The sequence below is a fragment of the Carcharhinus amblyrhynchos genome, chromosome 4 (genome assembly GCF_965287045.1).
Source record: "Carcharhinus amblyrhynchos chromosome 4, sCarAmb.v2.hapA, whole genome shotgun sequence".
NCBI classification, from domain to species: Eukaryota; Metazoa; Chordata; class Chondrichthyes; order Carcharhiniformes; family Carcharhinidae; genus Carcharhinus; species Carcharhinus amblyrhynchos.
The window spans coordinates 120,381,195-120,525,373 of record NC_137327.1 but is presented as its reverse complement, the minus strand read 5'-3'; positions in this window follow the sequence as shown (position 1 = coordinate 120,525,373).

Below are 144,179 nucleotides of genomic sequence, written 5' to 3'. Positions count from 1 at the left end.
TTCAATCCCCCACCTCAGTAGCAGCAGTGCTTACTACCTGCAAGATGCATTGCAGCAATTCACCAACGATCTTTAGACAGCGCCTTCCAAACCCATGACAACTTCCATCTAGAAGGACAAGGGCAGCAGATAAATGGGAACATCACCACCTGCAAGTTCCCCTCCAAGCCACTCATCACCTTGAGTTGGAAATAAACTGCCGTTCCTTTGTAGTCGCTGGGTCAAAATCCTGGAATTCCTTCCCAACGGCATTGTGGGTCAACCCACAGAGCATGGACTGCAGCAATTCAAGAAGGCAGCTCACCACCACTTTCTCAAGGGCAACTCGGGATGGGCAATAAATGCTGGTCAGCCAGTGATACCTATGTCCCACAAATTAATTTTTAAAAATTTGATTTATTAAGCTCTCATATATTGACATACGGTGGAAATTATTGTTTCTTTGCGCACTATACAGACAAAACATACCATTTGTAGAGAAGGAAATGAGAGAGTGCAGAATATGGTGTTACAGTCATAGCTAGGGCGTAGAGAAAGATCAACTTAATGCAAGTTGAACTACTGAATCAATCAGTTGTCACTGTCAAATCAAGGAGCAAAAGGGATCAAACTGGAGTCAAGTAAAGACAGGATGGTCTTTCAATAATTTCTGTCTAACTCTGAACTGGATGCTGATGTCCCTCCAAAATGTCTGGCATTTGCAGTCCTATTCTCTGGAGATCCCTACCTCACCCTTTGGGCCTGATTCTCCAGTCTTTCACACCAATGGGATTCTCCGGTCCTGCTGTAGTGAACAGAGGTTTGGCTGAGCATAAAGTTCTCCATCCTTGCTGGCAGCAGTGGGACATGTACAGAGAATATTTCCCTCTCTTCCTTCTTAAAGCTTTTCAAAATCTAACTTTTTGACCAAACTGCTGATTAGCTTTAAGCAACACTAATTTCTTCCAAGCTAAATCTCTACACAAACAGAAAGAAAGACTTGGGCTGGTATTTTCTTGTCCTATCTACAATGGAGTAGATTACAGAATCACAAAAGTACAGAAGGAGGCCATTTGGCCCATTGAGCCTGCACCGCTAATGGTCCCACCCAGAACCTATCCCTGCAACTCTATGTATTTACCCTGCTAATCCCGCTGACACTAATGGACAATTTAGCAAGGCCAATCAACCTAATTTGCACATCTTTGGACTGTGGAAGGAATCTGGAGCACACACAGACTTGGGGACAATGTGCAAAATCCACACAGACAGTGACCCAAGCTGGGAATTAAAACCAGGTCTTTGACACTGTGACACTGCAGTGCTAATCACTGTGCCACCATGCCACCCTGAAGTGATGAAGTGAGAGATCTTGTTGTGCAAGTGCACAGGTCCCTAAAGGTAGTTGTACAGATAGACAAGGCTGCAAAGAAGGCAAATTGGATTCTCTCCTTCACTGGCAGAGATAGAATATAGAAGTAGAGATATAATGATGAAACTGTATAAAGACACCGGTGAGGGAACAACTGGAGTGTTGTGTGCAGTTCTAGTAACCATATTACAGAAAGGATGTAATTGCTATCAAGAGACTGCAGAGGAAATTTACAAGCTTACCAGGGTTGGACAGTTGTAGTTCTGAGGAGAGATTAGTAAGTTTTGGGTGGTTTTCCTTGATTCACAGAAGACTGAGAGGTGACATGATTGAGATATACAAAATTGTAAGAGGTGGAAATAAAGTAGAAAAGGAACCTGTTTCCCTTAGCAGAAAGTTCAAAAGCCCGGAGTCATGTTTTCAAGCTAAGTGGCAGGAGGATTTAAGGAGAGATGGGAAAAATCATTTGTGGTTGTCTGGAATTTGCTGCCTGAGTTGGTATTGGAGACAGAGATCCTAAACTCATTGAAAAAGTACCTGCAATTGTAACTGAAATTGAGTTGATAATATTGTCACATGCATTAACATACAGTGGAAAGAATTATTTTTTGTGCGCTATACAGCCAAAACATACTGTTCACAGAGAAGGAAACGAGAGAGCAGAGTTTAGTGTTACAGTCATAGCTAGGGTGCAAAGAAAGTTCAGCTTAATGCAAAAGAAGTCGGTTCAAAAGTCTGACAACTGCAGGAAAGAAGCTGTTCTTGAGTCAGTTGCTACATGACCTCAGACTTCTGTATCTTTTTCCTGATGAAAGAAGGTGGAAGAGAGAATGTCTGGAGTGAGTGGGATCCTTAATTATGCTGGCTGCTTTGCTGAGGCAGTGGGAAGCATAGGCAGAGTCAATCGGTGGGAGGCTGGTTTACGTAATTGATTGGGCTACATTCACAATCTTCTATAGTTCCTTGCGGTCTTAAGTACTGTAAATTACGGGATTATCATGCAGAAAGGTAGGATTAGAAAGGGCACCTCAGGGTTGACATGGACAAAATGGGCAAAATGGCCCCCTTTTGTGCTGTATCATTTCTATAGTTCTGTGGTTCTAATGCTATCCATTCTAAAACATCCAATAAATCCAAATGACTTTGTACCTTTTCTCATTTAGATGTAATAATACCTTCTAAAATATTAATACAAAGCCTATTTTTTTCCTTTATTATTAGAATATTATCGAGGCAGGTTGATATCAAACTGAATATTTATCAATAGTTTCATTATTCCTCAGGTTGGGTATTTAATAAATATCTGTTTGAAAAAAAAGGTTTGTATTGATTTTACAGAAACTTCCATTCCATCTTTGGAAACGGTGAAGCTTTTTCTTAGAAAACAAATGAACTCATTTACAAGACACTAAATGTCTAACTAAAAAACCCATCACTAAGGTGTAAGTACTTAAATATTGGAGCAAATGCACAATATTCACACTTATCAGTTTCATTAACTCTACACAAGTCAGGAATAAATCCAGTCAGTGCAATGGATATTGGCAGTGACAATCCAAAGTGGTGTTGAATAAAATTAAAGCAAGGCCATCTTCAAGAATGCAGTAGATTTATAAATAAGCATCATAGAATCACAGAACTATTACAGTGCAGCAAGAGGCCTGGCTCTCCAAATGATTAATTCACCTAGAGCCCTTCTCCCTGTAACTGTACATTCTTCCTCTTCAAATACGCTTGATTGAATTTTTTTGAGGAGGTGACCTGATCTATGGGCGAGGGTAGTGCAGTCGATGTAGTTTTTTTTTTGGATTTCAGCAAAGCCTTTGGCAAGTTCTCACATGGGAGACTGGTAAAGAAGGTAATTCACTTGAGATACAGGATAATTTGATAAAGTGGATTTAAAATTGGCTCATTTGTAGGAGGCAGAAGTGATGACAGAAGGCTGCTTTAGTGACTGGAAGCCAGTATGCAGTGGCATACCACAGGGATCTGTGCTGGGCCCCCAGTTAGTCATCATTTATATAAATGACATTGATGGCTATGTGGGGGGTGGGATTAGTAAGTTTGTGGATGACAGATTGATTAAATGGGTGGGTTAACAGTGAGGTGGAGTGTCTTGGCTACAAGAAGATATAGACAGAATGGTCAAATGGGCAGATAAGTGGCAGGTGGAATTTAACCCTGAAAAGTATAATGTTTTACTTTGGAAGGAGTAATTTGACAAGAAAATATTCAATGAATGGTAGGACACTAGGAAGTTCTGTGGAACAAAGGGACTTTGGCATGTTTGTCCACAGATCTCTGAAAGCGGAAAGGCATGTTAGTCGGATGGTGAAAAAGGCATATGGGCCACTTGCCTTTATCAATTGAGGCATAGATTACAAAAGCAGGGAAGTCACTTTAGAGTTGTGCAGAACTTTGGTGAGGCCACAGCAAGAGCACTGTATTCAGTTTAGGTTACCATATTATCAGAAGGATGTGATTGCTCTGAAGGAGGGTGCAGAGGAGATTCACCAGGATGCTGCCTGGGATGGAACATTTAAGATATGAAGAGAGGTTGGGTAGGCTTGGGTTGTTTTCGCTGGAGCAGAGAAGACTGAGGGCTGACCTGATCGTGGTGTACAAGATTGTCAGAGACATGGACAGAGTAGATAAAGAGCAGTTATACCCATCAGTTGAAGGGTCAGTCGTGAGGGAACATAGGTCAAGGTGAGAGGCAGAAGGTGGAGGGGGAAATGTGAGGAAAAACCTTTTTACCCAGAGGGAGGTGAAATTTGAAATGCACTGCCTGGGAGGATGTTAGAGGCGGGTTGCCTCACATCCTTTAAAAAGTATCCGGATGAGCACTTGACACATCATAACATTCAGGGCTATGAGCCATGTGCTGGCAGATGGGATTAGGTGGGAGTTCAAGTGTTTCTAATATGTTGGTGTAGACTTGATGAGCTGAAGGGCCTCCTCTGTGCTGAATGATTCTATGATTCCAGTCTAATTTCCTTTCAAATGTCTCCTGAACCTACCACAATCACACTCAGTGTATTCCAACCCTAACCACTCCCAGCGTGAAAATGTGTTTCCCCTTTCATCTTTGCTTCTTTTATTAATTACTTCAAACCTGCGCCCTCTTGTTTTTGATCATTTTGTGAGTGGAAATAGTTTTTCCCACATGGTGGAACAGTGGTTTGCGATGCTGCCTCACAGCACCAGGGATCTGGATTCGATTCCGGCTTTCAGTGACTGTTTGTGTGGATCTTGCAAGTTCTCCCCTTGTCTGCGTGTGTTTTCCCTGGATGCTATGGTTTCTTCCCACAATCCAAAGATGTGCAGATTAGATGGAATGGGTGACATGCCCTTTCATGGGTTGGGGGCATGTTTGCCAAGGCCAGAGCTTGTTACCCAACTCTAATTATCCTTGACTGGTCTTCCTCACAACAAAGTTTAATTGTATGTGTAAGTCCTCAGTCCAAAGATGTGCAGGTTAGGCTGATTGGCTATACTAAATTGCCCTTCAGTGTCCCACGATATATAGGCTTGGCAGGCTTCATGGAGTAAATATTTGTGGTTATGGGGTAAGCCTGAGTAAGAGTTGGTGAAGACTCGATTGGGTCAAATGGCCTCCTTCTGCACTTAATGATTCTAGCATCCTCTCCACTCTGCCCAGACCCCTCATGATTTTGAACAACTCCATCAAATCTCCTCAAATCTTCTCTTCCCCACGGAAAACTGACCTAACCTCCACAATCTATTTAATTGCAAGAGATTCCTTATCTCTTGATGAGTTATTTAACTAAACTAGTTCTGTCACTGTTAACTAACAGCTTTGGGAGATTGGTTACAGATGTACCAATGTTTTAGGAGCAACTCCATTATATTTTTAACATTTTTAAAGGGACAATGAAATTACGGGACATATATATCCCAGGGCACTGAATCAGTATTAGATCTTCAACTGGAACTCTTCCTTTTAGTTTCAATCTTTCACCGAAGTTAGATATAGACAAACAGATAGAATCTCTTCAGTGCAGAAAAGGCCATTCAGCCCATTGTGTCTGCACTGGCTCTCTGATAGAGTATCTTACTCAAGCCCTCCCCCTTGCCTTATCCCTATTAACCCCATACATTTATCATGACTAATCCATCTAACCTTGAGAGACTAAGGGGCAATTTAGCATGGCCAATCCAACTAACCTGCACATCTTTGGACTGTGGGAAGAAATCAGAGTACCTGGAGGGATCCCAACAGACATGGGGATAACACGCAAGTTCCACACAAGCAGTGACCCAAGGCCAGAATTGAACCCAGGTCCCTGGCGCTATAAGGCAGCAGTGCTAACCACTGAGCCATCCCTCCTACACCCACCCTCCCCCCCTCACCCCCACCCAGTTGCCTCTCCTGTCCCTGCAGCAAGCCAGCCGCACCAGCACAAGTCTTGAAAAAGTTTTATTCCGCAGAGATTTGGGGGCAAAATTTGATTTTCACTTGTGCGAATTGGGCAATAACAAATTGGAAATCTGTTTCTGAAACTAAAAGAAAACAAAATGTGTAAACAATTCAGCTTCCCTCCTTGGGCTTCTCCCTCTCACCAATCTCATCCTCAGTAAAAAGATGCTATTGCTAAAATTATAGGAACATTGGATTTAGGAGCAGAAATGGGCAAATTCAGTGGTTTGAGCCTGTTCCGCATTCAATCAGATCTCAAATCCACCTCACCACCTGTTCGCCATACCCCTTTATTCAATTTTTAAAATCAGAAATGTATTTATATCCTTCTTGAAACCATTCAACGATTCAGACTCCACTGTGCTATGGAACAGTGAATTCCACAATTTCACCACCCTCTACAAAAAGTAGTTAAGAACATAAGAACTCGGAGCAGGAGTAGGCCACCTGGCTCCTCGAGCCTGCTCCGCCATTCAATAAGGTCATGGCTGATCTTTTCATGGAATCAGCTTCACTTATCTGCCTGCTCACTATAACCATTAATTCCTTTAATGTTCAAAAATGTATCTATCCTTGCCTTAAAAACATTCATTGAAGTATCCTCAGCTGCCTCACCAGGCAGGGAATTCCACAGATTCACAACCCTTTGTGTGAAGAAAGTCCTCCTCAACTCAGTCCTAAATCTGCTTCCCCTTATTTTGAGGCCATGCCCCCTAGTTCTAGTTCTACCTGCCAGTGGAAACAACTTCCCTGCTTCTATCTTATCTATTCTTTTCATAATCTTATTTGTTTCTATAAGATCTCCCCTCATTCTTCTGAATTCCAATGAATATAGCCCTGGTCTATTCAGTCTTTCCTCATAAACCAACCTTCTCAACTCTGAAATCAACCTAGTGAATCTCCTCTGAACCCCTCCAGCACTAATATATCCTTTCTCAAGTAAGGAGGCCAAAACTGCACACAGTACTCCAGGTGTGGCCTCACCAGCACCCTATACAGCTGCACCATAACCTCCCTGTTTTTAAGCTCCATCCCTCTCGTAGTGAAGGACAAAATTCCATTTGCCTTCTTAATTACCTGCTGCACCTCAAATCAACCTTCATCCACAAGGACACCCAGGTCCCTCTGCACAGCAGCATGCTGCAATCCTCATCTCAGTTTTAAATCTACCACCTCTCAACCTATACCTGTGACTTCATGTTTGAAATTGCCCCATAAGGGGAAACATTTACTTTATCAATTCCGTTTAAAATGTTACATACTTCGATCAGGTCCCCCTCACCCTTCCAAACTCCAGCGAGTAAAAGCCCAAGCTGCTTAATTTAAATTTAGTTTCATTTAATTTAAGTAGGCAAATGAATATGATGTAAAAAAAATTAAATATTCATCCAATAGCACTTACAAGAATAATATTTGGGCCGCAATGATTGTTATGTTATTTACTTGTTGACATTAATCTAGCCAGTGTCTTGGGAGTTGGAGCTGAAAGCATTAGAAAAGCACTTCATTCAGTCCCTGAATATCACTTCTCAAAAATGAGTATTTCCCAACTTGTTTGATTACACAATGGCTTAGAATTTGCTGGAGCAATGACAATGAATTTAATTATGCTTGCTATTTATTTATAAATCATCCAGGGACAAGTGATTTGGAAACAATATTTCTGAAATTTGTGATTTCCTACCATTAACCTCATCATCAACCTCTCAATGGATGTCAAGAAAGTGCTGCAAACAATGTTGTTTTTAATTGATTCTTGGTTTGTGAGTATCACTGACAACACCTGCATTTATTGTCCATCCCTAATAGCTCTTGAGAAGATGCTTACCTGTCCTAATCCCTCCACACCGACACTATAGTTAAGAAAGCCCACCAACACTTCTACTTTCTCAGGAGGCCTTGGAAATTTAGCATGTCAGCTATGACTCTCACGAACATTTACAGATGTACCATAGGAAGCATTCTTTCTGGCTGTATCACAGGTTGGTATGAGTCCTGCTCTGCCCAAGACCGCAAGGAACTACAAAAGGTCATGAATGTAGCCCAGTCCCTCATGCAAACCAGTCTCCCATCCATTGACTCTGTCTCCACTTCCTGATGCTTTGGGGAAACAGCCAGCATAATAGGAACCCAATGCATCCCGGACTTTCTCTCTTCCACATCCTTCTGTCAGGAAAAAAGGTACAAAAGTCTGAGGTCACATACCAACCGACTCAAGAATGGCTTCTTCCCTGTTGCTGTCAGACTTTTGAATGGTTTCTCAGTTGATCTTTCTCTATACCCTATCTATGACTGTTAACACTACATTCTGCACTCTCTCCTTTCATTCTTTTTGTGTATTTTGTCTATATAGCACACAAGAAACGATACTTCTCACTTTATACTAATACGTGATAATAACACATAACATCAAATCAAAGACTGCAGAATGTTCGAACTAATACTTATGGCTTAATGTGAAGATTTATGTTCCTGCAGTGGCACTCACCCAGAAAGGGATCAATTGAAATTTTAGATAGAAATTTCTGCTTTGAGGCCTTATGTGCTTTCTCGTATCAACTCCCATTCCCCCTTCACCCCTGTGCTCAATGGCCTCAATTTCCTTCCTGGTCATGTTCTCTTCCTTGTTTTTAAACCTCTTCATGAATTTGCCCCTCCCTGTCTTTTCATTCTTTTTAGCACCAACAACTCTATGAAATCTTTGTCCTTATCCAATCCTAGCCTCCTGAGATTCCCAATTTTAATCATTACGCTGTTCAGTTTATCTGACGCTTTGGGGTCCTTTAAGATGTTCCTTAAAGCCTATTTTTGTGACAAAGCTCAACCATTGTTGGCCATCTGTCCGAACATCACTTTTGAACCATAAAAAAGTTACAGCAAAGAAGGCGGCCATTTGGTCCATTTTGTCCATGCCAGCCCAAAGATACCCAGGTGCACTTTCTTTTAAAAGAGATTAGGGTCTCTGCCTCCACCTTCAACTTGGACAGTGAATTCCAGACACTCACCACCCTCTGCGCAAAAATTTTTTCCTCGTGTCCTCTCTACGCCTGCTGCCACTTATCTTGAATTTATGTCCCTTGGTTCTAGAATTCTCCGCCAAGGGAAATTATTTTTTTCTTATCCACTCTATCTCTTCCCCTCATAATTCTGTGTTCCTCAATCAAGTCACCCCTCAGCCTTCCTTGTTCCAAGGAAAATAACCTCAACCTATCCAATCTCTCCTCATTGCTACACATTTCTTGCCTTGGTGTTAGACCAATTATGTCCTTCATAGAATCCCTACAGTGTAGAAGGAGGCCATTCAGCCCATCGAGTCTGCACCGACCACAATCCTACCCAGGCCCTATTTCTATAACTCCTCATATTTACCCTGTTAATCCCCTGACACTAGAGTCAATATACCATGGCCAATCAACCTAACTGGCACATCTTTGGGCAAAGCTTTGACAAAGGGTCATCTGGACTTGAAACATCAGCTCTTCTCCCTCCTTACAGATGCTGCCAGACCTACTGAGACTTTACAGCATTTTCTCTTTTGGATTCACTTAAATGTATTGTCACCTTCACCACTTCCCTACTCCTGTCCTATCCATTTTACAAAGCCAAAAGCTTCTGAACAAACGCAGAAAGCACATCTGTGGGGAATTACAAGCTGATAATCTAACATGGTTTTCATCATAAAATATAAATGAAATTTCAGCACTTTGCAGCTGTCATGGGAATACGAAAATTCCAATGCATTTTCCAAAACAAAGTGGCCCATAATTGTTATTTACAACCTCGTCTGGATTTTATGATTTATTTTAATTCAGTTGTGCAGCAGTATTTGTACATGCACTGATGCTAAATGTAGATTAAAGGCCATACAATTCATTGTAAAACATTGTTGAGTTTCCAAGCATCCTTGCTCAGAGATGCCAAGTTTGGCTGTTCAGGTGGAGTTGTGTTTAATTTCTATATTTTCACCAAAACAACTGAAAAATCAATTCTTTACAGGGTTAGCAGTGCTCGTCAACATCAGCGAAACCAATAAATTAGAAGGCAAACATTTTTGGCCTTTATGACAAGGGTTTGGAGTGTAAGAGTAATGAAATCTTGCTGCAATGGATGATTTTTTTAAAAATTTATCTACTAGTGTCAAAAACAGGCTTACATTTACACTGCAGTGTGAAAATCCCCTAGTCGCCACATTCCAGCACCTGTTTGGGTACACTGGGGGAAAATTTAGCAAGGCCAATGCACCTAACCAGTGTGTTTTTTGGAGTGTGGGAGGAAACTGGAGCACCTGGAGGAAACCCACACAGACACAGGTAGAACATGCAGACTTGGCACAGACATTGACCCAAGCCGGGAGTGGAACCCAGGTTCCTGACGCTGTGAGGCAGCAGTGTTAACCACTGTGCCACCCAGGAATTTGCCTGGAATACCGCAGCTGTTGGGCTCAAGGAATCTGATACTTGCCTGGAGCGGGTATAGGACATGTGTGGAAGGGTAATGCCAGCAATGCAGGTACTTAGTTATGTGGGAAGATTGTAGAAGCTGGGATTGTTGTCTAGCCCACAAGGATGAGCTACAGAGGTATTCTAAACTGTCAGATGTTTTGGATTGCTAAACGGAAGACATGGATTTAAAGACAAAAGAACGAGTTGGGGAATGGGGAGAAATGTCATCACACAGCAGATCTGTTAATTGTTTATTAATGATATTTAATTGTGTGTAGTTGGTGAGCAATAAATGAGGATTTGCTTATTAACACAACAGATGAAAAGCCTTTGTTGGCTGAAAAGGTGGTATAGAGGATTAATCAGACAATGCACAGTGAGTACTCAAATCTTTAAGCTTTTATTACCTGTTAGCAAGGAGAACAATATTCCAGGTATTTGTGTGCTCTGACATTAAAATAAGGAATCCTGTTTTGAAGGATGTAAAAGCAGCCCTGAATCCTTTCCCTTTCAATGAGTAGACACATAATGGGGAAAATGCATAGCGCATTGTGTTGAAGTAAAAATTCCTTTGTGACAAAATCGATAAAATGTGACTCATTTTTAGTGTACGGCAAATAGAATTCATTTTTGCCCTAACATTAAAAAAGTACATGACCTGCATGAAAACAAAAATAAGATTTGATGTGCAAAGTTAACTTACTAACAGATTGTGACCCACACAATCACATGCTCATGGTTTGAGGCTATCAAACCATGATGTTCAGTATGGTGTTCTGTTGAATCATACAGAAAATCTAACAGCTACAGTTCATTGTATGTTGCTCTTTGGAATTTTAGTTATTGAAAGAGTCTTATTTTCAGCCTGATGCCACAGCTGGGAACATAGCGTTTATTAAACTAACACAAGGTTTAGATTAGCCATTTATCCTGAATACGCAAGTGCTGGCCTCACTGAAGGCCTTGTCTGCCAATAAGCAGTTTCCATTACTTGATCGAGTTGCTTTTTGTAACGTAATTTCCACAACTGTTGTAACTTATTTTTTCCCAAACCAGCATCTGTAGTTTTCAGCTGTTTTTAACTATAGTTTCACAAGTTCCAGCAACACCATGGTGCTTTATTTGAAGTGAGCATCTTTAATCTTGCACAATGACATTAATTAAATGTTTGGCCATTGGTGGAATTACAACTTAATTTCCACAGTGCACGCTTGTAATGGGCTGCTTAAGGGTTAAATGCTTCGCTGTTGGAGTATTCTGTCCGTCTTTGAGGAGTGCTGTGGGATCTTATACATTCAGCTGACTAGGCAAAAAAAAAGAAAAATACAGCACAAGAACAGGCCCTTCAGCTCACCAAGTTTGTACTGATTGTTTCTATCCTCCTGTTTGCCTTCTGTTCATCTCTCTATCTAAGTTGATGGGGCCATAATTTAAAATCAGACCCGAGGTGCCACACCTCTGACAATGCTGCACTCCCTCAGAACCATGTGACAGCTGACATTATGGTCGGAACTTTCTAGTCCTATCTTCTGATGACACCTTCTGTCCTGCCAAAGTCAATGGACTTTTGCCTGGCTCGCTGTGTCAGCTCCAGGAGAACTTGCTGCGGTGAGATGGCACAGTGGTTAGCATTGCTGGTTCAAGGCGCCAGGGACCTGGGTTCAATTCCCGGCTTGGGTCACTGTCTGCGTGGAGTTTGCACATTCTCCCCATGTCTGCGTGTGTTTACTTCGGGTGCTCCAATTTCCTCTCTCAGTCCAAAGATGTGCGGGTTCGGTTGACTGGTCATGCAAAGTGCCTCTTAGTGTCAGAAGGATTAGCAGGATAAATACATGGGGCTACGGGGATGGGGGTGGGTGGGATTGTGGGTCAGTGCAGACTCAATGGGCTGAATGGCATCTTTCTGCACTGTAGGGATTCTATGATTCTGTGAGACTGCCCAAAATAGTCATGTCACCTCGAAACAGTCAAGTTTTCTCATGGCTTATTTGGTAAAGGGAACCAGGTTTAGAGAACCTGAATTAAAATAGAGATTAGATATCACTGAATTGGTGAAAACACATGTGTCTGGCTGAATGATCCACTCCTGTTTCTATGTTTCCTTTGGTGTTGAATCCAAGGTACAAATTCTATCATTGGCCAAAAGTCTCTGCTCTCGCACGCCCTGCTACCACTGCCGCTGTGAATGGTTTTGGAGAATGGCCTAATCTCCATTCACTGCAGCGGGATTGGAGAACCCCAGCCGGGGGCAAGGTCAGAGAACCCGGCCTTTGTTTCAAAAATGTTCACTTGCCAGGATTGCAGGAAAAGAGGATGCCATTTCCAGATTGTGAAAGGCAAATTGAAGAACAAAATAGTACAATTTTTACTTTATTCAGTGGATGATAACAGGTGGAACTTTCAGCAAAAGTTGTGGTTGAGGACAAAGCATTGGACTTATTTTGGAAAAAAAAGAGCGAGAGGTTGTAAAAGGCAGAATTGGGAAGTGTGGATGAGGCTGAATGGGCTACAGGGTTTATTCATCTGAATCCATCTTGTGATCTGACAATGTTATTTTATTTCTCATTACTATTAAGTCATTAGCAATCAGGTTCCACAATCGGTTTGTTCAGATCAGATGTTCATGCATAAACTATGTTATACGCTAATGTACTTTGCCATCTGCTGTTTTGAAAATAGCATAAAAGAGTAACAGCCCTTAACAAGATTGTTATTCAGTAAGTGATCACCTTTTACTTTTGGATAGCAACCAGCCACAGCCAGTGTAATGGTATTGTTAACATGTGGCCAGCAAGGTATCAAGGTACAATGGGCCAGTCATTCAATAATAATAAGGCAAGTGTCAATGAACTATTTTCCCTGGTGAATGTGCTTTAATTCCGGGAGTTAGGCTCAGGATGGTGTATTGAGCAGCACAAAGGGAGGAAGCAACTGAGCGTGCAACTCTGAACACTCACATCACTGCTCTTTTATATGTTAATACAATGTTGATTATATTGTTAACATACAGAGGCGTAAAGCACTGTACCTGGAGCACCTATCAAGAGAGACTCAACCAGTGGTCACTGTGGGGCCAGAATTCTTCAGCCCTCAAATGACATTTGAATTCAATTTGATAAATTCCCTTTAAAAAATGTTCTTTAGTTACTGTGTCTCTTAGGAGCTATCAATTGGCTTAATTGGCTTGTTTCCATTTGTTATTTTGGAAAATTTATAAACTCAAAGGAGTATCAAGACACACTTGTGGGCACTGTGAGGGCTGGAATGTTTCCTCAGCTCCCAAAGTGATACTTCAATTTCAATAAAGTTCCTTTGAGATTTTACCCTTTGTTACAGTGCCCCTGAGAAGCTGTCACTCTAATTTGATTTCTTTATTTGTTAATTTGATGATTTGTTAATGGTTAACAGTTTAAAGTTTATTTAATAGCATCACAAGTAGGCTTACATTCACACTGCAATGAAGTTACTGTGAAAAACCCCTATTTAGCACACTCCAGCTCCTGTTCGGGTACACTGAGGGAGAATTTAGCATGCACAATGCACCTAACCAGCACATCTTTCAAACTGTGGGGAGAAACTGGAGCACCCGCACTGTGATTAGCATTGCTGCCCCGCAGCGCTAGGGACCCAGCTTCAATTCCCGGCTTGGGTGACCGTCTGTATGGAATTTGTACGTTCTCCCCGTATCTGCATGGCTCCTTTTAGGTGCTCCGGTTTCCTCCCACGGTCCAAGGATGTGCGGGTTGGGTGGATTGACCATGCCAAATTACTCCTTAGTGTCAGAGACCAGCTAGGGTAAATCCATGGTGTTATGGGGATAGGGTCTCGGTGGGATTATGGTCGGTGCAGACTCGGTAGGCCAAACAGCCTCCTTCTGCACTGTAGGAATTCTATAAAACTATACGGAACATCCGGCGAAAACCCACGCAAACATGGGGAGAACATGCAGACTTCACACAGACAGTGACCCAAGTTGGAAACTGACCCTGGAGCTCTGGCGCTGTGAGGCAGCAGTGCTAACCACTGTGCCACTGTACCTGCCCCAATGGTATACTTGTGTAATTTCAAGGAGAAATTAGATACAGCTTTTGGGGCTAAAGGTATCAAGGGATGGGTGGGGGAAAGGTGGGATCTAGATGTTGAATTTGATGATCAGCCATGATCAAAGTGAATGACAGAGCAAGTTTGAAGGGCCGGATGGCCTACTCCTGCTTTTATTATCTACATTTATATATTTCTATTACCCAAAAAGGATATCAACTGAGACTGCTGACTCACTGGAAATGTGAGGTAGGATCCAGACATATGTGCTGCTGTAACTTGCAAATAAGCCAAGTATTAAGAAAAGGATTTGTGTCCAGTTTAATAATTCACTACTTGGCATGGTATCTACATAACATCATCTCTCTCCCATTGGGTGTACAAAACATTCACATTATTCTGGCAGTGGCCAAAGCCAATATTCAAGGACTGGCTTGGTGATGCTAGCTGGGTCTTAGTAGGTAGCACTTTGCTCCTCTGCCTCAAAAGCTGTGAGTTCCAGATACATCCCAGAGATTTGAGTGCAGAATCTAAGTATATACTCCTAGTGCATGACTGAGGGAGTGCCATGCTGTCACAGGTACTGACTTTCACATAAGATGCCTGTTCTCTTAAGTGAGATATTTACATGTAAAAGATTATATGGCGTTATTTGGAACAAAAGTTTTCCTTGCTGTATTTATCTGTCAACCAAAGCCCAAAAACAGATCATCTGCTCATTGTCACATTGCTATTTGTGGGAGCTTCCAATACACAAAGCTGCTGCCACGTTTCCTAAATTAGTGACTGCTCTTTCGTAGTACTTTAGAATATCCTGAGGTTGTAAAAAGTGCGATAGAGATATAGTTCTCTTTCAACTGCCCAAACTAATTGGTGAAAAATTATTGGTCGATATTTTTGTATCAATTGTAAAATTTTTATCAATCACAAAGTCGAAAATAAATAGGAAGAGGGGTCAGCCATTCTGCCCCCTGAGCCTGCTCCACCATTCAATAAGATCGTGGCTGGTCTGACTTTCATAGAATCCCTACAGAGTCAATCGAGTATGCACCAACTCTCTGACAGAGCATTTTTCTCAGCTCAACCCCCCTACCTATCCTGAGAACCCTACATATTTGCCCCACTAATCCCCCCAACCTACACATCTTGGGACACTAAGGGGCAATTTATCATGGCCTATCCACCTAACCTGCACATCTTTGGACTGAGAGGGGAAACTGGAGCACCTGGAGGAAACCCACACAGACACTGTGGGAGTAAACTGGAGCACCTGGAGGAAACCCACACAGACACAGAGAGAATCGACACAGTCACTCAAGCCTGGAATTGAACCCTGATCCCTGGCAGTGTGAGACAGCAGTGTTAATAACTGTGCCACCATGCTGTCCAACAGATCTAAAGCCAATATAAGAAAAAGCTTTATCTTAACACAGCAAGTAGGGGTGGCACGATGGCATAGTGGTTGGCAATGCTGCCTCACAATGCTAGGGACCTGGGTTTAATAATCAGGTTGGGCGACTGTCTATGTGAAATTTGCATAATTTTCCCCATGCCTCCCACAGTCGAAAGATTAGGTTAGTTGAATTGGCAATGTTAAATTCTCCCTCAGTGGACCCAAACTGGTTTTGGAGTGTGGTGACTAGGGGACTTTCACAGTAACTTCATTGCAGTGTTAATGTAAGCCTTACTTGTGACTAATAAATAAACTTTCAACTTTAAAGTGGTTAGGATGTGGAATGGAATGCCTAAGCGTGTGGTGAAAAAGAAGTAGATTTCGACAGTGAATTAAATAATGTTCTGCAGAGAGAGAAAATACATAATCTCATCTATTCCCCATGGCCCTGCAATTGGACTCACTGAATTATAGTTGTAGGGAGGCAGCATAGACGCAAAGAACAAAGAAATATGAGGCCCTTCGGCTGATCATGATGCCCTAACTAAAGAAAAAACCTTCTGCCCTTACTCGGTCCGTATCCCTCTATTCTCTTCTGATTCACGTACCCATCCAGATGCCAAAAGGTTGAACAGTCTCCTTCTGTGCTGTGACCATTCAGTTGATTCTACAATTTCACAACATGTTAATTCAAAATGATGAATGGTTTTGTGAAGCTAAACAAGGAGAAATTGTTTTCAATGCAGGAATCCAGCTTTAAGGTAATTGGCAGAGAGCCACATATTGAGATGAGGAGACTTTACTTTGCACAGCGTGTTGTTATGATCTGGGACATGCTGTAGATTGAATAATAACTTTCAAATGGGAATTGAATATCTACTTAGAAACAAAAATATTGCAGGGCTCGGGGGGTAAAAGCAAGGGAGTGGAACTAATTGGATGGCTCTTTCACAAAGCTGGAAGAGGCACAATGGGTCGAATGGCCTCCTGCTGTGCTCTCAGATTTGATGATTAATATACAACCGTGACTATCTGAGATAATAGGATGTATTTGGTGTATTTAATATGAAAACTGGAGTTGGGGCACAGTGGAAAAGATTTTTTTTTTGTCTGTTTCACACCTCTAGGTTTCAGGAATGGTACCCAATTATCTCAAAATGCACTAGTTATTCCTTCCTAAGCATGGAAATTACAAGATCCTGGGTATTATACAGGGCAGCTGTTAAAGTGTTCCATGTGAAACGAGTTTTAAGTGGGGGAAGGTTTGTAGTGCTCATTCAAAACACTCAAACAACATTTTGTTAACAACGTGGTCTGTGAATCAATTATGCATTCAAAACTTACCACTTTTCAAATAAACGCATGATGATTGTAAACTGTAACTTATTGTAGGCAGTAATCCAATCACAAATACATTTTTTTCTTAATAATTAAATGTTGATTAAACAGATTAAATGGTTTACAGATTACTGTGAAGGTTATTGTTGTACGAGTGCTTAATGCAATCTCAAATTATAATTTTAGAACCAATTTTTTAACTGGAGTATTAATCCATTTAAAAATCTTACCCTCTTGTATCCCTTCCTATTTCTGTAAACATGTCTGTAGTGACTCAAGGGAACACGTGGTTTGTCACAATGGTTAGCACTGCTGCCTCACAGCACCAGGGAACAGGGTTCGATTCCTGGCTTGGGTCACTGTCTGGACTGGTTTCCTCCCACATTCTGAAAGATATGCTGGTTAGATGCATTGACCCAGACAGGTGCCGGAGTGTAGGGGAATTTCACAGTAACTCATTGTAGTATTAATGTAAGCCTTACTTGTGACGAATAAATAAATTATAACTTTTAAGGTGGCAAGTAATGAACTAAAGATTTATTGATGAGGAAAACTACATACAATGAAAGGTGTAGCAGCACAGCTATACAAATCCACAACACCCTGTCTCCAACAGGAGCCCTTCAGCCTTGGGGATGTTCACCCTTCTCCTGATTGGCCCAGGTTAATGTGCTCGCACTCCATTGGCTCTGGCCCAGTCACGTGGCCTGGGAAGGATCACCCCTTAAACCACACCCCTTCCCCCCAGCTTCTTGAACTATCTATGATAAAACAAAAAAAAGTTAACCCACAGGCAGGCAAGCAACAATATTATAGTAGGGAAAGACAGTTCATAGCTGCAGCTGGTCAGGAGGCTTCTAAGCTCTTGTGGAATGTTGCAACTCTGTCAGGGGTTCTTCAGCAGCTCACGATACGGGACTCACTGATGGAGAGGATTGCTGACCAGCTCTGGAGCTAAGCCATTACTGCCCCCTTTCCTCTGCCTCAACCGCCAAAGCTGGCAGTGGCTTTGGCCCCACAGTGGGTGTCGAAATTTCTGGTTCAGAGGCCGGTACATACAAGTCAATGCAGGGGCCCACTCACTTGACTCCTGGAGCTGGCTCCACTCTCTTCCATCATTGATCAATATGATTCTACTCAACTGCCCTGTGCTTCCGACACATTTGAGACTGGTTCCATCTTCTCCACAACTCTCCCTGGCACCCAGCTAGGTCCACCACCAAAACCCCGTGCCAACACAAGGTTGCCCACCTTAAAAGACCTGACTCTTTCTCAGAGTCATGATGTTCTTTCTGAGAGGCTTGCCTAGCCTTCACTCTCCCTGACAAATTTGGGAACATTGAGAGCAAGCAGGTACATGGACACTAATTCATTAGCAATTCTGTAGGCGTGACCCAATGGTGGCGTGAAGTGTAGTGTTGTAGGACAGCAAAAAGCTTGCTAATCACAATGGCAACGGCTGATGAGTCTGCCTCTCTATAGAAGCCTTAAATATCTGCTCAGCTCATTCCACCAAGTCCTTCAAGGCAGAATAGTCAGGGCTAACCAGACATAATGAACGCCATTAGACTGAAAGTTTGAAATTCAGCAGCCATGAATGCCGTTGTGTCGTCTGATACCGATACTTTGGGAAGACCAAGACCAATAGTAGATGTCGCAGTGGTGAGTCACATTAGGTGAATATCCAGCCACAAGGAATGGACACCTACTAGAATTAGAAACTTGTGCCCCAAGAAAGATCCAGTGAAATCTACATGAAACCATGACTACGAATGGTCCGACAATCTCCAAGGATCCAGGCTCATTGGTGGCAGTAATGTTTGCTGAGCCCAATAGCTTTCACACTGCCCATTTGTTCAATTTCTCTGCCAATGCCAGGCTGCCAGACAGAGCTTCTGGCCAATTCTCCCATTCTGCTCTGACCAGAATGAGCTTCATGACACGGGTCCTCCAAACCCCCCACCCCATTACCCCAAGCCCACCACATCTTACAGGTTAACTTGCCCCTGGGTTGTACATTGGGCTTCATTTGCTCTGCCTTGTCAAAGTGCCATGCTGCCAACACTATTTCCTTGACCTTTGACAGCAGTGGGTCCCTATCTGTCCATGGATTAACGTGGGCTGCTGAAACAGGCAAGGGGCCCAAAAACTGTTGAGGCAATACTCTCTCCTGTGGAGCAGGCAAGTGACAATTCATCACAGGGTGGAATTTGAATGTTTGCATGATAACAGAAGGTCAGATCCTTAACTCAATTGACTACCTGGTCCAAGGTTTTTGTGCCTGGAGTTTTGGATAATGCCAGGCTCTTCACCGCATTGTGAGTCTGTGCTGCAGGCTGTACAATGTATTTATCCTCAGTTATTATTTTATTTGCTGTGAAAAAAAAACTCAATGCACTGCACCCAACTCTCAATCTCAGTGTTGAATGACTCAACCTTCCTGAATAATGGCAGCTTTAAACAGAGTCTTTTACTGTTATTTCCCTTTTGCTCTCAAAGTGATCATTCCCCTTTCCCTCCAACTTTGCACTGTAACTGATCCGGATTATCCTCATTGCCAGTGTAATAACTCAAGTTGACTCAATGTAACTAACTAACTGTAGAATTTGTTCATCGATTCCAAAAGATCCCTATAGTGCAGAATGATGCCAGTTGGCCCATCATATCTCTCTTAAAAAAAAGCATCTTACCCAGGTCCACCACCTTACCCTATCTCCACAACCCCAAGCATTTACCATGTCTAATCCTCCTACCTTGCGCATCTTTGGAGTATGGGAGGAAACTGGAGAACCTGGAGGAAACCCATGCAGACACGGGGAGATGTGCAAACTCCGCATGGTCACCCAAGGCCAGAATAGAACACAGGTTCCTGGAGTTGTGAAGCAACAGTGCTAACCACTGTGCCAGCATGCTGCCCTAAAGCTGAGAATAAATATGTATGACAAAGGGTTTAACAGTGCAGCTATTCAGGTGTACTCCCAGCAGTGCCGTGACTCCAGCTGGAGACCCCCAGCCTGGGCACGCGCCCTCTTCCTGATTGGCCCAGGTTTGCACATTCATTCTCCATTGGCTTCAGCATGGTCATGTGGCCCATGAAAGATCACCACACTACAATACCTTCCCAAACATTAATGTTCCTCGGCTCAGCCTAATTGCACAGTTCCATTGCCTTCATCCCACCATTAACACCCTCCAGCCATCTAGGTCCATATCATTCCCTTGCTAAACCCCTCTGCCCTCCACAAATCCCTTCACTCCTTTTATAAATAAGAACTAGAAGCAGGAATAGGCCATCTGGCCTCTTGAACCTGCTCTGCCATTCAATAAGATCATGGCTGATCTTTCTGTGGGCTCAGCTCCACTTACCCGCCTGCCTTTCCCATCTTACTTCTTGATCAAGCTTTGATAATCCTTCCTGTGACTTGGTGTCTGATTTTTTTAACCTGTAGAGACACTTATAACTTGATTTTACTTTGAAAGTGTGAGAAAAGGAAGGTGGGGAATTGAGGTTCAAGATAAGCCATCAAAGGACCGAGTGGCCTACTCAGTTCTTATAGATGTGAGTTACCAATCAAATAAACAAAGTTAAAGTTTATTTATTAATCACAAGTAACACTGCAATGAAGTTACTGTGAAATTCCCCTAGTCGTCACACTCCAGCTCCTGTTCAGGTCAATGCATCAACTTGAATGTCTTTCAGACTGTGAAAGGAAACCGGAGAACCTGGAGAAAACACACACACACATGGGAAGAACATGCAAACTCCACACATACAGTGACCTAAACCAAGCATTGAACCAGGGTCTCTGGCACTATGAGGCAAGAGTGTTACCACTGTGCCATCATGCCGCATTTTAACACTGGCTTAAAATAAGTAGAGATATTTCTGACACAAATCTGTTAAGTGTGTGTGAGTGAAGTAGATCACAAAAGGATAGACATCATGTTGTCAGATCATTCCTGGAATGTTGTGTTCAGCTTTAGGTACCACATCATGGGAGAGCTGTGAGGGCTTTGAGAGGAGGGCAGAAGGGATTTAGAAGAATGACATCTGGCCCCCAAACATAAATCACAAAGAGAGATTAGAACCTATTTCCTGGAATTTTGAGCCAGAGTAAGGAGCGTGGGGGGTGTGGGGGGGGTGGGGGGAGGAGAACAGTTAGAGTAGAGAGAGTAGAGGTATAGCTGCTAGCTGGGGAGTCCGAGACTAGTCAAAAAAGTGGAGCCAGATTTTTTAGGAGAGAAATTAGGAAATATTTGAACACCGAACAGTCGCAATTTCCTGCTTCTGTTTGCATCAGACTGGTTCAGCAATGGGAGTGGAAAATATCATGCGGACTGCAAAGTCACTTTTTACATCTGGGACGTAATCCACCCCATTCACACCCCCGTTCCCCCCAGTCAATGACAGGGCATGTTTCCGCACATTAAACATCGGCAACATCATTTGAATACATTAATATATCCCATGCCTGAATCATTCCCCATCCACCCGTCAGAGTGCCTACCCACATCAGCAGGACGATAGGATGGCGTGAATCACGACTGGTCTTCCAAAGCGTGCAACTAGTGGGCAGAGCTCAGAGGGGAGAGGGCCAGGGCTGGGCTATGCCCCTTGGCAGTGCCTGAGCAATGTGCCCCAGTCCTCGGCTGTCAAAGTAGCTGGGCATGAGTCAGAGGCTGCCATGCCAGCGAAACATCATGGGACACAATCACTGATATTTTTTTTTTCAAAGCCCCAGACAAGATGGAGGACAGAGACACCATTGCTGTCGATAGCTCCAACACCGCTTTTTCAGTCTGAATATTGGGACCAAGTTTGCACCTCAATATGCCACTATCTTCATGCACAGGTTTGAACAAGACCTCTTCACTGCGCAGGACCTTCAACTGATGTTGTACGCTAGATATATCAATGACATTTTCTTCCTTTGGACTCATGGTGAACAATCATTGAAACAACTACATGATGACATCAATACGTCCATCCCACTATCAGAATCACTATGGACTCCTCTCCAGAATCAGTTGCATTCTTGGACACATGGATCTCCATCAAGGATAATCACCTCAACACTTCACTGTACTGCAAGCCTGTGGGTAACCTCACAATGTTTCACTTCCCCAGCTTCCATCCTAAACACACTAAAGAAGCTATCTCCTAAGGACAAGCTCTCTGTATACACAGAATCTGCTCACATGAGAAGGATCACAACAGACACTGACAGATGCTGAAAGACAGCCTCGGAAGAACAGGATGTGGGGCTCAACTCATCAACCAACAGTCCTGACGTGCCACAGTGCAAAACTGCGCAGACATCTTCAGAGGACAATCACGGGACACAGCAGACAGAGTACCCTTCATCATCAAGTACTTCTCCAAAGCGGAGAAGCTACGACATCTTCTCTGGAACCTTCAACATGTCATCGATGAAGACGAACACCTCGCCAAGGTCGTCCCCACACCTCCACCACTTGCCTTTAAACAACCGCACAACCTCAAACAGATCATTGTATGCAGCAACTACCCAGCCTTCAGGAGAAGGCCTACCACAACCTTACCACAGCAACTTCTGCAAGACGTGCCAGATCATTGACATGGATGCCATCATCTCACGTGAGAACACCATCCATCAGGTACACGGTACATACTCTTGCAACTAGACCAGCACTGTATCCCTGATACGCTGCAGGAAAGGATGTCCCAAGGCATGGTACTTTGGCAAGACTATGCAGACGCTACAACAACGGATGAATGTACACTTCTTGACAATACTGGGCAGGAGCGTTCCCTTCCTGTCAGGGAACACTTCAGCAGTCACAGGTATTCAGCCTCTAATCTTTGAGTAAATGTTCTCCAAGTGGCCTTCACGATATATGACAATGCAGAATCGCTGAGCAGAAACTGATAGCCAAGATCCGCACAAATGAGGACGGCCTCAACCGAAATCTTGGGTTCATGTCACACTATCTGTAACCCTCATGACTTGCCTGGGCTTGCAAAATCTCACTAACTGCCCTGGCTGGAGACAATTCACATCTTTTTAACCTGTGCATAACCCTCTCTCCACTCACATTTTCTGCATCTGTAAAGACTTGATTACCTGTTAAGACTCGCATTCCAACCATTATCTTGTAATTAAGTTTGTGTCCATATATGCCCTGTTTGTGAACACAATTCTTCATTCACCTGATGAAGGGGCAATGCTCCGGAAGCTCGTGCTCCCAAATAAAGCTGTTGGACTTTAACTTGGTGTTGTGAGACTACTTACTGTGCTTACCCCAATCCAACACCAGCATCTCCACATCAAATTTACGAACAGCTGAAGATTACATATTGAGGAATGACTCCTTTCATAAGAGTGACACCTACAGCTTGGATGGATAAATTTGCTTTCTTCGGAAGCTGACCATTTTTAGTAATTTGGGACAAATTCAGAATAAAACAAAGAAGGGTTTGATAATTTGAGAGAAACCAGAAAGAAGAAATTTTACTTAAAATAAAGCCAAACAAAAAAGAGAGGATTTGCTTGAGGTTGCACCTCCCACCACCTCAGGACGTCCCAAAGATTTTAAAGCGAGTGAAATAGTTTGGAGGTGTAGCCATTATTGTAATGCACAAAACACAGTCACTAATTTGTACACAGCAAGATTCCAAAACAGGAATTTGAAAATGATCAAATATTCAGAAAGTTGGCTTGTCTGGCTTTGGGATATCGGAAAGCAAGGTATCATAGCTGGAGTAGAACTCTTCATTGATTTCAAGTGTTGTTTCTAAGGCTGGGCTATACATGCCGATGACTGTATTGCACTGCTCCTGGGCTATATTCAGCTGAAGGGGCAAATCTGAACACCCAAAAACTTGAGATTTTCAAGTCCAGATCACCAACAGCCTGTCCTGATCCCCCATGCCAACACTATAGTTAAGAAAGATCACCAGAAGACTAAGGAAATCTAGCATGTCAGCTACGACTCTCACCAACTTTGACAGATGCACCACAGAAAACATTCTTTCTGGTTGTATGCAGCTTGGTATGGCTCCTGCTCTGCCCAAGACCACAAGGAATTACAAAAGATTGTGAATGTAGCCCAATCCATCACACAAACTAGCCTCCTATCCATTGACTGTGTCTACATTTCCTGCTACCTTGGAAAAGTAGCCAGCGTAATCAAGGACCCCATGCACCCCAGACATTTTCCCTTCCACCTTCATCCATCAAGAAAAAGATACAAAAGTCTGAGGTCACATAGCAACCAACGCAAGAACAGCTTCAGGCCTCCAGACCTACTTGCCTCTGAGATATCTTTGTGTCTACAAATCTGGCCACTAGTGAGTCACCAATTTCCTTTATCCCAACACCTGAGGCCACTCCTCTAGGCTCCTTCTTTGGAATTCCTTCCTAATCCTCTCCAGCTCTCTTTCCTCCTTCAAGACTACCCTTAAAACCTCTTTGACCAAGCTTTTGCTTGGTCATCATGCCTCATTCTTTGATGCAAATTAAATTTAATCTAATTACTCGATTAAAGGCAAGATGAGGTGACACAGAAAAGCTTGTCACCCAATTGTCAGGCCCATGTCTCCATGGTAACATATGTTATCCATGTCCGAAAGACATGCTGGTTAGGTGAACTGGCCATGCTAAATTCTCCCTCAGTGTACCCCAACAGGCGTCGGAGTGTGGCGACTCGGGGATTTTCACAATAACTTCACTGCTGTGTTAATGTAAACCGACATGTGACTCTGATAAATAAACTTATTTTATATATACGGACAATTCTCCTCCTCCTTAGAAATTAAGATCACAGCAGAATTCAAGTCTTGTGTATTGCCATTGCAGCAGATCCTTGGAGTGAAGTCATGGAGAGAAACTGTTACAAAGTTATGTTCGTTGATAAAATTTGACTTGCGCACCAGGTCCATGCTTTGCAGCAATTGTTAAACATAAAAAAGCCAATCGTATAACTTTCTCTTTTGAGGAACACATTCTGAAATGTGAATTATGCGACACGGAGTTGAAATTCTTGGCAACTACTTGTAGAGGTGCAAATTCTATCCTGCCAATGATTCTAGCGACAGAGAAATACTGGCTGCGATTCTCCCAAAAGATTCTCCCAAAAGTGCTGAATTGGCGGGAAACTGTTCTAAATTCCGACTGTTCTGTCAGTTCAGCTTCTCACCGAACCTTCGCACTATGTGCACTGCAGAGGTCTCAGTTGTGAATCTCATTAAAAACCCAGGGAGGGATCTATTCGCACTGGATCCTGACAGTTCTCGAACTTTGCACACGCCTGTCAGACATTCCCAATTGCTGGCCAGCCTGGGACCCCTGCAGTGCTGCCCCTCCAGCTCCCCCTATGGCCCGATCGTAGCCCCCACAGGAATTCCCAGGCCAGCCCTGACATCTCTGTACCAGAGCGTCCTGATGTACAGACCACCCACCTCCCCAGCAGCGGTGATCCTCCTCACCTCGGCAAACTCCCTCCCCCTGCTAACCCCCAACTGCGCCCCCCCACCCCCCCCGGAAGGCAAGGACCCTTAGCAGATCACACCCCCCCGCCCGCCCCAATCACTGCTCTCCCTCCATCCCAGCTCGATCTCCACATAGAATAGCAGCGGGACCCTCCATTCCCATCGATCGCCCCTAGGCCCCACCCACGATAGGCCCTGCCCTGGGCATGGGCACTTTGTCCCTTGGGTAATGTCGGGGGCATGTGGCGGCACTTCCAGGTTGCCCAAGCCCAGGGGGCATCACCACTTGCTGCCTCACCCCCTGAGAGGCTTTTGTTGCCCCCCCCTTCATTCCGATGGGGCCTCCCATTAGTTCCCTGAATGTGGGGAGCTAGTCTAAACCCCACATTGAATGAAGTACTCCTGGCGGGATGGGGGATAGAATCGGAACCGGTGAGCTCCTGATAATTACATTGAAAACATATTTAAAATACATTTAAAACAGATTTAAATGACTTATGCGTCTTCCCGCCTGTTGCCAGTGTGGTCAGACTGGTGACTGTTCGCCGGCGCTGGGGGATACACATGCGTACCCGACGCATACGCAAATCCCAGCACAAGGATAGCGACACGCGTCTCCCACCGCGACCCGCTAGAAAAGTTGTGGGTTGCAATAGGAAATCGTGGCCATTGTATCCATAAGCACTTGTTGCAGATCAGCAGCTGATAGAGTTACCACAGTCCTTGAACCAAGAGATAAAAAGCAAAATACTGTGGATACTGCAATACAGAAATCAAAAGAGAAAACGCTGGAAAACCTCAGCAGGTCTGGCAGCACCTGTAAGGAGAGAAAAAAAGCTGATGTTTCGAGTCCGTATGACGCTTTGACAAAGGGTCAAAATCATTTGAACCAAGCGAATGACTGATAAGAGTTGATAGAAAAAGGGTGATGTGATTGCATCCCTGGTGGTCGTGAGCAGAGTCAGAAATCTTGTTGTGGGCAGACTTTCTTTTTAACCTGGCCAGTCTCTGGCTCGAGGAGAATGTTACAAGCTCTTCAATTAGCCCGAGGCAGCAGGGCTGTGAATCGAGGCATGATGCAGAAACTTGGCTTCAAATATTGACGGACGGCTCCAGCCCACATCATCAAAATTAAAAGGCTTGCAGGAATATCCTCCCACAGGCTTGGGTAGCCTGTGGGCTTGGTTTAACAAAGATTTCAAGAGTTTAGTGGGTGAATGTTTTGCTTTTCCACAGAGTATGTAATCTGTCAAAGTTCTGGAGACACTGTTACTTTGATTTATGTTGTCCACTTTCTGTCAACATTTTAGCTGTTTGTTCTGCAGTGTGTCTCAATGCAAGTCAAACAGTTGGAGCAGAATTTCTGCATTGGTTCTCCCAATCTCCAATATTAACTCTGGTAGTCTATAGGAACAAGAAGAGGTCACGCTGCCTCTTGTGGCAGTGTTTTTTATTCATTTGCAGGACATCAGCGTCACTGGCTGGCCAGCATTTTATTGCACAGCAAGATCCCACAAACAGCAATATCATAAATAAATAGATAAGTCCCTTCAGTGATATTGGATGAGGGATACCCATTGGCTGGGTTAGCAGGAGAAAACTCCCTAAGTTTCTTGCAATCTTATCATGGGATCTTTCCCTGTGGTGGGGGGAGTGGTGGGGGTGAAATCTCTGGAATTGAACACTCTGACTGAATAGTTGGCTTGCGTGTGCACCTGTGGCAAATAACAGGGAATTGTTAAGTGCTGATGGAGTACTTGCAATTCATGGGTATACATGGAAGATGTGAAAGCAACTGTTTATCAATGGCTTGTTTTTTTCCTCTCTCTTTGCTCCATCACTTATGATCCCTATAGCAAGACCCTCATGAAGAGGATTAAACTCTGCACAATCACAGTGTACAAGAAAGGCAAGAGATTGAACAAGTGGAGCTGGCTGAATCCTTTGCCAGATTCCTTTACTTTGATGCTCATCTGTAAGCTTCGGACATTTTTTCACTTATAAGCTTCACAAAGCAAACATCATTGAGTATATCAGTGTCTGGCAAGACAAGAAAATTCTTTAATGCTGGTCACAGAAACAATAAGCTGAGCAAAAATGCTCCCAACCAGCAAAGAGGAACCTCCTGATTGAAGGGACACTTTTTTTTGGGAACACCTGACAGCAAGAGGAGATCTAAAAAGGAATCTGAGAAAGGAATCCCAGTGATCTGGAGTCCAAGGATCCAAACCCATTCCCAACCAAGTCTATGGTCAGTGATGCGGTTCTAGGATCAAGCTTGTCAGCCACGCAAGGAGACACAAAACATGCAGTTTCTTAGGTGGACAATCCTTGCTAGTGAGTGATCACTGAAGAAGAAGACATTTCCCACGAGCGAAGCCATTGGGTGTGCAATGTAGGCATCCAAATATGGACAGCATGTTGTAATTGGATGTGATTAGTAGTGATTAAATATTCTTGAGACCCAGACCTAATGAAGCATCCAAGAAACCTTATAATCTGTATTTGTCCTAGTGTTTTCCAACAATCAGTCTTCATTACATCACAGTCGAGAAACAACGTTACTTAAGGTGAAGCCTTCCATTGTTTGCTGGAGCAGATGAGTGAAGGAGCAGAGAGACAGCTAAGATTTTACCTGTTAAAAACCAGTTTAAAATAAGTTTAAAGCACTTTGTTCTTTGTAGAACTGTTTAAAGCATTTATTTATTGTATTTACTGCTTTAAGAATTCTGAGGGAGTGGTTAGCAGGCAGTTGTGGGCCATCAGATTTGAATCAGCGCCAGGTTTAAAAGGAGGCCTGGCGTAGACAGCGGGCAGCGTCTGAGCGGGCAGCGGAGTGAGAGGGAAGCAGAGTGAGCTACTAGGGCTTAATATCAAAAAGGGCTTGAGGGAAAAAAGGCCAGGTGAGTTCGTTTGAAAAACAAAAAAAACAAAAAAAAAACAAAAAAATTTTTTCAAAACTACTACAGTAAATAATGGAGGGGCATGTGATGTGTGGTTTCTGTATGATGTGGGAACTGGTGGACCCTAGGGTTCATCCCAGTGACCATGTCTGCAGTAAGTGCAGGTTGCTGGAGGAGCTCCAGCTCAGGGTAAATGAGCTGGCCTCTGAGCTACAGACACTGAGGCTCATCAAGGGGAGAGAGGGTGCCATTGTCAATGGGGTGCAAGTGACATCCACCCCCCCTAGACTGGCTAACTCTAAGGGTCAGGGACAAGAGGGGGCTACTGGGAAGAGGAAGGGGGGTGAGGAGCGGAGGCCTCAGCCTCTTAATCTGCATAACAGGTTTGAGGTTCTTGCTTCCAAGTTGGACGAGAACGAGGGAGGTGAGGTTGGTGAGCAAACTGCACACGGTACAGTGCTGCAGCAGGACATAGGCAAAGAGAAAGGGAAAAGGAACGTAGTAGTTATTGGGGATAGTGGGGTGAAGGGTATTGACACTGTCCTTTGTCACAATGACAAAGTGCACAGAAGGGTGTGTTGTCTGCCTGGTGCTAGGGTACGGGATGTCGCAGCTGGGCTGCAGAGGAACCTGGAGTGGGAGGGTAAGAGTCCGGTCGTTGTGGTACATGTGGGTGCCGGCGACGTAAGCAAAATGCAGACTGAGGATCTGGGGAGGAAGTATGAAAAGCTTGGAATGGAATTAAAAAGTAGAACCGACAAGGTGGTTATCTCTGGGCTACTGCCTGAACCGTGTGCAGATGGGCGTAGGGTTGACAGGATTAAGGAAGTGAATGGGTGGCTCAGGGATTGGTGTGGGAGGAATGGGTTTGAATTTATGGGGCATTGGCACCAGTATTGGGGTAGGTGGGACCTGTTCGGGAGGGATGGGGTTGGTCTGAATCGTGCTGGGACCAGAGTGTTGGCGAATCGAGTAAAGAGGACTGTAGACAGGGCTTTAAACTAATTATGGGGGGGGAGGGTGTGAGGGTAGGTGACATTACGGGGTCTAAAGTTAAGGAGAGTGTACATGTAAGGGAAGAGGCCGAGGGTGTCCCAATAATAGAGGGAGTAGGGGGCGTGAGTATAGTTGGTGGCGTTGCGGCAAATAGGGTCCAGGTGAAGGCTGGGATGAAAGCACTTTATCTGAATGCACGAAGCATTCGGAATAAAGTGGATGAGCTGATGGCGCAGATCGACACAAATGGATACGATCTGGTGGCCATTACAGAGACGTGGCTGCAGGGTGACAGGGACTGGGAGCTGAATGTACAGGGCTATCAAGTGTTTAGGAAGGATAGACAGGAGGGAAAAGGGGGGGGGGGCGTAGCTCTGCTGATTAAGGATAGCATCACGGTGGTAGCAAGGGATGATATTGGAGCCAAGGAGCAGAGGGTGGAATCGTTGTGGGTGGAGATTAGGAACAGCAAAGGGAGGAAGACGCTGGTGGGTGTCGTCTGTAGGCCCCCAAATAATGTTCTGGAGATGGGGCGGGCTGTTAACGCGCAAATAAGTGCGGCGTGCAGGAATGGGACGGCCGTAGTTATGGGGGATTTCAATCTGCATATTGATTGGTCGACCCATGTTGGACGTGGGGGGCTCGAGGAAGAGTTCTTGGAATGCTGCCGGGATAGTTTCCTCGAACAGTGTGTGTTGGAGCCGACGAGGGAGCGAGCTATCTTGGATCTGGTGCTATGTAATGAAGCGGGTAGAATTAGGGACCTTGTGGTGAAGGATCCTCTTGGGGAGAGTGATCATTGTATGGTGGAGTTTCTGGTGCAGATGGAGGAGGAGAAAGTGGGTTCCCGGACACGCGTCCTTTGTTTGAATAGAGGGAAATACGGTAAGATGAGAGAAGAATTGGCGAATGTGGACTGGGAGAGCGCGTTGGAGGGAGGGTCTGTTAAGGAGCAGTGGAGGATCTTTAAGGAGATCTTTCTTGGTGCTGAACGGAAATTTATTCTGATGGTCAAAAAGGATAGTAGGAGGAGAGGTAATAAGCCGTGGATAACAAAGGAGGTGAAGGAAAGTGTTAAACTAAAAGCAGAGGAATTTAGAGTAGCTAAGAGTAGTGGGCGAGAAGAGGATTGGGAGAGGTTTAAATGTCAACAAAGATTGACAAAGAAGTTGATAAGGAAGGGTAGGAGAAACTATGAAGCTGGGCTAGCGCTTAATATAAAAAAGGATAGCAAGAGTTTTTATAAATATATAAAAAGAAAGAGGCTGGCTAGGGTGAATGTTGGTCCTTTAGAGGATGAGAAAGGGGACCGAGTGGTAGGGGATGGGGATATGGCTAAGGTATTGAATAACTTTTTTGTTTCTGTCTTCACGGAGGAGGACGTGAATAATTTGCCGGGTGTTAGCGATAGAAAGGTGGTAGGACTGGAGGGTCTTAATGACATTACTGTTACTAGAAAGGCGGTGCTCGACAGACTGGAGGGGCTGATTGTGGACAAGTCCCCAGGACCGGATGGAATGCATCCGAGGGTTCTGAAAGAAATGGCGGAGGTGATAGTGGATGCCTTGGTGGTTATTTTCCAAACGTCGCTGGATTCCGGGGAAGTGCCGGATGATTGGAAAGCGGCTAATGTTACGCCGTTGTTTAAGAAGGGTGCCAGGCAAAAGGCGGGGAATTATAGGCCGGTTAGTTTAACGTCTGTGGTAGGTAAAATGTTCGAATCTGTCATTAAGGAGGAAATCGCGAGGCATCTTGAAGGGAATTGCTTGATAGAGCAGACGCAGCACGGTTTCATTAAAGGGAAGTCGTGTCTGACAAATTTACTGGAGTTCTATGAGGATGTGTCTAGGGCGGTGGATAGAGGAGAGCCAGTGGATGTGGTCTTTCTAGATTTTCAGAAAGCGTTTGACAAAGTGCCTCACAAGAGGTTATTGCAGAAGGTCGAGGGACATGGAGTTGGGGGTAGGGTGTTAGCGTGGATAGAGGATTGGTTGTCAAATAGGAGGCAGAGAGTGGGGGTCAACGGGTGCTATTCGGATTGGCGGATGGTGACTAGTGGAGTGCCCCAGGGGTCGGTGCTGGGGCCTCAGCTTTTTACCATTTATATAGATGATCTGGAGGAGGGAACCGAGTGTAGAGTGTCGAAATTTGCTGATGACACCAAGATTGGGGGAACGGCAAATTGTGCGGAGGGTGTGGAGAGTCTACAGAAGGATCTAGATAGGCTGGGCGAATGGGCCAGGAAATGGCAAATGGAATTTAATGTTGGCAAGTGTGAGGTGGTCCACTTTGGTAGGAAAAATGGTAGGAAGGACTATTACTTACGAGGCGAAAAACTGCAGCAGGCGACGGTGCAGAGGGACCTCGGGGTCCTTGTGCATGAGTCGCAAAAACCCAGCTTGCAGGTGCAGCAGGTGGTCAGGAAGGCGAATGGGATGCTGGCCTTCATAGCGAGGGGGATTGAATATAAAAGTAGGGAGGTCTTCCTGCAGCTGTATAGGGCATTGGTGAGGCCGCAACTGGAGTACTGTGTGCATTTTTGGGCGCCGCACCTGCGCAAAGATATTTTGGCCTTGGAGGGAGTGCAGAGGAGGTTTACTAGGCTGATACCGGAGTTGAGGGGGTTGAGCTATGAGGAGAGGCTGAATAAACTGGGCTTGTACTCGTTAGAGTTTAGAAGAATGAGAGGAGATCTCATTGAGACGTATAAGATGATGAATGGGATGGATAGGATAGAGGTGGAAAGACTCTTCCCGCTCAAAAAAGACAGTAGGACTAGGGGGCACAGCCTCAAGATAAAAGGGGGGCGGTTTAGAACGGAGTTGAGGAGGAACTTCTTCACTCAAAGGGTGGTGAATCTCTGGAATTCTCTGCCCGTTGAAGTGGTGGAGGCTGCCTCGCTAAATATTTTTAAGACGCGGGTTGATGGGTTTTTGATAGGAGAGGGGATTAAGGGTTATGGGGAGAGGGCGGGAAAGTGGAACTGAGCCACGACAGATCAGCCATGATCTTATTGAATGGCGGGGCAGGCTCGAAGGGCTGGATGGCCTACTCCTGCTCCCATTTCTTATGTTCTTATGTTCTTAATTCTTCTGGATAAAAGGGGGGAAGAAAGAGATCAGCAAGCAACTGTTCTGAGTCTGATGTGAAAGAAGGACAGAAGAAAGCAATTCCATGCAGAAGAATATTGGTTGTTGGGTTTTACACACCTATAGCTGAACAGAACACAGAATCTGAGGACAGCACTCCAACCGGGGAGGGATGTAGTGAGAACTGGTACTGCCCAATTGGGATCAATGTCAAGGGGGATGGGGAGAGAGCTGGAGCATGACACTGAGATGGAAAACAGCCATGATGGTGTTGAATGATGGAGTATGTTCGAGGGACTGAATGGACCATTCCTGCTTCCATTTCCTATATTTCTACGTCAAGCATCATTTGAGCATCTGTCAATCTGAACATTATCAGGTTGTTTTTTGTGAAAGCTTGCTGTGAACAAATTGGCCACCACATTTCCAAATTACAACAGCAAAAACACTTCAAAATGTACCTATTTGATTAAAAAGCATTTTGGGTTCTCCTGAGGTTGTGAAAGTTCCCATAGAATTGCAAGTCTTTTTACTTAGTTACAGAAATTCACTTCAATTAATCTTATTAACAATGGCAGAATCATTTTAGTGGGCTTGGATTTTGACTGCACTCCAGAACCCAGCTAGTTACTGGAGTCAAGGCAACCCAAAGAAATCTGGTGAAACAATGGTGGTCTTCCACTACTCCTGGACTAAGTTTTTTTAGCATAATCAGTAGTGTAGGCATTTGAATATGATTAGCAAGCCCAGGATTGAATTCTCTGGACCTGTGAACATCTCCCTGCTCGCCCATCCCCCTCCCCCCCATTGCTAGGAGTGGTTTGCTCAAGTTGGCCCCACTAACGGAGAGCAGGCAGTCTGATCCACTGAAAGAAAGAGAGGTCATTGAGGCCCCCCCCCCCCCCCCCCCCCCGGGAGGTTGGGGGCAATGGGTGACCAGCCAGGCACCTGGCACTGCCCAAGGGGAAAACTGGAAGTGCACAAGGGGCACCTTGGCACTTTCCATCAGGCACTGGGCAGTGCCATAGGGAATAAGAACTATTGGGGGGCAGTGATTAGTGTGAGTGGGACCTGTTGCCAATTTGCCAGAGAATCGGTGGAGGAGGGTGGGAGTGAGGGCAATTAAGGTCATCCAAGTGGCATGGGAAACATTGGGGCTGTTGGGGAGGACAATGGGAGGGTAGGGGGACAGGACATCGGGGCTGGCACAGGGAGGTCGGGAGACCATAAGACATTGGAGCAGAATTAGGCCACTCAGCCCATCGAGTCTGCTTTGCCCTTCAATCATGGCTGATATTTTTCTCATTCCCATTCTCCTGCCTTTTCCCCATAACCCTTGACCTCCCCCCTTTATTAATGAAGCATCTATCTATCTCTGTCTTAAAGATACTCAATGACCTGGCCTCCACAGCCTTCTATTGCAAAAGTAGATTAGTGATCAGGGTGTGGAGGGTTGGAAAGCCAGAGATGGGGGGATTGCAGGTTTGGCCAGTGATCAGAGGCAAGCGATCTGGAGGCCGGCTCTGCTCTAACATATCGCCGCATGCGCAGTTGCCCGCTCAGAGCTCTGCTGCTGGCCTCTTGGGTAAGAATAGGCCCCGCCCCCTGATTTCCAGACCATATCATGCTAGGGTTCTCTGTGATGCACAGAGTATCAGAGATTCATTCTGGAAACCACCCTAAAAAAAAAAGTGGGATTTACTCCCATTTTCCTGCACTTGGCGAATTTAGAACCTTTTTGGGAGAATCCTGGCCTTGGTGGCCAATGAACAAGGGATTAAGCAGACGATTAGACAGATTATGCAAATAGGTTGAGACAAGGATTCCGGGGACAGTGAATCTTTTTAATTGTAACCCAGGAACATTACATGCTGATGGAAAATTCCATTTTAACATCGGACAGATTAAACAGATCAATGTAGCTAAATAGTTCAATAAATGTATAATTGTGATGCTGAGGGAGCTGTAAATATTTAAATTTCACCTTGGCTGCCAGCCTTTCCATATAAAATAGGAAAACTGGGCACTTCCTTCTCATTGCTGCTGTCCAGCTGGCAGTTAGTGGCTCATTCTCCATTACCTGATGAAGGGCTGCACTCAGTGCATTAAGCTGAGCTTTCTCTTCATATCTGTTTTTGGAGGAGCTCGTCAATTAACAATTTCACTGTAGACAGAGGAATCTATGGACTTATTAGTCTGCCACACACTTAAATCAGCCACGGGCACACTGCCCATGGCTGATTTAATAACTTGAACATTATCCTACTCCTTGCCGTTTAGTTCATCCAGAATTTACCCCCTTACCATGATTGTTATTCAGCTTCTTGTATTCATCACTGGATTGCCACCTTGACATGTTGGAGAACTTCGCGCTTCTCATGATTCCTTGAGCGATGCCGTCAGGAACCCCTTGCTCCAGATGGAGCCGCCCATGACTGTTGAGGTTGAGGAGAGGTGGCAGACAAAATACCGTTCACAAACTCCTCAATGGCAAAATAGATAAAGGAAGACTGGGCGTATTAGTCACTGGGAAGGTGGAGTAGGCCTGAGGCAGCTGGGTGGTCCCAATCATTGTGTTCGACATATCATCCAATTCTGAGCACCAACCAGTCAAGGTATTGTGGACAAATATGGTGCCTTACGAGCTCCATGTTTAAAAAGAAGTCACATGTAAGCTTCTAAGTCACATGTAAGCTTCTATTTGCCTGTGGCTATGGCAAATTGGCAACAGGGTGGGAACCGTGGACATGGGAATCCCTGGTTGAGAGTCTGACACAGAAAACCAATACATGAAGGTATTTGAATGCCGGTGTTGGGACAATAGTGACTATCTGTGACTGAGCAGTCAGATTGAGGATCTCGAACCAAAAGAGGAAATGCTGGAAAATCTCAGCAGGTCTGGCAGCATCTGTAAGGAGAGAAGAAAGCTGATGTTTCGAGTCCAGATGACCTTTTTTCAAGTTATTTGCAGTTATTTGCTTTTATACATTCAGGATCTCCTCTGTTGACCCCAAATGGGAAAGGGGACTAAAAAAGATTCCCTGAAAATGGGCCATCCCACTTCCTCCTGCCTGGGGTACTGAACTTAGTGAGGCCACCAATTTTGTGGTCGATGAAAGAAAATTCAAAAGGAAGTACTGTTTTTTTTTCAAAATGTTGTCCCCTGTGAGAAAGGCAGAAGGCAGTGGACCAGCTGCTTTGCTGAGTTTTCCTGCTGTATTTTTAAACATTTTGAAGAGGCAGGTCCCACAACATCACGCTGGTGGGGTGAACCAAGCAACCTCGGGCCCTGACAGATTGGGGAATTTTTCTAAAAATAAAAATTCTAAAAAAGGATGATCCCTGCCCCCACCCAACTCCCGAACACGGGATCCTCCCCCCCACACACACTGAAACTCCACAATGGGAATACAAAGTTCCTCATTATAACATAGACCCTCTTCCTTCAAAACAGAGAGGCATCCGAAACCAAAAACATTGGCACATGCTGGATTCTGCCAATGCTTGGATTCATGATGTGATACCTGTTGGAGAGATCATTGACTTGTTCAATCGAAGGGTGGCATGGTTGCACAGTTGTTAGCACTGTTGCCTCACAACGCCAGAGACCCGGGTTCAATTCCAGCTTGGGTCACTGTCTGTGTGGGGTTTGCATGTTCTCTCCGTGTCTGTGTGGGTTTCCTCCGGGTACTCCGGTTTCCTCCCACAGTCCAAAGATCATAGAGTTATCATAGATTGGCCATGTTAAATTGTCCCTTAGTATCAGAGGGATCTAGCTAGGGGAAATGCATGGGGTTTCGGGAATAGGGCCTGGGTGTGATTGTGGTCAGTGCAGACTTGATGGGCCAAATGGCCTCCTTCTGCATGGTACGGATTCTATGATTCTATAACGAAGATCCATCCGGTACCCAGACATTGAAAGAGAAAATGTATAAGAGAAAGCAGGTTAGTGACTCAGTCCCGAGATAGCCAGATCAAAGGAAATAATTAAAATGCAGCTTATGACTAATCAAGAAAGTCTTCATATATCCATCTTCATTCCAGGGCAGTGCGATGAAATGAAGCCAGCTGTACTGGAATCTAGTTTGATAAAAACTCTGCTGAAATACGCGATCACCTAGAACAAAAACAAGCAGCCTTCCTTACTTTGCCAAATGTTGAAACTCAAGAATGCAGCTCAATGCCAATGTCAAAGACAATTCCAGAAGATACAGGGCACAGAGTGGGAATAGAATGCCCAACTGAATGCCCATCATGCCATGAACAGCTTCTTTGAACCAATTAGTGCCATCGAAAAAGGTCAAATGGACAAAATGAGGCTCATTCACAGGATTGAGTCTCACTTCTTAAAGATGACAGTGTCTTTCATCAATGCTTTGAAGAGCATTTTGACTAATATTCTAACAGAGTGCCCAATGGCTGCTGACACCCTACAGGCTGTTTCCCCCATTCCCTGTGGTAAAATCCACCAGTGAACAACATTGAAAAAGAACAAAATAACTCCTCCAGACTTCCCCCATCTGCACCGTAAGATTATGCGATTCTGTGACCAGCGACCAGCAATCAAACCCATCAAATCAACAAAGCCTGTGGTCTGATTATATTCCAGGGGAAGCCTAAAAGCTGGTGGCCCTTTGCTCCCATCAATACCACAGTGGTCAGCACTGCTGCCTCACAGCACCAGGGAAACTGGCTTGATTCTGGCCTGAGGTCATTGTCTGTATACAGTTTTCACGTTCTCCCCGTGTCTGAGTGTGTTTCCTCCGAGTGCTCCGGTTTCTCCCCTCACTCCAAAGATGTGTGGATTGGTCATGCTAAATTGCCCGTTAGCATGCACATCCCAAGATGTATAAAATAGAAGGATTAGCGGGATAAATACATGGGATTACAGGGATAAGGTCTTGATGGTGGAATGCTGCATCAGAGATTTGGTACAGATTTGATGGGCTGAATGGCCTCCTCCTGCACTGTAGAGATTTTATGATTCTATGAACATGCCAAGCAATCATCTATGGGTTTAAAGTTTAAAGCTTATTTATTACTTACACAAATAGGCTTACATTAACATTGCAATGAAGTTACTGTGAAAATCCCTGAGTTGCCACACTCCAGTACCTGTTTGGGTAGACTGAGGGAGAATTTAGCATGACCAATGCATCCAGCCAGTATGTTTTTCGGATTGTGGAAGGGAGCCCTTGCAAATAGGAGGAGAAAATGTGGACTCCGCACAGACAGTGACCCAAGACGGGAATCGAATCTGGGTCCCTGACGCTGTGAGAGGAAAAACAACAAAATAACTCCTCCAGACTTCCACCCTTTCCTTCATCTGAACTGTAAGATTATGTGATTCTGTGACCAGTAACATTTTGTTTAAAGTAGACAAACTATGAGATTCAAGACACTTGCTTTGAGAACAAAACCATAAGATTCCACAGATTTTGAACAAACAAAAGTAAACTTTATAAATCTGACACACTAGCATTCAGGGCTAATATGAGGCACATGTGAAATAAGACACAGACTGTAGGCAAACATACTACATTGCACACTAAGTGGCAGATTCAACTAAGATTCCATGGATTTTTCAACAACACTTCTAGAAGTAAATACAAACACTCAGCCAATTAATCTTATTGCAACAAATGCAAAACAATGTTACTGTTCAAGATTTAATATAAAAATATAAAATGCTGGGAAAAAAACAGCAAATCTAGCAGCATCTGTATAAGAAGTTAACATTTCAAATCCAGAATGACTTTTAGAACTCAAATCTTATTGAAATTCTGCTTCTTCCAAGAGGGATTCCAGTCTTCATGTTCAAATCTCTCACCTTTTCATGGTATCACATAGAAGTGGGACAGCTACTGTTTGTGATGCAGAGACAACAGAACTACTGCAGTGGGAAGCAGGGTGACCTGGCTTGTATTAACAACAAATTGGGATGCTGGTGAGAGTTCAATCTCTGTTCAAAAGAAAGAGAACAGAACAGGCAGGGCTCATAAAGATTCAAGTCAAACAGACTCACCAGAAAGTACCTTGTGTTGGAGGAAATGAATGTATTGAGTCTTCCAGACCATATGAGACTTCAACATAAATGGCTTTATTCAACATGTGTGAAGGGGAGCAGTACGCAGAGCTGTAATCCCAGCTTGCTTCTGAGCTAGTCTGCTAATCATACGTTCTCACACATTCTTATTGTGGAATCTCTCTCCTAACTATGGATGGTAAATTAAACATACTCATCCGAACTGAAGCTACATAGTCACCAGTCATCCAGTGTGATACCCTGCTCGCAGCGCCAATTATTGGAGGAATTGAATGAACAGTTCACGAGGCCATATAGAGCTTCAACAAAAATGGCTTTATTCAACATACCTGAGGGAGAGCAGCACTCAGAGCTGTAATTCCAACTAGTTCCTGAGCTGCTTAACTAATCATAGGTTCTTATACATTCTTATTTATTTTTGCATGACAATGTGTTGCATGCAAGATTTCAATTATGTCATCATCTTGTTATCTTAAACTTGTCAAAGTTTATCACACTATCACATTGCACTACTCCATTGCTTTTATCTTTAATAGTTATTTTCCAAACATCCTGCTTACCTTATTATAATATCAAAACCCTGCAGTGTCCTTCTGGAATGCAAATTTTAACTGTATATATCAATTGTCCCCATCTCCCCAATACTTGGTTAGTTTCTGGGAGGCACAATGGAGTTTATATCTTCGCTGGACATGGGTCATGTTAACTAGTATTCATTCACCCATGCCAATGTTATGGTTCAGAAAACCTACTTTCTCAGAAGGCTAAGGAAATTTGGCATGTCCGCTAAAACTCTCACCAACTTTTACAGATGCATCAAAGAAATCATTCTTTCTGGTTGTATCACAGCGTGGTATGACTCCTGCTTTGCCCAAGACTGCAAGAAACTACAAATGGTCATGAATGTTGCTCAGTCCATTACTCAAACCAGCCTCCCATCTATTGACTCTGTCTCTGCTTCTCGCTGCCTTGGCAAAGCAGCCAGTATAATTAAGGACCCCACACACCCCAGAGATTTTCACTTCCATCTTCTTTCATTGGGAAAAAGATACAGAAGTTTGAGGTCACGTACCAACCGACTCAAGAACAGTTTCTTCCCTGCAGCTGTCAGATTTTTGAATGGACTTACCTTGCATTAAGTTGATCTTTCTCGACACCCTAGCTATGACTTTGATACTACATTCTGCGGTCCCTATTTCCTTCTCTATGAACGGTATGCTTTGCCTGCATAGTATGCAAGAAACAATACATTTCACTGTATGTTAAAATATGTGACAATAATAAATTGAATCAAATCAATTCAAATCAAAATCCTTCCTTATTCTGGCTGAAACCAAAGAGGTTACAGCCAGAATAAAGAATCTGGGGTTCTTTATCACCTGGGGTGTGACTGCCTGGTGAAGTCTGGGAGATAGTTGTTTGTCATTTGTCATGTGTCTACCTGCAGTGAGTTTTGATATTACTGCCAGGCTGCCTGTTTAACCCTTTCTGCTCTTTTCTACCTTGCTTCAGCCTAGGCTTCTTGGGAGCCTACTACACCTGGTTAGTGGTAATCTGGGAAAGCAAGGACTGAATGGAACAATTGTCTAAGGACCTTGCATGGTAGGGGTAAGTGAGGCTCTGTTGGAGAGCCGGGAGCGACTGTGGGACTCATCCCCCAGCCTATTCAATCTTTGCTCTTAGTTATAACCTCACAGTTTAAGTATCATCCGAGTAAGCCTCTGAGCACTGCTTTCAGTGCTTCTTATCCTTTTAGTAATATGGAGACCAGATCTAAGCACATTACTCAAGTGCACCAGTCACAGTAAAAAGAAACCTTGCAAGCTCTAACAGACTGAAAACAGGTTGATATATGCTTCAGAATGCCTTGCCTATTTGATCCTGTTAGCAAAAAGAGTGTAACTTAGCCTTAAAGAGACTGGAAAGGTTTTGTTTTGCTATAACCTCAGACACAGGTGCGACTGAGCCAATAATGCTACATAGCTGTCAGAAGCATAGCGTTACATAGAAGTCTAAGTACTGTGTGTGTGAGACAAATTTTGGTAGTGTTAGTTAATTAATGCCACAGTATATTTTCTTTAGTTCGAATGATTCTTTGGCTGCTCAGGTATTAATGCTTGATTTCTGTTAATTTTACTTCTTTTACAGTTAAATTCTTAATTTAATCTGTGTTAATTTTAGGTTGTTTTTCTTTACAGTAGAAGTCTTAAAAGGTGAAATCACCAGTCACTGGGAAATTCACTTCTTGAGAAAAGTTATTGATTTCGACATGGATTCTAACATCACTGAGTTCCATCAAAGTCAAAGAAAATCTCTTCATAATGAAGACCTGTGCGCACTCCCATTCACTTTGTGTCCAGCCTGCTACACCTGCCAGATGACAAAATAAAACTGATCAGCATCTTGAGACAGAATATCACTACCAGCTGTATCTTGGATTGCAGAGTCAGAATCTTTTTCCCAGGATGGAAGAATCAATTATCAGGGGGCTTCTACTGACCTCATGTCTGGATCTGTTTTAGATTTGTTGATGGAGATTGATCACTATGATTAAACAATACTATTCTTGGGACATGTCATCACCAGAGTTGAACAAGGTAGGCCTCAGTCTTTTATTGGCCACAAATTACAATGGCCGGGATTCTCCGATGTCAGCTGCTGCCGGCAAGAATGGAGAATTTGGCGCTTCGCTGAACCTTCATTCACAGCAGCGGGACTGGTGAATCATAGCCACAGACGGGGTTGAAGAATCTCAGCCTATGTTTCATTAACACAGGAAAATCTACTCAATTCGCTTACAGAAGAGAAAGGGAGAGCTGTGTAAAGGATGGCAGATCTTACATAAAGCATTGTCAAAGAGTGAGACGCAGTGGAGAGGTGAGGGTTTTTGAAAAGGATGTCCAAAGGTTAGGCCTGAATTTACATGATGACCCTGTCACTCAGAAAGCAACTTCCTTTTCTGTTTCAGAACAAAGGGATTCGCACAAAAGAATAACAGCTGTGTCCGAGCTTGTATCAAAACTACATCTGTCCAGTCTCTTTAAGTAAGAAGTCACACAATGCCAGGTTGAAGTCCAACATGGGCAGCACAGGGGCACGGTGGTTAGCATTGCTGCCTCACAGCGCCAGGGACGCAGATTAAATTCCTGGTTTGGGTCACCGTCTGAGTGGAGTTTGCACATTCCCCCCGTGTCTGCGTGCATTTCCTGTGGGTGCTCTGATTTCCTCTCACAGTATGAAGGATGTGCTGGTTAGATACATTGGCCATGCTAAATTCTCCTCAGTGTACCTGAACAGCAGTGGAATGTAGTGACTAGGGGATTTTCACAGTAACTTCATTGTAGTGTTAATGTAAACCTAATTGTGACACTAATAAATAAACTTTAAACTTTAGGTTTATTTGGAATCATGAGCTTTCACTGCTCCTTCATCAGGCAGAAACTTGATGTCTGTGTCGATATGTGCGATCTTCTTGGAGATCCTCTTCAATATAAGCTGGCTGTTTGTGGTGTCAATGGTAGTCATTTAGAATTAAAATGATAACTCTATTCCTTTCCACAGAGGCTAGCAGACCTGCTGAGTTTATCCAGCATTTTCTGTCTTCATATACACCTCACTGCACTTCCCCTCGCTTTACGTGTGCATCACTTCAGTCATACCGGCGTGGATGAGAACTACACGGATGGAAACCAGTGAAATGTGGCAGCCCCACGCGTGGACAATGGTCAACAAAATATCACACAGGGCCGCAGTCAGAACACAGATGGGCTGCAGCAGCCCACGGGCTACAGATTGCCCACCACTGAGTGAGAAAGGAGTGGAGGGCGTGCTGATGACAGGATGAGAGGGCCTAATTCTCTGTTATTCTCTGCGTCAAAAACGTTGTAGCTGCCAAAGATTTCCGAGTAGTTTGAACTCTGAACTCCACTGAATAATTTCCTCTTCCTGTAATTCGGGTCAGCAGTAGTGATTTGGTTCCAAGCCTCTCATCCCAGTGGACAGATTAACTCCAGCTGAGACTCAGATTTGAACGTTAATTTGATATTGCATTTTAAACTAAGTGATTTACAACAAACAACAACATTGACATCGATTTCCTCATTATAGAATCATCAGAATATCACCGCACAGAAGGAGGTCTCTTTGCTCATCAGGCAGAACACGTTTCTATTCCCCAGTCTTTTCCACATAACTTTTAATATTTTACCAATTTTTTCCAAATATTAATTAAACAAATGAATGCCACAGGGAGAGTAACGGGACAAAGGAGTTGTGCAATGTTGAGTTAATGCTGAAATGACAGTCCTTAATGAAAGAGTCAGGGAGTAAAGGTTTTGCAGGAAAGCTTCAGGGTGACGTGGCAGGGTGGTACCGTGGCTAGCACTGTTGCCCCAAGGACCCGGGTTCAATTCCAGCTTTGGGTCACTGTCTGTGCAGAGTTTGCACATTCTCCCTGTGCTCCGGTTTCCTCCACACTCTAAAGATGTGCAGGTTAGGTAGATTGGCTAAATTGACCATTGTGTCGGGGGATTAGCAGGATTGAATATGTGGGGTTGCGGGAATGGGACTTGGATGGGACTATGGTCAGTGCAGACTTGATGGGCCGAATGGTCTCCTTCTGCACTGTAGGGATTCTATGATATTCTATGACAGAGAGACAGTGTGAGATGGTTGATCTGCCATTGACATTAAGGTGTTAAAATGATGGAATGAAACCAAAACATGAAGGTAATACTCAGCAGGGCAGGCAGCATCCATGGAGAGAAACAAAGTTAATGCTTCAGACGAATGTGTTTCCACCAAAGGATCAGCTGATCTGAGGCATCACATTTCTTCAGGTAGGTCAGGAAAGCCTCTGTAAACTTGCTTACATTGGAGGTGCCGCCAGTGCTCTCAGTTCTTCAATACTATTATCAATCCAGGCATCTCCTGTGCACATTCCCCTCATCCAACTCTCTGTTGCCTGCAGAATCCTGCTTTGGACACCATGAACTAGTCTAGAGTAAGTTAGCAGCAAGTTTTCGTTCACAAAATATGTACAATTATTAATAGCTATGTGCATCACCCCACACACTCCATCATCGATGACCACCAACTCCCTCCCCCCATCCCTCGCTGCCATGCCCCCATCCCCAACCTTGATTATTTTCAAACTTTACGCACCATCAGAAGTCCGGTTCTCTCCACTACCCGAAGATGAGTGAAGGCTTTGAACTTCACTCACTCACTCACTCACTCAGCTCGAAGGCCTTTTATCAATTCAAAACCTGCTGTAACCCTGGAATACAAACATTCAAATGTCTATAAGTGGCTCGATGCTGCAGTAACTTATTTTTTAAAATTTGTTCATGGTATGTGAATGCCACTGACTGGCCAGCATTTATTGCCCATCCCTAATTGACCTTGAGAAGGTGGGGGTGAGTTTCCCTCTTGAACCGCTGCAGTCCATGATGTGTAGGTACATTCATAATACTGTTCGGGAGTAAGATCCAGGATTTTGACTCAGCGATAGTGAAGGAATGGTAATATATTTCCAAGTCAAGATGGTGAGTCATGACGTGGGGATGCCAACGTTGGACTGTGGTAAGCACAGCAAGAAGTCTCACAACACCAGGTTAAAGCCAATACGTTTATTTGGAAATAAACCTGTTGGACTTTAACCTGGTGCTGTGAGATTATTTCAGATGCTCGGTGGTATGGAGGGGAACTTGGAGATGGTGATGTTCTCAGGTATCTGATGCCTTTGTTATTTGAGATGGTAGTTGTCATGGGTTTGAAAGGTCCTGAATAAGGAGCCTTGGTGACTTCCTGCAATGCATCTCGTAGATGGCACACACAGCTGCCACTGTTCCCCAATGGTGAAGGGGGTCAATGTTTGTGGAAGAAATGCCAGTTAAGCAAGCTGCTTTTTCTTGGATTGTGATGAGCTTCTTAAGTGTTATTGTAGCTGTACTCATCCATGCAAGTGGAGAATATTCCATCACACTCCTGACCTGTACCCTGTAAATGGAGGACTAGCTGTGGGAGTAAGGAACTGAGTTCTCCCCACGGCATTCTCAGCCTCTGACTTGCCTTTGTAGCCGCTGTATTTATATGGCTGGTCCAGTTGAGCGTCTGATCAATGGTAACTCCCAGCGTGTTGATGATAGGGGATTCAGTACTGGTAAAGTCATTGAATGTTAAGAGGCGATGCTTAGATTCTCTCTTGCTGGAGATGGTCATTAGCTGGTATTTGTGTAGCCTGAATCTGGATGTTGTTCAGGTCTTGCTGCATTTGGACATTGCCTGCTTCAGTATCTGAGGAGTCGTGAATCAGTCATCAACGAATATCCCCACTTCTGACCTTATGATGGAAGGAAGGGCATTGATGATGCAGCTGAAGATGGTTGGGCTGAGGACATGACCCTGAGGAACTCCTGCAGAGATGTCCTGGGACTGGCTGCACTGCTGTAAGTGCTGTCCACTGAGCCACATTTAACACTCATTGTTCCCTCCAGCGTGTCTCATCAATTCCAGAGAGGGGGCTTCCTTGTCCACTATATTGAGCAGACCTGTAGTTTAACTGCAATTAAAGAGATGAACTTCAAAGTGCATGCCACATGCATTTCTTTCCCATCGTATTGATGGGCAGGTGATTGCAGAGAGCTTTCACAGGCACCACAGTTACTGCTATGGTAGCAAAGCCAGGTGGTTTTATCAAATAATTAATGGAAATTCATATCGCTGAGGGAGTTTGTGACGGCAGCCGTGAAGGTGCCAAGAAAGAGGAGGTCAGTTTGGGAATGGCCCATTTACGGACCACATCATTGCAAGTGAGGTGCTTGGGTCAGGAAGGCCTAGTCAAAGCCATCAACACTGAGAGTGAGGCGCTGGGGCCAGCAAGGGCCTACCCAGGGCCACATCATTGAGAGTGAGGAAGTCAGGAGGGCCTTCTGGGGGTAAAGTTGAAGCATTTACCTTACACAGTAAGGCAGCGTCTGGGCTGATTTGAATTGAAGGCAGCTCCAATGTCAATGTCCCAGCAAAAACAGAACCATTCTCACACAACCCTGACATGAGGTGAGCAGAAAAGGAGGGACTGGGGAACCTGACCTGCCTTATTCAACAAATGAATAGCACTTGTTCAGACCAAGAGCAATCATTGGCCCAATTGCCTGTCCATTGGGATGGTCTCCGAATAGGATTGGCTGCTGTGGATACTGACTATCTAAAATATCCAAAATGACTATCCACCTACGTGACCAATGAGGCAGGGCTACCCAAGAGCATCGGCCGTGGTACTCAGCATCTTGTAACCCCCCCGCTCCAGGGCCCTGGTGCAGTTGTGGACCCAACAGAACAACAGTTCAGGTGAGTGGCAAAGTGACCCCAGCAGCAGATCAGGAGCAGGGACAGTCCATTATTTCTAATCTTGCTCCATGTATCCAACACAAACTTGTTTTTTTTCCCCAGTTAATGACTTTGCATTGTCAGGCTGACTGTGTTCCTCTGTGCCATTGGACCACTTCGACATGGAACTTGCAAATCAATTTCTCTTTAATGTGTGAGCATCACATTAATTTTGAATGGTTTCTGCTTTGCAAACAGCTTGGACTCTGCTTCAGCGCACAGCACTTCCTCACCTCGCAGGAAAGTAACAATTTCAATTGTGCCACCATATTTCTTTGTAACAAAGATCGATGATGTTCTAACCCAACGTGCGCTTCTAAGGCTGGTTCATGATTATTTATTTGAGGATGCATAGATAATTAGCAGAAATATTTATAGAATGAATAAGGGTAGTCGCAAATCAATAGGGAATACAATCTGAACGAACACTGCTGCATAGAATCGGCACCGAACAGGAGACCCATTCAGCCCCGATGCTTGGGTTACCTCTCTGGAAGAGGCATCCAATTAGTTCCAAACCCCCTCCGCACTTTCCCCACAGCCCTGCAAACTGATCTTTCTAACCCTGGAAACATTTCCTCTTTATCCACTTTATTATTAAAATAGTTTATCAATTTAAAAATCTCTATTATCTTAACCTTCTCTGCTCTAAGCAAAACAGTCCCAACCTCTCCAGTCTCTTCACATAACTGAAATCTATCATCCCCGGCAACATTCTGGTAAATCTCTTCTTTCTAATTCATTTGTGGGACATGGACAGCGCTGGCTAGCCAGTATTTATTGCCCATCTCTAGTTGCCCTTGAGGGATGGGCAATAAATGCTGGTCAGCTAGCGATGCCCACGATTGAGTAAAAAAAAATCTGTGCCCTCTTCAAAGCCTTGACCACCTCCATAAAGCATGGTGTCTGGAATCAGGCCCAGTATTGCAGCTGAAGCCTAACCAGTGGCTTGTATAAGCTATAAAAGCAGAAACTGCTGTAAACATTCAGTAGGTGAGGCAGCATTGGTGGGGAGAGAAACAGAGTTAACTTTCCCAAGTGATGGGAGTGAAGATGTTAGGTTCAGGAAAACAGTGGGGGTGAAACTAGTGCACTGGGCTGGCTCCCTACCTCATTCCTGCTACTGGAGTTGTTTCTAGGGGATGGGATGTTGAGTGGATCAGCAGGGGAGGAGGGCAGCCAAGTGAAGACATTGAAACCTAAATTAGGATAATTATTTTAATGCTTGCTGATAGTTGGCAAGTGGACATGTGGCCTCCTGCCACATGGGGAGGCCTCCAACTTCACAGAGGCGGTCTCCTTACATCTGCCCAAGAGACCATCAGAGACTCATCCCCCTAAGAGGGAACCATGGTCAGGAGAGACAGCCCCCATGAGCCTAAAAGTTCCACTGGAAAGATTTACATCCCTCACCAAGGGTCTTACTGCTATAATCATCCTCAAACAGGAGCCCCAACAACCAATTGAATCAGATCCGTCATTGTGTAAGGTCATGGCTGGTGTAATTGTGGCTGAACTCCATCCACACTCATCCCCCTCCATCTACACCCCCTCCCCCCCCACATATTCCACCATCAACGACTAGCCCGGAGTTCCATCCTTGATCCTCTTGTCCAAAAGAGAATCCCATCCAGGTGCACCCCTCCACACCAAACCTGTGCATTTACCGTGGCTAATCCTTCCAACTTACACATTTTGAGGCACTGAGAGACAATTTAGCATGGCCAATCCACCCAACCTGCACATCTTTGTACTGTGGGAGGACATCAGAGCACCCGTTTTACAGGGAGACTCAGGGAGAAAGTGCAGGTTCCACACAGACAGTTACCCGAGGCAGGAATTGAACCCAGGTCCCTGGCACTGAGATGCTAGTTAAGAGGATCTCCAAGAAGATCGCGCATACCGACACAGACATCAAGTCTCCCATTGTCTGAAACTTTAAGAATTGATTAGCTGTAAAGACTCACATTCTAATCGGTATTCTGTAAACTGTGTGTGCCTTTATATGCTCTGTTTGAGATCAGAACTCTCCACTCACCTGACGAAGGGGCAAAACCCGAAAGCTTGTGGGTTTACTATCAAATAAATCTGTTGGACTTTAACCTGGTGCTTTGAGACTTCTTGCTGAGATGCTAACCATGTTTTTAAAAAAACTCACCTCTCATTTTTCTCAATTCTAAAACATTGGCCCATCATGTTGAACAATATAAATTATCCAAACCGAAACTCTACCCTTGGGGTAATCTCACCAATGCCTTGTACAGTCCTAATAAAAATTCCCTCCTTTGATAATCCACCATTTCCTTCCCCAGAATGAAGGTGCACGTTCCATTCATCTTTCTAATTACATCATGCATCTCCATGCTAATTTTGTGTGATTTATGTACAAAGGCCTCCAGGTCTTTCTGCACTGCAGCTTTTGCAGTTTCTCTACACTTTAATAATATTCTGCTTTTCTCCTCTTCCTGCCCAAGTGGAAAGCTTTAGATTTTCCTGCATTTTCTTTGACAGGACTGGAGTATCCCATTGACGGAAAGGGCCAGAAAATCAAACTCACAGTAGTTGGACAGATGGGAGAAATGAATGCTGTTAGGTATTCTGATATTATTCAATCGTCCAGAAAATTCCAAAATGCAGAAATTCCTTGGTCCCAAATATTCCAAATTTCTTTGCAAAGACCGTTACTGGTCCTGTTCCAAAATATTTGTCCTATCTCACAGCAAGTACCTGTACTTACTCTATTTTATAACCCTGTAATACTGTCCCCCCACCACACTTTTCCCTTCCCCTTAGGATCATAGAATCCTTACTATGTGGAAGGAGACCATTTGGCCCATCGAGTCTGTGCCAACTCTCTGAAAGAGCATCTTACCCAGACTCACCCCTGCCTCATTCCCTTAACCTGAACCATTTACACAATCAATCCCCCTAACCTTCACTTCTTGGGTCACTAAGGGGCAATGTAGCATGGCCAATTCACCAAACCTGCGCACATCTTTGGATTTGCTTCCCAATTGGCCCTGCCCATATCACCTCTACCCTACAATCCCCCCCAAGCCCCGTGCACACACACACACACACACACACACACACACAATCCCAGCGCCTCAATATTTTCAAAGCACTGGGTCAGATTGTGTCAGACAGGCTTACACAGAATAAATTACAGTGGGATTGGGATCCAGTTCAGGTACTCACCCAGTTTCTTCATCATTGTGAGCTGTGTGCAAGAGCAAATCCCAGTGCTGTTTGAAGAAATGATAACTTCCCCACTCTGGAATTCTTGATACCGAAGCATTTATGGATTTCAGAATTTTCTATGCTAACTCAACAACCCAGGGTCGGGAAAAGGAGGGTTAATATTTTTACTAATTATTCAACATAAAAACCAGCAACAATTTTGCTTTCAATCAACCTAACTCACATATCTTTGGAGTGTGGAAGGAAACCCACGCAGACACGGCAAACTCCACACAGTCAGCCACCCAAACCAGGATTCAAACTCGGGTCTCTGGCGCTGTGAGGCAACTGTGCTAACCACTGTGCCACCATGTGAGGAGAGGATACTTTACCTCAGGAGTAATTTCACTGACAAATTAGAGATTTTTTTATCAAAACAAATTCTATTCATAACACAACTTAACCGTGTAAAGAAACAAACATTTAACTTCTATCTTACCGTTATTCAGTTCCAATTAAGCAACACTTCTCTTATAGACTTAAATGCACTTTAAAAATAGTTAGCAACTCCAGGTACACTTGCTTTGACTTGGGCTAACAGCTTTGGAGTTTCCAGAGAGACCTTGTAGAGAGATCATATGGGCTTTTTACAGCATTATTAAATGATAGTTTTGCAATCATCATTACCAAGACTGGCTTTATACTCCAATTTTAATCATCGAATTTAAATTCCACCAGCTGCCATGGTGGGATGTGAACCTCAGTCCCCTGAGCATGGATCTCTGGCTTATTAGACCAGAGGCATTAGCATTACACCACCACCTCTCCAAGAGGTGCTTGAGCATATCCAATATATTGTCTTTTGAATGGGAGCACTTCTACACACAATAACTTGAGATGTTTGGAATCTCTTCTGAAACGGACGTTAAGACCCAGGCCAGAAACTTTAAGATGCTTTGTCAAATTAGCCTAGACCCTCAGTTTTTACATTTGAATTTGGCATTAGGGTGAGCTCCAGGCATGATTCAAGTGACCCAGTAGAGACCTTTTGTCAAACAAAATTTAGCCAAGAGCACAGTTACAATAGATTTTGCAAAACTTTTACCGATTACAAGATTCAAACCTGATACAGTATAAACCTTTAAGCCAGCTATCTCTGTTGTTCCAAGTCAAACAACATCCCACAAACATACACCCCTTTCTAAGCTGTCAAAACAGCAAGTATGTTCATTGATGCTAGATTTTTCAACTTTTTAATACCTGCTCTGAATTGGTCCTTTGAAATGTAGGATTAAAACTCTGAGATTCTCCAGTCAAGGAAAGTCACCAAAAAGTTTCTGAAGAGAGAGAGAGAGAGAGAGACCACCTGCCTCCACCAGCTTCCAACAGCAATGCAGACAGCAGAATTTCCAACTCCAGAGAAAGGGAAAAGCATTACAGCTGCCCTTCACCTCAGACCACCACTGGAAAGCCAAACTAAAAACTTGGATTTTTCTGTGGAAAAAACGGTCCCCAGGTATCACCCAACCTGTCAATCATGCTCCACTCGGCAATTCCAAAAGGATAATAAAACCCCAGGACACTGCATTAGTTCAGATTATAAATAAACATGATGTCCATTATATTGTTTCAGCAACAATTAGAGGACTCTGGTTACAGACAATATGGTACCAACAAATTTCAGAGCCTGCTAGAAACATCCCGCAAAGGAACATGATTAAAATAATTTTCTGAAAAGCACAGCGTCATCACAATGGCAATTGGTCAATGTTTAATTTTAAAATTGACACCAATGGCGATAATAAGAGATATGATGCAAAGTTTTGAAGTTTATTTATTAGTATCACAAGTTGGCTTACCTTAACACTGCTATGAAGCTATTGTGAAAATCCCCCAGTTGCCACACTCCTGTTCGGGTACACTGAGGGAGAATTTAGCATGGCCAATGTACCTAACCAGCACATCTTTCAGATTGTGGAGGAAACCCACACAGACATGGGGAGAACATGCAAACATGTACACAGACCTAACATTGGTGTTCTTGTAATTGTCCTGACAAATGCAAGATGAAAAGCTTCAACAAAATGCCTTTTCAGCAATACTCATAGCATTTAAGGTTTGCTTTGTTTGATTCTTGTATAGGAAAATTTCTTCCATTTTAAAGCATTGAATTCTGAAGTTTCATTGTTTCAGTGGAATACAAGCATCTCAGATGTCTTTCAGCTGACTGTCGCTTTTGACAGCCTTTTTGAGGGAGAGAGTTTGGGATTGCAGCAATCATTTGTGGAAAGAAGTTAATAAGGACTTCACCCTCAATGGCACAGTTCTGATTTTAAGATGCTATTCCTAAAATGGTGACATAGGGCCGAGTTCTCCAACCTCACTCGCAGCCCGGACTCTCTCATTCTGCTGCAGCAAATGGAGATTGGGCTGAGCGCCAAAGTCTCCATCCTCGCTGGCAGGGATGGCAGGATGTGAACAGGCAGAAAATTACGGATGTAGTATCTGGAATCTAGAATCTGGTATCTAGAATCGGAATGGGAGAAGGTCCGACAACGGATATCTCCTTTGACCTCGGGTGGGAATTTCCATAAAATCTCATCCAGTTTCTCTCTGTCTGTCCTATCAAATCTTTTAATCTTCTTAAATATCTGAATTAGCTCTTCCCTTAATATTTTGTAACAGAATATTAGCCCATCCGATGCATAATTTAACCCTTTAGCCACATTGAAAACCATTCTCATGCATACAATTTCACCTCAATTTGAATATTAATAAGGAATCTCTGGGCATGCCTCCCTGTATTATTGTGAATGCTATTGAAATTTCTATTCAGAAGAGAATACAAAAGATTGGGACACACAAGTGCATATGATTGTCAAACATAATTGTTAGACAATCAGATCCATTGTGATTAACCCTGTCAAATAAAATGTGCCCTTTTCAGCAGAATTTGGATTAATAATTCAATATTTAACCTGTGCACTCGGCACGCTGTTATTATGGGTAAGATGTAAGCTGCATTTAAATTAAACAGACAATGGATTTCTCAGTCACAGAAAGCCAACAAATTCTTCAAAGGGACCAATTCCAGCACTTCAGACTTGGAGTCGGGAGATTTGGGTTTCAAGTCTCACTCCGGGACCCAAAGGGGATCAACAAGACCAACACTCCTGAGGGAGTGCTGCACTGTTAACAGTGCCATCTTCCTTATGAGATGATAAACTGAACACCTCTGCTGATCCTTTTAGGTGGATCAAAATGTTCCGATGGCACTATCTCCAAGGGAATAATCCCCGATGATTGGGCCAACATTTATCTTCCAATCAACATCGCAAGAACTCACTACCTGCTCTGTTTGTAGAAGCTTACTGTGCACAAATTTGTTGCCATGTTTTATACATTTCAATGAATACACTCCAGAAATACTTCACTGGCTGTGAAATACCAAGTGAGGTGATGGTCCAGCGGTATTATCGCTAGGCTATTAATCCAGAAACTCAGCTAATATCCCGAGGACTCGGGTTCAAATCCCACCAAACAGATGGTGGAACTTACATTCAATTAAAAAAAATCCAGAATTAAGAATCTACTGATGACTGTGAAACTGTTGTCAAAAAAAAAAACATCTGAGTCACTAATGTCCTTTAGGGAAGGAAATCTGCCAACTTTACCTGGTCTGGCCTACATGTGACTCCAGAGCCACAGCAATCTGGTTGTCTCTCAACTGCCCTGAGGCAACTAGGGATGGGCAATAAATGCCCATGTCCCACGATTAATAAAGATTAAAGGAATGCTTTAAGATCTCCAGTGGGCATGGGCGGTGCTATATAAATGCAAGCTTTTCTCTTTCTTGATAAAACCACATTAGCCCCAGGACAAACATTCTCCAACAGATTTGATTTTGCTTTCTAATCTGCTTCTGTTGCAATGTATTTTTTCTCTGTATTCGTACTTATAACTTCAAGATAACTCAGTTAAGCTTTTGTTCAATTTATGCGCTTATATTTTGTTCTCAGATTAAACAGCCTGCCAGTCTCCAGTTTTTGGTGGGAAGATATTTATCAGATGATTGTCTTTCCCACTGACTTTACAAAAGAAATAGACTTAACTGAAAAAAAAATAGGCTACATGACAGTCACTCCACCGCTGCTGTTGCTATTTGTGAGACCTTATGACTCACGATGTTTCCTGTTGATACATCTCCTACATTACAACAGTAAGAACATTTTGAACCAGTACCAGGGGTGTGGGGATGGGGATGAAGCACATGCTTTGGGAGATGGGGAAGTGACAGGACACCGGATCACCAACGCTTCGACTTCTGGCCCCCACCCACCGACCTGAAAGGAAACCGGTCAAGTGACATTTCAAAACTTAGCTTCCTTGGGTCTCTTCTACTCCACAATCTTCTTCCTGGCAAGTCTGCTTTGATTTGATTTATTATTGTCATATGTATTAATACATAATGAAACGTATTGTTCTTGCGTGCTACAGACAAAGCATACCATTCATAGAGAAGGAAAGGAGAGAGTGCAAAATGTAGTGTTACAGTCCCAGCTAGAGTGTAGAGAAAGATCAGCTTAGTGCACGATGGGTCCATTCAAAAGTCCTACGGCAGCAGGGAAGAAATTGTTCTCAAGTTGTTTGGTACGTGACTTCAGATTTTGGATCTTTTTCTTACAAAAGGTGGAAGAGACAATACCTGGGATGTGTGGGGTCCTTGATTATGCTGGCTTTGCAAGGAGTGCAAGCAAAGTCAATGGGTGGGAGGCTGGCTTGCGTGATGAACTGAGCATCATTCATGACCTTTTGTAGTTCCTTGTGGTCTTGGGCAGAGCAGGAGCCATACCAAGCTGTGATACAACCAGAAAGAACGCTTTAATACAGATCTAATACAGCAGCCACCCACGCTGCTGTAAAGGGTCTGTATTATTGTGAGGTTATGTGCTGTTTCACACAGAGATCTCAAGGCTTTGTAAGGTTGAACAATAGCATCCTTTGATGTAACTCTAACTCGATAACCCGCAGAGCAGGTTTTTAGCATACAGGTGAAAATTATATTCTTTTCTTTCCACTTTGAACTCGCCTCTTCTCCAGTTCAAACACCGATTCTTCACATCATTGTTCACCTCCCACCCCCCACCCCCACCCCCACCCCCACCCCACCCCACCCCACCAACAACGCAGCCAAATACTTGTTTTCCTGCTGCTAAGCTAACTTTTCTATCAAAAACCCAAAACCTTTCAAACAGATGCATTCTCACCAATCCCATTCTTCACTTTATTTAAACAAACCTTTCTTTTAATCTTTATTTCACTCAATTCTTAAATGCTCCTTTCTTTCCAAGATATTGTTTCTGAACCATTCAGTTCCAGGGCAATTGGAGATGGACACCAAATGCTGGCCATGCCAGCGACACTCACATCCAATCAAAGAATAAACAAAAAGATGTGTGAGTTAGGTTGATAGACCATGATAAATTGCCCACTGGTGTCAGGGGGATTAGCAGGGGAAATATGTGGGGTTACAGGGATAGGACCTGGGTGGGTTGTTGTCAGTGCAGACTTGATGGGCCGAATGGCCTCCTTCTGCACTGTAGGGATTCTATTCTACGTCCTCACTTAATGTTGTTCCTCTTCCACACTGTAAATAAAGTTGTGCCAGTTTTCCATTTCATTTAACATTGCCTGGTACAAGCTTTCCCTTCTGTGGCCCACTTGCACACAAAAATTTGCCACCAGCATTTCCTCCACTATTGACTCTCACCGTAGCTTCCTGCCCTCTGTTCCTCACCTCAGCCCCTTTCCCCAGCCTCACCCTCCGTCCTGGATGCCACCTTCCACCCTCTGTTTTTACCTTAGGCCCCCATGAGCTGTTCTTCCCTTGGCTGCTGACTTTGTAGCTGCCTCACTGCTGGCTTTGCCCATGCTGAGCTCCTACTGCAGTCCAGCGCTTCATCTGGCAACGGACATTGGTCAGTACAGGCAATCAGGACTTGAGCCGATACCCGCATGTTCCAGCATCAGCCACTCGGTGGGGGCTGCTCAGTGTAAAAGTCCCTGTATCTGTATGCTGGATATATTATTTTACTAGATACAGGACAGGATTTTCTGGCTGCACTTGCCCCGAAACCGGAAAATCCCACCCAAGGTCAATGGACCTTTCCATGGTCTGCCCCTTGCCTGCTCCAATTCCCGTGGAGTGCAGGGGTAAAATTCCGACCATTATGTTGATGATCAGCCATGATCATGATGAATGGTGGAGCAGGCTCAAAGGGCCAAATGGCCTACTGCTGCTTCTCGCTTCTATGTATGACAGAGACCCATTAAAACTTTCCAGTGAAGGAAGGGAAACCAATGCTTTCGCATTTGTCGAAACTAAACAATAATATTTGGGTGATCCCAGAGCCCTTGCAGCTTTTATAGTGTTTTAGCACAAATCCATCCAGTTCTAGCTTGGAATGCCTGTTAGCTGTTTGGATTACTTACTGAATGACTGAAGAGTGAAGCAGGAGGGAATAGCAATGGCGATTATTTCACACTCACCTCCGTGCACCATTCTGTTTCAAGTGCTCATAAAATTGCTGTGTAGTTTTAATGGAATTACACATTGCTAACAGAGCCAGGGTTAATGGGTGAAGACATTGCCTTTGAGCCTGCAGACAGTAATTTATGGCTGTATAAAATTTGACAATAGCAGTAAATGAGCACTTTGCTTTAGTCAGCATGCCTGACTGGAGTTGGGCCAGCTGAATAGAGGATCAGTACGTACCACTCTCGACCCTGGGCTTCATCTGTATAATCAGGAAATTGATTTTGCCCATAAACGTTTTTTCTTCCTTTTGTTAAGTAATATACGATATATACTATTATCCTATCAAACCTCCTATGCAAGATTTGGTTAAGGGCACACACTAAGAGCTAGCAAGTAACAACTGGTGGAGCTTTAACCAGATACAATGATGAATACGGGTCTGAGATTTAATTTAATTTGAGTTGATTTGATTTATTATTGCCACATGTATTTTTACACAGTGAAAAATATTGTTTCTTGCATGCAGACAAAGCATACCATACATAGAGAAGGAGAGGAGCGAGTGCAGAAAACAGTCATAGGATTTATTATTGTCTCAGGTATTACCATACAGCGAGAAGTATTGTTTCTTGCATGCTATATGGGCAAAGCATACCATTCATTGAGAAGGAAACGAGAGGGTGCAGAATGTAGTGTTACAGTCATAGCTAGGGTGTAGGAAAGATCAATTTAATACGAGGTAGGTCCATTCAAAAGTCTGATGGCAGCAGGGAAGAAGATGTTCTTGAGTTGGTTGGTACGTGACCTCAGACTTTTGTATCTTTTCCACAACAGAAGAAGATGGAAGAGAGAATGTCCAGGGTGCATGGGGTCCTTAATTATGCTGGCTGCTTTGCCGAGGCAGCAGGAAGTGTAGACGGGGTCATTGGATGGGAGGCTGGTTTGCGTGATGGATTGGGCTACATTCACGACATTTTGTAGTTTCTTGCAGCCTTACACAGAGCAGGAGCCATATCAAACTGTGATACAACCAGAAAGAATGTTTTCAATGGTGCATCTGTAAAAGTTGGTAAGAATTGGTGAGGTGCTACAGTTATTGCACAGATTCATGCTGTACTCTCTGGAAAAGCAATGGCTGATGAGGATTTCATTGTGAACCTCACAGGTATGTGAAATGTTTTTATAGGAGCAAATGCAGAAAGTTTCCATTTTCTTTTTTTCCTGGACTTTGTTTTTATTCTTTTTTTTATTCATTTGTGGGACATGGAATCGCTGGCTGGCTGGCGTTTATTGCCCATCCCTCATTGCCTGAGGGCTGAATAGCCTGCGATTTGCCTTCACCGCCTTTGATAATTCCAATGTGTGTTGGTGATTCCTTGAAAGGGATTGCAGCCAGGCAAGTTCAGCAGAAATGTTCGCAGAAAGTCATGTCTACCAAAGAAAATCTCATTGAGGAGCCGGGGAGGTGATAGCCTAGTGGTATTATCGCTAAAATATTAGTCCAGAAACTCAGCTAATATTCTGGGAACCCGGGTTTGAATCCTGCTTTGGCAGATGGTGGAATTTGAATTCAATAAAAAAAAAATCTGGAGTTAAGAATCTACTCATAACTATGAAGCCATTGTGTTGAAAAAACCCATCTGGTTCACAAATGTCCTTTCGGGAAGGAAATCTGCCATCCTTACCTACTCTGGCCTACATGTGATTCCAGAACCAGAGCAACGTACAGTTGACTCTCAACTGCCCTCAGGTATGGGCATTAAATGTTGGCACAGCCAGCGATGCCCATGTCCCATGAATGAATTAAAAAAATAAGTGTTATGGTGTATTAGTCATGAAGAACAGATTGTCATGGGAACTATCTTGAGACCAATCAAGCTGTCAGCAGTCAGAATCTTTCATCTTAAAGAGGGATATTTAAACTTCACATTCAATAGCAGGAACAACATTTTGCATCAAGGTAGTGTGTGGACTTTTATAAGGCAGCACATTACACATCGCAGGCATGTTATTGGACAGAGTTTGACAATGAGAATGCATGTTAGTAGGCACAGGTGACCAAAAGCTTGCTGGAAGTATGAGGCTGGATAATGGTTTAGAGGGCCATTGAAGAGCTTATAGAGACTTGGCGGATGAAGACACAACCATCAATGGTGGCGTGATTCCAATTGGGAATACTGAAGAATGTAGAGATGGAACTGTGACGAGATCTTGGATAGAACATAAAACATTACAGCACAGTACATGCCCTTTGGCTCTCGATGTTGCACTGACTGTGAAATCAGTCTAAAGCCCATCTGACCTACACTCTTCCAATATCATCCATTTGTTTATCCAATGACCATTTAAATGCCCTTAATGTTGGTGAATCCTCTACTGTTGCAGGCAGGGCATTCCACACTCTTACTACTCTCTGAGCAAAGAACATACCTCTGACATCTGTCCTATATCTATCACCCCTCAATTTAAAGCCATGTCCCCTCGTGCTAGCTGTCTCCATCCAAGAAAAAGGTTCACACTGTCCACCTTATCTAATCCTCTATGAAGGATCATCTTATATGCCTCTATTAAGCCACCTCTTAACCTCCTTCTCTCTAATGAAAACAGCCTCAAGTCCCTCAGTCTTTCCTCAAAAGACCTTCCCACCATACCAGACAACATCCTGGTAAATCTCCTCTGCACTCTTTCCAATGTTTCCACATCCTTCCTACAATGCAGCCGCACCAGAGTTTTGTACAACTGCAACATAACCTCATGGCTCTTAAACTCAATCCCTCTACCAATAAAAGCTAACACACCTTACGCCTTCTTAACAACTCTATCAGCCTGGGTGCCAAATTTCGGGGATCTATGCACATGGACACCGAGATCCCTCTGCTCAACCATACTACCAAGTCACTTACCATTAGCCCAGTACTCTGTATTCTTGTTACTCCTTCCAAAGCGAATCACTTCACGCTTTTCCGCATTAAACTCCATTTGCCACCTCTCAGCCCAGCTCTACAGCTTATCTATGTCTCTCTGTAACCTGCAACATCCTTCCACACTGTCCACAACTCCACCGACTTTACTGTCATCCGCAAATTTACTAACCCATCCTTCTACGCCCTCATCCAGGTCATTTATAAAAATGACAAACAGCAGTGGCCCCAAAACAGATCCTTGTGGTACACCACTAGTAACTGAACTCCAGGATGAACATTTCCCATCAACACCACCTCTGTCTTCTTGCAGCTAGCCAATTTCTAATCCAAACCTCTAAATCACCCTCAATCTCATGTCTCCGTATCTTCTGCAATAGCTTATCATGGGGAACCTTATCAAACACTTTACTGAAATCCATATACATCAAATCAACTGCTTTACCCTCATCCACCTCTTTGGTCACCTTCTCAAAGAACTCAATAAGGTTTGTGAGGCATGAGCTACCCTTCACAAAACCGTGCTGACTATCCTTAATCAAATTATTCCTTTCTAGATGATTATAAATCTATTCTCTTATAATCCTTTCCAGTGGCCCAATTTTACCAAAACTTCGTGCTCGAAATTGTGGTAATTGGGCCTGTAATGCAATCTGCACCTGAAACCAGGCAGATTGCGCCTTTACTGACACCCGATTAGGGCGCAGATCTGACCCGCGCCCCAATCGGGCGGCCCGACGATTTAAATGCATTAGCATGTATTTAAATCGATTTAATGAACCACGTGCCCAACTCTATCGCCAAACCCCACTTTACCGTCTTCGGGTCCTTTCCGGATCCGTGCTGTTATAAACCTGCAGAATAAAAAGCTGAAGCAGATTCCTACTCTGCAGGGGAACTTCTGAAGCCCATCCTCCTCGAACACCCTTCACAGATCCCCCGCTAACCACCCTGGATCGGAACCCCCTCCCCAGGGAGGCAGCCCTCCCCCTTCAGCAGAGCACACCCCCATCCTATCTCGATTGTTGCCCTCCCTCCACCATCCTTCTGACCTGCACTCGTTGATGTGGAGATGCCGGCGTTGGACTGGGGTCAACACAGTAAGAAGTCTCACAACACCAAGTTGAAGTCCTGTTGGAGTTTAACCTGGTGTTGTGAGATTTCTTACTGCACTCGTTGGATAACCTGCAGCACCTTCCTGGCCTTCCGCTGGCGTCTGCCAGAGGAGTGCGGGCTCAGATGGATCTCTGGGGGAGGGTGGTGGAGATTCTCCCAAGACCATCCTCCCCCCATCCTCCACCACCGCCTCACCCCCCCCCCCCCACCCAAACCAGAGGTCTATCTGAGCGGCCCCCCCCACTATCTCCGGCAGACACCAACAGAAGACCAGGAAGGTGCTGCAGGATGTCCAGCGAGTGAAGTAAGAAGCCTCACAACACCAGTCCAACAGGACTTTAACCTGTTGTTGTGAGACTTCTTACTGTGTTGACCCCAGTCCAACGCTGGCATCTCCACATCAACGAGTGCAGGTCAGAAGGATGATGGAGGTAGGGCAGCAATCAAGGTAGGTTGGGGGTGTGGTCTACCGAGGTGGGGGGGCCTGCCTCCTGGGCAGGTCTGACGGTCTGACCGTGGGAGGGGGTCTGCTGCAGGGGTGGGGGGGTGTGGAGGGGGCTGCCTCCCGGGGGGAGAGGTCTGCCTCCCACGGGAGTCCGATCGCGGCTCATCCTCCCTCTCCCCCGCCCCTGGATCTCTCTGCTGGTTTTGTTTCTCGCGCCCAGGTACGCTGTTTCAGAGTTTTTTCAAACTGAGCACGCACAGTTCAGAGCTCCAATCGTTCCGGCAGCGCTAAGCCCCGCCCACAGCGTGGACCGGATCGGAGCTGGCAAAAAGCGTATGGGCGCGCTGGAATGGGGATTCCGGGCTCGGATCCGTTTTACGTCCGGATCCGGCCCTTAGCCTCCGATTGGTAAAACTGGGCCCCACAACTTTGCCCACAACAGAAATAAGGCAGACAGGACAGATAGTTATGGGGTAAGAGGTAGACAAAAAAAGGATGAATGATTCAGTCACCTAATTGACTGAGAAAAACCTGAAGTTGAATGTGCAGAAATAAAAAAATGTTACAGTATTAAAACTGTTAAAATAAGGATTAAATTGAGTGAGATACATTATCAAGTATCGACTAGGCTAGAATAAAGTGGTTAGGTTGTGCAGTGTGAACTACGATTATTGCTGACGATTCTGACATTCGGCTGTTTGTTAACAGGAATTAAAAGTATTGATTGGAAGGGGAGAGAACATGTTATGAGTATGTGAGAAATATGGGAGTAATTTATGAAAGTCAAACTACAGTCGCATAAACTTTTACTTGTAATTACTTCTCTGCAGCTAGTACAGTCTGCATAGTAGTTTCAGATGGCTTTTGACAACAGCAACTCACTATTCTAACGCAGAAGGAGACTATTCAGCCCATTGTGTTAAGGCTTAATTGTGTCAAGGCTTGCTCAACTCATGCCATTTGCCCACTCTTCCCTCTAGTCTTCAATATGTTCTCTTTCCAACAATTCTATAACATTTAACTGTAGAAACATAGAATCATACAGTGCAGAAGAGGCCATTTGGCCCATCAGGTCTGCACTGATACAAAATTTCTCCTTATAAAATACATCATTTTCCAACCTTGACCGGAATTCCATTGTGAAAAGAGCTTTTTCTTGCTTCAGAATGGGATTTCAGATGTACAAAGGCAGCCATCATTAATCATAGGCCAGAAGTAATAACCATTCAGAAACATAAGAACATAAGAACATAAGAAATAGGAGCAGGAGTAGGCCATCTAGCCCTTCGAGCCTGCCCCGCCATTCAATAAGATCATGGCTGATCTGTCGTGGCTCAGTTCCACTTTCCCGCCCTCTCCCTATAACCCTTAATCCCCTCGCTTATCAAAAACCCATCAACCCGCGTCTTAAAAATATTTAGCGAGGCAGCCTCCACCACTTCAACGGGCAGAGAATTCCAGAGATTCACCACCCTTTGAGTGAAGAAGTTCCTCCTCAACTCTGTTCTAAACTGCCCCCCCTTTATCTTGAGGCTGTGCCCCCTAGTCCTACTGTCCTTTCTGAGCGGGAAGAGTCTCTCCACCTCTATCCTATCCATCCCATTCATCATCTTATACGTCTCAATGAGATCTCCCCGCATTCTTCTAAACTCTAACGAGTACAAGCCTAGTTTATTTAGCCTCTCCTCATAGCTCAACCCCCTCAACTCCGGTATCAGCCTAGTAAACTTCCTCTGCACTCCCTCCAAGGCCAAAATATCCTTGCGTAAGTGCGGCGACCAAAACTGCACACAGTTATCCAGCTGCGGCCTCACCAGTGCCCTATACAGCTGCAGCAAGACCTCCCTACTTTTATATTCAATCCCCCTCACTGTGAAGGCCAGCATCCCATTAGCCTTCCTGACCACCTGCTGCACCTGCAGGCTGGGTTTTTGCGACTCATGCACAGAGGATAGAACGTAGGCCATTCAAACCTTTGAGCCTGCTCCGCCATTCAATATGATCATGATTGATCCTCTATCTCAATGCCATATCTCTGCATTCTCCCCATACACCTTCAGAATCAGAGAATTGTTACGGCGCAGAAGGAGGCCATTTGGCCTATCATATCTGCACCAGCTCTCCAAATGAGCAGCATGACTTAATGCTAAATACATTTAAGTCACGGATAGATAGATTTCTGATAGACAAGGGAATTAAGGGTTATGGGGAGAAAGCGGGAAAATAGAACTGATCCACTGCAGATCAGCCATGATCTTATTGAATGGCGGGGCAGGCTCGAAGGGCTAGATGGCCTACTCCTGCTCCTACTTCTTATGTTCTAATGTTCTTCCTTTGAAGTCTAGAAATAGACCTATTTCCTTCTTAAATATATTCAGTGATTTGGCCTCCACAGCTTTCTGTGGTAGAGAATTCCATCGGATCATCACTCTCCGAGTGAAGAAATTTCTCCTTGTCTCAGTTCCAAATAGCCCACCCCTGACACTTTGATCCCTTGTTCTAGATCCCTTAGTGAGAGGAAACAGTGTCCCTGGATCCAGTCTGTCCAGCCCTGTCATATAATTTATACATTTCAATGAAATCCTCTCTCATTCTTCTAAACTCCAGTCAGCTCAATCTCTCCTCATTCAACAATCCTGTCACTCTAGGAATCAGTCTGGTGAAGCTTTGCTGCACTCCGTCTATGTCAAATATATCCTTTGATGGTAAGAAGATCAAAACTTCACACAACACATCAGGTGTGGTCTCTCCAAGGTCCCGTACAGTTGAGTAAAACTTCCCTGCTTCTGCACTCCAATCCTCTTACAATGAAAACCAATGTCCCATTTGCCTCCCTAATTGCTTGTTACACCAGCATACTTGCCTTCAGCGACTGATGTATAAGTACGGTGCCTAAAAACCGACATGAATATAATGGGCCGAATTCTCCGACCTCGCCCATGTCTGGGATTGTCCAGTCCTGCTGCAACGGCAGCAGGGCATGAATGGCTGGAGAATTTTGGCCAATGTTTGAAATGATACTTGAAGCTTGTGCAGCTGATGTGCTAAATGTAAATTATGAGTGGAATTTTACGGGCACGCCTGCCCCGGAATTGGAGCAGGTGAGACCCACAGAACAGAATTCTCTGTTGTCCTCGGAGCGGGATGTTACAGGCGTCACCCAAGCGAGGTCTTAAAATACCAGTCTATATGTTCCTTTGCAAATCAATGTTTCCCAATCGATCACCATTTGAATAGCATTCTGGCTTTCTGCGAGGTCAGAGAATCCCAGCCACAGTGAGGCCCAAGAATCCCATCCTAAGCGTGTTTGATTTGCGAACTGAATTTCTCTGCCCCTCCCGGTGGGAATCTCACTGGAAAATGCTTAGAAATGTTTTGGGAGAATTCCACCCATGATCTGAGGATAATGAGTTACATTTGGAGATGCGGGACTTCACCACCCAATTAAACCAAAGCTTGTGCATGGGGACTGTGCTCCTAAACATTCCCAATATCACTATGTGAACAATCTTGTACAAGACATGAAATCTCTGTCCATCATCATGAGTTCAAGTCATGCTTTTCAGTATTGCAAATTGCAATGTCAACATTTCTGTTGATAATTGATCTGGGTGCAGAGGTGTAGAGTTGAATCCTTGACCTGACATTTGGCTATTTTCTCCGGCTTTGGCTTGCTGACTCTTTCTAGATTTTCTGCTTTTTTTTGCCACTCCAATCTTTGGAGTCGGATGCTGCACAGCAGGTGCAAAGGGTGACCACAGTAAGAGGTGCCATGGACGGAAATTTGAAAGTCTATCTCTCCAGCTTCACGATTACGCAGCATATAAAAATATATATATTCCTCAGCTGAAGATGTCACAGGCAGTTTATTGATACTGCACAAATATGCTGGAAAACAATAACACTGACAAAAGATTAATCAATAATCGTTTGTCCCATGTGGAGAAGAGAAACTTACAGGAATTGGACATTGTTCCAGGGTTTCTGTTCATCTGTTATTTTCACATATTTACTGTGTGGAACGTATTATTTCCAAATGCACTGCAACAGAATGTGATCCCTGGGGCTTTGTTTGGGGGAAAAAAAGCAATAAAACATTTATGTTTGATTGCCCATGATTAGAAGGCTATTACTTTGCTTTATTGTGATATTCCCTCTCAATTCTAATTTTGAGTCAATTAGAGCTGCAGTCAGATATAAATTCAATTCCCTTATGTGCTAAGGTCAGAAGATTTGCTCTGCTTGTGTTACCTTGTGAAGATTATATGCTTGAGTATCCAGCTGTACAAGAGCCCCGCTCCATTGCAAGACTTGTTAAGGTAATCTCCTTTCTGTATTCATTACGGCTCAGTCCTCACTCAACACTTAGCTCTGAGTGGCTGAAGGAGTGTTCTGCTGTGAGGACCATGGCAACAGGACGAGGCCACTCAACCCTCCAGGCTGTTCCAGTATTCATGACTGATCTTCAGGTTAATACCAACCATCACCTTTGTTTTATATTCCTGAACAGTCTTTTCAATCTACCAATCTCTGTTTCAAAATTTTCTACTGATCCTCAAGCCTCAACAGTAGTGTGTTTGTGCAGCCTCATTGGATAGCGTAGAATAAATAGCATCAACGCACAGTTTCTCCCTCTTTGAAAGTTAAAAATCTTGGAAAGGCCAAATACCGGGAGAGTTCAGTCAAACACTCCAGGCTTTAGGAATCGAGTTGTATTATTTACAGGGTGGCACAGTGGCATGGCAGTTTGCCCTGCTGCCTCACAAGGTCAGAGACCCAGGTTTAATTCCGGCCTCGGTTAACTGTATGTGTGGAGTTTGCACATTTTCCCCGTGTTTGCGTGGGTTTTGTCTGGGTGCTCCTTCTCACATGCCAAAAATGTGCAAATTAGCTGAATTGGTCTTGCTGAATTGTCCCTTCGTGTCCCAAGATGTGTAGGTTAGGCAAATTACTAGGGTAAACATATGGAGCTACGGGGATAGGGTCTGGATAAAGGTGCTTTGTCGGAGAGTTGGTACAAACTCAATGGGCTGAATGGCCTCCTTCTGCACTCTTGGGATTCTATGATTTACATGTTTTTTTAATAATATCTGAGGACAGGTTTATCAGAACAACAGTTTTATTTATCAATGTATATTGATCCATAATATTTATATATACAAAATATATTGTAGCTTGTGTTAGTAACCATTCAAACCAGTACTGGTGAGGTTCCTGTTTCAGATTTCATACCCCTCGATTGTGATAGCAACACTAGAATTAACTCCATGCTTTTTCCAAGAGCCATTTCACAGCAGCTATATTTTAAAACATGTCTCTGGTGTAGAGTTCAGTGTGTTGTCTCGGATTCTTTTCAAATCATTAGGCTTCCCAGTTGACTCTTTTATTTTATTTTAATTAGATTTCATTAGCACATTAAAACTTTGGCCACGATTCTCAGTGCCTGTTCGCCATGGGGCAAATCCTGTTATGTCCGCTAACTTTCACAAGAAGACCAGATGGGATTTTTTTTGTTGGTGAGATCTCAGTTTGAGATCTTTTCCCCACTGGCCGCCACACAACAAACTCTCACTGCCACCTCCCCCACCACCCCGCCCCGTGCCAGCAATGGGACTTGACCCTGATTACCATGAATTTAAATATATTTTAATGTTACTAAATGTCTTAATTGCTTTGGGGGTGTTAGATATCACCCCGTACCACCAACATGATGTCACACTGACGGGAGTCACTTATGGTTTCCAAAAAACAGAAACCAGTCATCGTGTCCTACAGTACAGAGACAGACCACAAACTGGTCCATGCTGACCAAAATGCCCATCAACAAGAACCCCATTTCCCTGCACTTAGCCCATACCCTTCTAAACCTTTCCTATCCATGTACTTGTCCGAATGTCTTTTGAATGTTGTTAATATAGCCACCTCAACCATTTCCACTGGCAGCTCATTCCATATGCATACCACTTTCGTGTAAAAAACGTTTCCCCTCAGGTTCCCAATTACTCTTTCCCCTCTTACCTTAAACTGATGCCCTCTAGTCCTCGATTTTCCAACCCTGGGAAAAAGACTGAATGCATTCATCGTATCCATGGTGATGATGATGCCGGGATGAGGAGGTGAGTATAGCCACCAGCTGGTGAGGGGCATAGCTGGGTAGTTGCCTAGAACTGTAACCTGGCCCTGCTGGGGGACAGTACCAGAATGTGGAGCATATGGTGGGGGTGGGGGTGTGGGGGGTGGGGGAGGTGGGGCAGGCCATGGACAGGGCATCTCGGGAGCTCCATTTGTGGTGGGTGGGTGGAATTGTGATTATACTGTGGTGGGAGGCAGACAGTCAGAATGAGGGGTGCTTCGATTCTGGAAAAGATGGGGGGCATGATGGGTCACCCTGATACCTGCGTGGTATTGAGGGGGAGTGGTGTTTCACCATTGAAAAATGGGGTGGGGGGGAAGAGTTTGGGTCTCTGTGTTGGAGGGTTGGTAATCTTTCCCTGGTCTGTGCAGTGGGGGAATGCATGGGGTGGTGGGGGGGCTTTCCCTGCTATTTTTTGAGATCTCTGAATCAATGCTTTGCCAGCGTGTTTGCCCCCCACCTGGCTATCTGACCCTCACAAACATTTTGATTTGGTTTGATTTGATTTGTTTTATTATTGTCACGTGTATTAACATACAATGAAAACACTACACAGACAAAGCATACCATTCATAGAGAAGGAAAGGAGAGAATGCAGAATGTATTCTTGAGCCAGTTGGTATGTGACCTCAGACTTTTGTACAGTTTGATCTGAGAAGCATTGTTTCAGCACTCCGCAATTGTTGGGAAGTTCCACCCTTTACTGATCCCGTGTCAGCGCTTACTGCAGTCATTTTACTGACCCATTGCTTCATGAAGCCCAGTTGCGGTTTGGGAATCTGAAAAGTTTCATTGGCAGCTGCAGACTGACCCTTATAGTTCCGTGTGTATTGTAGCAGATCATCACTGTGGTGACAGCTCAGAGATGTGTGTTTATTTCCCACAGAAATAAACATAGATGCCTTAATTTTGATTTTATTGAAAATCAATTTCATTGGATAATTGTAAAATTACCCCTCCTGAAATTCAGTTCATCATCTCGCTAGCTGATTCCAGCAAAAGTGATCGGTTCTGAGCGATGTTCCACTGATCACTGGAGCATGAACTTCTGACCTACATCTAATCACTGCTCTGTCTTTACACACCCTTTGTCGCTGAAATCCAGATCCCAGAACCACCAAATAAACAGCAAAGGAATAACATTGAAAAATAACTTAACCAGAGTGCGCTTCGTGGACAACCTCATTCATGGCAAGTGTATGTTGATGTATCAGAAGCCAATTTGAACTTTGACAAATGCTTATAGATTCTCTTATGAGTTGTGCCAAGTCTTAATAAAAAGACTGTATGGGATATGTTGCCATCTCTCTTTTGTTACTGCAGGTATGGCTGTTTCTCTGACAGCGCCATTGAAATCTGTGACTCCAGCATCCAGGTAGACAAATGCATTGGAAGAAACTCACCTCAGTCTTCCCTTCCCACAGACACCTTCCTTCAATGTGTATTGGCCATTCCCTTACAGTGGCGGAACCAAAGGTAACTGTGCTACCACCAGGTGGACACCATTGGCTCAAGGTGACCCATCATCACCTCTTCAAAGGCAAATGCAGATGGACAATAAATGTCAACTTTGCTGGTGATACCTATAACATAAGAATACAATTTTAAAAAATCTACTTCAGTGGTTGAATGAAGCATAATTCATCGCAAAATCAGCCTCCTTAAAATACAATATGATCTGTCAACTGGAAATCTGCAATACTTTTGGAAATGTGTGAAGCAGATGGGGTGGCAAGGCAGCACATTGGTTAGCAGTGCTGCCTCACAGCGCCAGGGACTCAGATTCAATTCCAGGCTTTGGGTCACATTCTCCCTGTGTCTGCGTGGGTTTCCTCCGGGTGCTCTGGATTTCCTATTCTCTCTTCGAATCTAGTTGAGCTACCTGTGGAGGAGGGGGGCGGCACTGTGGCACAGTGATTAGCATTTCTACCTCACAGTGCCAGGGGCCCGGGTTCAATTCCAGCCTCGGGTCACTGTGCAGAGTCTGCACATTCTCCCTGTGTCTGCGTGGGTTTCCTCCAGGTGCTCCGGTTTCCTCCCACAGTCTGAAAGGTGTGCTGGTTAGGTGCATTGGCCATGCCAAATTCTCCCTCAGTGTACCCGAACAGGCGCCGGAATGTGGCAACTAGGGGAATTTCACAGTAACTTCATTGCAGTGTTCATGTAAGCCTTATGTGTGACACTAATAACTAAACTTTAAAGCACACAGTTCCAAGCCCAATCCTTACCATGCCCTCCTACATATAATTGATGAAAATCTTAAGCAAACTTGCCACTACTCCTTTTTCAAGAGAAAGATAAATGCTTTGACTCTCTGTAGTGGTGCCTAACATGGGCCTCGGAGCGAGAGTACATATCCCAGATAACATACTGCTCTCTGTGTCTCTCACTTTCAGCTATGAAATGAGGCACAAGAGTTGAAAGCCATATTAACATTAATGAAAGCCATTTGAATGGATCCTTTGAGCCTTGTGACGTGCCGCAAACTCACTTAAAAGCAAAAGTGCTCCAATATAATCCTTACAAGCCTGAAATGCAGCTTATTCCTTTCTGATTACTGTACAGATTTCAATTGAGAGGGACGCTATAATGGCCTGAAGGAGCTAAGATTCCTTGTCATGTGGATAGAAAATGCTGCAAGCACTCAACAGGTCTGATTGAGAGCATTAGTGGAGGGAGCAAAACACTCCAGACTGGAAAATGTTAGGCACACAATAGGCTTTAAGCAAATATAGCGGCAGTGAATATAGGGATGGAAGAATAAACGGTCTGTGTTTTATTCATTCGTGGGACATGGGTGTTGCTCGCTGGGTCAGCATTTATTGTCCATCCCTAGTCGAAATGGCTTGTTAGGACATTTCAGAGGGCAGTTTACGGTCAACCACATTGCGGTGGCTCTGGAGTCACACGTAGGCCAGACCGGCCAAGGACGGCAGATTTCCATCCCTAAAGGGGCATTAGTGAACCAGATGGGCTTTTCCGAAATGGTTTCATGGTGATCGGTAGATTCTTAATCCCAGATTTTTTTTTTATTGAATTCAAATGTCACCATCTGCAATGGCAGGATTTGAACCTGGGTCTCCAGAACATTAGCTGAGTGTCTGGATTAATCATCTAGCGATAATACCATCACAGGGGAGCAATAGGGTGGCAAACAGGAGTCCCTTCAGCCCTCCCTCTCCCCTCCCTTCCCCTTGCATCCCCCCCCCTCTTCTTCCCTAACTCCCTCCTTCCCTCCACCATGCTTCTGACAATGGTGGATGGCAAATAGCACAGAAGGAACAGCAGCTCCAGGTCTTGTCTGGATCCTTGTGTTATAAGACCCTCTGAGTCAGGAACAAACCTACCGTCGTGTGAGCTTCACCGCAGAGAGAGGAGAACACGACTGAGAATGCTAACACCCTGTTGCCTCAAAATCATCAGAATACCCCTTTAGTCAGCTAATTATGCCCAGCCTGAACTCCACCCACCTGAAAAGACCCTCCTCCCACTTTGAGAATTCACACAGACAGCGCTACTGTGTTGTGAGGAAGGCCAGTCAAGGAAAATCGGGGATCGATAATAAATGTTGACCTTGGCAACAATGGCTACATCCCATGTAAGGGCACCTCGCCTAATCCCCATAACCCCACATATTTACCTCATTAATCCCACTAACCCACACATCCTGGGATAGTAAAGGGCAATTTATCATGGCCAATCCATCTAATCTGCACATTTTTGGACTGTGGGACGAGACTGGAGCACTGAGGGGAAACCCACGTAGACACAAAGAGAACGTGCAGACGCTGCACAGACAGTGCCCCGAGGGCAGAATCAAACCTGAGTCCCTGGAGCTGTGAGGCAGCAGTGCTAACCGCTGTAACACCGTGCCACTCATAAGCTTTACCTTGTATTCTTCAGTAGATCAATGCAAAGCCTTTAATGATGACTAGAACAATTTACATCTGTACATTAAAGAGTACAGGTAGAAGCTAACTCCATGCTTAGTTATGTAAATGCCTCTGCTTAACACCACACTGACCCCAGGGTCGGGGTCTGAGTCATGAGTCTTTTTACATCACTGTATGGACAGTACTTTACTCAGATCTACATTAACCCTATACGTGCCAGTCCCTTATGCTGTAGAGGCCAGAGTCAGATCAACCATGATCTTATCAAATGACCGAGCAGGTCTAAGAGGCCAAATGGCGTTCTTCTGTTCCTGATTCATATTCATGTATGTTCATAAACTGGGCTATTTTTCTTCCTTTGGGAAGAGAATGTTAAGAGCAGAATTTATACAAATGTTCAAAATTATGAACAGTCTTCAGAAAGTAAATAAAGTGAATCTGAACCTATCTCAGAGTACATGAATGAGTTAAAATCTTGCTGAACATTGCCACTGGCAAAAGGGTCAATAACCAAAGTAAAATACTGTGAGGACTGAATGAAAACTGAATATGTTATAATTAAATGTGAAATAATTGTCAGGTCAAGCAGCATCTGTACAAACAGATGTGGGGAGGCAATGGCCTAGTGATATTATTGCTAGACTGTTAATCCAGAAACCCAGCTAATGTTCTGAGGACCTGGGTTCAAATCCCACCACAGCAGATGGTGGAATTTGAATTCAATAAAAAAAATCTGGAATTAAGAATCTACTAATGACCATGAAACCCATTGTCCGAAAAACCTACCTGGTTCACTAATGTCCTTTAGGGAAGGAAATTTACTATCCTTACCTGGTCTGGCCTACATGTGACTCCAGAGCCATAGCAATGTGGTTGACTTTCAACTGCCCTCAGGCAACTAGGGATGGGCAATAAATACTGGCCTGCCATGTCCCATGAATGAATTTTTAAAAACCGATTTAAGATGATTTGAAAAAGGGCCCTGTGGCAGATGAGGATGTGTTTTTTTAGGTAGTGGGTTGTGATTTTCAAAGGGTGGTGAAAGCAGGAACTTTCCAAACGTATTTGGATAAATGCTGGAACAAGAACATTTACAGGGCACTGGGCAAAAGAACAGGCAAGAACGGTATTAATTAGATTGATCTTTCAAAGAGTCAGTGCAGGCAATGATGAGCTGGGTTTCCACCCCTGTGCTACATCATTTGATGATAACTTAATGGGTTTTTTTTTGTAAAATACCAGGACTTGGCAGTTACTGAAATTCGCTCAGAGAATCTCTTTACATTGTGATTAATGATAAACTTAGCCAATGGAAAAATTATCAAGTTCAATTTTGTGCTGCTGTTCACCCTTATGATGAACGTAACTCATTGATTCTATTTCATCTCCCTAATGACTACCGTGACTTCACTAAGTACTAAATCACAATCTACACTCACAGCATGGCTGTTCTGAGGATGCTTCAAGTGCTGCTTTCAAAACCCCGGTCTTCTGTCAAACACCGTCCTTCTCTTTACCGTTACTGTAACATATGGTTACTTAGGGGTGGCACCCTGATACAGCGGCTAGCATGGCTGCCTCACAGTGCCAGGGACCCGGGTTCAATTCTGCCACTGTGGAGTTTACATCTTCTCCCCTTGTCTGCGTGGGTTTCCTCCGGATGCTCTGGTTTCCTCCTGCAGTCTAAAAATGTGCAGGTTTGAAACATAGATACACCGTAAATAGGTGTAGGAGAAGGCCATTCGGCCCTTCGAGCCTGCTCCACCATTCAATATGATGATGGCTGATCATGCACTTTCAGTATCCCTCTCCTGCTTTCTTTCCATATCCCTTGATCTCTTTAGCCACAAGGGCCACGTCCAGCTCCCCTTTGAACATATCCGATGAACTGGCGCCAATAGCTTCCTGTGGTAGAAAATTCCGCAGGCTCCTAACTCTCTGAGTGAAGAAGTTCCTCCTCACCTTAGTCCTGAATGGCTTACCCATTATGTTTGGATTGTGGTCCTTAATTCTGCACTTCCCAACACTGGAAACATTCTTCCCAAATCCAGCCTATCCAGTTCCAACAGGATTTTATATGTTTCCATGATATCCCCTCTCATTCTTCTAAGTTCTAGTGAGCACAAGACCAGTCAATCCAATCTCTCTTCAAATGTCAGTCCTGCCATTCCAGGAATCAGCCTGGTGAACCTTCACTGGACTCCCTCAATGTTACGTGAATTGGCCATGTTAAATTGTCCCTGGGATTAGCTGGGTAAATATATGGGGTTATGGGTCTAAGGCCAGATTTAGATGTCAGAGAGTCAGTGCAGGTTCAATGGGCCAAATGGCCTCCTTCTGCTTTGTAGGGATTCTATGATTAATTGCACATGGGCTCCAGCACAGACCTTTTGGAGTGGGGTGGTTGCAGAAATTGGCCACAAGAACATGAAACAGCCCACTTTATACAGGATGCCTGTTCTAGGGCATGATAAATATTCAATGCTATTTAAGTCATTGTTCTGAGTGTAATGTGGTGAGTATAATGAGCAGTTAATATGGTTTAACATCTGGTTCCTAGAATCGAGTCATGCCCTTTCTCACTCGCTTTCACTTCAACCAAACTTTCAAGGTTGATCTTTCAGGTGAGATATTTCAAATCACCCAAGTGAACCTTATGGATTTGTTCCAACTTTTACCACAGATCACTTAACATTTGCGACTCATCACAACAACATCTATTTATATGGCATATCTAATAAAATAAAACCCTACTCCAGAACATTATAAAGAAAAAATTGACACCAAGCCACATAAGTTGATCAAAATCTTGGTAGGATTGAAGGAATGGCTTCAAGGAAGAAAGTGAAATCAAGAGGCAGAGAAATTTAGAGAGGGCATTGCAGAGCTCAGGGCCAGTGCAACTGAAGGCACCATCACCAACAATGGAGCAAATTATTTGGGGATGATTAAGAGGCCATATTTAGATGAGCACAAATATCTTGGAAGCTCATGGTACTGGGTGAAATTACAGTAATCGGGACATATAAGACCATGGAGGGATTTGAAAACAGGATTGATAATAATAATATCGAGGCATTGTATGACCAGGGAGCCGATATTGCTGAGCAAACGCAGGGGTGGAAGGTGAACTAGACTTCATGTGAGAGAGGATGTTGGGCAACAGAGGACGGAATGAGAGATGTCAGCCAGGAAGTGTATTGCAATAGCCAATAAGCTAGATGTCTCAAAGACATGAAGGGATGAAGTCGGACATGGGGGTGATTTTGAGCCCACACTCTCCATCTGTGGGAATGATGGTGCATGATCAAAATTGACACAGCGTGACTCATGCCAGCATGTTTCCAAGTTCCAATCTTACTGGCCCCTTGCCAGGGGAGTGGCATGAAACAGGCTGCATGACCACAGAAAGCTCATTTTCAATACCTTTCCCAGAATCAATTCTTGAGATAAACATCAATTGCAGGCCCAACAAAGACAAACTCCTGCTGTCCAACATAAATAAGATGACAGTTCCAAGAATGATTGAACTGACTTCTTGTCTTATCTTAAAGGCTGTTAGGTCAATTGAAAATTGGAAATAGGTTTTTGTTGGTTGAGGATTGTAGAGATTGGATAACCAAGGTGAGTTGGTGGAGCTAAGATACTGATCAGCAATAACCTAATTAAATGGATAAACAGGAGACCTGAGGGGCTGAATGGCCTCCTCCACCGGATGTTACTATGTGTGGTCTGTGTCAAGTCCATTGAGTTAGCTTGACAGGATTTGGAGTTTTCAATGATCATTTAATTGCCATTATCCACCCTAGGAATCCCAACAATTACAGGAAATAACAACTATTCCAGCGTCAAGATTCTGTCAAAACAGCTCTCTTTTCATCAGCCACTTTACAGAAACCCAGAAATGACATCCCAACAACATTAGGTTGATTCCAAGTGAACTTTGCTTACAAATCCATCAACAGTTAACGAAAGAAAGTGTAAATTGCTTTTTTTTCAAAGTTGCCCCCGTGGGACAGGAATGAAGGGCAGGAGAGCAATTTGATAGCTCCATCAAAGAACCAGCACAAGGATGATGGGTCAAATGGTCACTTTCACAATTCAGTGCAATGAATGATTCTATGATTTAGCTGAAGCATGTGAAGATTAAAAGGAACCTGTCCTTGCAACGAACAATTCTTTATCCCAAACACCTCAATAAGAAACAGCATTAAGAAGCTGAGACTTGAATCTTTTGAATAGTTTGCTTTTTATTTCTGCTGTTGAGCAGAATCTATGCTATATGTCCATCAATAGACTGTGCATCAGATTTAGAAAGGTCACTTATAAATTACCCTCTAAAAATGCTACTGAATATAAGTACCAATCTTGAAAGCTTTTACCTGTACGATCAGAAAAAGCAATTTGTTTCTGGACCTGTCACGACTAATTTATTGAAGTTTTTTTCTCATCGACAGAGTCAATTGTGCTGGAGCATTAGCATCCTGTGGTTTAAGTTCCCCTCTGTTGTCAGGTTCAAGCCTAATAGCTTTTGTTTGGAACTTGCACAGATTTGGTGGACCCAAATCGATTTTCTCAGTCAAGGGGCGGCTAAACCATTCTTTTACAGTTTTAGCTGGATCCGTCAGAATCTCCGAGAGAGAGTAATCACAATCTGTGTGAGTGGACCCAAAGTTTCAGCATAAGCGTTTTATAAGAAGAAAGAAAATGCTCCGCGTTAAGAATTGATCAGCTCAGAGCGAAAGAAGATTTTATTACTTCTTGGAATGCTCAATCCCTGGTTTCTCACTGACTTACTGCAAACAATTACTTCTCAGTGGTGTTTGCCTGCTGCCAAGAGAGAGAATTGCCCAACAACTGCATGTTACATCTTGTCGAACTCACGACCTCTCAGGTTGGCCACCCTGATTTTGTTAAATTGACTTTGTTCACTTTGAATTGTCCTGTCCTGAGGTTATTCACAGATATTGCAGTCAATGTTACAGCAACTGGAAAGATGTCATGGAAAAGTGAAGTGGGACAAGCATGCAGCCTCCTTTCTGACCTCAAACAAACACATTTTAGTAGCGAGTAGCAATAAAGGGAAGACTTGCATTCATTTGCCACTTTGTACGACCACCAGATATCTCAAAGTACTTGACAGCCAATTTCAAATTGTAATCTCTGTTTTAATGTCAGGAATGCAACAGTTACAATGTGTACAGTAAGATCCCACAGATAGCAATGTGGCAACGACCTGACAATCAGTTTTCTTTTCTGCTTTGTCTTGGTGATTACAGAATAAGCCATAAAGTCATTGAGATCGACAGCACAGGAGAGGACCCTTTGGCCCATCAGGCATTTGCCGATCAAAGGCAAAACCACCCAACTGTTTTAATCCCATTTTCCAACACTTGGTCCATAGGTGTACAATCTGGGCATCACAAGTGTACAGCTACATACCTTCTGGCCAGGACAATTGGCCCTGCCCTTTTTCAAATAGTGCAATGGGATGTTCACTTTTTTTATTCATTCATGGGACATGGGCATCGCTGGCTGGCCAGCATTTATTACCCATCCCTTATTGCCTGAGGGTAGTTGAGAGTCAAGCACATTATTGTGGCTCTGGAGTTACAAGCAAGCCAGACCAGGTAAGAGTGCCAGATTTCCTCCCCTAATAGACATCTGTGAACCAGGTGGGTTTATTCCAACAGTTGACAATGGATTCATGGTCATCAGCCGATTTTTAATTCCAGATATTTTTTATTGAATTCAAATTCCACCATCAGCCTTGGGGGGATTCGAACCTGGGTCCTCAGAACATTAGCTGAGTTTCTGCATTAAAAGTCCAGTGATAATGCCACATGGTCATTGGTTCTTCAATCTACCTGAGTAAGCAGTTTAACATCTTGTCTGAAATAACACATTCCCTCAATGCTGTGCTGCAACATCAGACTTGATTCTTCTTCTTGAGCAGGGGAACAGGATTTAAACACAGAACTTATGATTCCAAGTGTACTCCCACCTGAACAATTGGCCAAAGTAGTTATTATAATGGGAAGAATAAGAAGACTACTCCTTGGAAAAGATATAAATTGGTTTGTGCTGTCACATACGGAAAGCTAATTGTGATTTGTGATTTGAGACCCTATTAGAGATAGATTTGATGCTGCCACCTCATTGTCATGATTGCAGTATGGTGCTGAGTGATTGCTGCTTCTATCCTTACTCAGTAAGAAGTCTCACAACACCAGGTTAAAGTCCAACCAGTTTATTTGATAGTAAACCCACAAGCTTTTGGAAACACTGTTCCTTTGTCAGGTACATGTGTTGATGCCAAGAAAACGGGTGAAATCAGAACCGGGGCCAGAAATATTAGTTGGTTGCTAATAAACCCAGTAGGGGATTCAGATGGTGAGAATGTGGAACTCATTACTATAGGGAATGGTTGGGGGAAATAGCATGGATGCATTTAAAGGGAAGAGAAGCATGCAGGAAAGGGATAGAAGATTTTGTTGATGAGGTAAGATAAAGAGGGAGATGAGGAAGCTTTGTCGAGCATGAACACTGGTATTTGGACATGTTTCTGTGCTGTCAATACCTTTAACACTTTGCTTATATGTGTGTGTATTGATCAGTGCAAAGAAAGATTTATTTTCCAAACTAATTGTCTCTACTGACCCCGCTTTTGTTGAAATTTGAAGAATGGTGGAATCTAAAAGAATAAGCCAGAAAGATTTTGATCCCTAGAAGCAGAATGGACTTACCTTGCATTAAGTTGATCTTTCTCTACACCCTGGCTATGACTGTGGCACAACATTCTGCACTCTCTCTTTTCCTGCTCTATGAATGGTATGCTTTGTCTGTATAGTGCAAGAAATAATACTTTTCACTGAATGGTAATACAAGTGACAGTAATAAATCAAATCAAATTAAATCAAATCATTTCAGATAGGAAGTCGTTCATCTGGAACCACAGCTGTTTGCTATTTACATTAACTCTAGTGCCTCCAAGTCTGTTGTATAAAATGGTGAGCAGACTGGCAGTCTAAGGCCAGGATTTTCCAGCTCCACCATGATAGGTTTTTTGGTGGGAGGCAGTTCACCACTGGCCCCAAAGTAAACTGTTCAAGTCTGTTGTTTCTTAAAACTATCTACATTTACAATGAGTATTTACACATCTGCACAAGTTTGGAGTTTCTCCTCCTTCTCACTTATGTCTCAATCATGTGATCTGACATCATTATCATACAAGCATGATAATGTTGACTCTTTACATTTCCTTACCCAAACCTTTATCCCTCTCACACTTACAACCTCTGACACGGGTGGCGAAGTAGTTAGCACTGCTGCCTCACAACACCAGGTAATAGATATGATTCTGGCACTGGGTGACTGTTAATGTGGAGTTTGCACATTCTCCTGTGCCTGGGTCGGTTTGCTCCGAGTGCTCCGGTTTCCTCGCGCAGTCCAAAGATGTGCGAGTTAGGTGGATTGACTATGCTAAATTACCCCTTAGTGGCTCAACATGTATAGGTTAGGAGGATTAGTGGGGTAAATACATGGGGTTATAGGGATGGAAACTGGGTGGGGTGCTCTATTAGAGAGCCAGTGCGACCTTAGTGAGCTGAATGGCCTCCTTTTGCACTGTAGGGCTTCTCTGAAATCTCTTACAGACAATGCTGCATTTGAGTTCTTTTGCCTGAAATCAGGATTTTGATTGGGAGGTGAATGGGGATGCTCACAGAAACACTTGGAAGGCTTGCCCAAAAGTCCACTGTCACTGTCCAAGAGCAGGAAGGACGGCTTTGCCACACCAAAGTAGCAGAGAGTTTCACACAGAGCTTAGAGCTCAGCTTTCCCAGTGTGGGTACAATACCCGGCTGTATGATCACACATACAGAGCCAACCCTGGCAGATCACCATCTGCTGCCTGATGTTTCAACTCGCATTGCAGCACAGCTGGAATTCTGATCTCTGCCGTGGAAATTAGATTAAAGCCACGGAATCTTTAGGAATCCCAGCAATGGCTGCAAATCCCAATGTTCACCAGGGCTTTCAGAGTTCCGCAGCAGTCTCGCAATCTGGGCCTTGTCATCTCCCAAACCATTAGACATTTATGAGCAATGAAACGAATCGGATGGTTAAGTAAATCCCATCAACCGATGACATGCATTTAAATTTCAGCGTTGAGTGCTTGTAGAACATGACAAGCAAATGTCTATAATGCAAAAGATACTTTGCTGGTATTTTAGATTTGGCTAAATCCCTCGGTTTTCAGTAAATCATGGAGCTAATGTCCTCCTGTCAAGTGCTTTAACCGCAGCAATGTCTTTATTCTTCATTGCCAAGGACAAATGGGATCCAACAGTGCAGGGAATTCTACCATTTTCCCTCCTCTGTCTTTTGGCATTGAACATAGCTGAATGATCTTGCAGTTTTTCAATGTCAAACCTCAGCACAAATACTGATTAGAGCAGGAAAGCTGGAATTCCACAGTGCCTTTCACAAAATCACGCAAAACATCCCAGAACACTTTACAGCCAATATATTTTTGGAACATGTACCAAAACAACAACTCAGGCTTACAAAGTACCTTTCATGTAACGGAACTTCCCAAGGCACTTCAGAGTAGCATTAGAAAACAAAATTTGACACCAAGCCACAATAAAGAGATATCCAATAAGATGACCAAGGGCTTGGTCAAAGATAAATATAAGTTTTAAGGAAAGTTAAAGGAGAAAAGAGAGGTCAAGTGGTGTAGAGGTTTAAGGAGAGAATTCCAGAGACCTGCAGATTATGCACAGCCACCAATGATGGACCAATGACAATGGAGGATGTTCAAGGGTCCAGAAGCCGAGGAGCACAGATATCTCAGAGGGGCGTGAGAGGATTATAGAAATAAAGAGGGTCAAAGCCATGGAGAGATTTGAAAAGGAGGATGATAAATTTAAAACCAAGACATTACTTGACCAGAGCTGATATAAGTCAGCAAGCAAGGGATGAGCTAGGGGAGCAAAGCTTAGTGTGAGTTAAGACACAAGAAGCAGTCTTTTTAGTGGCCTCAAGTTTAAGGAGGGTAGAATTGGGAAACCATCCATTGGAATAATCAAGTTGAGAAGCAACCGAAGCAGGAATGAGAGTTTCTGAAGTGGCTGAACGGAGACAGACGCAGACTCAGGTGATATCATGGAGGTGAAACAGGAGGTCTTAGTGATCACATGATTATGAGGTCAGAAGCTGACCTTGGGGACGAATGTTTTACATGGATTATGAGTAGTCTGTCATAGGAAATACGGCAGCCATCCTGTACCTGGCAAGACATTCTGAAAGACGTGCTGGTTAGGTGCAATGACCCAAACCAGTGCCGGTCTGTGACAACTAGAGGAATTTCACAGTAACTTCATTGCAATGTTAACATAAACTAACTTGTGACTAATAATAAATAAATAATGTCAGACAAGCAGCAATGTGATAATGGACAGATATCTGTTTTGGTGAAGGTTGATTGAGGGATAAATGCTGAACCAGGACACCAGAAAGAATTCCACTGCTCTCCTCACATGGGGCGACGTGGGGGCACGGTGGTTAGCACTGCTGCCTCACAGCGCCAGGGGCCCAAGTTCAATTCCGGCTTTGGGTGAGTCTGTGTGGAATTTTCACATTCTCCCCATGTTTCCTCTGTGTGCTCCAGTTTCCTCCCATACTCCAAAGATATGCCAGTTAGGTGGATTGGCCATGGTAAATTGATCCTAGTGTCAGGGGATTAGCAGGATAAGTATATGGGGTTACGGGAATACAGCCTGGGTGAGATTGTGGTCAGTGCAGACTCGATGAGTCAAATGACCTCCTTCTGCACTGTACGGATTCTATAATTCTTCTTCAAAATAATGCAGTGGGGTTTTCTGTGACCAGTTGAGAACCAACAGTGCAAACATTGCTTCGGAACGCCAGCCTGGATCACGTGCTAAAATCTGTGGAATAGGATTTGTTTTTAAAAAAAGAGAGTGGTCCTCACTGAACCATGCTGAGGATAACATACCCCCCCCCCCCTTTCCTCCAGTTCCACCTCCCGGGGGCGTTCAATAAATAATTGGCAGAACTGTTGAGGCAGAACAAAGATGGTTTGTGATTCATCTTGCAAATTGTTAGAAACGAATGTAGTAATATTAGTGCCTGTATGAAGATGTGAATTTAAACTGAGCATTCCCTGGCAGCACATTGTTATTACTGGGAATTCAGGGCAAATTCCTTCCTCAAAGCAGAGTGACTGCAGCGATAGGCTAATGTTCCAAGTGCACCAACCTGATGTATTTACAGTGTATTTCCAAAACAATGTCTGACAATGTGTTATTGCATAGTTTTCCCTTTGGAATATTAGTACCCACGGGGGTATAATGCTTTGCCTGTGACATCAAACAACAGTTAAGGATTATGATTGCTGCTCCACCTAATCATCATCTTAGAATCCAGTTAGCTGCACTTGCCATGCTAAATTCTCCTTCCGTGTACCCAAACAGGCACCAGAGTGTCACAACTAGGGGATTTTCACAGTAACTTATGCAGTGTTAATGTAAGCCTACATGTAACACCAATAAATAAACATTAAACTTCAAACAGTGCAGAACAGACCATATGGCCTATCAGGTCTGCACTGACTCTCGAACAGAATACCTCAACCAGGCTCTTTCACTCATCTGATCCCTATAACCCCACACATCTACCATGGCTAATCTATCCAATCTACACATTTTGGGACACTAAGGGCGATTTAACATGACCAATCCATCTAATCTACACACCTTTGGAGTGTGGGAGGAAACTGGACCACCTGGAGGAAATCCAAGCAGACAGTGGTAGAATGTGTAGACTCCACACAATCACCCAACACCAGAATTGAACCCAGTTCCCTGGCACTGTGAGGCAGCAATGCTAACCATTGTGCCGCTTTGCCACCCTTAATCAATTGCACACTTTTTTTTGCCCCTATTTGATGCAGTGCATCTATTTTCTGGGTATCAATTATTCCTCCAGTTAAACTAACTGGATTTTGCAGCTTTTCTTGAGTATAAGTCATATCCAAATTTATCAAATTCATCAGCTTCTGAATATATCGGGAAAATAAACTGCAGTTGTGTCATGATGTATAAAAGATATATCTTCAGATTTGGGCGGCACAATGATTAACATTGCTGCCTCACAGAGCCAGAGACCTGGATTCAAGTCCAGCCTCAGGTCACTGTCTGCGTGGAGTATGTGCATTCTCCCAATATCTGTGTGGGTTTCCTCTGGGTGCTCTGATTTCATCCCCCCGTCCATGATGTGCGAGTTAGGGTGGTTGGCCATATTAAATTAACCCTACTGTCAGTAGGATTAGCAGGGTAAGTATGAAGGGTTATGGGAATAGGATCTGGGTGGGATTGTGGTCGGTGCGGTCACAATGGGCCAAATGGCCTCCTCCTGCACAGTAGGGATTCTATGAAGATTGAGTAATGCTTATAATTCATCACTCCTACCCCTCGTGACCTTTGGTTGCCTGTACTAAACCAGCAGGAATAGAAGGCATGCAGAGGGATAGAAACTGCCATGGGGCAAGCTTGGTGAGCCAAAGGGTGTATTCCTGTGCTGTATTATTCCTTGTTCTTTGTTAACTCCTGGTGTTCTCCTCAGATAACATTAAAACTTGGAAAGAGTAAATCCAAGGTTGTTCTGCTACTTTGTTCTCACAGTTTGAATTAAAATGAAACACAAACACTTTTAACAGCTGTTAATAGAATGTAACAGTATACTGCAGACGCTGGGAATCTGAAATTCAAACAGAAAATGCCAGAAAAGACTTGCCAACATTTGTGCAGTGAGAGATGTAATGGTAGCATCTTGTTCAATAACATTTTGTCACAACACTGTTAAAAGGTTATTGACCTGAAATTTTGACCCTACCTGAAAATGCAGAAAGGCAGAGGTTGGGAAACGTTTGTGTCCAGTGTCCTTATTCATGAATCATAGAATCATAGATTCCTACAGTGCAGAAGGAGACCATTCAGCCCATTGAGTCTGCACCAATAACAATTCCATCCATGCCCAATTCCCCCTAACCTTAGAGGAGGGTTACTAGGCTGATACCGGAGTTGAGGGGGTTGAGCTATGAGGAGAGGCTGAATAAACTAGGCTTGTACTCGTTAGAGTTTAGAAGAATGAGGGGAGATCTCATTGAGACGTATAAGATGATGAATGGGATGGATAGGATAGAGGTGGAGAGACTCTTCCCGCTCAAAAAAGACAGTAGGACTAGGGGGCACAGCCTCAAGATAAAGGGGGGGCGGTTTAGAATGGAGTTGAGGAGGAACTTCTTCACTCAAAGGGTGGTGAATATCTGGAATTCTCTGCCCGTTGAAGTGGTGGAGGCTGCCTCGCTAAATATTTTTAAGAAGCGGGTTGATGGGTTTTTGATAAGAGAGGGGATTAAGGGTTATGGGGAGAGGGCGGGAAAGTGGAACTGAGCCACGACAGATCAGCCATGATCTTATTGAATGGCGGGGCAGGCTCGAAGGGCCAGATGGCCTACTCCTGCTCCTATTTCTTATTTTCTTATGTTCTTATGTTCTTAATCCTTAACGTATCCTGACACAAAGGGGCAATTCATTATGGCCAATCCACCTAACTTGCACATCTTTGGACTCATAGGATCATAGAAACCCTACTGTGCAGAAAGAGGCCATTTAACCTATTGAGTCTGCACTGACCACAATCCCATCCAGGCCCTACCCCCATGTCCCTACATATTTAACCCGCTAATCCCTCTAATCTATGCATCTCAGGACACTAAGGGGCAATTTTTTAGCATGGCCAATCAACCTAACCCACACATTTTTGGACTGTGGGAAGAAGCTGGAGCACTCAGAGGAAACCCATGCAAACACAGGGAGAATGTGCAAACTCCACACAGAGAATGACCAGAGGCTGGAATTGGGCCCAGGTTCCTGGCGCCGTGAGGCAGCAGTGCTAACCACTGGATTCACTAAGGTTAGCACGTGGATGCAGCAAGTAATTAGGAAGACAAGTGGTACATTGGCGCTCATCGTGAGGGGGTTTGATTGAGAAGTAAAGATGTCTTGCTGCAATTGGTGAAACAGCACCTGGAGTATTGAGTACAGCTTTAGTTTCCTTATCTTTGGAAGGATGTACTTTTCACGGAGAGACCATAATGGAGGTTCATTGGACAAATCCCTGGACTGTCGGGATTACCTGATGAGGAGAGACTGAGGAAACTAGGCCTTTATTGTCTAGAGTTTTGAAGAATGAAAAGTGATTTCATTGAAGTGGCATGGTGGCACAGTGGTTAACACTACTGCCTCACAGCACCAGGGACTCAGGTTCGATTCCCAGCTTGAATCACTGTCTGCGTGGACTCTGCACGTCTCCCTGTGTCTGCATGGGTTTCCTTCAGGTCCTCCAGTTTCCTCTCACAGTCTGAAAGACGCGCTGAATACGTTCATTGGCCATGCTAAATTCAGTGTTTCTGAACAGGCGCCGGAGTGTGGCGACTAGGGAATTTTCACAGCAAATTCATTGCAGTGTTAATGTAAGCCTACTTTGACACTAATAAGCAAACTTTGAAATTTACAAAGTTCTTATGGGGTGTCACAAGGCACGGTTGCAGATAAAATGATGAGTGATGATAGAACCAGATGATAGGTTGAGGGAGCTAGGTCTTTTCTTCCTGAAGAGTCAAAGGATGAGAGGTGACCTGATAGAGGTTTATAAAATGTTGAGAGGTATAGGTAGGTTGGATTCTCAGAGGCTATTTCCCAGGGCTGAAATGGTCTCTACGGGAGGACACAGGTTTAAGGTGCTGGGGAATAGATACAGAGGAGATGTCAGGAGTAAGTTTTTCACTCAAAGAGTGGTGAGTGAGTGGAATCGGCTGCCATCGGTGGTGGTGGAGGCAAACTCGTTAGGGTCTTTTAAGAGAATTCTGGATGAGTACATGGGATTTAATGGGATGGAGGGTTATAGATAGGCCTGGTAGGCTGGGATATGATCGGCACAACTTGTGAGCTCAAGGGCCTGTTTGTGCTGTAGTGTTCTATGTTCTATGCTAACCAGGAGACACAGTTTCAGGTCAAGGGACAAGCTATTTTAGACTGAGATGCAAAGGAATTTCTTCAATCAGAGAGTGGTGAATCTTCGGAATTCTCTACCTCAGAGGGATGTGGAAACCCCATCACTGACCATGTTCAAGACAGAAATTGATAGATTCCTAGAGATCCATGACATCAATGGATATGAGGATAGTGAGGGAAAATGTTATGGAGATAGAAGATGCACCATGATCTGCTTGATAGTGAAGTACATTTGGGGCATTTGAAGGAAATGAAGGGAAGCTGGGTACATACATGAGGGAGAGAGTGCACTGAGTTTCAATTATAATGAAAGGGTCATCACATTGTGGAGGCTTTTTATGGATACAGGGAAAAGTTAGGCTTAGAATGATCATTTAGTATTACTTAAAAGGCTAGCGTAGGCTAACGTCTGCAGGTGAGTTAACAAAAGGACAGTGGTTAAAAGCCAGCCAATATGCTTTTCTTTCCTCAGCTTGTGACTTCTTTGATTACAAATATTGTATCAGGTTGTTTGATTAAAACTCAAAATAAGGTGTAAAGGTAAAGGGTGGGATTTTCCAGCCCCATCTGCCGATTGGATCTTCCAATCCTGCCGAAGGGTTCACTGGCAATAGAATTGGTGAGTCATACAAAATGGCATAAACGATGGCTATTGGCTGGAGCGGGGAGGTCCCACTGGTGGCCAATGGCATGCTGTGTACACCATTGGAAAACATGCTGTGAAGGGGCTGGAAAATCCCAGCAAATGTCTTAATAGAAATGCAACTAATAAGATGGGCAATAAATTCTGGCCTCACAAGCAATGCCCACATCCAATAAATGAATAAAAAATGAAATTCAAAAGTTCTTTCTAACCTGGGGAAGGGATGGGATGCTGGCTGCTAAGCAACAGTTCAGTCTATCTTTAAACTGTGTTTGCTTTCACATCACAAACCCTTTAATTAAATGCGGACACAGCTTAAAATGATGAAATTCACAGTGATATAAGCATCTTTGCTTAATATGAAGCCAACTAAAAATAGAAATAGAGTGCAGCCCTGCCTAATGCCTGCAGCACACAGTGTTGTCATCCTGCAGACTCCCGAAGCACCCAGTGTGAGCTGCCTAAGCACAAGCCCCCATCATTGTGTGCTAACACTGACATTGCTGAGAGTCCGGAGCAGCACCTGCTGCAGGTAGCCTCTGAATGTTGCACTGACCTCTGAACCCATGAGCAAAGTGAAGGTGGAAAGCTGTGTGCCACTTACACCTGATCATTAGCTGCTTGTTTAGCATGTAATTAGAAGGGGAATGTGATTCCAGCAAGCTGTGTTTTAATAAATATTCATGATGTGCTAATGCATGTGAGTGGGCTTCCTATCATAGGTCAAATGAAATTCCAACCCACACTCAGGCCACTTTTTAAGTGCTGACTTCACATCCTGCCTGTGGGACTTATGGTCTTGCTTTAATGTTCTCTCCTGTCTGCCTTGAAACCAGTCACAGGTAGGACCAGAAAATTCCATTCTAGCTTTTCATTGCTGCCTCACAGTGCCATGGATCCAGGTTCAATTCCTGCTTGGGTCACTGCCTGTGAGGAGTTTGCATATCCTTCCTATGTCTGCAGGGTTTCCTCTGGGTGCTCCAGTTTCCTCCCACAGCCCAAAGATGTGCGGGATAGGTGGATTAACCAGGCTAAATTGGCCCCTCGTGTCAGGGGAACTAGCTAGGGTAAATGCATATGGTGCTGGGGAAAGGGCCTTAGTGGAATTGTGGTCAGTACAGACTTAATGGGCCAAATGGCCTCCTTCTGCACTGTAGGCCTCTATGATTTTATTAACTGAATTCATATTCCATCGCTAGCCTGGGCATCTGGATGACTGGTTCAATACCATTACATTGATACATGATTAATCCAGAAACTCAGCTGTTTTTCTGGAGACATGGGTTCAAATCCCAAGACAGCAAATGGTGGAATTTGAATTCATTAAAAAATATCTAAAGGGAAATTTACCATCCTTACCTGGTCTGGCCTACATGTGACTCCAGAGTCACAACAATATGGTTAACTCAACTATCCTCAGACAACAGGCAATGGGCGATAAATGCTGGCCAGCCAGTGATGCCCATGTCCCATTAATGAATAAAAAAAATCATTGTTTCCCTATTAAGACACGGATTCCTTTATTCTCTTTCCAGATTCCCTCTGATGCTTAAGTGCATAATAATCTTATGTAGACAAAATGCACAATACAATCTTCAAAACACTGCAACCAACATTATCCCCTCTTCATAAATGATAGGTATAACATAATTAAATTATTTGATTCCAAAAACATAAACCATAAACTTAGATATAACACGAACATTCAACTTTATCAGTACATTTGCATTTTTTAAATTATTTCTGCAGTGCACTCAGTCATAAACAATTGAGGAATTTCTTTGCAATATCATTGTCATATTGTCATATATGAGAAAATGAGCTTGTGTGTGACGGTATGGGTGATACTAGTTGCACTAAGCTCGAAAAAGTTAGATTGCAAAGGTTCAATCACCAATAAATGTGGCGTGAAAGCAGTGATTGAAATGGTAATGAATGAAGGACTGGGGAAGCAGCCTGACCAGAAATTTATGTTGGGCTGATAAGAGAAGTGATTTTAAAGTTGGCTGTTAGATTTTAAAGGAAATAATTGGGAGAGCCAAAATAACAAGGTTACTTGAGAAATACAGTTTCCATAAAGTAATAATAGAATTCCAGGAAGAGCAACTTCTAAAGGATTGCAGAAACAATTTAACAGAATATCAAAGGGAAATAAATATATATCGAAAGTGGAATGGAAGGCTGGTGTATTTGGCTGTGAAATTTTGACAAAGATTGTGTGCTGAAGCCAGATGTGTGAATATCAGTTTTGTTGCCATATTCAGAGAGGAGAGCCTGAATGAGATTTCCCAAAGACCAGCAAGGTATTGTGTGGTAATGTTACTGGAATTTTAGAGAGTAAGAATCTATCCAGACTTCTGCTATCAGAAGAGTTTTTTTTATCTCTAAGCTTATTTAATCCAATGTATTTTAGAAAATCTTTGTAAAGTATTGTTAACTGTGCAAAGGTGTTCTCGTGATCTGTATTTTAATAGATATTTAAATTTAATATTTGAAATCATCACAAGTAGTTTACTTATCTTAACTTCAGACAACTCCTCATAATACACAAAATGAAAACCACTGTGGCAGCTTGTTCCAAGTTTCCCTTTGGTATTTGGGCAGACTGGAATTTACTGTCTGCCGTGCCATAACACAATAAGCCGAAAGATTTGTTCATCAAGTTCACTTTGCAACATTAAGTATGGTGGATGCTTTCTCTGATGAGTAGGATATTGTCTAACATTTGGTGTGGCTCAATTCAAGTCCCATTCTTCATCTGAGACATTGATATTGCAATTGCCTTCAATGCTTATGAATTGTTTGCAGTGCTTTAAAGAATGATAGTTTTCAGGTGAAGATTAGTACACTATGCTTAGCACTGATCATAGTTTTGTATTGCCACAACAAATAGCTAGAAATTCTAGCGGGGTTGCTGACTTTCCAACATGACCATTGCTTATCGCAAGCTTGTTATCTTCTGACTTTAATTTGATTTTGATTTGATTTGATTTGACTTATTATTGTCACAAGTATTACATACAGTGAAAAGTATTGTTTCTTGCACACTATACAGACAAAACATACCATTCATAGAGAGGGAAAAGAGAAAGTGCAGAATGTAGTGTTACAGTCATAGCTAGGGTATAGAGAAAAATCAACTTAATGCAAGGTGAGTTCAGTCAAAAATCTGACAGCAGCAGGACAGAAGCTGTTCTTGAGTTGGTTGTTATGTGACCTCAGACTTCTGTATCTTTTTTCCAAAGAAAGGAGATGGAAGAGCGAACGTCTGGGGTGAGTGGGGTTCTTAATCACCCTGGCTGTTTTGCTGAAGCAGTGGGAAGTGTAGACAGGGTCAATGGATGAGATGCTGGTTTGCATGATGGACTGGGCTACATTGACGACCTTTTGCAGTTCCTTGCGGTCTTGGGCAGAGCAGGAGCCATACCAAGCTGTGACACAACCAGAAAAAATGCCTTCTGTGGTACACCTGTAAAAGTTGGTGAGAGTTGTAGCTGACATGCCAAATTTCCTTGGTCTTCTGAGAAAGTAGAGGCATTGGTGGTCTTTCTTAACTATGGTGTCAGCAAGGGGGGACCAGGAAAGGTTGTTGGTGATCTGGGCACCTAAAAACCTGAGTGGTATAACTCTGAATTTCATGTTTTGTCCTGCATTTACTCTCATTTAAACCTTCTTAAGCATTTTCAGGTACATGTTGATCAGGTCGGCGCAACATCGTGGGCCGAAGGGCCAGTTCTGCGCTGTAATGTTCTATGTTCTATGTTCTATATCTCCACAGCATAGCTCAGAAAGATGTGTGCATATAGGATGTGCAAAGGTGACCACGGTAGCTGGAGTCTTTCCAATAGTTGAGTGAGGAGTTATTCTGTAATTGCAAAGAGAGTGGTACAACTTCTGCTTGTATAATTTTCTTTCAGCTATAACTGTACATATCACTTTTTTTCAAGGTCATCATAAATCTCCTGCTTTTCCATTAACAGTTGGCCAACAGGGTGTAATTTTTCAATAAGTGAAGCTCAGGGTTTTTGTGAATTTACTGAAGTTATCGCAGTTGAATGGGGGGTCCATTGTCAATTCTCACCACTTGAGGGACTTCATAAAAAAATTAAAAAATCTGGTCAAGCTTTGCGATGACTGCTTTCATTGAAGGAAATGTCACCATTTATACTCATAGAACCATAGAATCCCTACAGTGCAGAAAGAGGCCACTTGACCCTGTGAGTCTGCACTGACTCTCTGAATCAGCACCCAGGTCCTCCCCTCCACCCTATCCCCTAACTGTGTGCATTTACCCTGCCCAATCCACCTAACCTGCACATCTTTGGACACTAGGGCAAAATTTTACCTGGCCAATCCGCCTAACCTGTGCATGTTTTGACTGTGGGAGGAAACTGGAGCACCTGAAGGAAACCACGCAGACACGAAGAGAATGTGCAGACTCCACACAAACATTGACCCAAGCTGGGAATCGAACTTGGGTCCCTGCCACTAATAGGAAGCAGTGCTAACCCCTGTGCCACCCAATGTACAGTTGGAAACCTGTTGTTGCCTATGGTGATTGTAGACCAGGTATACTGAGACACAAGAAAGGACAGTCATGAGCACAGGAATCCTGCTTCAGACTGGGCAGATGCACAACATGTAGGAGCTGCCAAAATTGTTGAATAAACCCATCTGCTTGTTCACCCCTTGTCATCAGTTTGTACAACACAGCAACTTCTAAATAGTGTCATCAGCTGGCAAGATAAAATGGCACATCTACTGAGGTGCTGGCCTCTCTGATGAATCCAAAATGCTACAAGTTTACACTCTGTTCAATGAAGCAGGCCCAAGGCAGTTGAAACATGTGAAGACTTTGTCTTCCAAAGGGAGGAAGAGAAAGACCACATGTAAAAGAAATTCAAACTGGTTTGCATGCTAATAAAAAATATCATAATGGACAGACATGTATTTAACACCACTAACCAAAAACTTAAGTCCAAATAGGCTTATATCCTGTGAATTTAAAAATCTTTGCCAAAAATGGCGCATTTGGTATCCTCACCAATGACCTTGTGAGAGATCGCATTGTCCTTGGAATCCATTGAGATGTCATGCGTAAGCAGTTGAGAATAAAATCTCACATGAGAATCTGCCACTAGCAAGGGAAATGCTAAATGAGCAGTCAGAAAGAAGCACCAGAAAGTAAAGGTAAGAAACAGAAAGTTTCATAGTATAAAATGTCTCCTCCCCAATTGCAGTGACCATCACTCAGAGAACAGAAGTGTGTACTTCACAATTAATAAACACTGTAACAACTGTGGCAAGTGGAACCAATTTGCTAAATGCAGGTCCAAATCACAGTAATCTGTCTCTGCCACTGGCTATTGTGCAGCAAGCTACTTGTCCAAGGTTTGGAATGCAATTAGGCTAAATGAGCTGGAGCTCGGTCAGAGAGAACAGAGCACTGAGCCTCTCAAATTACTCTACTGTGAGAGTGTTGCCTCTTAGCATCCATGTCGAGAGGGCTGAAATACAAGAGCAGGGATGCACTTCTGAGGCCGTATAAGGCTCTGGTCAGACCCCATTTGGAGTATTGTGAGCAGTTTTGGGCCCCATATCTAAGGAAGGATGTGCTGACCTTGGAGATGGTCCAGAGGAGGTTCACAAGAATAATCCCTGGAATGAAGAGCTTGCCATATGAGGAACGGTTGAGGACTCTGGATGTGTACTCATTAGAGTTTTGAAGGATGAGGGGGGAACTTATTGAAACAAAGCTGGGATAGAGTGGATGTGGAGAGGATGTTTCCACCAGTAGGAAAAACTGGAACCAGAGAGCACAACCTCACGCTAAAGGGACAATCGTTTGAAACAGAGATAAGGAAGAATTTCTTCAGCCACAGAGTGGTGAATCTGTGGAACTCTTTGCCACAGAAAGCTGTAGAGTCCGGGTCATTGACTGTCTTTAAGACAGAGATAGAAAGGTTCTTGATTAATATGGGGATTGGGGTTATGGGAAAAGGCAGGAGAATGGGGATAAGAAAAATATCAGCCATGATTGAACAATGGGACAGACTCGATGGACCGAGTGGCCTAATTCTGCTCCTGTCTTATGGTCTTATGGATTCCGTCATGGGGAAAGATGAAGCATTGCATATGGGAATACAACTCTCAAAGTCAAGAGCGACACTGGAACAAAGCTTTGCCCACGTAACTGATGCAAGAAATCGACCCTGCAGCAGATTCTACCACCATGATAAATCTCATGGCATACAGTGGGCAAACCATCCATACGGGAGTTTGGGTCACTCTCCATTGCACGTGAGGTAAGTTCCAGTTTCATTTGGTTGATCGAGATACAAAGCCACTGTTGCTTCTCCAGGACAGCGTCTCCCTGGGGCTAATCCAGATTGGTCTGGACATACGCACTCTAAAGCACCAGGTTCCAGACGTGACCAGAAGCTCTTCTCCAGCACGGTTATGCAGACAACATTTAAGAGCTGCTAAAGTTGGTGAATAAACCCTTTCGCTTGTTAGTCCATTGTTGTCAGTCTACACAACCCTGCAGCTGCTACAGTGACTACAAGTAATGGTTCATCAGTGTGTCAGTTTGTAAAATCAATACCAACTTCAGTCCATGTTCCCGCTGGAAGGTCAGACATCTCAAGATAATCACAAAGATTTGATATTGTGGTGACATGTCAAACACTGACTGATTTTGAGCTTGTTGTCTAGTCAACACTTGGAAAACTTACCTTTTCCCCCAGGTAAAAACAGAAAATGCTGGAAAAACAGCAGGTCTGACAGCATCTGTGGAAAGAGAACAGAACCAATGTTTTGAGTTTGAATGACTCTTCATCAGAGCTTTTCCCTAAGAATTTGTTTGGTTTTGACAATTCCCTTCACATGCTGTTCCTTCAAAGCAGAGGTGAGGAGGAATTTCTTCAGCCAGGGAGTGGTGAATCTGTGGAACTCTTTGCTGCAGAAGGCTGTGGGGGCCAAGTCATTGAGTGTCTTTAAGACAGAGACAGACAGATTCTTGATCAATAAGGGGATAAAGGCTTATGGGAGAAGGCAAAAGAATGGAGATGAGAATCATATCAGCCATGATTGAATGGTAGGACAGACACAATGGGCCGAATGGCCTAATTCTGCTCCTGTTTCTTATGGTGTCAACAACTCATTCCCTCAATAATGCTTGAACAGGTGAACAACTTAGCCTTCCACCGTGTTGCTCATTCGCAATTTGAAAGGAATTATTGAAGGACAGGGGCCAAAAAATCCGCAGGGACCAACCCTGAGCTTCTTTCATAGATTTGGCTTTATTTCCAAGGCTTCAGCTGCCTGCCAGCCAGGATTATGGCAGGAGTTCAGAAAAACTCTGAAATTGTATTCAACCGGCCAATATCCTTCACATTGGTATTAACACAGGGTAATGCTCCAGCAATAATATGATATTCAGGTAGTATAGAGTGACACAATTCCAGAAGGCTTAGCAAAGGGAAGTGATATTTAGTGGTTGTCAGTTACTATTGTAAACCTATTCCTCTTTTAAATTAGGAAGTCAGACTTCTTGAACATTGGAATACAGGAGTGAATGATCAAGCTGTTTTTTCAATACAGGTACATTTGCCTGAATCTGCTCCAAGCCAACAGGTTGAAAGTCATCTTTCACTGCAATGGAAATGATTTGGGGTAATTAGTTCCTTTTGCCTGACCACCTTCATTGATGAACCAATCATGCCTGCACGTTTTGCTGTTAATTCACTTGACTTTGCACAGTCAAGCCTCGCCTTGTTGTCTCCACTCTGCCAGAAAAAAGTCTAGAAATGGACATTCCCTTTTGTTTCCCTCTCTCTTCTCTCTCTTTTCCATCTTCACCCTTCCCTCTTTTCTGCAGAGCAATCAGAAGAGCACCAAAGTTACCTGGTCATATGTAAAAGACAAGTTAATGAGGATTCCTTAGGATATAGAGCACAGGGACAGGCCATTGGCCCAAACCGTTCCCATGTCGGTGTTTAGTTGGTGACAGCTTATCCAGTGACACAGAGCGATGCCAACAGTGCCGGCTGAATTCCCATACCAGCTGAGGTTATTCATGAAGGTCTCACCTTCTCAACCTTTCTGTTCGCCTTAGGTTGGTGATCCTCAGGTTAAATCACCACCAGTCAGATCTTTCCCTCATGGGGAGAGTAGCCTAAGGACATCTGGGACTATGGTGACTTCATGTTTTAACCCTTTATTCATGTCTGCTTCATATTCTTGCCTAGATTTCTTTTAACTAAATCTAAACTATTCATTTCAGCTACTTTAGGGCTGAGTTGAGGAGGAACTTCACCCAAAGGGTGGCGAATCTGTGGAATTCCCTGTCCAGTGAAGCAGTTGAGGCTACCTCATTGAATGTTTTTAAGGCAAGGGTAGATACATTTTTGAACAGTAAAAGAATTAAGGGTTATGCAGGTGCAACAGGTGATCAAGAAGGCGAATGGAATGTTGGCCTTTATAACGAGGGGGACAGAATATAAAAGTAGGGAGGTCTTGCTGCAACTGTACAGGGTACTGGTGAGGCCGCAGCTGGAGTACTATGTGCAATTTTGGTTGCCGCACTTGCGGAAGGATATATTGGCCTTGGAGGGAGTGTAGAGGGGGCTCACTAGGCTGATACCGGAGATGAGGGGGTTGGCCTGTGAAGACAGACTGAATAGATTGTGTCTGTACTCGTTGGAGTTTAGAAGGATGAGGGGGGATCTTATAGAGACGTATAAGATAATGAAGGGGATGGATAGGGTAGAGGTAGAGAGATTCTTCCCGCTTAGGAAGGATAGGAGGACTACGGGGCACAGTGGACCAAAGAAGAAATGCAGGAAAATGTTGATACCTAAGTCTGGGCCCTAGTGGGGAGGTTAGGGAAGGCCTGAGGGTGGGGGATGGCATAAATGGGATGATCAGTGTCTCAAGGTAGAGGTCACAGAGCAAAGTGATCAGACACTGGGGGGCAGTTTGTGATTTCAAAGGGGACTTCTGAAGAAGGTTCACAGTCCTCCCCACCTGAAATTTTCTATTTTGCCTTAGTGTGAGGATAAGCTCATTCCAGTCACTATTTAACTGACACATTGGAAAGCTTCAGCATTTATTTAACAACACAGTTTAACTATAACAAATTAATTAGCTGATCATTTAACATTTGAACAATCCTTAAACATGACAAGGTAGAATTCTTAATTGCTAACCTCCCTCAATGAGTTCCAATCAAGCAATATTTCTCCTAGACTTACCCCTCTCTTTAGAATTAGTTAGCAAAACACAAGCATACTTATTTTGATTTAGATAATCCAGGCTTGGAGCTTTCCAAAAACATATGGAAAGAGAAAGAGACAGAGAGACATTGCTTTCTTCTGACAGCCCAGGCAGCAACTTTTGTATTTTAAAAATGAAAATGAAACTGTTTCTTTCCAGCAAACTTAGCTCCTCCCACGTTATCACATAACTCTGTCTCTGTCAATCGGCCTAATGAAAAACTCACATGGCTCTGCATACATAATCTAAACCCCAGGGGAACTTAACTAAATACAAAATCAATTAACTATGCAAAGTAACACATTTGTAGCTAAAGTCAGTTATTATCCTGCATTCTCAGCATCTGCTGTACGTTTACCAAATCAACCCTTGTAACAAAACTCTGCCCCTTAAAGTAACCCCACCTTATACATAAAATATATTAAAATGGCACAGTATCATCACAAGCGAATGCTCTTGAGTGTATTTATTCCCCATTGTTGTTCTACATCAGTGTTTTTTAATATTATCCCATAGTGCCAAGGACCCGGATGCGAATCCCAGCTTGGGTCACTGCTTGTGGGGAGTTTGCATGTTCTTCCCACGTCTGCCTGGATTTCCTCCGGGCATTGAATTCCTCCCACAGTCCAAAAGACATGCTGGTTAGATGCATTGGCCATGCTAAATTCCCCCTCGGTGTACCCGAAAGGTGCCAGAGTGTGGTGACTAGGGGCTTTTCACAGTAACTTCATTGCTGCATTAATGTAAGCCTACTTGTGACAGTAATAGATAAACTTGAAAACTTCAAACTGCATCCTCCTCACAGCTGACATTTGCATCCAGTTTTCTGTCATCATTAAATTTAGACATAATTGTCAGAACTTTCTGTCTCGCCTGCCACGGGAATTATAATAGGCAGGGCCGGACAATGAAAATGACCTAGTGTGGGGACTTCCAGCCTTGGGCGAGATTGGCTGGAAGATTCAACCCTTTGTATTTGATCCCCTCATCCAAATTCTTGATATTGATTGGGAATAGTTGGGGCACCAGTACTGACTTTTGTGGTAACTACTAGCCACAGCCTGCCATCCTGTTTATTCCTACACTCAATTTTCTGTCTGTTAACTAATTCTCAATCCATGCCAGTATTTTACCCCCAATCCCAAGGTGTCTAGCATTGTTTTCTAATTTCCTGTGCGGACCTTGTCAATGGCTTTCTGAATCTCCTCCATGAAAACCGCCCCAATCATTCAAATGCTTCGTTTCCCTGTCTTTGTATTTCATCAAAAATGATGAATGGTTAGGCGGATTGACCATGATAAATTACCCTTTAGTTTCGGGGGACTAGCTACAGTAAGTTGCAGGGTTACGGAAATAGAGCCTGGGTATGATTGTGATCGGTGAATACTCAATGGACTGAATGGCATCCTTCTGCACTGCAGGGATTCTATGATTCTATATGGCTTAGAAGCTGAGAAGTAAGAGATGTCTGGAAGAGACTAGCAGCTCTTAACTCACATGGGGTGGGGGGGGGGGGGTCCAAATGTGTAAATGTTTGCTGCTAAGAAATAGCTCAGGTTCAAAAGATCAGAGTTCCCCAGATTCTGTTTAAACCCTTACCACACAACAGAACACTATCGAATAGGTGGTGAAGGGATGTGGAGCACAGTGTGTTAACATGATAGCTGTTGCAGCCATGGGCCACTCTCACCCCTGGACCACACTGCTCCTATTAAGGAAGGCCCGTCTCCATTTTGCTGTGTTGCTCCCACCCTCCCCCACACACACAATGAGAAGCCCGCTCAATGTAGGCAACATGCAACAAAGTGGGAAATTACCTTTTATTGGCCACTGAATTGGTCACTGCTATAGGAAATGTAGCTGCCAATCTGCATAAGTTCCCTCAAAGCAGTAAGGACCAAATAATTACTTTTTGGAATGTTACTTAAATATTGACCAGGAGACCAGAGCAGAGCTATCCTGTTTCTATTCAAAATGTTGCCATAGAATCTTTAACATTGACCTCAGAATGTTATTGGACACTTCATTTGCCATCTCATCTGAAAAGCTGGGACTGGAATTTTCCAGTTGTTCACGCCAGTGGGATTTTCCAGTCCCACTGACAATGCACTGCTGCCATCAGTTTTCCAGCAGTGTGGAGTGGAGTCAGCGGGAAATGCTATTGACAACAGTGGGACTAGAAGATCCCACCACTGGTCAACAGCAGATCGCCTCCCACCATGGGAAAGACGCCAGGCCAGGGAATCCCGCCTGGGGTCTCTAAAAGTGTAGCATCCCCTCGGTACTGAGTGTCAGTGTAGATAATATTCTCAAGGTTCTGAGTGCTGGGCTGCCCCTCCAACCTTCTGAGATTGATGAGAATGCCACCTACTCAGCCAAGGCTGAGTTACTGAAATCTCACCAGCCAACTGATGCCAACAACCTGCATAATCCATTCTCAATACATTCACACTATTGTGAAACAATGAAATATGCATTTGAGAAACATTCCCAATGTATATTCCAAACAAGCCCGCTACAGTAAACAACATCAAAAAGCTACCAGACAACAGATATTTCCCTGGTGTGAACATTTCACAGGGAAGAAAAGTAGAATGGAAAGCCAATTTTCAAAGGTTAAAATCATTGCAGGGTTTAGGTTTGTATATAATGCATTATAGATTGTGTTGACTTCACAGCTGTTACTTTGCAATCCATGACTCAACCTTTGCACACAAATATTGGACGATGGATGGATAAAGCTTTTAAATTGAAAGAAAAGTAGTTATGTGCTACAAAGACACAATATTTTAACAATTGGATAGTACAATTTACCTATCCCTTGTCCTCCTGCATGCATGTTGCTTATTCTCTCATCCTTTTTATTTCTCCCCCATTTCTTTTTATTTCTTGTCAATCTTCATTTCCAGAATATGGGCGGCGCTGGCCAGACCAGGCTGGCATTGAGTCCCCATCTCATGTTTCCCTTGTAAAGATGGTGATGGACTTTCATTTTGAACCGCTGCAATAATAGCTCTTTTGCACAGTTGAAGTTTTCACTCGGCCAGTCCAGAGGGAGATTAAGCATCAGTTACTTTAGTGTGGGACTGGAATCACATATCGACCCAGATTTGGGTAAGGATGGAAGAATTCTGTTCCTAAAGGACACTGGGGAGTCATTGGGATTTGAGAACAACCTTACATTTATTTTAAAAATTGCTTTTGCTTTGTAATTGCAAATTTAATTTGTTAATCCAATTCAAATTTCCAAATTACCATGCTAAAATTTGAACTCACATTTTCTGGTTTATTCATCCAGACTTCTTGATCACTCAACAATGTTGTGTGTTTCCCAATTTGTTGTATACTTACTTCAGAGTGATGTCGAGATTATGTTAGTTCTAAATCTACAACGGGTTTGTTTACACAGTTTTTAAAATAGCTCAGTAATCACAGGATTTCTACATAAACATTCAAAGACCTGGATTCTCGGGTGTTTCTTAAGAAGTTTCTTTTTCTTTAGTTTCAGAAGTTCCACCAAGGCTTAATCAATCAAACACAGTGAAGAATGATCAGTAAACATACTAATATAATCAAGCACAGGTCAATCAAACCACTGAACAGTCATGGCAAGTGTAGAGTCAGGAAATTAGGATGAATATGTTAATTCACAAGATAATGCTATGAGTTGCATCCATTGAGACATCATTCATGTATTGCTCCTTTCATCTTTTAAGTATTTGATTAAAATATTGATTCTGATGAGTGAGTGGAAAAGGTTTATACTTGTCATCTCATTTTGACCTATTCCCTTACAGAAGTATAGAATCACCAAAAAAAAAGTGATGCAAGCTTCTGTTTTCAATAAAGCATTCCTGTTTTTGCTGCATGTTAGGCATTTTTGCACAAGACTCTTGGAGTTGATTGGCTCTTAGTCCAGCAATGTCAGGATTTAAAAATTCTCATCTTCATTTTCAAATTCTTCATGGGAACGTCTTACAACTGTGCTGTCTAAATCATAAATCTACAATGTGCTCTTTGAAAAAATTGTAAAACTTACAATCCCAATTATATTTCCTTCACATCTTTAATAAGCATGTACTAAAAGCAGTGATTTATGGAGCATTAAATGCATGACAGCATTAATTGTAACTCTATGTGCCCCAAAAATGAGGGCATTTGAGTAATCACAGACAGTTAAAAACTCTTTTCTGCATCTAAAGTGCCCAACACTCCCGCAATATTTTGTGCATTGACACACAAACAATTTCCACCTGATTCAAAACCATATAATCTTCTGGAAGGTGTGACAAACTAAACAGCCACCCAAGTCACCATTCTGGGAAATCCCTCCTTGACTGACGGAGGTGGTGGAAATTAATTTGGGAGATCACTCTATCTTCGAATCCCCTTGAAAGAGTCTGTTCTAGCCTGAAACAGCTTAAGAAATAAAATTGCAGGTTATTTGCCTTGTGCTGTCTATAACTGCTTTCGTCATATCTAATGATTGGCTGATTGGTGATGCAAGAGGCATTATGAGAGCAAATACAATATGAATAGCAATCATATCCAAAGGACAATGCATATCGATTGGGATGCTGCTGAATATGTAGCAGGACTGGTTGAAGGTGGTAATTGGGCGAATGTTATTCATGTTCATTTGCAATATAAAAATCTCTGAATCTCATACCCCATGTGCCTGGCTGGCTTAATCGGTAGAGCATGAGACCCTTAATCTCAGAGTCTTGGGTTCGAGCCCCACATTGGACACCATTGCTAACTGGTGCCATGGTGGCACAATGGTTAGCACTGCTGCCTCACAGCACTAGGGACCCAGGTTTGATCCCTGGCTTGGGTCACTATCTTTGCGGATTCTGCACATTATCTGCGTGGGTTTCCTCCCACAATCCAAAAGACATACTGGTTAAGTGCATTGGGCATGCTAAATTCTCCCTCAGTGTACCCGAAGGATAGGCAGGAGGGAAAAGGGGGGGGCGTAGCTCTGCTGATTAAGGATAGCATCAGGGTGGTAGCGAGGGATGATATTGGAGCCAAGGAGCAGAAGGTGGAATCGTTGTGGGTGGAGATTAGGAACAGCAAAGGGAGGGAGACGCTGGTGGGTGTCGTCTATAGGCCCCCCAATAATGATCTGGAGGTGGGGCGGGCTGTTAACACACAAATAAGTGCGGCATGCAGGAATGGGACGGCCGTGGTTATGGGGGATTTCAATCTGCATATTGATTGGTCGACCCATGTTGGACGCGGTGGGCTTGAGGAGGAGTTCTTGGAATGCTGCCGGGATAGTTTCCTCGAACAGTGTGTGTTGGAGCCGACGAGGGAGCGAGCTATCTTGGATCTGGTGCTATGTAATGAGGCGGGTAGAATTAGGGACTTTGTGGTGAAGGATCCTCTTAGGGAGAGTGATCATTGTATGGTGGAGTTTCTGGTGCAGATGGAGGAGGAGAAAGTGGGTTCCCAGACATGCGTCCTTTGTTTGAACAGAGGGGAGTACGGTAGGATGAGAGAAGAATTGGCGAATGTGGACTGGGGGAGCGCGTTGGAAGGTAGGTCTGCTGAGGAGCAGCGGAGGATCTTTAAGGAGATCTTTCTTGGTGCTCAGCAGAAATTTATTCCGATGGTCAAAAAGGACCGTAGGAGGAGAGGTAATAAGCCGTGGATAACGAAGGAGGTGAAGGAAAGTGTTAAATTAAAAGCGGAGGCGTTTAGAGTAGCTAAGAGTAGTGGACGAGAAGAGGATTGGGAGAGGTTTAAATGTCAACAAAGATTGACAAAGAAGTTGATAAAGGAGGGTAGGAGAAACTATGAAGCTGGGCTAGAGCTTAATATAAAAAAGGATAGCAAGAGTTTTTATAAATATATAAAAAGGAAGAGACTGGCTCGGGTGAACGTTGGTCCCTTAGAGGATGAGAAGGGGGACTTAGTGGTAGGGGATGGAGATATGGCTGAGGTCTTGAATAACTTTTTTGTTTTGGTCTTCACGGAGGAGGACGTGAATAATTTGCCGGGTGTTAGAGATGGAAAGGTGGTAGGACTGGAGGGTCTCGATGACATTACTGTTACTAGAGAGGTGGTGCTCGACAGACTGGAGGGGCTGATTGTGGACAAGTCCCCAGGACCGGATGGAATGCATCCGAGGGTCCTGAAAGAAATGGCGGAGGTGGTAGTGGATGCCTTGGTGGTTATTTTCCAGACGTCGCTGGATTTCGGGGAAGTGCCGGAAGATTGGAAAGTGGCTAATGTTACGCCATTGTTTAAGAAGGGTGCCAGGTAAAAGGCGGGGAATTATAGGCCGGTTAGTTTAACGTCTGTTGTAGGTAAAATGTTAGAATCCGTCATCAAGGAGGAAATAGCGAGGCATCTTGAGGGGAACTGCTTGATAGAGCAGACGCAGCACGGTTTCCTTAAAGGGAAGTCGTGTCTGACAAATTTACTGGAGTTCTATGAGGATGTGTCTAGAGCGGTGGATAGAGGAGAGCCGGTGGATGTGCTCTTTCTGGATTTTCAGAAGGCGTTTGACAAGGTACCTCACAAGAGGTTATTACAGAAGGTCAGGGGACATGGAGTTGGGGGTAGGGCGTTAGCGTGGATAGAGGACTGGTTGTCAAATAGGAGGCAGAGAGTGGGGGTCAATGGGTGCTATTCGGATTGGCGGATGGTGACTAGTGGAGTGCCCCAGGGGTCGGTGCTGGGGCCTCAGCTATTTACCATTTATATAGATGATCTGGAGGAGGGAACCGAGTGTATGGTGTCGAAATTTGCTGATGACACCAAAATTGGTGGAAAGGCAAATTGTGCGGAGGGTGGGGAGAGTCTACAGAAGGATCTAGATAGGCTGGGCGAATGGGCCAGGAACTGGCAAATGGAATTTAATGTTGGCAAGTGTGAGGTGGTCCACTTTGGTAGGAATAATGGTAGGAAGGATTATTACTTACGTGGAGAAAAACTGCAGCAGGCGACAGTGCAGAGGGACCTCGGGGTCCTTGTGCATGAGTCGCAAAAACCCAGCTTGCAGGTGCAGCAGGTGGTCAGGAAGGCGAATGGGATGCTGGCCTTCATCGCGAGGGGGATTGAATATAAAAGTAGGGAGGTCTTGCTGCGGCTGTATAGGGCATAGGTGAGGCCGCAGCTGGAGCACTGTGTGCAGTTTTGGGCGCCGTACTTATGCAAGGATATTTTAGCCTTGGAGGGAGTGCAGAGGAGGTTTACTAGGCTGATGCCGGAGTTGAGGGGGTTGAGCTATGAGGAGAGGCTGAATAGATTAGGCTTGTACTCGTTAGAGTTTAGAAGAATGAGGGGAGATCTCATTGAGACATATAAGATGATGAATGGGATGGATAGCATAGAGGTGGAGAGACTCTTCCCGCTCAGAAAGGATAGTAGGACTAGGGGGCACAGCCTCAGGATAAAGGGGGGGGGGGCGGTTTAGAACGGAGTTGAGGAGGAACTTCTTCACTCAAAGGGTGGTGAATCTCTGGAATTCTCTGCCCGTTGAAGTGGTGGAGGCTGCCTCGCTAAATATTTTTAAGACGTGGGTTGATGGGTTTTTGATGAGAGAGGGGATTAAGGGTTATGGGGAGAGGGCGGGAATGTGGAACTGAGCCATGACAGATCAGCCATGATCTTATTGAATGGCGGGGCAGGCTCGAAGGGCTAGATGGCCTACTCCTGCTCCTATTTCTTATGTTCTTATGAACAGGTGCTGGAGTGTGGAAACAAGGGGATTTTCACAGTAACTGCATTGCAGTGTTAAGTTAAGCCGACTTGTAACTAATAAATAAAAAAAAATTCACTAACTTCTTTCTTCTATCACTCCTCCATCACCTCCAACATACCTTCCCCTTCCAACAACACATTCCTATCTGAACACAGAAGATGCAGGACCTGTATTTTTACCGTCTTCCTCCTCACTGTCCAAGACCTCAGTCACTCCTGCCAGGTGAAGCAGCAACTTCAGTCCCTGCAATTTAGTCTATCGTAATTGTTACGTTCTATGTGGTCTCCTCGACATTGGTGGGGTGGGATGAGTGGGGTGAGGGGGATGGGTCGGGGGGGGAGGATGGTGAGGGTAGGGGGAGGTGTGGTGATGTCTAAGCTGGCTGACTGCTTTGCAGAACACCTTCACCCAGTACACTTGCATGAGCTTGACCATTTGAATTCATCATCTACATGCACGCTCACATTTCTGCTTCAGCCCTGCTACATTGAGTGAAGCCCAATACAAACATGAAGGACAGCATTCCATCTCCAGTGAGGTACTTTGCAGCCTTCTGGACATCTTCAGACCATGAACTCTGGTGTCCATTTTTATCTGTTTGTATTTTACATCATGAATTTATCACCTCTATTAAATTTCCCCTGAACCTTCTCTCCTCCAATCATAATTAGCATCCATTTCTCTAGCCTCTATTCTCTGTTACTTCAACCTGGTACCATTCTAGCCAATCCCCTCTGCAACTTCTCTAAAGTTTGGAAATCTTCCCAAATGTGTGGGGCTTAGATTTGGACAAAATAGTCCACCTGTGTTCTATGAAGTTTTTGTGTAACTGTCTGCTTTAGCTTAAGATGCAGAGAGCCTCAAGGTAAATATAATCTCAGGAATAACTCATCTCTGCTTGGAGCAGAACGTTAGGCACTGCAGCAAATTCTAGACTCCACTCAATCATTTCAAAGAATGCGATAGACTCACTAAATTGCCGTGTTTTCAAGCGAGGTTCACTTTGGATGTGTCCTTTTAAATTAATCTGGACAGTAGAATTGGGTTGACTGAAAGGCCTTAACTTCTTCTTAACTCTTTACACTCTGATTTTCTCTGCATAAATTATTGACCTGAATTTTTGAACTGATTTGCTTTATTATTGTCACATGCACTGGGATACTGTGAAACGTATTGTTTCATAGAATCCTCATAGAATCCCTACAGTGCAGAAGGAGGCCATTCGGCCCATCAAGTCTGCACTGACCACAATCCCACAACCGCACACACCATGCATTTACCCTGGCTAGTCTCCCTTACACCAAGAGCAATTTAGCATGGTCAGTCCACTTAGCCTGCACACCTTTGGACTGTGGTCGGAAACTGGAGCACACTGGGAGAATGTGCAAACTCCACACAGACAGTGGCTTGAGGCTGGAATTGAACGTGGGCCCCTAGCATTGTGAGGCAGTGGTGCTAAACACTATGCCACTGTGCCACACTGTGCTTGCGCACTACACAGACAAAACATACTGTTCGGAGAGTACATAGGGGAGAAGCAAAGGAGATGATGCAGGATATAATGTTGCTGTCACAGATAGGGTAAAGAGGAAGGTCAGCTTATGATAAGACCATTTAAAAGTCTGAAGAAGCTGTTCTTGAGTTGGTTGGTACATGACCTCAGACTTTTGTGGAAGACATTGGAAGAGAGAATGTCCAGGGTGCATGGGGTCCTTAATTATACTGGTTGCTTTCCCGAGGCAGCGGGAAGTGCAGACAGAGTCAATAATGGGAGGTTGTTTTGCATGATGGACTGTGTTTCATTCATGACATTTTGTAGTTTCTTGCAGTCTTGGTCAGAGCAGGAGACATGCCAGGCTGTGACACATTTGGAAAGGATGCTTTGTGTAGCACATCTGTAAAAATTGGTGGAAGTCAGAGTGAGTGTGTCAAATTTCCTTAGCTTCCTGAGAAAGTAGAGGTGTCCATGGGCTTTCATAACTATGGCGTTGGTGGGGAGGGACAAGGACAGGTTGTTGGTGATCTGGACACCTGGAAACTTGAAGCTCTTGACCATTCCATTTCATCAACTTTAATGCAGACAGGGGCATGTGTCAATACAGATTGCCCTGTGCAAACAGTAAAATTCCACAAAATACCATGAAAATAACAATCCTTTTTATAATTTGCTCTTTGTTGACTGCTGTGCTGTTTGTCTGAGACGTGCTTGCTTTCAAAGGATGCTGCTCTGTTCTGTTTTTGTCTGCGACAGGTGCAATGATCCCGAGTGACCTCCTTCCAGGACCTGTGATCCTTAGTTAAGAGTGTCCTTGTCGCGTTTCTGTTGACTGCCCTGCGAGAACACCCCAGAATCAAGCTCTCCATGGAAGATTAGCTTTGCTAAGCAAGGGTCAGGCATTCTGGCTGTCAACCAGCCTAACTCAGTTGTGACTGTTTCAATGTAGTATAGATTCTTGGCATACCAGCTCAGGTGAGCATCTCAGTACCTGGTATTTTGCCCTGATACTTGATCTTCAGAAGCTTCCAAAGAAAGCCCAAGTGAAAGTGGTTAAGTTTCTTGGCACGAAGATGGTAGATAGTCCAAGTCTCACATGGACAGAGCAGGGTGATCTATAGACTGTCTCACATGGACAGAGACTTGTTAAATATACTATTGAAAAACGTACAGATAATTGACGTTTTCTCATCAGACAAAAGGCAAAAGATTTTGATGTTATTAGCGTCTACATTTCAGTTTCATTGACAGAATCAGATAAATCTCCTGCTACTTTGATGTCCTTGTGTCAAAGTCACCTGGGCTCCAGATTTCCCTTCCTCCTGAACCTTTTTCCCCCTCTTTAAAACTGTCTTTAAAACCTACTTTCACCCATCTCACATCTCTTTTCTGACTGAGTTTTGATTTTTGCCTGATTATGATCCTTTGTTAAAGGCACTGTGCTCCCTTGGAGGGAGTGGAGCGTACATTTACCAGAATAATACCTGGATAGCAAGGATGGAATTAATGTGAGATGTGAGATCACACAAACCAACATGTATTCCCTGGGATTTCAAAAGTTAGAGATGATTTGTGTCATGTTATTATAATAATAGAATACCTTGTTTAAATTACTACACAGGGTTCAAGGCACCAATCACTCATAAGGGATTTGCTAAACAGGCTGTGGGTTCATTTATTAAGATTGTGTATATGAGAACTGTTATACATAGGCATAAAGCATGAAGACATCAGAACTTTATGTGTGCTCTACTCAAATCAAGACTGAATGACATATTTCCCTTCAAGTAATTCAGGCTGATATGACTTCAAGGTGTAATACAACACCCCCTTTTCTTTTTAATGATATTTTCTCCCTCCAAAGAAAGATAACTATTTACAATAATGTTCATGTTTAGTTATCATAACGTAAATGTATGGGACTGGAGAATCTATGAGTCTCTAGAATGCAAAGATAATCTGCTGGTATGCCCAGATCCTGTAAAGGTGACCTTGCCAGGAGATTTCTTTAATTTCTTACAGTAATCAATCGGATTCTCATTCCTGAGTGTTGATCATGGATGCATTTGGGATCTTGTCCGAGATGCAATCGGACTGTATGGTATTTGAGGAACTGGAATGGATCTGATTTGTCCTGGGTCACATCTCACCATTGCAGATGTGTGTATAATGACTTCAAAGGACCTGGGTTCCAAATAAATCCCTATCACTTCAGCTCATTGTCACTTATCTTCAGTGGGGTCTTGCGTGCAACCTTATTGCTCCAATTGTAAACTTGGCAATTCTGTACTTGCATTTTTATTGTGCGCGTTGGTTGTTTCTCTTGCTGTTTTAAAAGCTGTCTAGCTGTTATTTATATATGTGCTCTGATCCTGCTGCACTGATCCCGAGATTCCAATGCAAATTCCTGAAACTGGGAGAGCAGTAACGTCTTGCGACGTGACAGCATGAGCTTTATTGCCAGCAGCAATCCAATGTTTTTTCAGCATTGAGTTTACAGTGCGTATTCCCAGCACAGTGGCCTCTACGAACTTTGCAATATATCAGAATCATACAAATCTCATTCAACCTCGAGGATTTCTCCATGGTAAAGATGGAAAGGATCTATGGAAATTATTCTGACAGACCTCCCACACATTCAGTACGTTAGCACTAGACCGAATGCATCCTAAATAATTTATGTTATTTTAACTTAATGCTGGCTCCAGGCCATTCTGTTTACCAGTCTCCTTCTTCGACCAGTGTGATAATTAGCTTCACTATTTCTGACCTTGTCTCAAACACTGAAGAGGAAAAGGAAGTGGGTGGAGGAAAGGGGGAAAATGTCAGCCAAAACATTGGTTGAAAAATGAAAAAAAAACTTATTGGTGTATATATCTAGAATTAATCCTGCTGACTAATGCAACTAAGAGAGCCTGAGACTGTCCTGGGGCTAAGCTTAATGTCATGGATCACAAAACAAGCATTTTTCCTTAATTTTTAGTTGCAGAGCAAATCTTCCTCGTGATCAGCCTATTAAACAAACCATTTATTTCTCCCTGACAGAGAAACGATTAAAACACAGCCCCCAGGATGAACTCAGCTTTTCTCAGCTATGTTAATCAATAGAAATGATTTCATCTGGAGTTTATACTTATTAGTTTAAATTTTCCTTAAATCAAATGTCTTGTTTTCTCTGTGTACTGTTATCTCTCCTCTCACCCGAAACCCTTGCCACTGACTCCATCCTTCTTCCTAACAACTACCTGAGATTTGGCTAGTCTGTTTGCAATCTTCCTGTTGCATTTGATCTTGAGGTGAGCTTGTAACCTCGTATCATTTCCATGGTTAAGACCACCTATTTCAATCTCCGCAACATGACTGAATCCACCTCTGCTTCATAATTTCATAAGATATAGGAGCAGAATTTGGCCATTTAGCCCATTGAGTCTGCTCCATCATTCAGTCATGGCTGATATGCTCCTCACTTCCATTTTCCTGCCTTCTCCCCATAAACCTTCAACCCATTACCAATTAAAAATATGTCTGACTCCTCCTTAAATTTACTCACTGGCCCAGCATCCACTGCACTTTGGGGTAGTGAATTCTACATATTCACAACCCTTTGGGAGAAGTAGTTTCTCCTCAACTCTGTTTTAAATTTGCTACCTCTTACCCTAAGTCTATGACCTCTCATTCTCAAATGCCCTACCAGCAGAAGCGTCTGCTCCTTTCTACTTTATCCGTACCTAAATTCCAGAGAGTCTAGGCCTAAACGGTTCAATCGCTCTTCATATGACAAACCACCCTCATTGCTGAAATCAATCTAATGAACTTGTAGAAAGTGTGATAAAGGCAGTTTCAAATTATGCGGTTAATGAAGAACCTGTTGTGTAGCTGAAAGAGAAAACAAAACCGAGGGTTAAGCAGAAATGTTGGGCGAGTGGGTGACACGGAGTAATAATAGTCATAGAGTCATAGGGTTTTATAGCATGGAAATAGGCCCTTCAGCCCAACTTGTCCATGCCACCCCTTTGTTTTTAACCACTAAGCTAGCCCCAATTGCCCATTGTTTGGTTCATATCCCTCTCTACCCATCTTACCCATATAATCGTCTAAATGCTTTTTAAAAGACAAAATTGTAGCCACCTCTACTCTGGCAGCTTGTTCTAGATATTCACCATCCACTGTGTGAAAAAATTGCTCTGCTAAACCCTTTTGTATCTCTCTCCTCTCACCTTAAACCTATGCCCTCTAGTTTTGGACTCTTCTACCTTTGGGAAAAGATATTGACTAGCTGATCTATGCCCCTCATTATTTTATAGATTTCTCTAAGATCACCCCTAAGCTTCCTACGCTCCAGAGAAAAAAGTCCCAGTCTATTCAGCCTCTCCTTGTAATTCAAACAGCCTCTCCTTTTAACTCAAAGTCAATGGGCCGAATGACCTGTATCCATATTAATGTTATATAAGTATGTTGACTGTGATATTTTGGAACATCAGAAGAGGTGCTTCTTTAAAGCAAGATCTTTCAAATTTAGGACAAATTTATTCAACATGAAAAACTGGGCCTTGATGATCGCCCGCATTTCAAATCCAGTGGAACTGTCAGGGGCTCCTTATTATTCACTACTTAAATTATAACAAGCAATATCCCAAATGTTGGCTGGAATTCTCCCGAAAAAAATCTAAGTGTTGAATTCACGTGAAACTGGAGTAAATCCCAGTTGCTGTTCTTTTCAACAGGATTTTCAAAATGAATCTCCCATACTCTGTGCACTGCAGTGTGCCCTGGTGTGAATCACACTGAAAATCCAGGGGGTGGAGAGACTGACAGTGTAGCACTCAGCAAGCCATTGCACATGCGCCAACCTGTTAACACCAAGATCAGCGCATGCTCAGTGACCCCACACTGCTGGCCTTCCGATTGCTGGTCAGCTTGACCCTGCATCACTACCCCTCCAAGCCCCCCAGCCCCTCACGGCCCAAATGCTGGCTCCCCAAGCATTCGGGGTTTGCCCCTTTGTCAGGTGAGTGGAGAGTTCTGGTCACAAACAGAGCGCATAAGGGCACACACAATTTACAGAATACTGATTAGAATGCGAGTCTTTATAGCTAATCAAGTCTTAAAAGTGCAGACAATGTGAATGGAGATAATATTAAGCATAGGTTAAAGAGATGCGTATTGTCTCCAGACAGGACAGTAAGTGAGATGTTGCAAGCCCAGGCAAGTCATGGGGGTTACAGATAGTGCCAAGGCATCCCCTGAGCCAGGGGCACAGGCTGGCATTGCCATGCTAACAATGCCCATACATGAAGACCCCACCTTCTCTACCTTGCTCCTCACCGAACATGTGGTGATCCTCAGGTAAAATGACCACCAGTCAGCTCTCTCTCTCTCTCAAAGGGGAAAGCAGCCTCTGGAACTGTGGCGACATTTCATTTTCATTTTGAATTGAGAAACAAATCAACCAAGGGACAACTTCATGTAGAAATCTCCATTGACATCGGTCTCATACTGATGATTAATGCACTCTCACTAAAGCCTTTCCTGTTTCACGTTAGTGCAGGCATCAGTCTCTGTGGGCTCAGATTTACATTAAAAGAGCACATAGAGAAATTCAATAAATGTTCAACATGATGATGGCTTTTATTGCGTTAGCTGCGGGAAACTATTTCCACTGTCAGGGGGATTGACAACCAGAGGAGCCAGATTGAAAAGAACTGAGCAAAGAACTGGAGGGGGAATCTTTACCCAGTGAGTTTTGGTGCCCTGGAATGCATTGTCCAAAAGTGAGATGGGGGTAGACATGTAAAGGAGAGATGGTGGGGTAGCGGGAATGTCACTGGTCTAGGATAATGCTCTGGTGTCATGGGTTCAAATCCACGATAGTGCTGGAACAAGGACAAAGAACAAAGAAAATTACAGCACTGGATAAAAGCCCTCCAAGTGACCATGCTGCCCAGGTTAAATTCCATTAATAAGCCTGGAGTTTTAGTAAAAAGCTGGCATCAGTGATGGCGTCACTAGTTTGCTGGTCAGACCAGAATTAATTTCCTCTTCCCCCCCTCCCCCAGTTGTCCTCGAGAAGCATTTAAATATGATAACTACAAGCACAGGTCAGAGGGTAAGAATCCTTCAGCAAGTAACATACCTCCTGACTCCCCAAAGCCTATCCAGCACCTACAAGGCACATGTCAGGAGTGTGATGGAATACTCCCCACTTGCCTGTATGAGCGCGGCTCCAACCACACTCAAGAAGATCAACAAGAGCAGAGCAGCCTGATTGATTGGGACCTCATCCACAAGCGTTCACTCCCTCTCCATTAGCCGCAGTGTGTACTATTTATAGGATGTACCGCAAGAACACACCAAGACTCCTTAGGCAACACCTTCCAAACCTACAGATGCTGTCAGATCTGCTGACATTTTCCAGTATTTTCTATTCTTGTTTCAGATTCTAGCATCTGCAGTATTTTTGTTTTTATTTTCCAAACCCACTTGGAAGTTTCCCTTTCATATCACTCATCTTCCTGACTTGGAAATATATAATTTTCCTTCACTATCACTGGGTCAAAATCCTGGAATTCTCCCTCTAGCAGCACTGTAGATGTACCTAGATCATATGAACTACAGTGATTCAAGAAGGCAGCTCACCACCAACTTCTCAAGGGCAATTACTAATGGGCAATAGATGCTGGCCTCATTAACAATACCCACATCCATTTAGTTAATTTTTTTAAATGCCCTTTAGGGAAGGAAATCTGCCATTCTTACTTGGTTTGACTTGCATGTGTCTCCAGACTCACAGCAATGTTGTTGACATTAACTTACTTCTGAAATGGTCTAACAAGCCATTCAGTCCCCTTGCCAATAACACCCACATCGCATAAAAGATTTATGATTTTAAAAAATCAATAGTAAACTTCAAAAGAAAATTGCATGAATTCTTGAAAGGGAAGGGGAATGGACTATTGAACAGTTCTTACAAAGAGGTAATATACTTGCAATGTACATGTCTAATGGCCTCTCTCTGTGCTGTATAGCTGTATAAGTGTGTTAAATACTGTGACGTTAGTGTACCTTTAAGAGATTTTTTTTTAAATCGTGTTCTCTGCAGCTCTCACAGCCTGAGCTCTCATTATTGCCGAGCTGTCCGTAGACATCCTTTTATTGCTACTTTATTGGTTAAATGGGGTCTGATTATTTTTACCCTGGAGTTTTTTATGACCTTGCATTGTTAGGAGGAAGACTGCTTAGCAGATTATGTGTTTTTGAATTTTTTTTTTCTTTCCTAGTTAATTAATTTTTTTTTCTGCTTGGCGATTTCTGTTTGGCTGGCTGCAGTTTTAATTTTAGAAGGGACATCAAGCCAGAAAGAAGTGTTTCTCTCTCCCCATGGTTTTGGAAATTCTGCCAGTTAACTGAAAACAAGGCTCCTTGCTTCCCTGGAGTAAAAAATCTGCTGTTGGTGGCTTGACTACAGCCTTTCCCTGATATTCTGGGAAGCTGTTCTGACTTCAATCTGTACTGGGTGCATTCAGAGGGCTATTAGAAGTTACAAGGCTGAGACACCAGGGCTTTAATTCTCCAACCATAGCACCCAATTCCAGTATCATGTGATATTAGATAGTCTTTGCTGTGTGAAACCTGTGCAAAGGGTTTTTGTCTATGGGAAGATTTGTTTAATTGGAACAGTTTAGATAGATTTGTTAAGGGTTAGACAGTATTGTGGTTGTTTTGCTTTGTTTGTGATGGATAAAAATTTATTGCTAATTTCTTTTCTATACATGTTAACTATATTCTTAAAGAAACTTTGTTTGATAAAAGCTCCCTAGTGGGTCATTTATAGAATATAGGAACAGGAGGAGGCCATTTGGTCCTTCAAGCATGCTCCACCAATCATTAAGATCATGGCTGATCACCCAACTCTATAGCCTAATCCTGCATTTCCCCAATAACCTTTGATCTCATTTTCCCCAAGTTGTATATCTCAGCCTCCTCTTAAATGCATTCAATGTTTTGGCATCTACTGCTTCCTGTGGTAATGAATTCCACAGGCTCACCATTCTTTGTGTGAAGAAATGGCTCCTCACCTCCATCCTAAAGGGTCTGCCCTGAATCCTCAGACTGTGACCCCTGGTTCTAGACTCCCCCAACATCGGGAACATCCTCCCTGCATTTATCCTTCTAGTCCACTTAGAATTTTATAAATCTCAATGAGATCCCCCCTCATTTGTCCGATCTCCAGCAAAAACAATCCTAACCTAGTCAATCTCTCCTCATACATCAGTCCTGCCATCTCTGGAATCAGCCTGGTAAATCTTTGCTGCACTGCCTCGAGAGCAAGAACATCCTTCCTCAGGAAAGGAGACCAAAACTGCACACAGTACTCTAGGTGCGGCCTCACCAAGGCCCTATATAATTGCAATAACACACCTCTGTTCCTGTACTTGAAACCCCTGGTAATGAAGGCTAACATGCCACTTGCTTTCTTTACCACCTGCTGCAGCTGCATGTTTATCTTAACTGACTGCTGCACAAAGACACCCAGGCCCTGCTGCACACTCCCTTCTCCCAATTTACAGCCATTCAGGTAGTAATCTGCCTCCTTGTTTTTGCTTCCATAGTGAATCACCTCACACTTGTCCAAATTGTCATTGATTAGCCCACTCACCTAACCTGTCCAGATCATTCTGAAAGATCTCTGCATCCTCATCACAGTTCACCCTCCTACTCAAGTTGGTATCATCTGCAAACTTTGAGATGGTACATTTTATTCTCTAATCCAAATCATTCATATATATTGTGAATAGCTGGAGTCCCAGCACCAATCTCTGTGCCACCCCACTAGTTACTTCCTGCCAATTTGAAAAGAACCCATTAATTCCTACTCTTTGTTTCCTCTCTGCCAACCAGTTTTCTATCTCAATACACTTCTTCCAATCTCAACTTTTCCAGTACCATTTCTCTACTGATATTGATCTCCCTCAGTTCTTTCCTCTTGCTAAACCTTTCATTCTCCAACATTTCTGGCATCTGATTTGTGTCCTTATTTGTGAAGATAGAACCAAAATATGTATTCAGTTGCTCAGCCATTTCTTTGTCCCCTTTATGCATTCCCCCATTTCTGGCATTTGAATCATAATGTAAGTTAACCATCTCCTGCTTACCCTTGCCAAATTCAAAGTGCAAAACTTATGATACAGGCGGACTTCCTAAAACACTTTGGAGTTTCTGACCTGATTTAGAACAACATCTATCTGAGAACAGTGCTGTCAATGATTTGAATACTGTAAGAATTCAATAAGCATTCGGAATAGGAATCTGCAGTTTCTGCAAAAGCGTGTTGGTGATACAAAGTACATTTTCTGAACTGAAAAATCTCATACAACCAACTGGTACTTGGCTGCAGAACATCACCGGCTGTGGGTACGGGTTTTGTTTGTGTTCTGTGGTGAGAATGGGGTCCATGGCAGGGGAGATGGAAAAAAACAGAAAAACAAATAAACATGGTATTTTGCAACAGGATCAAGGAGCAGTCAGATCCAACATAATGAAGCAGGTTTGACCCAAGACAACACAAGTTGTATTATTGAAGCCTTTTCAGTATGTATTTTTAATTAACATACCGAAGTTTCAGGAAGAAAGTTAGCCTCTATAGATTTAAAGAAAGAGGCAGGGAAGCTAGACCATGTAATGATTATGAGCTAGGTGATTCAAAGAGTGAGATGAATTGTAATAAGTTGCCTCAGGAATGGAACACAGGCTACACACTATACTAAGTTAGAAAGATTCAAATTGTCTTTGCAATGCTAGTTCTGCGGGAATAAATAATGCCAGTTTCTAAAACTATCTACCGTGGATTATGTTTCTAACATTTAAATGAAACTTACATTAATTTGTTGTTCTCTAGTAACTATCCCAATTCTCAATCAGGGCCAGAAGAATAGGGGCGATACAGTGACGTACTAGTTGACTCACAGACCCAGTGACATGGGTTCAATTACTGACTTGGGTGACTGTCTGTGTAGAGTTTGCACATTTCACCACCAGAGATGGTGAATCTCTGGAATTCTCTGCCCGTTGAGGTGGTGGAGGCTACCTCGCTAAATATATTTAAGTCACGGGTAGATTGGTTTTTGGTAAGCAAGGGAATTAAGGGTTATGGGGAGAAAGTGGGAAAGTGGAACTGAGCCGCTTCAGATCAGCCATGATCTTATTGAATGGCGGGGCAGGCTCGAAGGGCTAGATGGCCTACTCCTGCTCCGACTTCTTATGTTCTTACTTTCTCCATGTCTGCTTAAGTTTCCTCCAGGTGCTCCAGTTTCCTCCCACAGCCCAAAGATATGTGGAATAGGTTGATTGGCCATGGACAATTGTCCCTTAGTGTCAGGGGGATTAGCAATATAAATTCATGGAGTTACAGGGATAGAGCCTGGGTTGAATTGTTGGTGGTGTAGGCTCAATGGGCCAAATGGCCTCCTTCTGCAGTGTAAGAATTCTTTGATGATTCTAATTTACAGCATTATTTTTGATGAAGAGTGATTTCATCATTGTCTTGTTGCTGCTTCTTATCATCAGCCTATTTTCATAAGAACATAAGAACATAAGAAATAGAAGCAGGAGTAGGCCATCTAGCCCTTCGAGCCTGCCCGGCCATTCAATAAGATCATGGCTGACCTGTCGTGGCTCAGTTCCACATTCCCACCCTCTCCCCATAACCCTTAATCCCCTCTCTTATCAAAAACCCATCAACCCGCATCTTAAAAATATTTAGCGAGGCAGCCTCCACCACTTCAACGGGCAGAGAATTCCAGAGATTCACCACCCTTTGAGTGAAGAAGTTCCTCCTCAACTCCATTCTAAACCGCCCCCCCCCCTTTATCTTGAGGCTGTGCCCCCTAGTCCTATTATCCTTTCTGAGCGGGAAGAGTCTCTCCACCTCTATCCTATCCATCCCATTCATCATCTTATACGTCTCAATGAGATCTCCCCTCATTCTTCTAAACTCTAACGAGTACAAGCCTAGTTTATTCAGCCTCTCCTCATAGCTCAACCCCCTCAACTCCGGCATCAGCCTAGTAAACCTCCTCTGCACTCCCTCCAAGGCCAAAATATCCTTGCGTAAGTACGGCGCCCAAAACTGCACACAGTACTCCAGCTGCGGCCTCACCAATGCCCTATACAGCCGCAGCAAGACCTCCCTACTTTTATATTCAATCCCCCTCGCTACGAAGGCCAGCATCCCATTAGCCTTCCTGATCACCTGCTGCACCTGCAAGCTGGGTTTTTGCGACTCATGCACAAGGAACCCCAAGGTCCCTCTGCACCGTCGCCTGCTGCAGTTTTTCGCCACGTAAGTGATAATCCTTCCTACCATTATTCCTACCAAAGTGGACCACCTCACACTTGCCAACATTAAATTCCATTTGCCATTTCCTGGCCCATTTGCCCATCCTATCTAGATCCTTCTGTAGACTCTCCACACCCTCTGCACAATTTGCCTTTCCTCCAATCTTGGTGTCATCTGCAAATTTCGACACCCTACACTCGGTTCCCTCCTCCAGATCATAGATTAAGAAAGATTTCATTAGAAAATTTCATTAGATTAAGAAAGGTTTCTTTCTTTTATGTCCCTTATTGCCCAGGAGATATTTCACCCCAACATTGGCAGTAATTATTGGTTGCACAGTTTACCACTCCAGTCCACAAGACAGGAAGAAAAGCTCAGAAGGAAGAATGGAGTAAAGGCAAAAGACTGCAAATGCTGGAATCTGAATCAAAAACAGAAAATGCTGGAAAATCTTAGCAGGTCTGACAGCATCTGTGGAGAGAGATTAGAATCAACTTTTCGAGCCTGCTTTCAGAGCTGAAACGTTGGCTCTATCCTCTCTCCACAGATGCTGTCAGACCTGCTGAGGTTTTTCAGCATTTTTTGCTGAAGGAAGAACGGGGTGTGGGAGTATCACCACGATCACAAAATCCGCCAGGGAGTAAGGAAATGAATTAGCAGCAGGAAAAAATTCGGCAAAGAAAAGAAACGACAACAACTGCCACTCTCGGCAGATCTTTGGCAAATCATAAAGGGATGTGAGGGAATATGCTGGCCCCTGGAATCTGAAAGGGAAGACAGAAGAACAAACATCCATTGATATAACACCTTGCAATATCTCAGGATGTCCCAAAGAGATTTAAAGCCAATGAAATGCTTTTGAAGCGTATTTCAAATTAAACTGCTTTTTGCTGGGCACACCTCCCTTGAAAACCACTGGATACAGGTCTCCAGCTCTGTGACAGGGTAGCACTCACACCTGGATATTGCAAATCACAATCCAGAGACTCGAGAACATACTCAAAGCTGACTCTCCAGTGCAACAATGAAGGAATCCTGCACTGTTGGAAGCCCAATCTTTTTATTGGCTTTTTTTTTTGGTTGGAGCTGACAGGATGAATTCAGTGCCTCCTTCCTGTGCTATAAACTTACTATGATTCTCCCATTCTGCCGACTACATTCAAAACTCTGCCTCATCCAAACTCACAACAAGTTCCTTTTACCCATCACTTCTATGCCCAATGAGCCACTTATTCCCCATTCCTACCTCGTATCCCCACCGCACCCCCACCGCCTCTGCCTCCCCCCACCAGAAGGACCTCAATCTTCAAATCCTCATCCTTGTACCCAAATCCCTCCATAGTCTCCTTACCTCACCAACCTTGTAGTCTCCTCCAGCCTCACAAGTCTCTGATATCGCCGCATTCCTCTAATTTTGGGCAGCACGCTGGCACAGTGGCTAGCATTGCTGCCTCGCGGTTCAATTCCTGGTTTGGGTCACTGTCTGTGTGGCGTTTGCACGTTTTCCCTGTGTCCGCATGGGTTTCCTCCTGGTGCTCCGGTTTCTTCACACAGTCCGAAAGACATGCTGGTTAGGTGCATTGACCAGGCTAAATTCTCCCTCAGTGCATCCGAACAGGCGCAGGAGTGTGGGAACTCGGAGATTTTCACAGATGTTCACAATAACTTCATTGCAGTATTAATGTAAGCCTACTTGAGACACTAATAAATAAACTTGAAATCTCTGGACTCTTTAGAATCTCTCATTTCCAATGCTCCTCCATTGGCTTCTGCTGCTTGGGTGTTTAGCTCTGGAGTTTCCTCTCTAAAGCTCTCCATCTCTCTACCTCTCTCTCTTCCTTTAAGATGTTCCTGAAGAACAATCACATGGATCAAGCTTTTGGGGAATCTGTCCTAATATTTTCTTATGGCTCACTGTCGAACTTTGTTTAGTAACACTCCAATAAAGCACTTTGGATAATTTTGTTAAATGATGTTAGCAAGTTGTCACTGTTGATCTTGATTGAGACAATCACAACTGCAGGGTTCAGCAAAGGTGCCAGACTCACACCAGTTACCTCTTATGTTTCTTGACAAGGTGTTGTTGACTATTTCCCATTCCCACTGACAGGAGGATTGGTAGCCACAGGAAACACAGATTTCTGGTATTTTATGAAAAAGCCAAAAGGAAGATGACAACAATCAGTTTTGTGTTCAGGAAAGCATTGTCTGAAATAGTGGTAGACAAAGATTCAATTGTAATGTTGGAAATTAAATTGGATAAATATTTGGGGGAGAAAGAAAGATTTTTAGGGCTTTGGGGAAAGAGCAACGCTTGCAGGATGAATTAGATAACTCTTTCAAAAGGTTAGCACAGGTACAACGGGCCGAATGTCCCCAATGTATGCTGTGACAGTCTGTTCTTCTTTTATCTTTTGTGAGTTAATGGTTTTATTAGTTTATACATCTTATTAGATGCTCTCAGCCGTCATATTATCCAGCAGCCTGTGGTTTTATTGGAATGTTGTGATTGTTCTGGGACTTTTTGACGTTCTCTCTCATCAGCTTCTTTCTGCCGGAAGATTTCTGTTATCCACTTGGGAACTGTTGCCAACTGCTTCTGCCTAACGGATTTCACAAAGGTAGATGGTGCTGGTGGTTGTTGGAATCAATCACCTCATCCCTGGGACATCTCTGCAGGAGTCCCTCAGGGGAGTTCCCTCGGCCCAACCATCTTCAGCTGCTTCAGCAATGACCTTCCCTTCATCATAAAGTCAGAAGCGGGGATGTGCGCTGATGATTGCACAATGTTCAGCACCATTCGTGGCTTCTCAGACACTGAAACAGTCCATGCCTGCACACACCTGGACAACATTAGCCACTTCCTTACTATCATGAAATGTCCTCCCTAACAGCACCGTGGGTGTACCTACACCATATAGACTGCACTGGTTCAAGAAAATAGCTCATCACCTCCTTCTCAAGGGCAACGAATGACCCATTGTTACTCAAAATGGTCTAAAAGCGCCCCTTAAAGCAGCCAATTATTTTTTAAATTATTTCCCTATGCAGGTGGCTATTCCATGTTCTGATAATCTTTGTTAATTACAAATACAAATTTTCTTTTCATTAGGTTGTCTGCTTGTTGCACATCCAATTTTCCCTCATTGTTGATACATTTTGAAGTTTGAAAGAAAACTAAATCTATTGGATCGAAACCCAGGTTGGTACAAGAGGTAGAATTTGTTTAAAAGCATTCATAGTAAGGAATCTACAAAATTCTTATACGGTCTGGTAGTGTCAGTATTGAGAGGTTGTTCCCCCTGGTTGGGGAGTCTGGAAAATGGAGACAGCGTCTCACGATAAAGAGTCAGCCATTTTGGACCGAGATGATGAGAAATTTCTTCTCTCAGAGAGTTGTGAATGTTTGAAATTCTCTATTCCTGGGGGTCGTGGGTGCTCCATATTGTATGGCGAGGTGGTGGCCTAGTGGTGTTATCGCTGGGCTATTAATGTTCTGGGGACCCGGGTTCAAATCCCACCATGGCAGATGGTGGAATTTGAATTCAGGAAAAATAATTGTGTGGGATTAGGAATCTACTGATGACCATTGCCAATTGTTGTAAAAACTCATCTGGTTCATTAATGCCTTTTAGGGAAGGAAATCTGTGTCCTTACCTGGTCTGGCCTACATGTGAGTCCAGAGCCACAGTAATGTGGTTGACTCTCCAAGGACAACTAGGGATGGGCAATAAATGCTGACCAGCTGGCGATGTGCATGTCCCATGAATGAATAACAAAAATATTCAGAGTTGATATCAATAGGCAGAACATTCCGAGAGTGTCAGCTCTGGTGAGAAAGCTGCTGTGGAATTTTCTCGTTCTGCTGGCCCGTTTCCTCTTCTGATCTTGTGACCTTAACCGCCAAAAGGAAGTGGGCAAGTTTTGCGCCATCAATCTGTCAAAGCGGGAACTCTCAGGGCCAGGAACCAGTTCCACCGAGATCGGGGCACGCCCTTAACTGGAAAAGAACTGAGGTGGAGATGCCGGTGTTGGACTGTGTTGGGCAAAGTAAGAAGACTCACAACACCAGGGTAAGGACTGACAGGTTTATTTGGAATCATGAGCTTTCAGAGTGCTGCTTCTTCGTTATGAAATCACTAAAGAAATCACTAAGATGCATCTTACAAATTGTTCAGCAGTCCACTCAGCATTTATGCAATCTCAGTCGCAAATTCTGTTTTCCTCATGAAGAATTTCAGCTTCTAGGATTTGATCCCCAAGCGAGCCCTCACAGTTTCACAGGTCCTGTTGTTAGGAAAGAGAGAGAGGTTTTTTTTCAAGTAATTCATATTTGTTTTTGCGAGTGTTAGGAATAAGTTATAGCTTTTTTTTTTAAATTTTGTATATTAAAAAGGTGATGTCTGAATTTTGGGATTCCACTGTAAAATGGGGGCAGCAGCTCTGGGTCTTTGTTTGTTCACCTGAATTCTTAATGAGGAATTGAAACTCTTGAAGTGGTACAGGGAAGTTAAAACAAAATATAAAAACTGAGCTATCACCCAGCGACAGGAGACTTATGGAGACATGGGGAGAAACAGAGAACAGATTTTGTTCAGTCGGAAGCAGATGCTGGGAAAAGCTGGGCTCAGGACAGGGAACCACAGACAGCAGGTTCTAAACAAATGAAGAAAAATCCCGAAACCAGGGAGCGGCACAGGAGCAATGTCCCAAGAACAAAGTTAAATCAAAGGCCAGGGACAGGAATCTGGAACAGGTCCAGTTCAGTTAAAGAGCAGAGGAAAAAACTCCAGATTAAAGAGAGAAACCTGCTGGAAGCAAGTTCAAGGCAAAGTGGACTCACGAGAAGTCAGAAGATCAGTGGAGACAATCAGACGGTGGTGACCCCTTACTGCAGGCCTGCGAAGCAGTCAGGTTCTGTTGGCATGGCTGAGTACCTGAGAGTGGAGGACAAAGCTTGAATGAACGTGATGATCTGGGGGGGTGGGGGGGGGGTGTAGTGGACGTGGGAGGAAGCGATAGGAAGGAGAGCTTAAAACCTTGGATGTGGACTGTCGTTGGTGGTGTCCAACTGAAAGACAGTTTCTGTAAGCCCAGTTGGATCACAGTGTGACAAACATCTGGGAGGAATTCATGAGAGATCCGTGGTATTTGTTTTGGGTGACATCTATCAGTTGTTTCAGTATGTTGTGTGTCTGACCATAGGTCATCTATTGTTTTATTTATATGAATTTTGAAGTGAAGATTAAAGTATGAGATAATTTTTTTAACTTGGGTTATCCTTATGAATTTGTATATACCTGCCAGAGTGCAGTTGGGGTGGAGTAGTGTTGCAAGGTTCATGATTTCTTGTTCAATAAATGTTTTATTCGTTTGTTAAAAATGTATCAACAAATGTTACAATTCTTTCAGAAGCCATCACCAACCTTCCAACAAAATGAAGTCCATATTCTCTTCAACCTACCTGTACTGCTGGAATCATCATCTGAGCTCTGAAAGCTCTGCGTCCTTTTATATGGTTTCAAAACGTTTCCGTCTCCCCAGGTGTTTTGGTTTACAATCTCAGTTTCAGTCTGAGTTTCCTTAGAAACCCAAGAGGTTCCATTTACTTTTTCAGTGAGAACATGCCTCAAAAATGCGTTCACAAGCTTTGATGCCACAGGCTCTATCATACAAGAAAAGAGTTAAAGTAAAACCCACATCCTTAGACTTCCCAAGTGTCCGTCATGACTCAGTTATTAGCACTCTTGTCTCATTTAGAACTATGAGAGTACCACCTAACTGCACTGACTTCAGCATGAGAAGTAAAACTGACACTCTGTTACAGTACTGAGGGATTGAAGCAAGGTCAGAGGTGCTGTCGTCTGAATAAAACATAAACCAAAGCGAATATACCCTTTCAAGTGGTTATAAAATATTCTTGTGGCATTACTTTGAAGAGCAAAAGGAAAGGTTTCCTCGACACCCTGGTTAAGATCAATCCCTTAATCAATATTATTTGGTTATTTTCACCTTGTTGAGGACGGGAGCTTGCTCTGTACAAATTGCCCCGTTGGCTTTAGGAGGTCTTGAGGTCTTGATAGTTTTACTGTCGCGGGTCAGAGCTCCAAGTTGTTGCTGAGATCTGGTTAGAAAACAATAACATTTTGCTTAAACAAATTTTGAGATTCAAGATGCCGGCTCCATGGGGAAAACCAGAAGATTCCATGAGTTTTGAACAATTGAAAGTAAGCTTTCCTAAACATCAGTAAATACTGATCCCTGTGGCATGCCACCCATTCCACCTTGCCAACTAGAAATCGACTCATATCCTGTTAGTCAGCCAATCTTCTATCCATGCCAATATATTGCTCTCTATACCATGAGCTCTTATTTTACGCAATGACCTTTGATGTGGCATCTTATCAAATGTGGCAAAAAGGCTGACTCTGTGTGGTTTGTCTCAGTTAACCCTGTGCACGAGTCCTGCTGGAGGCACCGTTCCAGGCTTATTTTGTCCGTTTTGTAACCAGTGGTGTGCTTATCTTTACCATTTCGTCTGGAATCATGGAGGCCACTAGTGAGTTTTTTTATTATCTGGACAGCACCCTATTGAGGAGTTTATTCAGTTTTTAAATAGTCAAGTTCCCAGCATTGATCCTAGTGAAATTCCACTCGTCACATCTTGCCAGTCTGAAGGTGACCCATTTGTGCCTACTCTCTGGTCTTGATTTTTTTTAAAGTTCCCGTTTTAACTTAAAGAATAATAGAGTGTTGTGGGATCCTGAGTTTACAATCAATTTCAAATTCATGAGGAAAATATAAATGTAATCCAATAAAACTGATGTCAGTTATTTTGATTTTGACAGTTTAATCTCAGTATTGCAATTTGACAATTAAATTGGCAACGCCTCTGCCCCTGTTAAAATCACAGTTGCAAATTGTTGAAAATAATACATAGGCTGGAGTGTGACTGCACAGGGTATCAGAATAACACAGCCCATTATTTCCCTCAGAATCATTCTCTAATATCCCAGCTCTGTCTCTTCCATCTATCAACTTCAATATTAAACAAAATCATTTTGAAATGAGAGGTTTGTTACAGGTACACAGCCACCAAAGGAAATAAAATATTACCCACAAGATAATTTGAAGTAAACTTGTGCAGTATTATATGAGAGGGTTACTATTGAAATCTCAGTCAGATGACCTGACACATTTTGGGAAGTTTAATAACTGTAGATCCCTAGGGAGTATTGAGAAACAAAAGAACATTGGTATACAAGTCCTTAGATTCCTGAAGGTGGCATCACTGGTGGATAGGGTGGTGAAGAAGGCATATGGAATGCTTGCCTTCATTAACCATGGCACGGAATATAAGAACAGGGAGGCCTTGGTACAACTTTATAAAATATTGGCTCGGTTACAGATGGAGGATTGTGTGCCGTTCTAGTCGCCACACTACCGGTAAGGTTTTTAAAGTAAAGTTTATTTATTACTCACAAATAGGCTTCCATTAACACTACAATGAAATTACGTGAAAAGAAGGATGTGATTGCACTGGAGGTGGTGCAGAGGAGATTTACCAGGATGTTGCCTGGGATGGAAAATAGAACATTGAACATAGAACATTACAGTGCAGTACAGGCCCTTCAGTCCTTGATGTTGAGCCGATCAGTGGAACCAATCTAATGACTCTCTAACCTAAACTATTCCAATATTATCCAAATGCCTATCCAATGACTATTTGAATGCCCTTAAAGTTGGCATATCCACTACTGCTGCAGGCAGGGCATTCCACGCCCTTACTATCCTCTGAGTAAAGAACCTACCTCTGACATCTGTTCTATATTTATCACCCCTCAATTTAAAGCTATGTCCCCTCACGTTAGCCATCACCATCCGAGGGAAAAGGCTCTCACTGTCCACCCTATCTAATCTCTGATCTTGTATGCCTCAATTAAGTCACCCCTTAACCTTCTTCTCTCGAACGAAAACAACCTCAAGTGCGTCAGCCTTTCCTCATAAGTTTCAGCTGTAAGGCACTGGGTAGGCTGGGTTTGTTTTCCCTGGAGCAGAGGAGGCTGAGGGGGGAGGTCGGCGATGGGGTGGATCTGATAGAAGTGTACAAGGTAGGGTAGACCATAAGAATCTTTCCCCCATGGCAGAGGCATTTCAGACCTGAAGGCACAGGTTTAATGTAAGGAGTAAGTAGTTTAAAGGGGACCTGAGCAAAAGTTTTTTCATCCAAAGGGTGGTGGAAATGTGGAATGTGCTGCCTGAGAGGGTGATGGAGGCTTTCACAACATTTAAGAAGCATGTGGACGAACATTTAAATCGCCAAGGCACAGTAGGTTATGATCCAAGTGCCGGTAATGGGATTGGTATAGATTGGCATTCGATGGTTGGCATAGGCATGGTGGGCCAAAGGGCTTCTTTCTGATGCTGTATGACTCTATGGATATGGGGAGATCTGGGAAATAATCACCCTTTATAGAAATGATCGTTGTGCTCTTCAAATTTCAAACAAGGAATTGGGTCTTTCTTCCATCTGTGCTGATGATGTCACTTTCAAAAACAGTGTTTCTGATATTTCTGCTTCGTTCTTCATCCAAGGATCCCTCGAGCTGTGGTCGACAAACCAGGTTTGACCCATTCCCTGCACCTCAGCGCTCAGCCTTTCCCCTCCATCCCAGAACTAGGATACGATCCCCCTTGACCTCCTTTTTCATCCCACCAGCCTCCGCATTCAAAAAATCATTCTCCACCATTTACGCCAACTCCAGCACTAACACAAAACACATCTCCCCCTCTCCTCCCCCTGGCATCATGCTGCAGGGATTGCTCCTTCCATGACATCTAGGCCCACTCCTCTGTCAGCCCCAACCCCCCATCCCCTTCCCTTGGAAAAGCATAGATAGGGTAGATCGTACAAATCTTTCCCCCATAGCAGAAGTGATTCTCTTGGAACACAGAAGTGCAACAGCTGCCCCTTCAGCTTGTCCTTTTTCACCATCAAGATCCCAAACATTCCTTTCAGGTGAGGAAATGATTCACTTGCACCTCCTTCGATTTGATTTATTGTGTTTGCTGCTCCCAGTGAGATCTTCTCTACATTGGGGAGACTGAGTGCAGACTGGGTGACTGCTTTGCTCAACCCACAAGCGTGTCCCCAGCATTCTTGTTGCTGAGCTCAGGATCTTGCTCTTATGTCCACATGTCTGCCCATGTCATGTTGCAATGTTCCAGTGAAGCCCAATGCAAACTGAAGGAGCACCAACTCTCTTCCGGTTAGGCATGTTGCAGGCCTCTGGAATCAACATCGAGTTCAGAAGCTTTAGACTGTGACCTTACTCCTCCATCTTAAACACCTTTACAAAAATATCCCATACATACATTGCCTTAATGCAAACCACCATGCACACACACACACACACACACACACACACACACACGCACACTCCCTCTCTCTCACACACGCGCACTCCCTCTCTCTCACACACACACACACAGACTCCCTCTCTCTCACACATACACACAGACTCACACACACACACACGCACACTCTCCCTCTTTCTCGCTCACACACTCACACACACACATACACACACCCAACCATTGACCTTTTGTTCTTTAAGTTGCTATTTGTTGTTGCAATCTCTCACATCAACCGTTTAAAATCTAGCACATTCTTCCTCTCTTCAGCTCTGACAAAGGGTCAAAAAGAGTTGAAACATTAACTCTGCTTTCTCTCCATACAGATGCTGCCTGACCTGCAGAGTTTTTCCAGCATGCTCTTGTTTCAGATTCCAGCATCCGCAGTATCTTGTTTATTTGCTTTGAAAATTATCATTGTTATTTTTGTTAAATGGTTCTCAGATCATGTTCTCAGAACAACAACAACAGAATCATAGTGATAAAAACTACTAAAAACAGCACTGTAGAAATATACAACTATTTAAAAATGATACCCTGAACCAGTCCTTCAATGAGCCGTTACAGCAGGGGTGATGCATTGAGATTGTCTGCATTCCTTTATAGAGACATCAGCAGACTTCAGGTCAGGTTATCGTAGTAGAAGAGTGCCCTGTATTTATTTACATTAACAAAGCATTTTCACATTAATACAGGGAGCCAGAGATGGTGTTGAATCTGGCAGTGTGAGCATGAGAAAAATGGTGTACTTTCAGTTGAGTCTGGGGCACCAGGCTGAAGATTCTCCAAGGGCAGAAAATATCTTTGTGCCGGCCCTAATTAAGGCAGGATCTTGTGCTTCCATCATCGGGGGGATTATCACAGCTCCCATAGGATTTGAAATCTAAACCCTGGGATGAATGGACAATGAGTTACTTCAAGAGGACAATGCAGAAACAGGCCATTCAGCCCAGCAGATCCACACTAGTATTTGTGAGAATGTAAACGATGATAATATTGAATCTGTTGTAATGTGACCAATGGTAACCAGCCGTAAGGGTCAGCTGATCCAGCTGACCTTGCAACCAATGACAGAACGATGTGATGATCAGCTGACCAACTGACTCAGTATAAATAGGAATCTGTTGGGAATTGTTAAATGGCTTGGAATGGCCCAGGGTGAGGCCTCAGGTTTGGAGTAATGAAGTTTCTTCTGTAACCTTTTTTTTGATTTATAACTTGAAATAGGTTTTGTTCTATTTTTATTGTCTACATGGGAAGAGTTCCTTCTGGATCAACAGTACTTATGTTCCAGTAGAACCTCCCACTTCATCTCATCCAACCACCAGTTCTTTCTATTCCTTCTCCCCTCACGCGTTTATCCAGCTACCCCTTAAATATCTCTCTGCTAAATGCCTCCTTTATTCTCTGCAGATGTGAGTTCCACATTCTCCCTATTGAAAAGGTTCTGCTGAATTACCTATTACATTTACTGGTGATTATCTGACATTTTTAGTCCTGTTTTCATGCTGATTCTGAAAAAAATTGGGAGAAATCAGAGATGAGCAATCCATACAGCTGTTGAACAAACAGGAAAAAAAAAGCAGACAAGTGATGTGATGGATTCACAACTGATTTGAACAAATAGTTTATAAATATACCTGCTGCTGTGAGCAGCTACAGAAATGATGAGTTATCGGTTGTTTCTAATGCTTGCGTCTTGTGAAGTTGATTAATGTTGTTCCTTAGTTAAAAATTCAGCTGTACTTCCCTAAAACAAAAGGTATTAATCCATGAGTAAACACATTTGTCAAAATAGCTCACAGGGCAATTTAATTTGAGTTTGTTAAGCATTTACCAGCCTGAATCTATACTCCAGAGCTCCAAGATGAGCACACTTCTGATGTGAAGCAATTCCAGGTGCTATCAAGTGACCTTTACTATGACTATGAGTAATAATTCTCTAGCTGAATATTAAGGTGCTCTTGTGTTATACATGGAAATACAATGGCTGCCCTACTTTCCCCTGTAGGCTATTGGACTGCCGACTATATCATATGGAGGAAAATCAGACATTGTCCTGATTGTGTTGGCGTAGATGGACAACTGGCTTCCTCGCTACTGTATCTCCACGTTTTCCTGTATTCCCTTTTTTTAAATTCATTTTCCTGGATGTGAACATCGCTAGCTAGTACAGCATTTATTGTCTATTCCTAATTGCCCTTGAGAAGGTGGTGGTAAGCTGAGTTGCCTTCCTGAATCTCTGCAGTGCCTGTGGTGTGGGTACTTCCGATAAGTGCAAGTGATTCAATTTTGCCCGCTACAAGAACTGGAAACTTTGCCCTGCTTTTCAATTCAGCCATCCCACCTTTGGTCAATGCAATTGTTGAAAGATCTCCAAGCACAAGGAGGCCCCAGATTTGATTTTCAGCCTGTGCAGACTCAGCTGATTTCAGTTGATTCTTTGTTAAGGTATATCAAAATTGAGCCTAATTGTTGCACTGTGGGAAGGATTACAAAATAGCAAAAGGAATTGCTTTTGCTGCAGAGGTTAACAATGTGAAATTTAGTGTACTCTCTCTATCACATATTCATTGTTTTCCTTAATTATTAGTGCCACAAGTAGGCTTACTTTAACACTGCAATGAAGTTACTCTGAAAATTCCCCAGCCGCCACACTCCTTTTCCTGTTCAGATACACTGATGAAGAATTTAGCATGACCAGTACCCCTAACCAGCATGTCTTTTGGACTGTGGGAGGAAACAAGAGAACCCGGAGAAAACCCATGCAGACACAAGGAGAATGTGCAGACTCCACACAGACAATGACCCAAGCCAGCAATTAAAACCAGGTCCTTGGCACTTTAAGACAGCAGTGCTAATCACTGTGCTGACATTCCTTCCTCCTCCCATTTAGATTTAGATTTACCTTGTTTATTGACTCCAATATCAGAAAGATAGAGCCATAGAATCCCTACAGAGGCCACTTGGCCCATCAAGCCTGTATACCAACCAGGCCCGCTTCCCGCACCCTATCTACATGACCCATGCATTTAGCACAACTAATACACTTAACTGCACATCTTTGGACTATGGGAGGAAATCCGAGCACTGGGAGGAAATCCACACAGACATGGGAGAACGTGCAAACTGCACATTGACAGTCACCCAAGGCCAGAATTGAACCTGGATCCCTGGCACTGTGAGGCAGCAGTGCTAACCACTGTGCCACTGATTGAAGGGCAGACTTGAATTCATACATGATCTCAGAATCTCCCAAAGCACTTTTAATCCGGTCATTATGTTAATGTGGAAAATGTGGGAGTCAATTTGCACACAGCAAATTCCCACAAACAATGCAACATGTTAATGACCAGTGCTCATTGAAAGGCAAGTGTTGGGCAGCAGAACCTCTCTGCTGTTCTAGACAAAGTACCACAGGATAATTTACACCCATGAGAGGACTTTGGTTTAATGTATAATCCAAAAGGCTGCACTCAGACAGTGCAGCACTCACTCAATACTACAGTGTGGAATGTTAACCTAGATTATGTACTCAAGTCTCAGTGGCAGGACTTCAATTTACATTCTTTTCTCACTGAAAAAGGAGAATGGCTCTCTGAACCAGGCCTCATCAACAGCACTCAATGGTTTCCCATCACTTACTGACCCAGTGTCAAAACCCTGTTCTTGTTTCCTTCTGAGTCACACACAGCAGACTATTCTCATGGCAAAATCCTTGACTGAGCTTCAGCTACTGACTCCAGCAACACACATCACAGGAATAGAAGAAGGGAATCCTGGGAATGCTCCATAGGCCTGGCAGCTTCCATAGACAGGGGAACAGAACAAACAGACTGGGTTTTCCCAGTTGTGTCACAATCGTGGCTGTGACAGAAAGGATGATCCAAGAGTTGGCCATTGGAGGAACTTTCAAGAAAGTTGCCCAATCGAGGGAGGTGAGTGGTTGAGGAAAGTGAAAGAGCTGTTAGCCAATCCCCACAGCAATGTCTAGCCAGCTGCCTCACTGGGAGAGGAGGACACTGCTGAGAAAAGTCAAGAGACTGCGTGAGTCCGCAGGATAGCAGCAAGATAAACATATGTCGTAGTCAAGGCTACAGGGGATGCAGTCACAGTTGTGTTCCTCACATCTCACCAGGTCCATGCTGAGATGAATGACAGGAGGTTTGAATGGTGCCACATATGCATCCCCTACTTTCCCCTACCCCTCCAACAGCCTTCTACCAGGAGGCTACCTCTGTTATAATGTGCCTTGAAGGGATAGAACTATTGTGGGTGAGATTTTCCCAAAAATTGACAAAGACTGATGGCAGGCAGCATAAGCAACATTGAAGCCACTGAAAGCAATGGCAGATTTTTCCATTACACAATGCAGCCCTTGGATTCAGATTTGTCTCCCTCACCAGAAACTTTGAAACACGAGGATCAGGGCACCATTTTAAAGGCCGTTCCAGTGCACAGTGACTAAACCAGTCCACCTGGAACACCTACTGGCACACCCCAGCATTGGCCAGGCACTGGCTGGGTCCCTTGGCAGTGCCGAGGTATTGCCAGGATGTCTGGGCAGTGCCAGAGGGTTGCCTGGTGTGATGTATTTTTTTTTCATCATGGTCACAGCCTTGAGTGATGTCATTGCTGGAAAAGGGGGAAAAAAAAAACTGTGGGAAGGCCAGGTGACCAAAGTTTTTCAGTTTTATTTTAGCTGCAGTATTAGAGGCAGTCCGAGAAGTAAGCTGGAAAAGAAGTCTCTTTCTCACTCTGCTTTGCTTTAATAATGTTACCAGTTAGCTGAACAAAAGATTTTTGCCATACTGCAATAAAGAATCTGTGCTTTGGTGTTCTGGGGAGCTGATTGGGTTACAAACTGTTCTGAGTTTTCAAGATCATTTGAAATCAGCATTCAACCCAGGGAAATGGATTCCAGTATCAGATGAGCTTTAGCCCATGCAGTGATAAATCTGTTTAAAGGCTTTTGTTTATTGGATATTGGTTTTGATTGGAACATCTAATGTAAATTGGTTAAATGTTATACATTATAGTAGTTGTTTTGCTTCTTATTTGCAATTGATAAAAGGTCTTGCTAATTTTCTTACTATACATGTTAACTATATTCTTAAACAAATTTTGTTTGATAAAAACTCCCTGGTGGATCATTTGAATCAGACCTGAAGTGAATCATCTCATGTTTAACCTAGCCAAATTCAAAATGCAAACCTTCTGATTCAGGTGGGCTTCATAAAACACTTTGGAGTTTCGGAACTGAACTATAACACTGGACAGTAACTGGGATTGATCCCTTCCCCCGAGTGCTGCAGTCACCTGAGCTCCCCTTGAGGTCTGTTCACTAGGGAATGATCTTCAGAGACCAGTGGTGTTCACACTGTTCTGCCATCATGCCCCCGTGGAATGATTTTTTTTTGACTGGTTGGATGATTCCAATATGTAGGCCTTCTAATGATACATAACTTATTATAATAATGTTCTCCAGTGTTGAAAGATAGAAAACACATTCTCAATGGGGAGAGGGGACAATCACGAGGCTCATTCACACTGACATAAAGTGCAATTTTGTAAGTCTTACCATATTTCCCACTCCAATTGTCAAACCTACCTGATGTGAATGGGTGCAGAGACTCCTGAGCAGGGAGTATGGCAGTGAAAGGGTTAATACGGGGCTGAAGAACAGTAGCATACATGGTGTGATATAGAGAGTTACAGCATAGTAGACTGTGATTAGAATAGTCTGCAAGGAGCAAGCATCAAGAAAGCACCCATTCAAGGCTCTACATTGGAAACGTATATTGTTAATGGTTACTAATGAAGTGTTTATGTTCACATAAACAAACCCTCAGATATCTCAGTGAGACTCCAAACAACTTTACAGCAGCCTCCACCTCAACTTCAGCCTTAGTAAGAAGAACCAGGCAATGCCATCCCCCTTCTCCCTGTTGGTGATTAATGGGTAAAACTGGCCCTGTCAATGACACAATGATCTCTCCTCTGGCAAGATTGCTCAGAGGTAGGAATATGTCCGGGAGCCGGTAGTTAATGTGCTATTTTTTAATTGTGCTTCTGGTCCTGCGCTTGCCGGAAAATTGAGTTGAATGTTTCAGGTCAATGAGCATTGATCAGAACACAGATCACAGGACTCACTTCACTTGTTAGTGTCAATCTAACCTCAGATAGGTCACAGTCCCAATGACAGATTGATTTTATTAACCTTTTATTGGTGAACAAAAGTCATTAGTGTTTGAGGACTGATAGATTTTGTGACAAATGATATTTCTAATTCCCTCTATCTTGCTTGATCCATTATCAGCATGGCTTACTTTGAGACATAGTAAGAAGCCTCGCAACACCAGGTTAAGGCCCAACAGGTTTATTTGGTAGCAAAAGCCATTACCTTTTGGAGCGCTGTCCCTTCGTCAGATGAGTGGGAGTTCTGTTCACAAACAGGGCATATAAAGACACAAACTCAATTCACAGAATAATGGTTCGAATGTGAGTCTTTACAGATAATCAAGTCTTAAAAGTACAGACAATGTGAGAGGGTTAAGCACAGGTGAAAGAGATGTGTATTGTCTCCAGACAGAGGCAGTTAGTGAAATTTTGCAAGCCCAGGCGAGTCGTACGGGTTACAGATAGTGTGACATGAACCCAAGATCCTGGTTGATGCCGTCCTCACGTGTGTGGAACTTTGCTATCAGTCTCTGCTCAGCGATTCTGTGCTGTTGTGTGTCGTGAAGGCTGCGTTGGAGAACCCTTACCTAAAGATCAGAGGCCGAATGCCCGTGACTGCTGAAGTATTCCCCAACAGGGAGAGAATGCTCTTGCCTGGTGATTGTTGAGCAGTGTTCATTCATCCATTGTCGTAGCGTCTGCATGGTCTCCTCAATGTACCATGCCTCAGAATACCCTTTCCTGCAGCGTATTAAGTAGACAATGTTGGCCAAATTGCAAGAGTATGTACTGTGTACCTGGTGGATAGTGTAATCATGTGAGATGATGGCATCCGTGTCGCTGATCTGGCACGATTTGCAGAGGTTGCTGTGGCAGGGTTGTGTGCTGAAGGCTCCGGTGAAGATCTTCACTGGAGCCTTCAACATGACATTGATGAAAATGAACATCCCACCAAGGCCATCTCCACACCCCCACTTCTTGCCTTCAAACAACCACACAACCTCAAATAGACCATTGTCCGCAGCAAACTACACAGTCTTCAGGAGAACAGTGACCACAACACCACACAATCCTGCCACAGCAACCTTTGCAAGATGTGCTGGATCAATGACATGGATGCCATCATTTCCCGTGAGAACACCATGCACCAGGTACACGGTACATACACTTGCAACTCAGCCAATGTTGTCTATCTGATACGTCGCAGGAAAGGATATCCCGAAGCATGGTACATTGGGCAGACCATGCAGACGCTCTGACAACAGATGAATGAACACCGCTTGACAATCACCAGGCAAGAATGTTCTCTTCCTGTTGGCAAACACTTCAACAGTCACGGGCATTCGGCCACTGATCTTCGGGTAAGCATTCTCCAAGGCGGCCTTCGCGACACATGATAACGCAGAGTCGCTGAGCAGAGACTGATAGCCAAGTTCTGCACACACGAGGACAGCCTCAACCAGGATCTTGGGTTCATGTCACACTATCTGTAACCCCCATGACTTACCTGGGCTTGCAAAATCTCACAAACCGTCCAGCCTGGAGACAATACGCATCTCTTTAACCTGTGCTAAATGCTCTCTCCACTCACATTGTTTGTACCTTTAAGAGTTGATTACCTGTAAAGACTCGTGGTCCAACCATTAATTTGTAAATTGAGTTTGTGTTTTTATATGCGCTGCTTGTGAACAGAACTCCCACTTACCTTACAAAGGGGCAGCGCTCCGAAAGCTAGTGGCTTTTGCTACCAAATAAACCTGTTAGATTTTAACTTGGTGTTGCGAGACTTCTTATTGTGTTTACCCCAGTCCAACACCGGCATCTCCACATCATTAGTTTGAGACACCCAATGTTGTCAATGTTCTGTACCTCCTTTGACAATTCCTCACTCATATACTGGACCATATAATAAATGACCGAGTACTATATTCCTCACATCAAATCTGACCTTACTGACTAGCCACCTGGATTCAACTAGTCAGGCCACAGTTGGATGTTTCTCAATGTTTTGTAGCAGAACATGATCAGCAGAACTGAGGTCTTCCACATCTGGAATCTTTGTGATGATGATAAACTGCACCATGAACAGATCCAACTATGTGCTGTATTATTGAACACTTCCCACTAAAAAACTGCAAGAAATTCTTTTATTATTCGGCATGTGTAGAGTATGGGGGTACCAGTTAATCAATAGTGCTGGCAAGTAGAGATTTCTATTTGTAATAAGTCTGCAAAGGCAGAAGTCCCTTCACCAAAATCCTTTTATTTATAAACTCTAACAGAAGTACACAGAGTGCTAGAAGTTAGCAGTCTACATCTAGGGGGTGCCAGAGGAACTGACACTCACGGTTACATGCAAGGCAATGACTCCCCGATTGGCCCATCAATTGGATCTTTAATCGGGGAGTTCATACTTCAATAGGTCAATCTCAATGGCCTGACTGAAGTCATTACACACTTTACCAATAAAAAGCAGCACATTATTTGCATTTGGAACTTATATACAATTTATGGAGAAAAGAATAGAATTCTTTTTGCTTCTAATCTTCAAGAGTACATTTATATGAATCCAGGAGTTGATGACCATGGAAGGTGAATTGATAACATGGTCAAACTGGTTGTCAACGTTTGGATATGCCTGATGGCAAGTGGTAAAGAAAGACAAGTTTCCTGATACACCATCAACAGAAGGTAATGGCAAACCACTGCAGGACATTGCCCAGCATAGTCAAAAATCAGAAATAGAAATCAGGGTTGCCAAATACTCTTACGGCATTGTACTCAGAGACAGGAAGAGAGAGAGAGCAGGTGGGATTCTTCCTCTTCAAGCAGAAAATGTTGATGGGAGGCTTAATAGAATAGAACAAAATTAAGAAGGGTTTTGATCAAGTCGTTGGCAACAAACAATGGTAATGGTGCCCAAAACTGAGTGCAGTTTTAGGGTTAAGGGGTAGGAGATTCAGAGGGAATTTGAGAAAAGATGTTTGCACTCAGGGGATGGTGGGAATCTGGAATGCACTGCCTGAGAAGATAGTGGAGGCCGGAAATCTTACAATCTTTAAAAAATATTTGGATGAGCACATGAAATATCATAACTTTCAAGGATATGAGATGAGAGCACGCAGTCACAGTGGTTAGCACTGCTGCCTCACAGTGCCAGGAATCCAGGTTCAATTCCCAGCTTAGGCTACTGTCTGTGTGGAGTTTGCACATTCTCCCTGTGTCTGCGTGTGTTTCCCCTGTGTGCTCCAGTTTCCCTCACACTCCAAAGATGTGCAGGTTAGGTGAATTCTCCCTCAGCGTATCCAAACAGGTGCCAGAATGTGGTGAATAGGAGATTTTCACAGTCACTTCATTGCAGTGTTAATGTAAGACTACTTCTGCCTAATAAATAAATGAATTTTAAACAAGAGCTGGAAAATGGAATTAGCGTGCTTTTAGTGGTAGATTTTGTAATTGCAGACTTGATGGGCTGAACTGTATTACTCTATAACTCTATGATTCCACGACAGTCGTCCTGGTGGGGTTTGGCTCGGGTTCTGTACAACTCTGCTTGCTGAATCTTATTTCTTATTCCTACTGCTGAACTGTGAATCTCTTTCCAACCTCCTACATTGTAAATTTGGCAGATTTCCTGCAGCAACCCTCTAATATAGCACAGTCATTAGCCCAAGGTTAGGAGAAAGCTCACTTCATATCTAATACATCAGCCAGTGATGATTCATGCTTTGCCTCTCTCTCCTGAAACATGCACAAAACCACAAGATGTGGTGACGATGATGTGGTCGAATTTTCTGGCCTTTGACTTTGGCTAAATAAGATCAAACAATTGCTAACTGATGATTTGCTTGGGTCAAGATGGTTTGGGTTAATTCATTAAGTAGAGATTAGATACATGTATAAATATTTATCTTCAGAATGTCGTTTCGAATTTAGACTCTTGTATTTTCACAGCTGAGTGAATTCACAAATACGTTAAATTTAAAAAAATTACTCCAGAAAATTAGTGGGATGTTTATTTGAGGACGGTGTGAGTGTTGGAATGTCTTGCAGAAGCAAACCTATTTTTCAAGCTAATGCAATTCATTGAAGATTAGAGAGACCTTGAGCAGAAAGCTGGTTGATTTACTTGCAGTCATTTTAAAAATAGCTGAAACATCATCTCTCCAGCACCAGTAGCTGTAGCAGGGGAGAGGGGATATCGTGGAATTGAAACAGAAAATTCCAGAAACGGTCAACAGGTCTGGCAGCGTCAGAGGAGAAAGAAATTAGCACACAAAATCTCACACGTTCCCTGAAGGCAGGGTGGCAGGTGGGGGAGGTGTGTAAAATTGGGTGCTATGGCAACGGGCCAACCACCTACCCATCCCTGCCCACCTCTGGGGCTACTCTATCTATGCCAGGGCAAGGGTTGGTTAGCCCACTTGCCTGTGAGCAAATTCGGGCCTCCTTGCTCCTGCTGGGATTTTGCCTTTTGCCTGTTGTCAAGTGCCCAGGGCAGCCAGTTAAAGGTGACAAGCTTTGTGGCTGAGCCCAGAGTGTAGATGAGGAGGGTAGGATTGTGCAGGAGCCGGGGGGAGGGACGGGGGTGGTTGTTTTCCCTTTTTCCACAGCTCTGATGATGCCAGACTCCACCCTGCCCATCCCCCCTCAGCCCCCTCCACCTGTTTAGCTGAGGCCTGTCAGCCTGGCTTACATCCATCTGGGCTCCATTGCGGTTCCGTAGCAAGGTACTGCCCGCAGTTCCAGCAGTGGCCGTCACGCCTAGTGGTGCTACTGGGACAAAAGAGCTGCCAAATATATGATTGGCCGACAGCTCTGTGAGGCGAGACCTCCAGTTTGTCGGTAGAATTGTGCCTGGAGAGAAATGTCATATCCTCACATTCATACCAAAATAGAAAATAGTTGGGGTCAAGTCTGGCTTGCAAATATACCTTTGGGCTTCTGAACTGGCGCCCTAACAAAAATAGGGTACCCTTACAGGGTTAAAGACTATAATTCCTGGGTTGGCCTAGGATTGCTGAACTCAAAGAAAGAGGCTGTTGAGGATCTGGTGCTTTTTTCTTTCAGGTGTTCAATTCAGTTAGTTTAAATAGAGAGTGCCTTGTGGAAACATGGCTATTCTGGTGGCTAAACGTGTAGAAGAGGGCGCTCGGAATCTTTTACAACGGCCAGTTAAATCTAATCTTTTGGAGCAGGAGAAAAAGCTGCAGTGACGGTACCTAGAGGGGCAAGGAAGGCAGGGAGAATTTAAGTGGTGTTGGTGGAGGGCAGGGCGGATATGCAACTGGACACATGTTGAACTGGATGTCTCTATGTCAGAGTGTTTGCTAAAACACAGAGTGTCAAAAACTACAAAGCTGGAGTTTAAAGTTTATTTATTAATGTCACAAGTAGGCTTATATTAACACTGCAATGAAATTATTGTGAAAATCCCCTAGTTGCCACACTCTGGCGCCTGTTTGGGTACACTGAGGGAGAATTTAGCATGGCCAATGCACCCTAATGAGCATGTCTCTCAGACTGCGGGAGGAACTGTGGAAGGAAACCAGAGCACCCAGAGGAAACCCACACAGACACAAGGGAGAAGGTGCAGACTCCACACAGACAGTGACCCAAACCAAGAATCAAACCTAGGTCCCTGGCACCGTGAGGCAGTAGTGCTAACCAGTGTACTGCCATACCACCCCCCAGATGACTGATGTTATGATCTATTTGATTCCACTGTTGGCACCCAATACTGACACAAACAAAATAACCCTCAGCATAGGCAGCACCAGAGGTCGACACCTACAGTGCCAATAATGGGTGTTACAGAACCCAAATTCGCAATCTGCCGTTTAATATTGCAGATTACCCAATCTCTCAGCAGGAGTGTGAGGCAATTTGAAATATCCTGCAAGAGCTTGTTTGGCGATAAGTTCAGCTTTTTTCTTTGTCTTTCCAATGTATAAATGATAAAATACTGCTCAGTGAGCACAAAGTGATTTGCTCTTGTCTGAGGTGAAAGTATCACTTGGTATTTATTTATCCTGCTGCTGTACATCTCAGAGACATGAATATATTAACATTTTAAACAGGATTAATGTGGCAGGATAAGCTTGTGGGCTGTACACTCACCGGACAACTCATTTTTCAAACCCTATAACAGAAGACTTTTCATCAAAAGAAAATGCAGAAGACTCACTAAAAGAGCACTTGGATCAAAAAGATGGAATTTGCAAATTAAAAGAACAATTACTTCTCGTCTTTGAAAATGTTTCATTACTGAATCCTAAGAGGTTTCATATCCCCTTGTGACTACGTGCACACACATGTAACAAATGCGTGTGGAAATGTAATAGAAATCTGTAATTGCTGTTAATACTAGGGACATCCACTCATGAAAACATGAAGAATAGAAGCAAGAGTAGGCCATTCAGCCCTTCGAGCCTGCTCCACCATTCATTATGATCGTGGCTGATCATTAAATTCAATATCCTGATTCCCCGCTTCTCCCCGTATCCCTTGAAGCCTTGAGCTATATCTAATTCCTTTTTGAAATCACACAATGTTTTGGCTTCAACTGCTTTCTGTGATAATGAATTTCACAGATTCACCACCCTCTGGGTGAAGAAATTTCTCTTCACCTCAGTTCTGAAATGGTTTACCCCTTATCCTCAAACTAGGACCCAAGTTCTGGACTCCCCCCACCATCGGGAACATTCTTTCTGAATCTACCCTGTCTAATCCTGTAGGAATTTATTAAGTTTCTATTGAAATCCCTTCTCACTCTTCTAAACTTAGATGAATATAATCCTAACCGACTTAATCTCTCCTCATATGACAGACCTGCCATCCCAGGAATCAGCCTGGTAAACCTTCGCTGCCCTATAGAGTAAGGTCATTCTCCCTCAGATAAGGATAAAAACTACACACAATACCCCAGATGTGGCTTCACCAATGCTCTATACAATTGCAGCAATATATCCCTATCCCTATACTCAAATCCTCTCACTATGAAGGCCAACATACCATTTGCCTTCTTTACTGCCTGCAGTACCTGCGTGATTACTTTCATTGACAGCTGCACGGGGATACCAAGTTCACGCTGAGTACCCATATCTTGCAATTTGCACCCATTCAAATAATAATCTGCCTTCCTGTTTTGCTTTGATTCTGTTATTTTTGTTCTCATCGTCCACCTCAGTAGCCTGATCCTGCCTTCCCCCAACATGGGTCATTAACACAATCTGCTTCTTGGTGAGTCATCATCATTGATACCTGATCTTAATTTCACATTTAATTTAATTTACATTTCCCAGCTGCCATGGTTGGATTTGAACTCATATTGCTGGATCATTTGTCTGACTTGCAGGATTAATAGCCCTGTAACACAACCACAATGCTACCCTGTCCCCAGTGGATCATATGATCTCCCTCCATTATTGTAACTCAGACATTTTCCTGTCAAAGATATGCAAATGTCTTCTGTATTGCACTTTGGTATTTTTCACTCTAAGGCTAACATATGCTGTAGTTACCTCCTTGAACTTAGAAACAGAAAATGCGTGAAAAATTCAGCAGACCTGTGGAGAGAGCAATAAAGTTAATGTGTTGCGTTCGGTATGACTTCTTCAGAACACATCCTGAACTATCGCAGTCCATGTCATGCCGGTGTCCCCATTCAGTGTTTGGGAGTAAATTCCAGGATTTTCATTCAGGATCATGTGGTTGACCCTTAATGGCCCTCTGAAATGGTCCAGCAAAACCAATCAATTGTATCCAGACTTAAGAGCTCTTTTTACTGCCAGGTGCTGCCAGACCTGCTTAGATTTTCCAGCATTTTGTCATTTGGTAATCACTTGTATCCAACAAAGAGAGCAAAAGGGAATGAAACTGGACGGACCACCCGGAATTGGCAGAGGCACCGGAAATGACAACGCAAACTTTGCCCTGCCATTCCTCTTTACGAACAACTGGGGGCTTGTGCTAACATTGGGAGAACTGTCTCACAGACCAGTCAAGCAACAGCCTGGTGTGGTCATGCAGACAGAATCACATCTTACAGATAGGTCAGAATTCTCCCATCCCACCTGCCACTAGAATTGCAAAGAACAAAGGAAGGTACAGCACAGGAACAGGCCATTCGGCCTTCTAAGCCTGAGCCAATCATCTAGACCAACTGCTTATATCCCTCTATTCCCCGTTTGTCCATATGCATGTCAAGATAAGTCTTAAATGTGGCTGACATAACTGCCTCAACCACCTCACTCGACAGTGCCTTCCAGGCCTCCACCACCCTCTGCGTAAAAGACTTCCCCGCACTCTCCACTGAACCTTTCCCCCCTTACCATGAACTTGTGCCCCCTTGTAATTGTCACTTCTGCCCTGGGAAAAGCTTCCAACTGTTCACGATATCTATACCCCTCATAATTTTATAAACTTCTATCAGGTTGTCCCTTTGCCTTCATCTTTCTCTTCTATCGGGAGGGGGGGTGGACCATGTAAACGTCCATTGAAGTCTGGTGGGAATCTCCAGTTTTCAGTCGAGTGCGGCTGGAGAATCCCACATCAAGTGTTGCAGACACTGCTGGATCAAAGAAATGGATTATACTTCATGGGGCATTGGTGCCAGCGCTGAGGGAAGAGGAAGATTTATCTGCTGGATCAACTTTCAACTGAAGCACATTGGGAGCAGTGTCCTAGTGAGTCACACAGCCAGGGGCATATTCATGTGGAGGAGGTTTGTAAAATTAAAAAGAAATGAGATGGCATTTGTACAGGTAGCAATATAGGTTAAAATAATGAGAATGTGAAAGGAAGGGATAGAAAGTACAAACACATGAGCCTACACCAGCAAGGATGATCAGAGTTGGGGCAAACTATCATTAAACAAACAGAGGGGGAGGAAGGTTCAGGTGAAAGGAGATTTAGAAATGCAAAGGTTAAGAAGTCCGTTTTGTGGTACTTTAATTGTATACCCTCACCTCCGATGTTTAAATCTACATGGCATTCCTCTGGGTGCTCTGGTTTTCTCCCACAGTCTGAAAGACATGCTGGTTAGGTGCATTGGCTATGCTAAATTCTCCCGCAGTGTACCCGAACAATGCCGGAGTGTGGTGACAAGGGGATTATAAGAACATAAGAACATAAGAAATAGGAGCAGGAGTAGGCCATCTGGCCCTTCGAGCCTGCCCCGCCATTCAATAAGATCATGGCTGATCTGTCGTGGCTCAGTTCCACTTTCCGGCCCTCTCCCCATAACCCTTAATCCCCTCTCTTATCAAAAACCCATCAACCCGCTTCTTGAAAATATTTAGCGAGGCAGCCTCCACCACTTCAACGGGTAGAGAATTCCAGAGATTCACCACCCTTTGAGTGAAGAAGTTCCTCCTCAACTCCGTTCTAAAACGCCCCCCCTTTATCTTGAGGCTGTGCCCCCTAGTCCTACTGTCTTTTTTGAGCGGGAAGAGTCTCTCCACCTCTATCCTATCCATCCCATTCATCATCTTATACGTCTCAATGAGATCTCCCCTCATTCTTCTAAACTCCAACGAGTACAAGCCTAGTTTATTCAGCCTCTCCTCATAGCTCAATCCCCTCAACTCCGGTATCAGCCTAGTAAACCTCCTCTGCACTCCCTCCAGGGCCAAAATATCCTTGCGCAGGTGCGGCGCCCAAAACTGCACACAGTACTCCAGCTGCGGCCTCACCAATGCCCTATACAGCTGCAGCAAGGCCTCCCTACTTTTATATTCAATCCCCCTCACTATGAAGGCCAGCATCCCATTCGCCTTCCTGACCACCTGCTGCACCTGCAAGCTGGGTTTTTGCGACTCATGCACAAGGACTCCGAGGTCCCTCTGCACCGTCGCCTGCTGCAGTTTTTCGCCCCGTAAGTAATAGTCCTTCCTACCATTCTTCCTACCAAAGTGGACCACCTCACACTTGCCAACATTAAATTCCATTTGCCATTTCCTGGCCCATTCGCCCAGCCTATCTAGATCCTTCTGCAGACTCTCCACACCCTCCGCACAATTTGCCGTTCCCCCAATCTTGGTGTCATCCGCAAATTTCGACACCCTACACTCGGTTCCCTCCTCCAGATCATCTATATAAAATCTATAATTATCACAGTAACTTCATTGCAGTGTTAATTAAGCCTACTTGTGACACTAATAAATAAACCTAAACTAATTTCTTGTTGTGAAGGAAGTTCTTTAGTGACAATTTTAATTTGACATGACCTGGATGCTGTAATCAACTGATAAAAGTTGAGGCAATAGAAAAGTATATCGAGGTGAGTAAAGAGAGGCAATGTGAGCTACAGAGAGATTAACACTGATAGTGCATCGTTGGTACTGTCTGTGCAGGGTTCAGGAGTAAAAGAAAAATTGAAGTCACTTTATCTGAAACTGTTATGCAAGTGGTATTGTCTCCTCCACTTCCTATTTCTTATGTTCTTGTGTTTAGTTAATAATTGTGCACCTGAACCATGATCTTGCACATCCTGATTTTTCAGCCAAATATTATGGAATCAGATTTACTGGAAGCGTCGGAACATTAATTGCCAATTACACTCACTGCAGAAAGTTAAGTCTGGGAATTATTAGTGCAAGTATGTTGTTAATGGAATGATAATTAGGGGAGAGAGTGGCGTTGTGATAATGTCTCTGGACTTGAAATCCAGGCTAATTCTCCGGAGGCATGAGTTCAAATCCCACTGTGGCAGCTGGTGGAACTTGAATTCAATTAACAAATTTGGAATTGAAACTCAGTGTCAGTGATGGCAGCAATTGCCATAGAAATGGTTTATGAATGACTTTAAGTAAAATGAATTCTGCCACCCTTTGCGGGTGTGTCCGACAGTGACTCCTGATCCACAGCAATGCGATTGACTCTAATTACTCTGTGCAATGGTGGCAGCCCCTTCAATTCATTAGGGATGGGCAAGTAATGCCAGTTAATCGGGCTGCTTTCTCCTGGACGGCACTGAGCTTCCTGAGTGTTGTTGGAGCTGCACTCGTCCAGGAGAGTATTCCACCATATTCCTGATTTGTGCCTGGTAAATGTGGACAGGCGTTGGGGAGTCAGGAGGTGAGTTACTCACCACAGTATTCCTAGCCTTTGTACCGCTCTTGAAATCTTAGTATTAATATAGCCAGCTCATTTATCGTTACTGGTAACCCCCTAAATGTTGATAGTGGGGGATTCAGCAGAGGAATTACTACTGAATTTCAAAGGGGAATTTTTATCATGTTGGCGATGCCTAGAAATTGTGAGAATGTTACTTGACACTTAAGTTGAAGCTAACAGTTTACTTATGACTGTTACAAGTAAGCTTACATTAACACTGCAGTGAAGTCACTGTGAAAATCCCCTAGATGCCACACTCCTGTTCGGGTACACTGAGGGAAAATTTTGCATGGCCAATGCACCTAACCAGCACATCTTTCGGACTGTGGGAGGAAACCGGAGCACCCGGAGGAAACCCATGCAGGCACAGGGACGACATGCAAACTTCACACAGACAGTGACCCAAACCAGAAGTCGAACCCTGGCCCCTGGCACTGTGAGGTAGCAGTGCTAACTAGTGTGCCACCATGCCGGCCCAAGCAGCCCAAGTGGAAATGTTGTCCAAGTCTTATTACATTTGGACATGGACTGCTTCAGCACCTGAAGCCTCAAATGATGCTGAAAACTTTGCAATCATCAATGAACATCCCCACTTCTGACTTTAATTTGGAGGAAAGCTCATTGACGAAGCAGGGAAGGCTTGGGGAGGTTGTGTTGTTGTGATGATGTCACTGGGCAAAAAATCTACCTGGCTTCAAATCCCACAATGGTAGCCAGTAGATTTTAAATTCAATTCAGAAACTCAGTTTTATTAAACTGCTGCTACAGCCAAAAATGTTACTCATTTTTGGAAAATCTACATCAGAAAAGAATATATTTTGACTAAGACCAAAAGAGAAAATGCTGGAAAATCTCAGCAGGTCTGGCAGCATCCATAAGGAGAGAAAAGAGCTGACACTTTGAGTCCAGATGACCCTTTGTCAAAGCTTCATAATGTACTTTCAGGCAAAATTTGACTCCAAGACACATGAGGAGATAAGACAACATGTGGCCAAAGGTTTGTAGGAGAGAGGGGTGGAGAGGCAGAGACATGTACGGAAGGATTTCCAGAGCCTTTGACCCAAGGAAAAAGGGTTGGAATGTCGTGGATTCAAGCAGAACTGCTATACTAGGACGTTCTCAATCTCAGATCTCCTCTCCCTGATTGAATGTCACTTTAAGGTTGAATTTGGGGCCATTTGACAATGAGGCCACTGTTTGGGTCTCGAATCACATGTAGGATAACTCTAATCCAATGGAAATCATATCCAATAAGTTGTAACCATCTTGAATTGGAAAAATATCCACACACTTTCACTCGCATAGAATTTTAGAATCTTGCAGGACAGAAGGAGGCCATCAGCCTGTTAAGGCCTGCACCGACAACAGTTTCATCCAGATTCTATCCCTGTAGCCCCACGTATTTACTCTACTAATCACCCGGACAGCCTACTAATCCAGAGCCAATCCATCAAATATGCACTTCCTTGGAACGTGGGAGGAAACTGGAGTGCCCAGAGGAAACCCCTGCAGACATGAGGAGAACATGCAAACTCCACTCAGGCAATGACCCAAGCCCAGAATTAAACCCAAGGTCCCTGGCAATGTGACGCAGCAGTGCTAACCATTGTGCCACCGTGCCACACTGTGTCAAAACCTAACAGCGATATGTGTGCACCTGCGCTAATGCAGTGCAGCAATTCATGAAGGCAGCACACCACCATCTCCTGAAGGGCAATGAAGAATGGACAATAGATACTAACCATGTCAGAAATGCTTGCATCCCATGAGTGAATCAAAAATTGTTGAAAGGTAACGTTATAAAGACAGAACCACCATAAAGTCTAATTCATAACTACCAAACCTTTCTTTGGTTGCTTTGACATTAATTGCTCTTTTTCAAGTTTCAGGCCAGTTAAAGGTCGATTTACTTTATTTACTTTATCTGTTTAGAATTATAGAAGTTTAGAGCATGGGAACAGGCCATTCAGCTCAACTTGTCCATGCACCTATTTTTTACCATTGAGCTAGTCCCAATTGCCCACATTTGGCCCATATCCCTCCATACCCATTTTACCCATGTAACTGTCTAAATGCTTTTTAAAAGACAAAATTATACCCGCCTCGACCACTGTCTTTGACAGTTCATCCCAGACATTCGCCACCCGCTGAATGAAAAATTTGCCACTCTGGACACTTTTGAATCTCTTCCCTCTCACTTTAAATCTATGCCCTCTGATTTTAGATTCCCTGGCTTTTGGGAAAAGATGTTGACTATCTACTTCATCTGTACCATTCATTATTTGATAGACCTCTATAAAATCACCCCTAAGTCTCCTACGGTCCATGGAATAAAGCATCAGTCTATGCAGCCTCTCCTTATAATTCAAACTACCAAGTCCCGGTAGCATAGTGGTAAATCTTTTCTGCAATCTTTTTAGTTTAATATTATCCTTTCTATAATAGGGTGACCAGAATTGTGCATGATATTCCAAATGTGGCCTTACCAATGACTTGTACAACTTCAACAAGACGCCCCAAATCCTTTATTCAATATTTGTTTGCATTTTGAACCTGAAATCAAATGTGATGTTTCTAGTGTAGGGGAGAGTTTTCAGAAATGTTACATGTTTGGCTGGCTGGTGGAGTCTGTTGGTGCTGGTCCTGAAGGTTTTTTTTTATTGGTGTTGTTGGAAGAAGCATGCTTTTATCAAAAATTGCTCATCAGGAGGCTTGACGTCACTGCGGGATGCTCATAAACAGGAAATTGTAAACTTGGTCCACAATCAAACCTCACA